Raw genomic sequence first — 144179 nt, 5'->3', positions numbered from 1 at the left:
TTATTTCCCCTGTGTTGTTATCAGAAGTTACTGTAAACTTTTGAATAATGTAGTTCATCTACTTTTAGTAGTTTGTTTAAATGTTTTAATTATGTTGTTTTTGTATGTAGAAGTGCATCATTCCTTGATTTATTGTGAAATGAATCTGAACTTGTTGATCTGTTATGATCATCCACACTCTGCAGCTTTGGGGACAGAGCCTTCTCAGTGGCAGCTCCTAGGCTCTGGAATTCCCTCCCCCAAGATCTTCGTGACTCTGAGTCCCTCACAGTCTTTCAGTCCCGCCTCAAAACACATCTTTTCAACTCTGTCTACCCATAAGCCCCCCCCCCCTCTCAATCAACTTCCTCTTGACTGCCTTTTTATTTATTTTAATATACTTACTTGTTTGCCTTTCCTTGTTTGTCTACCCTCCCTCATACTGTAAAGCGTCTTTGAGTTGTGAAAAGCGCTATATAAATAAAATGCATTATTATTATTATGATGATAAACTGAAGCAATTTCTAAATTAACCCAATTAAGTGAGTTTTAAATATCGTCCTACTTAGTTTATAAGGAAATTATGAAGAGGAACAAATTAAATGATTTGAAAATGGTATCTATGTAGGTGCTGACGCTGTTGGCGGTTCTAGTGTTAACAGAAATTTAAATTAAATATGTGTAATGGCAAATGCCATATATGATTTTCTTACCTGGAATTCTGCCTTTTTGAACAGACTTTTTGATTGAGTCCTAGTTATATTGTCTGCAGTTCTAGGGTTACTATGAATCTAATATGATTGTCATCGGTCTAAATTAGATTTCAAATGATTAACTGTGTATGTAATGAAGATCATAGTGTGGGTTAAATCCATTTTCATAACCACTGTCTTTTAACTGATTTAAATGCGGAAACTGGGCTTATTCATCAGAATTTTGTATGACTTGACTTGACTTGCTTGACCTGAGCAATGACTTGACTTGACTTGCTTGATTCTCATCACAGTGACTTGGGACTTGCTTGATACTTGTAGGTCAAGACTTGAGACTTGCTCATGACTTGCACATGTAGGACTTACTCCCACCTCTGGTAGGAAGTAATTGTGCATAATAAAACAATGCAATACAGTTATTGGTATTTGTTTCAGTACACTTATTTATTTCAGATAGATCTTATAGTTATTACTGTTAGCTTCAGCTTAAGTTATAGTGCAATGTTTGCACTCACACCATATTTATATAAAAATAAAGGCAATGAACAGTTACATCTCTACTTTACATAAGGGTGTCTGCACAATCTCACATTACAGCAAAAAATCCTGCGGTTTTTGGCAAACCGAGTACCAGAAAATATACATTTAAAAAAAAAAAAAAAACTTTTCATTGTTAGGGGGGCACTGGCCCCTTCTAGAACCGCCCATGGAGCACACAGCTCGCGCTTCATATATTTAAGCAATAGCTCACGACAGGCCGTGGTATATGCTCATTATTATATACCCCTTAGCTGTGATATAATGAGCATATATCACGGCCTGAAGTGAGCTATTGCTTTTATAAAACGGTTACCAAGTGTGGCAATATGAAAGAAAAATACACACTCTAATTTAAATAGTTTTTATTAGTAAATAATGATGTTCAAAATAAAATAGTCCCTCCGTTGCCTTCTGCACGAAACATAGTGCGAGGTGGTTGCTATGCAACAACACTAACAGCTAGCGAACATATTAGACAGAGAGCGTTGATCCATTATTTGGCTATTTATTTACATTCATTTGTATGTTGCCGTTTATTGTGCAGCCATTGAAAAACTGTCCAGCATCAGTAGAATGGCTTACGTGGTTACTTGTATAGGCTGAGGTTGTTCTCGGCTGTTGCTTGGCGTGGCGAGAATATTGCTCGACTTGGAGCCGAACCACGCCCCTTAGCTGTGATATAATGAGCATATACCACGGCCTGTCGTGAGCTATTGCTTAAATGTTTCCATCTTATGCTTTGTAAGTTTATATCGTAACGGAAGAAATTTAAATATATTTATAAAACTGACAAGTCAAATCAAGCAATCTGATTGGTCGATAGTGTTTTTGCGGACCTCTTTGATTACAGATTTGAAAACATCGTTGCTTGCTTTAAAAGTAGCACAATTCATTATCTCAAACCTTGGAAAGTATCTAGATATCCCTGCCCTAATGCCAAAGGAACTGCACACTGAATATGTTTTGCCGTTTGATGTCTATGTCTGGACCGCTGTGTAAAAAGGAGGGTTTCTGCCCCGTTACTTCTCCGCTGCTTTCTTGTTCCAGTCTGAAAAGCAAACTTTCAGCCCAACGGTATACTGTTTTTCGCAGACGCGGAGGGATACTGACTTGTTGTGAAAAGTAATTTACAATTCTACCCGTGGTATACGCTCAGTATATCACGGCTAAGAACCAATCAGATTGCTTGATTTGACTTGTCCGTTTTATAATAAAAAATAACACGACAGCTATAACAGCTCGCGACCGCAGATTATTTCAGCGATTAGATTAAATGTAAATTATATTTGACGCAACTTTAGTTACATTTCCATGACTTTTCCAAAACTTTGGGAAAAATATTGTTTTCCATAACTTTTCCAGGGCCTGGAATTTGCATTTTCAATTTCCATGACTTTTCCAGGTTTTCAATGACCGTACGAACCCTGTATATAAAATCCAAATGATAAACAAGCTCCCTGAAAAAGCTTGTGTTGTTATGATATCAAACACAATTTCAATTCTCAAAGTTTGGAAAAACCAAACATGAGGATAAACTATTCATCAAACATGTGATGTTGAAAAGTACTGGCACCCCATTTGCACTATAATTAGTAACAAGCGTCACAGAGAAGGAGCAAGACTGAGGCGAGAAGGAAGAAACGTAATATTTAGGTACAAATCTTATAATATTAGGGTGAATTAATTGTTTTAAGGTAGCCATGCTCCCTTATTAAAAAGACTGTCAACAGGAATTATAGCTAAGGATACACTGACTAATCTCATTCCTCTTCAGATACCAGAAATCTTACACAACCAAAATATTTTCCTAAATACAAAATCTGTACATGTGTGTGGAATCATTTTACAGTGTGTAAGGACACTTGAAGCCATGAATTGCTAACGGTACGTCCACACAGCAGCTTTAAACAAATCTTCCAACGCTTCCAACGCTTCTCTGCCCATTGACTTTGACATTTTTTGACATTTCCTCATATTCCAAACGAGATATTACGGTAGCAAATCACCCGGTTCTTTACGACCAGAACTATTAACGGGATACAAACCGGAGGAACCAGGCATGGAGGGAGGTGGCAGAGACAGTGGGTGAAACTGGTAGGTTTTCGCCTGTTCGGGGATTTTATATCCAGTTTACTTCGTTTTAACATTGCTATTGCTTTGCTCGCAAAAAATCGCCAAGCTTCAGACACGCCCAGCATCAACATTTTTTTATGCCTGTAGTGTAGACGGGCCGTTACGGTACGTCCACACAGCAGCTTTATACAAATCTTCCAACGCTTCTCTGCCCATTGACTGTGAATGGGGATGACGTCACTTTGCCTCGCTTTTCGCCGAACTGCATTGTGGGGGAGCGAAGCGAAGATTTCCCGGATTTCCAGGATTCAAAAGTTGAGCAATGTTCAACTTTTGAAGCTGAGCTGGAAGCGTCAGCCAATCAAATCCCGTTTATGCAAATCTGACAGTACAAGCGCTAGCCAATCAAACCACGTGTATGCTGGGAGAGCCAGACCGCAGTTAATTTCCTCATATTCCAAACGAGAAATTACGGTAGCAAATCACCCGGTTCTTTACGACCAGACTATTTACCGGGATACAAACCGGAGGAACCAGGCATGGAGGGACGTGGCAGAGACAGTGAGTGAAACTGGTAGGTTTTCGCCTGTTTGGGGAGTTTATATATATATTAGGGCTGTCAGTCGATTAAAATATTTAATTGCGATTAATCGCATGATTGTCCATAGTTAATCGCGATTAATCGCAAATTAATCACACATTTTTGATCTGTTCTAAATGTACCTTAGTGGAATATTTTTCAAGTTTGTAATACTCTGATCAACATATGAGTGGACAAATATGCTTTATGCTAATGTTTATTATCATTTGAACAATGACAAATATTCTCATGAATATTAAACACAACAACCTCTGAACATTGCAAATATTCGCCTCAATTCAACCTGGAACCTCTCTCATACAATAATCTCTCTCATCCTCCCAATAGCCAGTCGGTGCCTGCCGGTGAGCGTGGAAGTGTGGTATGCTGCAAGCGGGCAGCAGGAGCGGGGCTGTCAGCATCAGCTTGTAGATGGTATGTTAAACTCGATGCGCTCTGAAACTACGGGGCTGCCGAGGAAAAAAAATACACATGCGTTAATCTCGTTAAAATAATTAGTGGCGTTAATTTTTTTTTGCGTTAACGCGTTAACTTGACAGCCCTAATATATATATATATTGCTCGCATAAAATCCGCAGGGTTTTTTGCTTTGTTTGTCGGGGGCGGGAGATTCATGTGATTGGTTGTTGGTCGCAAAAAATCCCCAAGCTTTCAGACACGCCCAGCTCCAAGATTTTCTCAAAGCTGCTGTGTGGACGTACCGTAAATCACATTCTCCCTATACCAATACACATAATAAAGACAATAAGAAATAAACTACGATCAAGGGTCAAGCAGCATAAATCCTTTAATTTCTTCCTGTTCCACAATGCAGTGAGTAAGTGCCACAAACTCAGAGTGATTTCTGTTGTTGCAGAATTAAATCTGAGGGGGATTTCTCTGGTGGACTATTCCAAAAATAATGCACAGTGATCACACTTAATCCAACCACTAACCATCCCACTGTAGGGCTTGTTTGCATATTTGCTCGGAGTCATTCATAACTGGTTCTTGCCTGACTGGGGCTTCCTGGGAGATTAAAGCTGGTTTGAGTCCACACACACAAACACACAGAATCATCAATGTTCAGATTCCAGACTTTAACCTTCCTGAACCACTTCAAATCCCCCTAAATTATGAATGAGCTAAACAGGAAGCAGGTGATGCTGCACATTTTCACTGCGTTCCATTACATGTGCTATCATATACGTTTATTAAGTATTTCCCAAAACATAGTATTCCAAATAGTATTGTTTTTATTCTGACCCACAGTGTTTTTAGCGCAGCAGATACGATCAAAAGCGTCAAAGTTCAAGGCAACATTTTAGGACAAAGTAGTGCACCCCAATAATGCAACAGTACACCATTTGAGAGTGCAGCTGCAGTATGTACTAACAGCAAAAACAAAGTGATTTGGAAGACAGCCTGTTTAGATTTCAGTCCATAATTTGGTAGCCAGCATTATTCAACATAACATTACTAGTCTACATCACAATATTTACGATTACCAGCATCGTGTGGCCTTGACCTTTGACCACCTTAAACCATTACTGCACTTAACCCAGGACAGGAATGTTAAAAGATGTGAAGTTTCATCTGGGTAACATTCTAGACTGGCTAAGAAAATGTAGTGGAAGGTGAAAAATAAATGCCTGAAACTTCTTCAACAGAACGACGGAGTGAAGGAGTTGTTTAGACACAATGAAAGTATATGGCTGGTTACGTACATTGAGTAATGTACACAATGAAAGTATATGGCTGGTTACGTACATTGAGTAATCTGGACACTGACAGGGTTTATCTGAATAAAATATCAATGACTAGCTCATTGACATAAATTTACCGGAGTCAAGCACAAGAAAAATCACTCATGCAGGTGCAATAAGAAACCACAATAGTGCTTCATCTCCATGACAAACCACTGAAGAGACAGAGGAAAAGCCAACTTCCCCTTACAGTGAACATTTCCCTTCTAACATGTTGACATAGCAGATGTGAGCATGTTTATTCAGACAACGGGCTATACTGGTTTATTATATAAACACAAGGCATGAGCAGGGATTGACATTACACCTTAAGCCACCCAGTAGTGGATTTTAATTTGGATTCATTCAGGGAATACTTTGTTATACAAAGCTTATATTCTCACACTTGGGTCAGGGGAGGCCACTGAAGCTAGGTAAATGTGTGACCCATTACTGCAGTTAAAAGATAAGAAAAGCTAGTCAGTCAATTTGATTACACTGGGTGTAATGGATAGACAGCAAATAACTAAAAATCACACTTTCGGAAATGTACAGCCCTTAGTTCACCTAACCTGCATGTCTTTGAATTCTGGATGAACTAAAGCAACCAGAGGAAACACACAAAAAGACAAGCAAAAACATCCTCCCTAATCTACAACGTTTCTATATTTGCTCGACCTGCAATACTCAGGGAAAGATATGACATAGGTTGAGAGTTTCCCGCCCCCTTATTGGACGCCCACAGCTTCAATCAAATGCATCTAGATTTTAACTTGAGGAAATGACTGAGGTTGGAGTAAATGTTGGCTTTTCCTAACGAGGAAGTTGATTTTGCTGCCTCTAAAGTAACAAAATAAGTCAGCTGCCCAGAAATATTTTGGAGGCAGTTTTACGTGGTTGTAGTGTTAAAGAGTCTAAGCACATAGACACATTTAAGACTTTATTGGGACAAGAATAGAAATTCTCCTACTTCATTATATTGTTTAATACATTTTAAAGGGTGAGTGTGTTTTCAGTTACTTAACCAGTGTTGCTGCCGCATCCTCAAAACCACTAGGACTTTCCAAAGTCCTAAGCATTTTATTCAGACTTCAATCAGTCTGTATTTGTGGAAGTGAAATTGGGCACATGGGAAAAAAAAGCTGAGCGGTATGCCGCGAACTTTCTGCAAAAAGGGAAAACGGCTATTTTTTAAACAGGGATATATCTTTCGGAGAGGGTCATACTTAAATAGAAATGTAGGCTGCTAAATCCAAGTTTTTCCTCTGCCATTACTCACAATTTAAAGCTGATTCGATTCAAATCCTCCATTTTCCATCGCATTAACCCTTTGTCAAAAATCAAAGTCAACTTTATTGTCAATCTTCTGTGTGTGAGCTACAGACAAATTGTAGGTGTAAATGTAGGTATACAGAAATACCAACAAAATCAAACATAGAAACACAGAATTGCTACAAATAAACATGGGGCTATTACAACGACCTGCATTGACCACATCTATACTAACAGGCCAGAGCACTGCACTAAAGTGTTGTCACTCACAGTTGGCTTTAGTGATCATAACCTAGTTGCTATAGTACGCAAGACCAAATATGGTTCCAAGATAAAAGATAGAAGGTCTTATAAGGGGTTTAATCATGAACAATTTGTAGAGGAGGTAAAGAATGTGCAATGGTTTAATGTTTGCCATGAGGAAAACCCAGAAAAAGCACTGGGTGTATTTATGAAGTCTTTCATGGGGATTGCCGATCAGCATGTTCCAATGAGAAAATGGTCTGCCCGGTCAAAGTGTGCACCTTGGTTGAATGACGAGATGAGAAGTTTAATGGTCCAACGAGATGATGCTAAAAAAACTGCAGACAGAACAGGTTCAACATTACTGTAAACTAAGAAACGCGGTAACCAAATTGAATACATGTAGAATGAGGGAATACTACATGCAGAAAATCAGTGATTCTAAGAATGATGGAAAGAAATTATGGAAAATATTGAATAACATAATGGGGAGGAAATCACACATGCATCCTTCCTTTATAGAAACCGAGGGTAAATTCATTACCAAGCCAGCAGATATTGCAAATCATTTTAATGATTATTTTAAAAATAAAGTAGACAAGCTGAGGAATGCCATGGGTGCAGTTGAGGACACAGTGTCACAGCACATCATTAAAGATCGTATCATGAGGGAAAAGCAGTGCATGTTTGAATTCCACAATGTTACAGAAGAATATGTTGAAAATATGCTTTTACAGCTGTCCGATGATAAATCTCCTGGGATTGACAACTTGGATGGTAAACTGCTCAAAATGACGGCCAAATACATATCCAAGCCATTGAGTCACATTTTTAATGAAGGTTTAGAGCAAGGCATGTGCCCGAGATCTGGAAGGAAGCCAAGGTTATCCCATTACCCAAGGACAAAAGAAAAACCTTTGCTGGTTCCAATAGTCGACCTATAAGTCTCCTCCCAGTGTTAAGTAAATTAATAGAAAAAAATAGTATACACCCAAATTCAATACTACTTTTCAAGTAACAATCTGACAACAAACTACCAACATACCTATAGATAGAGATGGTCACTCTACAAGTACAGCACTTGTACAAATGACCAACGACTGGTTAAAGAGCATGGATGATAGGAGGCTTGTAGGAGCTGTCATGTTAGACTTTAGCGCAGCTTTCGATGTAATCGATCCCAGTCTGCTACTGAACAAACTCAAATGCTATGGCTTTGGTTCTGTTGCTATGTGTTGGATGGAGAGCTACCTAACTAGGACAAGGCAGCAAGTCTTTTTCAATGGGAGCTTTTCTGAAAGTAAGGTGTCGCAGTGTGGGGTCCCACAGGGGAGTTCGCTTGGGCATTTGTTATATTCAATATTCACAAATGACCTTCCTTACGTATTAAATAAGTCCAGTGTAATAATGTATGCTGATGATTCTACAATGTACAGTACAGCATCAACATGCAGTGAGTTAAACAATCTACTTAAAATAGAGATTAAAGGCATAGCAGACTGGGTCAACAATAACTAACTGGTACTCAACATTGCAAAAACCAAAGCAATGGTGTTCGGATCCAGACATATGTTAAACAGCAATCCTCAATTAAGCCTGACACTGGCTGGTCAGCCAGTGGAACAGGTAAACGACACTAAGTTGCTTGGCATTGTTCTTGATTCTGGTTTAAAGTGGACAAAGCAAATTGACAGTATCGTAACTAAAATGGGAAGGAGCATAGCTGTGAAGAGAAAATGTATGTAACACCAACCACTTTGAAACAAGTCATCCAGTCTCTGGTTTTGTCACATCTTGAGTACTGTCCGGTCATATGGTCATCAGCAGCAAAAACACAGAAATTACACAGAAATTATAAATAGCTAAAAACAAGGCTGCCAGACTAGCTCTCCACTGTTCGAAGCGCACTCATATTGGATTTATGCATAGAAATATATCATGGCTTCCGGTTGAGAAACGTCTGTAATCTCGTGTAAAAAAACACTATATTTTTATGATCAAATAGTTTACACAAGAGACGAGCATGACCATAAGACTAGACAAGGTACATCAGGCCATCTACTGGCACCTAAACCCAGGATAAATCTTCTGAAATCTTCTGTGACTTATAGAGCTATAATGGAATGGAACTCATTGCCAAACTACCTTGCTGAAATAGAGTCCAGAGCCTATTTCAAGAAGAGATTGAAGGGCCATCTACTAATGACCATGTACCCTTGTGAACTGTGAACCCTAATTGAATTATATCTCCTGCTTTCTACTGGTGGGTGTCTTGTGCACTCATCCTTGGCTGAGATTGATATTGAAAGTGGATGAGATTGTTGATGATGTTGTTAATGTTGTTAATGATGTCAGGACTTACGTCTTGAATGTTCAAATCAAATCAGGTTTTATTTATATAGCACATTTTTAAAACGATTTTTGGTCGAGCCAAAGTGCTGTACATATAATATTACCTTACAGTACAGGAAATACAACAGCACAATTTGTGCAGAATATCAGTATGAGAATACGACACCCTCTGACCTTAGGCCCTCACATCGTACAAGGAAAAACTTCCGGAGAAAACCCACAGTTTAAAGGGGAAAATGGGAGACACCTCAGGGAGAGCAAAAGAGGAGGGATCCCTCTCCCAGGACGGACAGACGTGCAATAGATGCCGTGTGTAAATCGAAGAGATACTACATTTTACAGCATATAGACCGAATGTTAGGAAATGCATGTGTCTATAATAATAAGATGAATCCACGGAGATGTCAACAATCCTGTGGAAGCCATCAGGGAAGCAGCATGACGAGACCCAGGCAGGACCGCAGAGAATGTTGTTGTATTGTTGTATTATTGCTGTATTGTTTTAAGTGACTGACCCAAGGAAGAGTAGCTTTTGTCAAGAGCAAAAGCTAATGGGGATCCTAAATAAACATAAAAACATAGACACATACTGTATATATAAATTACCACATTAAGAGGAATACAAAATAAAAATAAAAGGTACAGCAGTCAATATATACAAAAATAACAGTCACTTGCACAGTGTGCAAAATAGTATTGTGTTCTGTAAGATGTATCTCTGCAAAATGTCTTTTTACCAAAAGAAAAAGTAAATTCTACGTCACTTCATTTCAGATGGAAATACTGCATGTTATGGCAGAAGCAGAACATTGCGAACTTTCATGCTTTAAAAACACTTCCTTTTTTCATAAATTTCAATTCCCGTATACAGATTACAAGTGTGTTGTATCAGAATTTTGGAAGGGAACAACAACTTTGTGAACAAAGACGAGGATTGATTCTCCCTGCTGTTCATTCACTTTTTAAGATTAAAGTCTAGATTTGTAATCAGTGATTTTAAGTCCACTGTTTGACGTTACCTTATTCATCAAAAATTAACATTAGTCAGCAGTATTCATTTAGATATTGACAGGGGCATACCGTGTCAAAACTAAAAGAGTGTAGAGTTTCAACGTTTTTCATGCTACATTTAAAGCCAAATTGATCGCTAAAATTAAACTACTACACTACATTCACTTCAGATATTCAAGCACTGCTGATCTGTTTCACACTGAGACTGTACACAGACTGGTAGGGGCCTGGCTCTAAGACCCGAGGCAACTGTAAACAGCCACTGTTTTCTAAATGGAAACAGGGAGGGCTCTGTATGAAGCCACGCTCCCTGTGGGAAATCCTTCAAGGGTAAACACTAACAGGCTTGTGATGCCAGATGTTTCTCCGGGCATTATACTGCTGCAATACTGCAAGGATAGTGCCTCTGAAGGGAGTTTAACCCATTATAATAAAAGAGAATGCCAAATGTGTTCACTGTACAGTGCGAGTAAACAGCATACATACATTAAGTATTGACAAATTACTGAGTTGGAGAAATTGCCAGATGTACTTACATCCTGTAGTCTGCATGCTATGTAAATATCATTTTTAAAAGGTTGTTCCTCTTTCCTTGTTGCATTATGCATTTAGGAGCTTATTGTACAAATGGTTGGTAGAGAAGAAATACATTAAATATGTGTTCCTGTCATTTAATACAACTCACACAGCAGCTGATGCAAATAGTGCCAGTAAATTAAAAAGGAGGCTGTGGCTGGGAGAAGAGAGAGATCTAAATGGCATAAGACAAAGAGTAAGTGCACAGCAAACTATCTAGACATATCTGCAGGGTATGCATGATGAGAAGGTGGAGTTTTTTTATGAATCTGTTGAAACAGTGCCCAGAAAGTGTCAATACTGTTTGACAAACACAGCAAGTCTTCAGCTAGTCCAGAAGAAGATGGAGAATTATTCTCTACTCCTTCTTTACCTGAGATAATGTGTGTTCTCACATTACAATTTTGCTGAGTGCAGCTGTAAATAACATCTGAAGACAACTCACTGCCCTGAGAGACACAGACATGGGCAGGACAGAGGAAGGGAACTTTAAAATGGAAGGATTGAGTTTAGCCTCCGGGGAATAGGGCACCATGTCTGCATGACACACAGCCTCTCTGCCCCGGCTAGACAGCAGAGGTGAAAAATAAACTGCAGTGATCAGATTAGGATTTAGGACATGGAGCGGATGACCTGGAGACCAAGTGGTTTCTCAGATTTTATAACACAAAATATTACATAATATGCTCAAACACATAGAGCAATATGACCGTATGCCATAATCCCTGCTGTTTGCCTGGTGACACTGCACTAAAACTAGGGTGTGGTGTCAACACCCTACAGTAGGGATGTGACACAATTTATATTTCTGGTTTGTCTAGCTTTAATGATGCTAAATTAATAAATGAGTTTGTTCATTCTTCAAACCTCAACTAACTGTTGACGTGTAAACTAGCCATGATCCCTTATTAAATATTGGTTATATCAAACTATAATACATTATACTATCAGACTATTTTTCTAAATAGAAAATAAGAACACTCGTATCCACCTGTAGCATCTTCCAACTCTTTATTGTCAGACTGAAGTCACCAATAATTTCAACCAGAGCCTTGATTCCTAAAATATACCATGGGATCACAACTCGTGTCACGATGCCAAAGTTATGCTGTGGGAAAGCTATAATGGATTAATAACGCTAAACATAGTATCCTCCTTAAGTTCAGATAAGGGGCAGTAAATGAATAAGAGTGTGCAGACATACGCTACGTTCAGTGTTTTGCCATCAGTTTGCTTCTGTGCCCTAACAAGTGTTTGAACAACAACCACTGGGCTCTTGTGGGACAGTGGGAAACTTCACAATGACCGGCTTAGATGGCAGACATGAATCATCGCTAGTGTTTGTAAGCTTTGTGGATCCAGCAATGTGCAACGGGTTGCTGGGTGGGGGGGTTCGCAAACAGAGAACTCACAACAACACACATGTATTACAATGCTCAACGCAGAGAAGTAATGTTTGGGAGCAGTTTCATATAACATTATTAAACCTAGAGCTTAATTTAGGCCCTTACACCAGTCATTTGAATATTTGTTGCCGTAGTCCTACAGTGTGTGATCTTCAATTTGAAGTGATGCTGGAGGCAGCAATACATATTGTAAATTGAAGATAAACATTAATTACAAAAATCTTTAAAACACATGTTTGCATTTATATTGTGCATTTACATTTGTTTGCTTTAATCATAATAAAAGTTAGGCTTTTTTTGTTCACTTCCTGGTACATGTATAATCTTTTCAAGACAGATAGAAAGTCCGGACCATCTTTCTGTTTAATGTTATCGTGCTTTAGTTGTAATTCAGTGGGAAAATAACTGAAAAAATGAAATCAGTGATTATATAAACCTTGGACTTGCCGTTAAGCCTTAAAGGTGACCTATCATGAAAAATGCACTTTTGTACGTCTTTTATACATGAATATGTTTCCCCCGGTGTTCCAGGGAACTCACCAAGTGTCAGAAAATACAACCCTCTCTCTTTTCCTCCATACCCAAATCTTTTAAAAACGGGGCTACAACAAGCGGATACAGATTCCATCCGAGCTGACGTCAGCCCGGAATAGTATTGTTCACACGAGACCGATCGAAAGCGCTGGAGACGCTGTAGTACATATGCCAGGCCTGTAAGTGGCGCTTTAGTCCTGCCACAAAAGCAGCGAAGAAGACTTCCCGAGCATGGTTGCCATGGTTGCCCTTCTGTTTATTCTCCGCTGTGGACGCGCTGGCTCTTTTTCTCCCTCCCCGAGGCAAGCGTTTGCTCCTGCTGTAATTCTCTCCGGTAGTCCACCAGCAGATGACAAACACCCACCTCTCCGCCTCTTCCAAGGGACGAGGGAACCGTGCGGCAGAGTTTCAGTTAGATTTTTTTCCGCCGGTCAACATGTCCGTTAAAGTTTAAATCTTCCGGACAAAATTAGAAAAGTGACGGTCAAAGGTCTTCTTTGTTATTTATTGAGATTTAAAACAAATGAATAACGACTCTATAAAATAAAACACGGAGGACGGAGCCTCTCTTTTCCTCCCCCTCTTCTGAGATTCCAGCAGCTGATCTCCCTCTCCTGCAGGGGGGCGTGGTCAGCTGCAGCTCATTTGCATTAAAGCTATGTCACAGAATCAGCCCTTGCAAAAACAGGGCTGGAAAGAGCAAATAGAGCGAAATGAGGCATGACTAAAATGCATGATCTGTTTGGTATTTTGAAAAAAAAACTTCACAGACATGTTTTATATAGGTATGGCCCAACAATATATTGTTCAAATATAGCATGATAGGTCCACTTTAAAGCAAACTATCGAACTATTTGATCAGACAAACACCTCCAGCACTCACCTTCAGTCCATCGCTGGGTAGCCGATAACCAAACCGTGCAGGCAGGTCATCAAAGTTATCAGTCTTGTTGTCAAATGAGTACTGAAAGATGAACAGATGAGGTTTGATTACTATGATTCAAGGTATTTCATGGAAGTTGATGCATTGTCAACTTCACTAAATGACTTAAAGACACAAAACCTAGACGTGAAATACCTAAAGCACCATGTTAATGCTGATCAGGATAGGCGGTGTGTTCCTAATGCATACCATTGTTATATTATTGTTGTATGTTTCTTTAGATTGTCCTACATGTACTAAGAATCACTCACAGCAGCGATGTCGGCCCCCACGGGCAGCAGGTTGAGGAAGGCGAAGAGCTGAACAGTGAAGATGGTGTAAATCTGCGTGGCCGACAGCATCAGCATTCCCAGAGACAGCAGCATCTTGGCATCACGTTACAACCCCCAGCTGCTGTGCCACTCACTCATAAACATACACAACCATAAACACACACACACACAAATGACCACACACACTGGCTTGCAGTGGAAGCGCTTTCCGCCGTCTGTTGTCCTTACACCTGGAAAAGACACCAAGGTTACGCCTTAACTTGCATACACTGATGAAGTAGTATTGATTAATTCAAATACAGACATTTAAATGTAATACTGGAGTGCTGTTTTTTTAGTTGTCCTAACGCCAAAAGTGGTGTTTAATGCTATGTTGAAATGTTAAATGGTGCCAGTGGTTGAAGCAGTGCACTGTCCAAGCCTCAGTCTATTCTAATCCTGCATCTGGTTTTTCGATTATCCCACTCCACATGTGTCTGTCTCTCGAGGTTGCTGCGTTGTTGAATTTATTGGAATTTCAGCTTTCAGAGCCCATGGATCATCTATATTTCAATACTGAATTAAATCTTCAACAACATTGACAAAGCAGAGCTGATATTCTTGACAGCTGAAAATCATTTTGTGTCAATAATGCCCCTTCCCACTCTTTATTTTCACAGTTCATATGATAAATGATACAGACAACCTGAGAAGTGCTGTAAAGCTGGCTGTGTGGATATACACCAGGTATTCTGGAGCATCTGTTTCTTTTTGTAGTACATTTTAAGATGTAAAAGCAGGAAGAAGCAAGTGGAGAGTAGAGGCTAGGGCTGCATGATACTGGAAGAAATGGACATTGTGGTTTGATAATACAGGAATTTTCACCAGAAGAAGTTAGTTTTAATCCTACTTCCACACAACTGAACTTAAGTTTCTCTTTGCAACCAAGTATATTAATAAGTTCATGTACATAAGTTAGCTTCAGGCCTGACATCCCAGCATAAGGGGTATGAGTTCACACAGCGGAGGGCATCATGTGACTGGGTCAGGAGAAACCAACCACCAGACTTTAAACCACTAAGCTGTGTGATCAAGCTGCAAAGTGAAGTAAGGTTTGAGGATTACCTGTTTTGTTTTGTACAATTTGAGGAAAACATGGCAGTTTTTCTAATTATTGCATCATGTGTGCAATGTTACCATTTGTCAAGGTTATATAAAGTGGCCTCTCACAACTGTACTGTAGCAGTAGTGCTTTGAATAAATAGGATAGAGCTTTAGTAGCACCTTTATAGCAGTCGCTGGCCCCAGGCTCTGAAAGAGTCTGCCCCTCCATGTGAGGTCGGCCCAGACCCTAGGGTTCTTTAAATCCTCACTGAAGACTCACTTCTTCTTTCTCTCTGACCCTCTAGTCAGAGCTGAGTACGACTCCTGACATTTCCCTGTGTTTTGTTTTTATATGTGCTGTTGTAAATGATTGTCTTTTGTTGTTATTGAAGTAAAGTGTTTTTATTACATGTACAGCACTTTGGCTCGACAACAAATCATTTTTAAATGTGCTCTATAAATAAAACCTGATTTGATTTATAGACAACATGTTTCAGCATCACTAAATAGCTGTAAGTCAAATGTGGAAACATGCCTCATTTTGTCATAACATGTTCATACACATTTCAAAGGTTACCGCAGAGATCCTGATTTACATGTTGTTGCCTCTAACTAAACCAGTGTTTGCATGTATTCTAGTAATAAGCAGGCGGAAATTAACAATACCCATTGCAAAACTATTAATTATATTAATTTTAAAGGAAAGTCACATTTTAGGGTGAAAATGTAGTACTATATATTTTTCAACCAAAAATCTGCTAAAACAATCATTTCTAGATAAATAATGCCACCTGCTTTATCTCTACATAATTCACTTTTAAAAAGTTCAATTTGAAGTCTTAATCACATCAGAGTAAAAAGGGAGTGAGGCTTCAAAATGTCACATTCCTCTCCTCCCATCTTACTAATGCTGCTGCTGTCCTTTCTGATGGTCTCCATACTCTATAATTAGCACGGCAAAGCCTGATATGTTCAATAGGATTAATAAAATAGTAAGACATAACCAGCCTTCATAGTCGACTTTTATTTATATTGTATAATTGCTTATTTTCTACTCTTTTTTATTTCTAATCATGTGCAATACTTTGTTTTACATGCCGCTGCAGCAAAACAATTTTGCCAATTGGGTGCCAATAAAGTATATCATTTCTTATTCTTGTTAACACCTCTCCAATCGAAGGTGCCAAAAACGAAATGCAAAATGATAACATCAAAATTCACAATATCCAAAATGTAACTCCTGATCTTGAGATCTGAGAAAAACTATTGAGGATTATTCTGTCATTTTTGACAGAATAAAACTACAAACAACTTAGGTAGCCTACTTATTATTTTGATGCAAATCAAATGGGAATTAAATATAACCATAACACATGCCTGCTAACTGAAATGAAATATAACAAGGAGAGCTGAAACTGAAATGTCACTTTTCTTCTTTTTCTAACAGTATACCATACCCCCAAAGCCCAAACCCTTATGTTTAACTGCACTATGTATTCGTGTCATAGTGTACAACATGTCACACACATGTTTGCGAAAGGCAGATGTTGATTTCGTAGATGACCAGCTTGGTGTCACTCAAATGTATTGTCAACTTAAACAGTAGCTTACATATGTGACTAAATTCCAATGAATCACATTATTATGGGATGCACAAACTCTGATGCACGACAGTCAGAGACATTACACCAAACCTGGCTTAGACAAAAGAGGGTCCTCTTAACACAACACCCAAGGGGAAGTGAAAGCAACATGTCAGGTGTGCACAGATGACTAAACATGAAGTGACAGAAGTCCGATTTTATTGCGAAAAACACTATAAAAAGGTAAAAGTGCGACAGCTGCATTTACAAACAAGAGTGATTAAAGAATAAAAAAGTTAATGACGATCATACAGTTGACAACAATCACCAGACTTCAGAAAATTGTGTTAAACGTTCAAACCCTAAATCTCCCGTGACTGCTGTTTGGTAACGGTGTCCACTTCAAACTGCTTTTATATAAATATCATTTGTAGCGTTAGTGTCAGTCATTTTCAGATAGCTACAGTTGTTTATAGTATTGTTATACACCTTAATAAAGATGTGGACAGCCTTAAAGACGTGCATCTAGCTATAAAAACAGAGCGTCCTGTACCCATGTTAGCATAGCGCTAACACAGGAAGCTAGCTGGCTTGTCGTGGGTGTTTACCTTTATTTCTGCCTGGAGGTTTATCTCGTCCAGGAATTTAGCTGCTGGTGGGGACATCACTCTCCTTTACTGTAAGTCGTGTCAAGGCATATGCACAACAACGAAGATTTTGGATGGACTTCATCCCGTTTGGACGGCGTGCCAACAAATATGAACATAAACGTAACAGTTTAATCTCCTCCGCTAGCTTCACATCCACCGCTTCATAATCAGGTTCTGATTGGACGAACCATCTGTCAATCATTCAATTCCGGAAGTGACTCCAGACGTAAACATATCCACGTGACAGCACCATGGGACCATGGGACAGGCAGCACACAACCACTACTGCCTTTTACAGTGAACTGCCTGAAACAGCAGCCGCCAGCTTGTATTTACAGCTTTATTAAAGCTACATCATTACATTAGGAGATGACCTGGCAACTGAATGGAACATTTGAAGACATAATGTATTTCAAATAGAGAAAGGTATTCCTTTCCTTGGCACCCTCCCTCCTCAAAATACATCGTCAGTGTCAGTTTTTAATCTCTAGCACCCTCTTTAGTTAATGACATGCACCTTCTCTTTGGTGGATAATTTTGTATTGGATAACAATAAGACTGAGATCATATAGATTGAGAGACTTTGATGTCTTCCTTCAATTAACAGTACACTACATAGAAATAAATACCAACATGAAACAAAATGTATTTTCAGCATAAAACAGTATTTAAAAAAGTTTTGGAGAACTATTAAAAAAATTGCCTTAAATACATCCTAAAAAATTTAAAAACATAACTTTCAAAGTTTAATTTTAAATACATTGTGCTTAAAATGATTGAGTAAAGAATTATGCAAGATTTATCTAAGTTTTATTTGTGTCCTGATTGACTTCAAAACATCAAAAGTTACAGATTTTGATCATTGAGAAACCTTGAGAAACCTTGAGAAACCTTGAGAAACACCGAAAACATCGTCACTGTTTGCTCCAAACCCGGATTAAACACAAAAAGGATGTGCACAGCTTCAGATTTTAAAAGGTCAAATGCAAATTAGCAGTCCCCTGTAAAACTATCAAAGAACATTTCAAGTTACTGTAACGACCCTCCATTCCAATGTGAAAACAGTGGTGTAAAAGGGAGAGTGCAGGGCTGACGTCAAACCGCTGGGTTTGAACTTTTTTCCAACTGTGTTGACACATTAAACCATTTTCATTTGTTCATATTGTAAATTGTGTTAGAATTGAAAATTGTAATTCAGTACATAACTTATTATTGATAATCATAATGTTGTTTATTATAGGTTTTCACTAACAGTACAATTTGCTTTGGTGTCTTGATGCATTTATGGTTTATTGCACGAATCAAGAAAATTACTACAACAATGTAAATATGCTCTAATTATATGTTAAGTACTTTATTTGAGTCCGTCAGATATGCTGATGTACAACATTTCCTGTCTGGCTGTGTAATGTCTACTTTAAGAAAGTAAGTCCATACCTACATCTGAACTTTGTGACTTTGAGCCTAGGCATTTGTTATGAGGTATAATTGCTGTTGTATAAACAGCCTGTTGTATAAACAGCAGCAGTTCATGTGAGCAGATGACATTAGACTACTTTAAATTTCAGTTTTGTGACTCAATAGTGTGCAACACAGTATGAGATGTAAAGCATCTCTTCTTCAAGTACTCAATATACATTAACGGCCTGTATCATTTTGAATGTTTGTTATGTTCCTGTCATTATAAAGTCATTTAAGACTTTTGACAAAGACCTAGCTCAAAGATTTCAAATTCTATACAATGGCATTTAGGATGCACAACTATTTAATGATTTATATGTCAAAGCATTGTCTTGTGTTCACTTGTTATGTCCTAATCTTCACAGTAGCTACCCCCAAACCCACCCAACTCCTAACCCCCTCCCTACAGTGACTTTTGCTCTCACAAACTCACCGCACACACTCCTCGGGCCAGCCAGACTCCACAGAGGAGCCAAGCGGACGGAGGAAGGATGTCCTGACCATGAGGGTCCTCATCTGCTTTGGGTCCTCCTGTGAGCCTTTTGACATCTCTCCCAATCAGACTGTGGGGGCCATAAAGCAGATGATCAAGGTAAGCTCTGAACAGTGGTGGCCCAGGAACATCACTGGTGTTCATTTCTTGACATGCTTTGTCTGTATTTTGAATTTTATGATGATTTGGACATATTGCTGGAGTAAAAACATTTAGAAATGTGGTTGAATGAATGAATACATGTATAAGGGACCGCAACTGATAACTTATTATGTAAATACTTATAATACTATACTTAATAATATAGTTTATAATAAGGTTTTAAAAAAGACGAACCAAAAAGCTAATTCAGTCAGAGACGCTGAGCATTGTCTATCAAGAATGTTTTTCATGTCTCTATCCGGCTCCATACATTTCCACTGTGTCCCTTTCTGTAGGATAACTTTCTGGTACAACTCTCAGATGACAAGCAGCACCAGTACCTGGAGCTGAGCTACGGCGGTGCTGCGCTGCGGGAGAACTGGACTCTGTGCGACGTGGGTATCACAAGGGGCAGTGCCATCCGATGCCTGATAAAGGTATTCAAATATGAAAAGGGTTGAAACTATTTTGTAATTTGCAGTATATACGATCAGCTTGCAATGATTCACAGAGAGAATGCTTAAGTCCATCTTTTCTTCAGGCCTATACTATTATTTTTTAGAAACAACCCCCTAGGAAAAATACTTACTACGTTTTTTACTCTTGGAGCTGGAGTCTGTATTTATTGTACTGCTCAACAACAATTTAGTGGAGTTTATGCTTGATGACACCAGAGCTCATTCACACTATCACGGAAATCCACCTTGAAAAAAAAAATGTCTTCACATTTTCTCTTAGAATTAGTATTGTAGATATGTTAAAATGTATAATTTATTAATTTGATATATTATGTGTGTATATATTATATACACACATAATGTATATTTGAACATTGTAATTCTTTGTTATTAGTATTATTATATCATTTATTTAAACCAGTCGTAACTGCTTACATATTCATTTATTGGGATTTTTTCAATCAAAGATTTCCTTGGATTGTTTGTCACATCGGTGTTATAATATAGTAGATGTTCGAGCAGCTGCTGAGCAATGAGTTTATTGCTGTCTGAGATCTTTAGTTTGTCCCTTTTAGTTGTTTTTTATTATTGGGAAACATTCCAGACTTGTCACCAAGCAACCTTTTGTAAAAGCTGACAGTGGTAAGCGTGGGTGTGTGTGTCCCTTTGTCATCATTTTACATCCTCTCATAAAATACACTGAACAAAAATATAAACGCAACACTTTTGTTTTTGCTCCCATTTTTCATGAAATGAACTCAAAGATCTAAAATATTTTCTATATACACAAAATAACCATTTCTCTCAAATATTGTTCACAAATCTGAAAAAATCTGTGATAGTGAGCACTTCTCCTTTGCCGAGATAATCCATCCCACCTCACAGGTGTGGCATATCAAGATGCTGATTAGACAGCATGATTATTGCACAGGTGTGCCTTAGGCTGGCCACAATAAAAGGCCACTCTGAAACGTGCATTTTTGCTTTATTGGGGGGGTCTGGGGATGTCCGAAAACCAGTCAGTATCTGGTGTGAGGGGTAGGGTTAGGGTAATGTTGTGAATCGAGTGGCCCATGGTGGTGGTGGGGTTATGGTATGGGCAGGTGTATGTTATGGACGACGAACACAGGCCACTCGATTCACAACATTACCCTAACCCTAATCCTACCCCTCACACCAGATACTGACTGGTTTTCGGACCCCCCCAGACCCCCCCAATAAAGCAAAAATGCACGTTTCAGAGTGGCCTTTTATTGTGGCCAGCCTAATGCACACCTGTGCAATAATCATGCATCTTGATATGCCACACCTGTGAGGTGGGATAGATTATCTCGGCAAAGGAGAAGTGCTTACTATCAGATTTTTTCAGATTTGTGAACAATATTTGAGAGAAATGGTTATTTTGTGTATATAGAAAATGTTTTAGATCTTTGAGTTCATCTCATGAAAAATGGGAGCAAAAACAAAAGTGTTGCGTTTATATTTTTGTTCAGTGTAGTTGCCTTCTACCAACCTTACCTTATATAGGTCCATTTCACTCTGGAAACTTGTATATATCTTGGATTGTGTATCTTTGCTATGACATCCAAAGTTTTTATTTCAAAAATAAATGTTTGCCCTCCCGGTCCTCAAGATTTCACATACTATTCTTTTGCTTAAAGGATGGTAAATCATGTACAGAGCTTTTGCAAATAAAAATATACATACAAGCCTGCCAGGCTCTGGTTTTCCCTCAGCAAAGATATCCAAAGACAAATCTGTATATAGTATGTTTCTTAAAATATGATGCAACTTTGTGTGATTGAACATCATTTCAACCACAGAGGGGAAGCAAACTCCTTGTTATTTATTGGCCACCTGCACTGGCAATATTTTTAGAGTGATTCAGAGTCCAGATAAAAATAATAAATTCACTTAATTCGGCTTTTTGGGGATAAACAACAGGGTTTCATCAACTAAAGTCTCTAAGTAGGCTCAAGTCCCGCCTCCCCTTCAACAAGGCAGCACAAGAGATTCTCAATTCCACCTCTGAGGACCTCTCCAGAGATGCATGGTTGGCGGCTGCTTGGAGGCAGGAGTGGGAGCTAGCCGGGCCCTCCCGCATCCATTGCTACATCTGGGACCCAGGAGATGGCGCCATAGGAGGAGACGACCTACCATGCCGGCAATGGACCACACTAAACCGTCTACGAACTGGGGTCGGTCGCTTCAAAACATCAATGAAGAAGTGGGGCCTGGCAGACAGTGCTGCATGCGAGTGCGGTGACCCTGAACAGACTGCCGAACATATAATAACCACCTGCCCTTTATATAGACCACCCTCGGAAGCCAGCCTCTTCGTCGAGTTGGACCTCTGACGTTACACGAAAGAATAAGAAGAACTAAAGTCTTGATATTCTTTTTACTTATTAATTGCATGGCCATTATACTTTTCTTTCAGAGTGAACGAAGGCCTGTGATGCGTGTGTTCAATGCTGTGACAGGAAAAACTCTACCAATCATGGGAAGTGATGCACTTCTGAATATGTCCATCGCTAGACTGAAATCTGTGGTGTCCATGCAAAGCGGCCTCCCTGTTGGCACTTTCAGACTGAGCACACCTGAGGGCGTGCAGCTCTACGACTGTAACCAACTGCAAGACTACGCCATTGTAGTGGGTACGGCCTGCTCTCTGTTTATGCAGTTGATGTGTGTTAGTGTACAGTGAGTGCTACGTAGCTCCTTATTTTTTTAAATGTCAAAGCTAATAACACTTTGATTGATTCAGTGAAAGTTTAGATATCATGTTTTGTCTTGACTTCTAAATTACTTTACTTTAAATTGTGAAATGTAGGCTACTAAGCCTCCAATATGTGTTGAATGTTAGCTGGTAGGAACTTCATAATAGAGAAATGGAACAGAGCATTTATTTCTTAGAAATAATTGCTTTCTATTTTGAAGTTAATATTATAGTATAATAATTTAATGATTCAGATCTATTTTAAAATCCTAACCGTTATTACTATTTTATTTTTCAAACAAAGGCACTACTCTCCGTTTGGATACCTGGGATGGGTGGGTGGAGTTCCTCCTGAGTTGCCTCCTTGGCCACAGATTGACAGTCCAGATCCACCTATCAGAGAAGAAGCCGTTAATGAGGTCAGAAACTCCATTCATAATCATTCAAATACAAGTGCAACATAACTGTTGTCTTTCACTTTATCCATAAAGTCAGAGTGCAATTTTACACTTAAAATGAATAATTTCTGACCTGCTTCTCCAGGTTTCAGCTGCAGGTGGCACTGTACATCGCTGCCTCTTCTGGTCACCTGGATCTGGCAGGCTGGCTGCTGGAGAGAGGGGTGCATGCTGACAAACCAGTCGGGGTCCATCCGTACCGCCAGTGGTGCCAGCAAACCGCCCATAGAGACACCGGAAAGTGTCCCATCCACATAGCTGTAGAGCGCAACCACCTCCTCATCCTCAAACTCTTCATCACCAAGAACCTTTTGAGCTTGACTTGTAGGGACCCTGGAGGTCGGGATCCTTTGAAAGTTGCTATTCAGCATGGTAGCAGGGATTGTGCGCAATACTTAGCAAACAAGCTGTGCTCAGTAGTGTCCCTGTCAACCGTATCCCTGCCCATGCGTATCTACCTCCAGTTAAAACGCTGGGTGAGTTTGGGGCAGAAAGGGGCAGCCTCCAATCAATGCCAGTACAGTGCTGCTTTCAAAGCCAGGGTGGGGGATAAGTTGCTGGTGGATGGTTTCAACCAGCCATATATGTCTTCCAAATCCAGGAAAACTGTAACAATACCAAGCAGAGGAATCAAGGCCAAAGCTTTGCAACCCTTGCCTCCCATCAGCAACTTACTTTCACATCTCCCCAGTCTAGGTGACTTTAAAGAGATGCAAAAAAATCAGAAACAAGATGTGAAAAGTAAGAAAGCTTGCCTATTGGATGGAATCTGCCAGGATGACAGCAGCTTATTGAGAAGGAAATGCATACTGCCACCCATTTCCAGAGACAGAGTTCCCAGGCCAACATCTCCCCATATTCTGACTGCATTTCTGAAGTCCAGCACAACACCAAGAGAAAAAGCCACATACTACTTGACCGTAGCCAGGTCTGTATACTTTTTTTTGATACACTTTTAGCAGGTTATAACATGGTTTTCATTATGCAATAAAAACAGATTTGTCACATAAATACAGTTTTATTTGAGGTTCACAGCAAAGGGTCAGTTAAGCAAAATCTGTTTTTCGTACAGTCAATTTGTTTAAACCACACATATTTTCTGTCTGTAATTCTGTCCGTTTCTAGTTACTGATGGGCTTATAAAATATTCTGACAAAAATTAAGTTAAAGGCGTTACATATATTTTCATATTAAAGCATTTTTTAAAACGTTTTTGTAGTTTCTCTAATAAGAAATTAAATATAGGCTATCAACTGCCTCATTTTTTGGTTATTTCACCACACTAACAATTCATCATGATTGATACTGACATATATATGTTAAAGAAATACATGACAGCCCTACTTTATTGAGTTAATGCATGTTTCTCTTATGCAGTAACTTTACAGAAAAGCCTTGGTTGAAGCAGCTGAGCATTGCCCGGACCCTGATCAGGAAGCGTGTCCATACCATGGCCTGATCCAGATATGTTCATCATCAAACAAACTACTGGTGGATCTCCCATCAGCTGCTTCAATAACTGTGGACAACGAAGAATCCTTCAGAGTGACAACTGAGGAGTGTATCTCAGGCTTAGCATGTTGTTGAAATTAAACTTGTCTGTCTTTATATACGTATAGCCAAGTATCTTTCTTTTATAGCTTTTTGCACAAAAAGAGATTGATAGACGTACGTATATGTACAGATTTAAAAACTTGTTTTAATTACTGGAAGTGAATGATTAATTAATGCAATTTTGTGTTTAATAAAATCTAAAGGTGAGGGCCTTGCCTTTGGTTGAAATTGAAATTGTAGTGGAAAATTTCATTATTATCATTCTTATTATTATCCTTATTATGTCTTTCATATGTTTAAACCAAATGCTTCTTATTTCCTCTTGTTGTGCTTTTACCATTATTATTCTATTATATTCTCTTATGAGTTTCCCAGTCTCTGCAAGGCCACAGCTGTTTCAGCAGACTGGGAGACTCATACACAGTCACACAAAGTTCCGTTATGCTATCTGCAAGGCCAAACGGTGTCTCATCAACAATCTGACTGTGTGAACCCAGATTGTTCTCTTTCCCACTCCTTTTTCTATATAACCTTTGCTTTTCCATTGTTCTGCGCACTCTCGGGCAGACTTTCCATACTCTGCCCGACCGGTGACAATATATTATTATGTCGTGTATTTGAAGCTTCAAATAAATAACCAAAAGACAGCTTTGCTTGATTCACCATTTATTTGTTTTATCATTTGACTTGTACTCTCCAGAGCCGTGTTTGGGAGCCAGATTTCCATAACAAATGGCGTTGTCGGCAGGATCTCTGTATGCTTGATCGGGGAAACCTCTGGACGCTGGTGGGTTGCTCCGGGATCTTGGATCCTCCTCTACCCCGACATAAAACGTACAGGACGAGGGGACCAGCGCGAGGGGTGGAACCGATTGACTTCACGAGATCCAACGAACTCAAAGGGCTTTCAATACTCGGTGAGATGTGCAAAGTCTAAATTGTTTAAAGTTAAACGTAATTAAAACTCCATGACATCAGGAGAGGGACTGCTCGAAAACAGAGATATTTGGCATATCTAGCATCGACGGATGAAAAATAGTGTTTTGGTGACACGGAGTGTTTTGGTGACACTTTAATAGTGTTTTGGTGACACGGAGTGTTTTGGTGACACTTTAAAAGACTTTGCTATGGGGGCAAAGCAGGGGAGGGGGTATGTACAGCCTCCTGAGGGTCCGATAGTTGATGTCATGCGAGCAAAATATGGTGAAGAAAGTCTGGCTAAATTAAATATATGGACGGAAATGTTCGGATTTCCTAAGGGAGGTTCTTTGAGTAAATTAAAAATCAAAAACCTAAGGGATAAATTACAAGAGTGTGAAGATGGAATGAAGAAGAAGAGTAAAATTAAAGTAAAAGATTTAGAGAGACTGGACACTCATAGAAAGTGTTTAAAATACTGGGAGGATGAAGCAGAGTGCCGTGAAAGGCAATTGGCCGCGGCAATAAAAAAGATACAGGCTGAGGATAAGACTGAAAAGAAAGATAAAAAGTGTTTTGTGTTTCCTCCACAATATAAATCACATGCTTCCCTTTATCCTCTGGTTTCAGGCGTGCGGGACCCTGTCCCTCACCTAAGTTCCCCATTCCCCCCTTCCTCCCCCCGTCTGCTACCTGCTGTGGAGGCTCCTGGAGGGGCTGCTGCTGCTGCTGGACCAGAGGTCAACATACCAGCCGCCGCTGGAGCAGCTGCGCAGCAAGACACACAGACAGGGAGCAGAGACGAAGAGAGACAGAGAAAAGAAAATGAAGAAGAAGAAGCAGGACTGAAAAAGATCCATGACAAGAGAGAGAAAAAGAAAAGAGACGCGAAGAAAGCTGAACTCTACAGAAAAGAACACCTCCAAAAAGGAATAACTACATGCCCTGCTTTCCCTGGCCAGCTGACCATGGTCCAGGCTATTACAACCACCTGGACCCAAAGTGATGGCCGGGGCAGACAAGGGGGTTTCCGAGGCCGGAGCAATAACTACAATCGCTGTTTTAACTGCGGACAGACGGGTCATCGGTTCGCTGAATGCCCACACGAGAAGAAGAAAAAGAACTTTTGATCGGATAAATCGGACCACAACAAAGACAATTCTTCAAACTAACAGTCGAGGGAGGGAGTGAAGGAGGAAGGAATTCGGTCGGGGGAGACGGACCCCATGCCAAGCAGCATCTAACCAGGGAAGTGACACACACACACACACGCATCATACATGCTATTGAGAAATTAGAAGAATTAGAGGACATGTCTGTAATTAAAAAGGGTACATATTTGAAATATGACAGTGAATGTTTGCGTTAAGAAATGTCCCACACATTTTTGGTTGATTCTGGGGCTACACATTCTGTGGTAAAAAAAAGGGTAGATTTGCCTGAATGCAAATGTAGTGATAGATTTATTCATATGCTGGGTTTATGAAAAGGAGAAGTTTCTGTACCACTTCAGAGTGGAGATAACGGTGTTGACAGTAATCCATTTCCCACATCAGTAAAAAACAGTTATTTTATCATCTGGTTCTCCGGTTCGGCTTGGACCTCATTTTTCCACAAATGAGGGTCTTAAAGTCCGACAGCCATCTCCTACGATGGTTCAAAAAGTGTCATTTGATGATAAAGAACTGGTGAATGTGTATCAATGGGCTGCTGACATATCCTGATTTTCAGGAGTTGTTGCGTTTGACTGGTCAACGTGGTTTTCCACCTGCTGTGTGGAAACTTCTCATTTTGCATTGTACTGCTAACGGGGTTGAAAGATCCGTGTAAATGCTATGATGAGAGTTTTACTGTTAGAATGTGTGAATGATGAGCTCATATTTAAAAATATATTGGAATTCGCTGGGTAGCACTATCTCTGTTAGACTCACACACACACAAGACACAACCAGCTGTGTCAAATCCCAGGGGCGGTCCACACATTTCACTAGCCAGGGGGCCCCACTGATAGATGGAGGGATTTGGGTCCAATCGTTAAGGATTGGGAGTCAGTCACTGATTGGGCACCTACACACACAGAATATGTCATGTACTCTATGTCACGTGACGTGTATCAAAGGAAAATGTGCACGAACGTAGCAGTTCTGCGCACATTGCTGTTGGTTGAGGATAAGGTAATTCTCATATCTCTGAGCTTCCTGCCGCGCTTTCAGATGTGCCATACTCACTCTGGGCAGCTCACAGATATGACTTAGGGTTAATGTCCACGTTCACGTACCGTACCCATTGAAACGTGAAGCTGTTGATGGCCAGTGTTTACCTCTCTGCTTAAACAAGGGGTCATTATTCCGTGTAACGATTCCAGTGTTTCCTGTCAAAAAGATCAGAGACAAACCTCCTGACGAGTGGAGATTTGTCCAGGATTTACGATGTAAATGCAGCTGTGCATGCACGCTCGTCCGGAATTCTTATCTGATTACTCCAAAAGTTCCAGCCTCTGCAACATATTTACTGCCATAGATGTCTCAAATGCATTTTTCAGTGTTCCGGTACACAAAGACAGTCAATTTTTGTTCACATTTGAATATAATGGTAAACCTTACACATTCACACGTTTGTGTTAAGACTAAATGTTAAAAAAGTCACTAAGCAACAGATGATGTCATTCTTGCGTATGTGTTCATAACACACGGCTGTTGTTATGCTTGCTGTGACGTTACATTAGTCCGTTCTCTGCTTGTAATTATGCCGTTACAAGCTTCAAAGTTGTATTTATCATCTGAATTTGCCGAAACAAGTTTAATATTCTGAAAGCCAATACTTTGAAGATGTATAAGTGAGGTGTCTTGAGTAGTCAAAATTACCTACAAATCATTGTACACACGTGTACATATTATTCTATTTTTATGCAGCTCTGTGTGATTTTGTAGCTACAATTCAGACTAATACACTACCAGAAGTGGAATAAGTACTCAGATATTGTAGTGAAATTAGAAGTACTCAGATATTGTACTTGAGTAAAGGAATAAGTACTCAGATCTTGTACTTGAGTGTTGTACAGAGTACTTGTACAGAGTGTTACAGTAAAAGTCCTGCATTCAAAATGTTCTTCAAGTAAAAGTAGAAAAGTATTATAAAAATATAGTGAAAGTAAAGACAGTAAAAGTAGTCGTTGTGCAGATTGGTCCATTTCAGAATAATATATATGATATGTTTTATAATGATTGATCATGAAAGTGTTCTCAAAGCTGGTGAAGGTGCAGCTACTTTGAATGGCTTTTTATTCTGCAGAGTAGCTTGTGGATTTACTCCAGGTGGAACTAAAGTCTGATTCAACACTTGATTATATTTCACATCATTCATCCACATCTGTGAAGTAACTAAAGGTATTACATACATGTAGTGAAGGAAAAGTACACCATGTACCTATGACTTATGTTCACTTCCAACCTAAAAGTACCTCAAAAATAGTAATCAATAATGTATTGAAAAGTTATTTGCTGATTGGTTTTTATATCGGCTCAGCCAGGTTATATGGGAGGCCCAGTCTACGTACACTCTAACAACAAATGCCTTGGCTTAACAAAGAAAATCAAGGCAATAGGTTGCATCGATGGTTATTGAGTTAAGACAACTTCTATTGAAATGTTGTTAAAGCAACAAAGTTATTTGGGTTAGGGGAGAAGGCTTTTCCTCTACAATCAGAGGTGTTTTCAATTACCACTCACTTAATAATTGGTAGCATAAACACAAGTTTTTAAGTTGATTACTCCAAAGTTCCAACTTGTTTTACCGTATTATTTAAATATAATCTTAAATTGTATGTACTTAATTACCACATGTTGAACATGAACACATGTTTTTAAGTTGACAACTATTTATAAATTAAGTTGCTCCAAATAATATTGTATTCAATAGGGTTTTTCTCTTAGCTTTTTCATGTTTTTGCCTTTAAAGAAAGAAATTAATTGATTCCACAACAAAAATATTAGGCAATTCATTTTTTATTTTTTTTGAACTGCAGGTGTTTATTTCAACACATGATGTTTCAAAAGGAGAGACTTCATTTAGTTTGAATATTGCCTGAAGACAGTTGACGTAATTTCCATTGTGTGCACACCTAGACCGGACTTAAAGACAGACAGGTTTTTATTGTTTGGACTTAAAAGACGTTCCTCTGACCAACGCTGACCTCATTTTGTATGTTGATGGGTCTGCCTCTCGCGACCAAGGGGGCACTAATTTATTTGTTTGTTTTTTTGTTGTTTTTTTTTGTTTTTTTTCCTGTTGTTTCAGATTCTGCTGTTCTCCGTTCTGGACCGCTTCCATGCCACCTCTCAGCACAGGCAGCAGAGCTCATCGCACTAACTGAAGCCTGCACGTTTGCAGAAGGCAAAACCGTGACTATTTACACTGACTCACGATATGCTTTCGGGGTAGTACACGATTTTGGGGCTATTTGGAAGTGTAGACAATTTCTTAAATCTGATGGCAAACCAGTACTTAACCATGTGCTGGTTGCAGGCTTACTAGACGCCATTCTGCTCCCATCTGAGGTTGCAGTCTGTAAATGTGCCCCACACGCAAGCAGTACAGACCCAGTTTCCCTAGGAAATGCGTCTGCTGACTCAGCCGCAAAGGCCTGATTCCTCTCGCACCTCACGCACACTCATTTGTTAAAATCCCTGTCTCCTCCTTTACTGACAAAATGTCATCACTGACTTCCATGCAGCAGCTAGCTACGCCAGTTGAGAAGGCTCAATGGAAGGCTGCTGGGGCTGTTTTTGACCTAAAATCCAGCATCTGGGTTGGCCCAAAGACATTTTTTCCCTCATTTCGCTAAGTTGACACATGGGTGGGATCATGTGTCAAAAGGGGGGATGTTAGAGTCTATAAATCAGGAGTGGTTCACAAGGGGATTCACAGTAACAGCTCAAAAGCACTGTGAAGCATGCCTAATCTGCATCATGCAAAATTCTGGTAGACCAGTAAAGGTTACAGGACCCGGAGCACATCCACCTCCCACCAGGCCATTTGAGCACCTAATGCTGGATTTCATTGAGCTTAGCCCATCAGAGGGGAAGAAGCACTGCTTAGTGGTGGTCGACATGTGGTCCAAATGGGTTGAAGCTTTCCCAGTAAAAGCACAGACAGCAAATGCTGTGGCAAAGGCATTACTGAGGGAAATCATTCCTAGATGGGGACTACCAGACAAAATTTCTAGTGACAACGGTTCACATTTTGCTAATGAGGCCATTACGCAGATAGGAGAATACATGGGCATGGACATCAGAAAGCATTGTGCTTATCACCCACAGAGTGGGGGTGGGGTGGAAAGAGAGAACGGCACAATCAAAAACAAACTAGCAAAATGCTGTGCAGACACAGGTCTGTCATGGACACAAGCTCTGCCCATTGTGCTGATGTACATGAGGATGCGGAAAAGAACACGGAGTCAACTCAGCCCATTTGAAATCCTTTTTGGGGCACCTCCACAGATTGGACTCAAGGCTCCAGGATTTCCTCTTCCCTCCACAACTTTGTGTGAGGATGCTATGTTGTCGTATTGTGTTAACCTATCATCCACTTTAGCAGACATCCGACGTCAGGTAGCCGCAGCCTTGCCTACCCCTGCCACTGGTCCGCTTCACCGCCTTCAACCGGGCGACTTCGTGCTGGTCAAGGATTTCCGGAGAAAGGGCTGGAAATCCAATCGTTGGCAAGGTCCCTACCAGGTGCTTCTCGTCACCCAGACAGCGGTCAAGGTCGCCGAGAGAGCTACATGGGTCCACGTCAGCCACTGCAAGGTCGTGGTCACAGGAAAGGAGAAACGATAGAAACAGATGACAACAAGTGACATATCCAAGTCACCAACAGATGACAACAAGTGACATGTCCAAGTCACCAACAGATGACAACAAGTGACGTGTCCAAGTCACCAACAGATGACAACAAGTGACGTGTCCGAGTCACCAACAGATGACAGCAAGTGACGTGTCCTAGTCACCACCAGCACCACACTTGCACTACATACACCAAAACACACTACACACAAGGTGTCACGAGCGAGTGCCAGCTGAGCGGTTCCATATGCTCTCTGGTTCCTCGTTTGTGTTATCAGTGTGCGAAGTCTGACGGTCCGGGTCACGAAATCGACCGAGAGAATACACACACACACTCCATGGAACATTTCCCCCTCGTGATGAGGGCTCGCCTGGAGAGACGACAACGCAACCGTGAGCAATGTGAATGCTACTGGAGAGCCTGGACAATCATAAAATGGTTCCTCTGCATACTTGCCATGATAGTTGTGTTAGGACTAGTCCTATATTTTATGTATCCAGGGTCAGCATACAGCATGTCAGCCAAAATCGAGGTATCTAAGAGGTTCATGGGGAAAGGAGGGCGAACCATATGGGTCGAGGGGCGGGGGAAAGCAGGGCGAACCACATGGGTCGAGGGGCTGGTCAAGACAGGGATTGGTAACATTACTCTAAGGGATGGGGAAGATAGCACAGTGCAGTTAGACCCGTGCAACTACATGCATTGCCCCGACCCTAAGAAACTGGGGGGGGGCAGACGCCTACATTTGCTATGTCGAGAGTAACAGTTACACCGCCACTCACTGCTCGGGGGGCTGGACTTTTGTTTTATGGACCACCGCGCACACCGATTGGGGTTATACCTTATGGGACGACAAAACAAACATCAAAGGGAGATTGTCTATCTCCAAGGTCAATTCATCGAGCCCCGTTATCCTGTTGCAACTACAGGCTGCCCAGATATCAGACAAGGGTTATTTTGTTGTCTGTATGTATGTATCCGGCGCCGACCCGTGTGGCACATTTTACATAGACATCGCGCCCAAAACTCAGACCCCGGAAAAGCGTAAGCAACCTTTGACGCCACTGTTGACATCCATAGGTACATCTACATTTAATCTATACATAGGCGATAACGACCATAGCAACATTGATGTGTGTCAGACCAGTAATGGGATCACCGGTAACGTCTGGTGGCACACTCTGAGATCATTCTTGCAGGCCGCAGGACAAAATGGGTCATGTTATGCATGCACTCTTTTCCCCCAGGACTCATCAATGTCCGTGCCAGTTCGTCCGCGCTCTCTGACCCAGGTTGAACACCTCTGCGCGTTTATGGCTCTGACAAAGCCCATCAAGGATGAAGACAGCGTAACCGGGTGGCGTTATGCTAGGCAGCTTCCCCCACCATGCAGCAATCGATCTGACTCCTCTTTGCGTGCATCCACGCTTGACACCACATACGCAAAGTACCAACCCGTCAGCCATGTGCACCCTAGTCATTTGAGAGGGATGAAACACAACCTCTGCATCCAGAGAGTTTACCACAAAACGTCTCTTACACCACATTATTTTTTCCTAGGCACTACTACTGGTTGTACTCGCATCCTACGGAACACATGCGGTGACGGTGCTCACAAAATCTCGTATTGTCACATATCTGGTGCCCCTGAGAGAATCCTTTCTAATGTAGCATTCCCTGATGTTAAACATATTTCCCTCCAACTGGCGTGGCCCAGTGATTCTGGGTTTAGCGCGCCAGAAGATTACGTTTGGTTGTGCGGCAACAAGCTCTATCAAGTTCTGGCTCCCCTTTGGATAGGGACATGCACTCTAGTGGATTTGAATCCAGCAGTCACTGTACTCACGTCCTTAATGCACACGACACATCATTACCCAGAGTTCCAACACCCCGACCACCACAAGGTAAAAAGAGATATGACGTCCGCTGGAGCTAAATTCATGGGTGGCCTGTTCCCATGGTGGGGTACAGTAAACAATGCCCATAAAATAGATACCTTACACGTCCGGCTAGAGAATCTGACTTATGAGACGACTCAAGGCTTCCAGGCATTGACCCCATTCATAATAGCCTCTAGGAACATGCTCATGCAGCATCAATTCGCTCTTGACCTTTTGTTCGCCTCAAAGGGTGGCCTGTGTCATGTGATCGGTGACTCCTGTTGCACTTACATTCCCGACGCCACCAAGAACATCACTGACACCGTGCTGCATCTTAACAACCTGTTAGCTGACATGAAAGCTGATGACATATCCAACGCAGGGGCCTGGGACTGGTGGGCCTGGCTTACATCAGGCGGGTGGAAAGCATGGCTGGCTAGTATAGTTACACCCCTGGCGATCATTTTTGGCCTATTAATCAGTTGTACCTGTTTGATTATCCCAATACTGAAGAAGTGCGTTTCCAGCATGGTGTCCTCAGCTTTCGTTCAGTATACTACTATTCCATTACAAGACAATCCTTTGCGCCACAGTGAGATAGATCAGCTAGAATCAGAAGAGTCTGATTCCGATTCATCAATATAATCATGTGTGTATCTTCTCTCTTATGCTTACATTATATTGGAGTCTGTCCTCCACAAAAACAGCCAGTTTTCTATGATATATTTGTGATGTGTTTACTTAAACCAGCGATGGAGGGTATTCATTGATGTGTTATATCAGTCTATCCTATCATTTGTTTTTTTCTATTGATCAAGTATGATCAAAAGGGGGGAATGTAGTGGAAAATTTCATTATTATCATTCTTATTATTATCCTTATTATGTCTTTCATATGTTTAAACCAAATGCTTCTTATTTCCTCTTGTTGTGCTTTTACCATTATTATTCTATTATATTCTCTTATGAGTTTCCCAGTCTCTGCAAGGCCACAGCTGTTTCAGCAGACTGGGAGACTCATACACAGTCACACAAAGTTCCGTTATGCTATCTGCAAGGCCAAACGGTGTCTCATCAACAATCTGACTGTGTGAACCCAGATTGTTCTCTTTCCCACTCCTTTTTCTATATAACCTTTGCTTTTCCATTGTTCTGCGCACTCTTGGGCAGACTTTCCATACTCTGCCCGACCGGTGACAATATATTATTATGTCGTGTATTTGAAGCTTCAAATAAATAACCAAAAGACAGCTTTGCTTGATTCACCATTTATTTGTTTTATCATTTGACTTGTACTCTCCAGAGCCGTGTTTGGGAGCCAGATTTCCATAACAAAATTTAGTAACAAAGCTGACTGCAGCCCTCTCTATTTGTGTAGTTGAACATCAATAAACAATTTTCTGATTACAATTTAAGAAGAGGTTTATGAGTTGTTTTAAGCATTTGCGAAACTGGAGGCAGTAATAGTCAGCAAGCTTTGGTTCCCATTGTTTTTCTCTCTTAAACCAGCAAACAGAAAAGGGACTGCTTTTTCCATGCAGGTGCTCAACACCCAGGGGAGGGATATATTTTGTATTCTGCTATGCTGATGTTAAATCTGGAAAAATTGTCCACTTTTTCTACCAAAAGGACTCCAATGATTGTAACTGTATCAAAAATAAGCAAAATAGGATTGAGAATTGCTCTTTTATTTAAAAATATATGAATACATTAAAAGAAGCAGTGGCGACTGGTCATTAGGGGCAGGTGGGGCACAGCCCCACCTAGTGTCAGCAGAAAGTATTAAAATAATGATTACAACAAAATGCAAAAAATAAGATCATGTTTAATCATCTGATTCGTCTGTACATTGCTGTTTTAGTATGTGTTCTTCTAATTAGTGTCAACAGTGTGTGCCTATTGAGCTGTTGAGAGCCATGTGGGACAAAACCTGATCCTGCCCCTCCCTCTGACTGTCTAAGCGAACGGTGACTGCAAAAACTACACTGCGCATGCTCAGAGTATTGTCCTATTTAATGTGTGTGGCAAAAAATAATGACCATAGGGGCAACGTGCTGCCATCCCCACCATACGTCATCTCACATAATTCAGAGCTGATTGGCTGTAAGTACGTGTGCCGCGAAAAGTGTGGTGTGTGAAGAGGAGACGAGAGAGCTGCAGTGAGGCGTCCTAAAACCCGGAAGTAAGCTGCGCATGTCTTCCCTCCACAAATAAGCAACGAGATTTCTCCATAGGATTTTAGAAAATAGCTCAAAATAAGATCTGTGGGAAACGTAGCTGTTAGATAAATGTACGTTTTGTTCAGCCGGATAATATCCACATGTCTACCCTACTTTTATCATTTTAGAATCAAAAATCTATTGATTAGATTAGATTAGATTTATGATAGACTTTTGAAACTACAAGAAGATAAGGAGGACTTTTACAAAAAAGTAATAGAGATTTTTGTCCAGAAGGATAGGCAAATGGACTTAATCTTCAAGTCAAGGTAAGACTGCAATTTTATTGAAAATGGGATCTTACTAAGAGAGAACAATTCAATATTTAAATGATAAAATTACATTTTTTTGGGTATCCTTCTGTTGAACTGTCTGTTTAAAAGTAATTGAAGCATCAGACAAAAAAAGCTTTTGAAAATAATATTATATTTTGATGTAATATATTTGTAAACCTGAAGAGTCAGTGCGAGTGCCTCACCAGCCATGAACCTCTCTGCAGAAGCTTATATATAGACATCTGAGTTTTTTGTGCCCCACCACTTTTGTACATATAGAAACGCCACTGAAAAGAAGATGAATACATGCCAATAAAAATGTAGGAAGACATACCATACAGCTACATCTAAATTCTACGGAGCTCCCCTGGTGACATTGGTGAGAAAAATATTAATACGTAGCCACGTATTAATAATGCGTGGCCACAAATTAGTTATTACGTTCCCACGCATTAGTAATTCGTGGGAACACAATAATTATTACGCAATAACTTAATCCACATAGTCTATAGAAACTGATGAGATGACTGAGTGACAACCATAGACAACACTAGCTAAACTCTGTACCGTAGGCCAGTGGTTCCCAAACGGTGTGCTGCGGCACACTGGTGTGCCGTGAGGCAAGTCCGGGTGTGCCGTGGGATTTTGTGACAACCATACGTTATTATTGCAATATACAACTACACAAAAATAATTATTTTTTAATTTACTATATCAGTACTTTGTAGGTTTATATGTACGTAATCTGCGCGACTTGCGCGTCCACATCTCCACGTGCAGTGCTGCATAAACATGGCTGAGTCAGCGATAACTCTCGAGGGGTGGAGGACGTATGCCCATTATTTTGAGTTCATCCGAAGAATAGACAGGAATGTGACGGTGAGGTGCAAACTGTGTCCAGGCCAGAAGCTGTTATCCACTGCTGTAAACACCACGTCAAACCTCAACAGGCACCTGCAAAGAACACATGCTAAAGTGGAGCTACCGCAGACGCTATTTGTTGTTTGTTTATATCACAGTCTGTTCTTCTTCTCTGTTTTCCGGTTGTTGCCTGTTTTGAATGACGAATACACACTACCGCCGCCTGCTGGTAAGGAGAGTTATTGCCACTCACGCATGCGCAGTTCGTACGTGCTCGGCTGAAGTCTTTGCGGTGTCTGGTTCCATTGCAACACATGGCCAACACGCAGGAGAACACGCCGACGCAACAGCGTGAGCAGAGATAGACTGCGCAAAATGTACAGATAGCAGGAGACAGAGGACAGCCACAGTCAGATAGGAAAACATTCAGGATCTGGATCAGTCTTATGCGACAATGGAAACTGAACTAAAGAGAACATTTGAAACTTTAGCAGTCTGCGTGATCTGCGAGTAAAGTAACGAGTAAAGTAACGAGTTACTTTATGTAGAGAGTAACGAAGTAGTGTAATATATATATATATTTTTTTTTAAAGTAATATGTAATATGTAATATATTACTTTTTTTTTAGTAACGACCCCATCTCTGCTGAAATGTTACATTTATAATTTGTAGTTCAGGACCATGGACAATGCAGCTTCCTTGCATTGACAGTTCTCTGTGCTGAATTTCCTTTGTCTCATTTTTAATGTTGTGACCTGTCTGGTTTAAATGAGTGTGTTGCTGCTTTGATGAAGCCTAATTTGATAACGTTTCAAATTAATTTCTGAAATATTTAGTGAATACATATTTCATGAGTAATATAGTTGTCTTTGTCACATTTTATTTGGCATTAGTAAATAATTATGCACATTTACAGATATTTTACATGATATGAGTGATAACACGTGTTATAAGGGCTATGTTGCACAATAGGTGTGCCTTGAGATTTGTACTTGTCCTTTGGTGTGCCTTGGGCACAACAAGTTTGGGAACCACTGCCGTAGGCTACGGCTATTATCGCGAAGCATGGATCATTTTGATTTTATTTTATTTTATTTTGATTTGGGTATGAATTATAATGATATTCTGAAATCCCATGCAGTTAAGCACAGTGTCATCCTTAGCAAAAGGCACTTGATTCGGCTGCTGAAAATGCACGGTTTGAAACGTAGTTGAGTAAAGTTAGAACGATATTGGCAGATTCGGATTTCACGGATCAATAACTCATGAACAAAACGTTATTCAGATACAAATGACGTCTCCTAAGTACCGTGGTAAGGTTTACAACGAACTACAATCACATGTTGATCAAAAAAAGCCAATATGCCCCGTCCTCGCTCCGAGCTGGACACATTAGATTGGTCTCTATCTGCAGCCGGAGAAGAAACGTGTGCTCAGGGACCGTCTGCAAAGTGAAACTCCGAAAAAAGAGAATATAATAATATTCAATCATATTCATTCTACAGAAGAGAGTTTGGAAGAATGTGCTTTTGAATAATTTTGGTGAATATTTATAGTGTAAAATCTTCAATAAATATGGCATCATCTTCAATAACGTTACTATTATACAGTAGGCCTATAAATATTCACCAAAATTATTCCAAACCATATTCTTCCAAACTCTCTGATGTAGTATGAGCAACAGAAGACTATTGATGTGTGTAATGAGTTTTGTAGTAATATACTGTACAATAGTGAAGTGAGTGAATATTATTGTATTCTCTTTTTTCGGAGTTGCACTTTGCTGCAGATAGAGACCAATGTAATGTTTCCAGTTTGGAGGACAGCACATATTGGCTTTTTTTGATCAAAATGTGATTGTAGTTCGTTGTCAACCTTACCACGGTACTTAGGAGACGTCATTTGTGTCTGAACAACGTTTTGTTCATGAGTTATTGATCCGTGAAATCTGAATCTGCCAATATCGTTCCAACTTTACTCAACTTGTTGTCACTCAGTCATCAGTTTCTATAGACCAGGGGTATTCAACTAAAATTCAACGAGGTCCAGTTAGAGAAAATGTCCCCATGCAAAGGTCCGGAACATCAAAATGTCTAACTTGCTTTATGAATTTGTGTGATATATATTGAAGTAGCCTGTAGCTTTATCAACGTCTGCATGTAATCAACAACTGACTGCCAATCAAATAAAGAAAGTACAATTCAAAAACAACAATATGTATTGTCAATTAACATTGAAATATACAGATATACAGTAAATACTGTGGATATGTGTAATGTTCCCCCCGGCTGCATTTAAAAATAAAATAGAGAAAATAAATAAAATAGCTTTTGCATCTTAAAGTACTTAATTTTAGATAAATAAAATAAAGTGTAGCAGCAGCTTGAGTTTCCATTTTTCTTTGTTAACCGTTTCACATCATGACTTGACAGTTTCAGACGATTATAGAACAATATCAGTCTTTACACATCATAACAATTGAACAGTTTTAAAGTTTCTCTTTCTTTCCCTCTTACATTGCAGTCCCTCTCTCACTTTGTTTAATTTAGTGCGAGAATTGAGCTTGAGCTTGTCCTGCCAGGAGTTTGTAAATCTGGGCTGAAATGGTGTCAGGGCCATTCTCACACACACATGCAGGTGCTCATTGGTTACAGTGATGCAAACACAGGTATGGTGAAAAAAGAGAGAACTATTCAAAGCAGAAAAAAAAACTGCGTAATATACCATCTGACAAAGGCCTGTGCCTTTATAAGGCCTTTATAATATACTCAGATCAATAGGAGACAGAGATGTTAAGTTATAAATCAAGGGTTTTTATTATTATTTACAACAGGGGAACCATATTCCTTTCAATTTTTACAACATCCTCCGAGGGCCGTACAAATGATTGAATTCAACCTCTGCTTAAAAAAACTAAACTCACAGCCCATTCATTTGGCCTTTCTTTCATGCTGTGCAAAGAAAAAGCAACCTCTTAATCCAGATATCTCACCATGACTCACGTATGCATGCATGTGCACGGTGTGGCGTGACTACCAAAACAGAAAGATATGGACACAAGATGTGTGCAAATGTATTTAGTATCTTATCCATGTGAACATGATTTAAGTGGGGGGGGGGACCTAACCTCCTCTAGGGGGGCATGTTCTCTCTGGAAGATTTTTTTTTTAAATATTGAAGTTAAAAGCATGAATCTGGTGCACTTTGAGAGCAACATGAAGAGATCTATGGATACATCTCTCAACACCCATATGAAACAGAACTGTAAACAGATTTTTCTTTTTGGATATTTTACAAATCACTCCCCTTTTAAACTCTATTCTTGTTGTTTTTAACAACTTTTTTGTTACTGTCATATAGTATTTTATACCTGTTTTTCATTTAGTCTCATTAATAACTATAATGATCATATCAAGGTGTGCCTTAACCTCACTGAGCTGAGGTTATGTGAGCCTCTCAGGAGAGAGCTCTCTTCCACCTGGTTGTAGAAAAGCTCTTTAAATTCGTTAGCATAGCTAGCTAACCAGATGCTAATAACAACAGATCGCCACTGTGCTTACAACTAAAGACACAGCCACGTAAACACTGCGGCATGTGTACGGCTCCTCAGTGATGTACCTGAACGCGTTCAATGAACGATCGTTCATGAACGCGTTCATATTTTGGGCGAACGTGAACTGAACGTACTGTATTTCCGCTAGATGAACGTAATTGAGAACGCGTTCATTCTCAGCGGTGTATAACGGCGTTCAAAAGTGCGTTCATTCTCAGCACTGTATTATAACGGCGTTCAAAAGTGTACCAGATTTCATATGCCTTTCAGCCGAAAACCCAGTTAAAACACACCGTAAACAGGCTTCAAAATAATGCGGAAAACCACCCAATTTGGCAACAGCAAGCTGCCTGTGACGCGTACGCGCCTGTCACCCCTGGCTGTCGCACTAAAATATAAATATACTAAATATATCAGACTCCTCACAACAAACAATGTGGAACCGCGGAACCGGCGAGCATTGAATGAATGAATGAATGAATGAATTAGTATGGACGAAGCCGAGAGCAGCTGCAGCAGCACTCGCTCAGAGTGAGACTCTACGGCAGGGGTGGGGAACCTCCGGCCTCCGGGCCGTATACGGCCCGCGAGACAATTTGGTACGGCTCTCGAGGTAATTTATAAACACACGCAAAAAATAAAAAAATGAAAGAAATCTAGACCGCAAAATAATTAAACAAGGAAGTGCCTGTTTTTCCTGGCCAAGATCAGGGTCCTTGAACACAACACGAGCCTAACGTGTCATCACGTGGTATATGTCTCGACTGACGGGTGCAGTTCTGACGGAGAGCACCAGAACGCCACTCCAGCACTTCAGAAATGGCAGAAAGTCCATACACATGCCGCAGTTTCTGCGTGTCTGTGTCTTTAGTTGAAAGCCCAGTGGCGATCTGCTCATCTGTCAGACAGTCAATAACTTTGTTGTTATCATTAGCATCTGGTTAGCTAGCTATGCTAACGAATATAAGAAGCTTTGTCTACAACCAGTGAGGTAAAGGCACATCTTTATATGATCATTATAGTTATAAAAAAAATAAGAGAATAAAGTAAACAGGTATAAAATACTATATGACAGTTATTAATAAAGAAGAATAAAGTTTGAAAGGGGAGTGATTTGTCAAATATCCATAAATTAAAAGAAAATCTGCTTACAGTTGTGTTTGGGTGTTGAGAGATGTGTCCATAGCTCTCCTAATGTTGCTCTCAAAGTGCACCAGATTGATGCTTTTAACTTCAACATTTAAAAAAAATCTTCCCTGGGGAGCATGCCCCCCGGATCCCCCTAGAGGAGGTTAGGTCCCCCCCCACTTAAATCATGTTCACATGGATAGGAAACTAAATACATTTGCACACATCTTGTGTCCATATCTTTCTGTTTTGGTGGTCACGCCACACCGTGCACGTGCATGCATGCGGGAGTCATGGTGAGATATCTGGATTAAGAGGTTGCTTTTTCTTTGCACAGAATGAAATGAATGGGCTGTGATTTTAGTTTTTTTAAGCAGAGGTCAATAACTTGTACGGCCCTCTGAGGATATTGTAAACATTGAAATGGTCCATTAACATCGTACAGGAGACAAATAATAGCTCGCAGCAACGTATTGAAAAAAGAACTATGAACTATAAATTAGTTCATTTTTGAAACCATGAACTTTAGTTCAACATTTTGAATTATGAACTATGAACTGAACTAGTTCATTTTAAAATGTGTGAACTGTGAACTGAACTAGTTCATGTAGAAAGTGAACTTTCCCAACACTGCGGCTCCTTATGGGTACTGCAATATTTGAAGGGCTGGAGCGGCGTTCCGGTGCTCTCTGTCAGCACTCCTTTCAGACGGGACATATACCACGTGAAGACACGTTATGCTCGTGTTGTGTTCAAGGAACCTGTCCTTGGCCATGCAGGAAAAACAGGTACTCGCTTGTTTAATTATTTTTGCGGTCTAGATTTCTTCTTTTTTGAAGTGAGAAGTTATCTGTCAGTCGGACTGACGGACGGACTCCCCACCCCCAAAACGAAAACTCTTCGGTTCTCCACGAATTACACAAGTCACCCAAATCAGCGTTAAAAAATCCCCTATTAATGTATTTATTATAGCTCCGGGTCCGTATAGGTCGGCGCCTGGGTCCGGATCCGGACCGCGGTCCGCCTGTTGCCGACCCCTGCTATAGACTATCTGGATTTAGTTATTGCGTAATAATTATTGTGTTCCCACGAATTACTAATGCGTGGGAATGTAATAACTAATTCGTGGCCACGCATTATTAATACGTGGCCACGTATGAATATTTTTCTCACCAATGTCACCAGGGGGGCTCCGTAAAATTCACCTTTATGACACAGGGCCCTTCTCACTTCGGTTAAATGGATTCCTTGCGTCCCTCACTTGCGTCGTTTCCCTGTGACTAGTACCTCCTAGGGAAGCATGGAGAGACGCAAGGAAACCACGAGAAGCAGGGAAATTAGTTTTAAGAGCAATGGGACGTCCTTTCCTCCGGAGCGTCACGTGAAGCGACGTCCGTTTGTGATGACGCTGCACAGCTGATCGTCTGACAGCAGGCTTGTTTGAGACGCGTTGCGGCTCGCCTCGAAAGTAGACGAGAATAGCCGATCGCAGCCGGGGGAGGTCTCAAAAAGCTCGCCTGAAGTCGGACAGCTCGGAGTCGGCTTCTTCTTCTTCTTCTTCTTCTTCTTCTTCTTCTTCTTCTTCTTCTTCTTCTTCTGGTTTTTTGGCGGATTGCAAACAACTTTAAGGTGCATACCGCCACCTCCGGAGTCGGCTTGACTCATGGGAGCCTGCCTGCAGCAATATGGTCTAGCTACGGCCACGGACAGTACACGACGGTACACGACACGCCCACCTGACACGACACTACGGTGGCTGAGAGGCATGGCAGAGGCATGGCAGATGAAAAGCGAATTGACGACACTACACGACACGCCCCCTACTACGCCGCCTACGGTGGCTGAGAGACCGTACATGGCATGTTATTGTAGCATTTTAGCAACTATTAGGCAAATAAATTAATAACCTATCCGTTTTAGAACCCCTTGGAACCCCTTATCCCATTTTGATGGTTGACATCTCATTTGAACAGTGAAAGCCAGAATGACAGCAGGGGTGAATTTCATTTTATGATTTTGCAATAAGTCAAAGATATGTTTACTCTAGTACAAGATCTGAGTAATTCTACTTTTACTCAAGTACAAGATCTATACTTATACCACCTCCGTTTATAGCCTATGAAAAAAACTATTAGAAAACGAAGGCTAAGCTAACGTTAGCAGATAGTGACAATGTATGCTAGTTAGCTAGCTCAACGATAATATTGCGACAGAAAAACTTTTCAGTTCACATCACGCTCTGCTCTGAACACCTGAACGCCCGTTCTAACAGCTGTTCACCAGCTGTTCACCAGCTGTCCAGTCTGTGCCACAGTGACTCCGGACCACACAGTTAACATTAACGAACGCACCCGTAGGTAATGTAGCTGCTGAAGCTAGACCCTCATACCGGAGCAGCAGAGCCTTATTATACATCGATGAGCAGAGCCGACAGGCAGGAAGACTCGAGCTTCATTATAATATATAAAAAAAGAACACCATGCGTGTCATGATGGCACATAACATGGCTCGCGGCCGCAGATTACTAGACCCTTCTCGCCTGCAGACCTCCACTCTCAGGACAGTTCCGGTGCAGACCTCCACTCTCAGGACACCTCCACCATAGATATATATAAACACTAGATGACTCACCCGCGCTGCTGGCCAATGGAGACCGACGTTGCCACTTGGCCGCCATCTTGCTACAGGGAGTTCTCTCATTCATAACATTATGGTTTACTATTTAAATAACCATAGCTTGCTCAATTTTCAATCAATTTTCAAACGGTTTGGTTTTTTATAAACATCAAAGATGTAGTTATGATACTGCATACTTATAATCATGGACTTTCATATGAAAATAACATTAATCAGATAAAGCAATAGCTATACACACACACACACAAGGTATTTATATTAAATATTTGCCGGTGTATATATTTCCATTTATTTTATTATATTGTTAATATTTAAAATAAATTATAAAATTAAAATGCATTTATATTTTATATATAAAAATCGGTCTCATGTTACCACTCTGTAAACCAAGAGTTGTTAATTTAGCAATACCTTAGCTTTAAGAACAGGGACACAACTAATGACAATAGCATATGTTGGTATATTATTTAGTTATTCACACCTTTATCAGAAGAACCAAACAAACATAAAATGTGCTCACAGACAGGCCAGTTCTGTCTAATTTATCACAATTATTTTGACATGAGATCTTCTTATAGACTGCAGACAGACAGACTGTGGTGATTAGAGCATCCGTAGGCTGCACAAAAGTCCGGCATAGTCACGTACTTCTGTAAACACAAAGCCAGCAAATTCCTGTATCATAATGCAAGATGTTTTTAACAAGCCAAACCACTTGGAAGAAATCATGTGTAACTTAAGTTGTGTTGAAAAGAAAGAGCAGTTCTGCCTCTCCCACTGGTGTAAAGTTGCTGGGTCAACTTTGTAATACTAGGTCTCACTGACAGCCTCTTGTTATTAGCCAGCTAATAAATACAACCACATACACAAAGAAAAGCTGCAATTTCAACATGTCTAATCATCCTGTATCATAGCCATGCTAATCATGTTTATAATAAACCAAACCGTTTGTAAATCAGTCAAGATTTCAGTGAGTTAAGAGTATTTTTGTGCAGATCACTCACCTTACAACAGCTACCATAACGCGACTCAGAGTAACTGTTAACTGTAGCAAGATGGCGGCCGGTCAGCTACGCTGGAAAATCTCCCATGAGCCATCTAGTGTTTATATATATCTATGATTGGGACGCTAATTCTGGTGAGACCGAGTCCGAGGAGCGAGGAAATGAAAAATAAGAGAAGTGAGAAGGGCCCACAGACATTTCCGAGCACACAAATGCAGCATTTGTAATCGCGTTTCAAAGTCTCGCGATACTGTGAGCCTAGCTGACCCGCTCGTAGTGCTGTTGCCCCCCCCACCACCAGTCAGTGAACAACCGGAGAGTAGCTTGACATGCAGAACCGCCAGTGCACGTAGGATATACCACATATTTCTCCTGAGTTTATGAAAGAGCATTGAGTTATGACGGGGAGCATGTTTAAAATAGAACCTATCTTTGTTCATTGAGTCGCAGGAAGAAATAACCGAATCAGAAAATCACTTGAAGGGAAGAAATAGTTGCGCGCCAGGTCTGACCGTCTACGTGTGGGAATGGCATCTCCCCGGCCGATAAAAGGCATCCTTAAAAACAAGAACAGCGGGACAAACGTCAAATCCCTGCCTGAAGAAGAACCGGGAGAGAATGCCGAACAAGCTCCTGTACTCTCGGAAGATGACTCACAGTAAGTTTTGCTTCGTAAGGCTGGCGGCCAGGTTAGCTAGCTAAACACTTGTTAGCCTCTATATACGTCCCTCCCCTATCAGGATAAGTGTAGCGTTTACAGCTCTTGTTTGGCTGTATTATGTAAATCAACGACATGTCATCTCTGTTTGGACACTTTTTGGTTCTATCTTGTGACTGAGGTGGTTACTCGTCCCTGGTAAAATGTTTTCGGCGTGTCGCATGTGTAACCAAGAGCTAACCGCTAGGAGCTGTGTGTAATGTTAGCTTGTTCGCTATGGCGACAGGTAACGTTAACGACGTTGTAACGCCTGTTAACGGATGTTTACATTGTTAGTTAGGGACCCTGAAATACAACTCTCTCTCTCTCTCTGAAGTCTTCCTTAACGTAGTGGTTATTTAAACAAATGTGGTTAACAATTATCGTTAAAAAGTGAAAACCTCCACCCAACGATGACCATAATAGGGCAAATGAACATCAGTTTGACCAGAGGTCGACATAGGGCTAACGTGTGTAGGTATCGTTTAGTAAGTAAGATAAGAAGGACCTTTATTAATCTCCGTTGGGAAATTCAGGAGATTAAAGTGGCAATTGACTGAGAGTGAAAAACATTACAGTAGAGATTCACACGAGTATAATACAATTATATAAGTATCTGTTACAACAAGATATCACAACAAGGTCAAACTTTGATTATCTGAACGTTTTTTTAGAGCTTTCTTCAGTCACTTGTTTCAGAATTGCTTTATTTGTCGATCAACGGGGACCAGGGGCGGATCAAGACAAATATTCATGGGGTGGCAGGAGAATTTCAGGGGTGGCGTCCCCTGGCAGAAGTATATGCTGATTTAATCGCAGTCATATCAACAATGTTAACTTGGAAAGCCACAATATTGATATTTTAACTCGATAACATTAGGTGACATTATTGTGGCACATCAGTAAAGCCTTACATATAAATATATAAGGTGGCAGACATAATCTAATGAATTTTTAACTGAACAATAACTGAATGAGTTTGTTTCACTCTTAGACCAGCAGGGGTACCAAATATATGCAGACTGCTGCAATAAGTACATTAATTAACTGTCTCATCGATGTTTGTCTGTATGAATATGATAATATTAACAATCATATTATTCCTATCAGCTATCAATCACTGTTATGATTCACATATTCAGTGTTATTATTAAATAAACTATATTTTTTGGAGGAGTTAATGATGAATGTTCCTCAAGATGCTTGCTCACCCTCCTTCAAATTTGAAAGACAAGTAATTACTATCATAAGTCAAAAGAATCAAAAGAACAGTTCAGCGCCCCACAACTTCATTGCAAAGAGTTACAACCTTGAATTTAGATCAGAAAGAACAAACATTAAAGAAGTGACTAACTGCATCAGTTAGGGTTAAAAAAACGTGTATTCAGCTTAAACATAAACATCGCTGCAGTTATTATCCAGTGGAAAGTCCTTACCTACTCGCCTAGTTAAATCAAAGTGGTTACTTTTTTTTGGCTGGGCAGTGAAGTTTTACACACCATCTTATTTGACTTTCTCAGGACTTGAAACAGTTTTGGGGGGCAGAACCCCACAAAGAAGAAAAATATATTTACACACGTAAGGTCATCATTTTAACAGTTTATTATTCTTATTATATTTATCAAGTTGGCATGCCTATTACAGCTGAATGTGGCGATTACCATCTTGTTCAGCAAAACGCCTCACAAACTTATTAAGATTTAAAGCTATGGTGCGTTTTGATTCAATGCTGAGTACAGCCAAACTTGACAGGCTCTTCTCTGTCATTGTAGACCGCAAACCGTGGCGGGGCCAGAGCATTTGTGTTGGGTAATCTATGGTAGGGCTAAACCATACAGTGGTGGGGCTCAAGTCAGTATTTGCAATGTAATTACATACACGCTCCCCTTGACAGTGAAACGCCACGCGTGAGGTTTAGATTATTTCCCTGTCTCAATCCAACTGTATGAAATAAAAAGGCACATTTGTCTTGTAGTAAATAAAAAGGGCGACCTGGAGCCAATCCTGCAATTTCCCCACAGGTGAAAGAGTTGACATGCTGAAAACCCAACCCCTGCAGCGGGGTCTGGGATTCTCCCCCAGGAGATTTTTTGAAATACTAACATAAAATTCACATTCTGGTACTCTCTTGAGAAGAAAAATAAATAAATCGATTACTACACGACATGTTTAAAAAAAAAAAATGAATGCTGGTTGCACTGTCGCGGACATTCATTTCGGAAAATGTTTGTCTTTCTCACATGCCTGCCACGATGGTCCTTCAGAATTGTTTTTTAAACTCTAATCTCACTTTCGCGAAGTTTGCTGGTGACTCTAGAACAGCTGACAATGTATGTGTGTTGATTAAGAGGAAAAGGTGCTTGGTATTTTTATTGTTGTTACTATCAGGAAATGTACAGCCAAATCCAGGTCCACCGAGCAGTATTAGTCAAATAGCTACTCCTGCTGATTTTATATCTAGATCTGGGCTAGGTTTAATTCATTTAAATGTGCGTAGTCTGTTACCTAAATTAGATTTTGTCCGTATTTGGGCGAGTTCTACTGATGCTGATGTCATTGTCTTATCAGAAACGTGGCTAGATAAATCCATTTTGGCCTCTGAAATTTACATAAATGGTTACAGTGTATATCGTACTGACCGCCCTAAAAAAGGTGGTGGCGTTGCCATTTATGTGAAAAATAAGTTTTGTGTAACTAATATGGTTTCCAAATCTGTTGGTAAACAGCTAGAATTTTTAGCTGTGAATATTGAGGTAACAAAGGGTCAACAGCTCATGGTGGTGGGCTGCTACAGGGCCCCTTCGGCTGTCAAGGACTCTTTATCGTCATTGGCAAAACTGTTATCGCAACTTTCCTACAAGGAAATAGTGCTGCTTGGTGATTTTAATTGGGACTGGTTAACTTCTGTGTCAGAGGATTTTAAAAACCTGTGTACCTCATTGAATTTTACCCAGATTATAGACAGTCCTACTCGCCCAAATATTAAGTCCCCAAATAAATCCTCCTTAATTGATCTATCCATCCATCCATCCATCCATCTTCTCCCGCTTATCCGTGGTCGGGTCGCGGGGGTAGCAGTTCCAGCAGAGAGCCCCAAACTTTCTTTTCCCTGGCGACATCAACCAGCTCTGACTGGGGGATCCCAAGGCGCTCCCAGGCCAGCGAAGAGATATAATCCCTCCACCTGGTCCTAGGTCTACCCCTTGGTCTCTTCCCAGCTGGACGTGCCTGGAACACCTCCCTAGGGAGGCGCCCAGGTGGCATCCTAACTAGGTGCCCGAACCACCTCAACTGGCTTCTTTCGACGCGAAGGAGGAGCGGCTCAACTCCGAGTCCCTCCCTGATGACCGAACTTCTCACCTTATCTCTAAGGGAGACACCAGCCACCCGGCGGAGGAAACCCATCTCGGCCGCTTGTATCCGCGATCTCGTTCTTTCGGTCATGACCCATCCTTCATGACCATAGGTGAGGGTAGGAACGAAAATGGCCCGGTAGACAGAGAGCTTTGCCTTCCGGCTCAGCTCCCTTTTCGTCACAACGGTGCGGTAAAGCGACTGCAATACCGCTCCCGCTGCTCCGATTCTCCGGCCCATCTCACGCTCCATTGATCCCTCACTCGAGAACAAGACCCCGAGATACTTGAACTCCTTCACTTGGGGTAAGGACTCATTCCCTACTTGGAGTGGACAGTCCATCGGTTCCCTGCTGAGAACCATGGCCTCAGATTTGGAGGTGCTGATCCTCATCCCAGCCGCTTCACACTCGGTTGCGAACCGATCCAGTGAGTGCTGAAGGTCGCAGACCGATGAAGCCATCAGAACCACATCATCTGCAAAAAGCAGTGGTGCAATCCTTAGTCCACCGAACTGCAGACCCCCCCCCCCCACGACTACGCCTCGAAATCCGATCCATGTATATTACAAACAGGATTGGTGACAAAGCGCAGCCCTGGCGGAGGCCAACCCTCACCGGAAATGGGTCCGACTTACTGCCGAGGACCCGGACACAGCTCTCGCTTTGGGAGTACAGAGATTGGATGGCCCTGAGTAGAGACCCCCTCACCCCATACTCCCGCAGCACCTCCCACAGTAACTCCCTGGGAACCCGGTCATACGCCTTCTCCAAGTCTACAAAACACATGTAGACCGGATAAGCGTACTCCCAGGCCCCCTCCAGGATCCTTGCGAGAGTAAAAAGCTGATCCGTCGTTCCACGACCAGGACGGAATCCGCATTGTTCCTCCTCAATCTGAGGTTCGACAATCGGCCTGACCCTCCTTTCGAGTACCTTGGAGTAAACTTTCCCGGGGAGGCTGAGTAGTGTGATGCCTCTGTAATTGGCACACACCCTCTGATCCCCCTTTTTGAAAAGGGGGACCACCACCCCGGTCTGCCACTCCTTCGGTACCGTTTCCGACTTCCACGCAACGTTGATGAGACGTGTCAACCATGACAGTCCCTCAACACCCAGAGCCTTCAGCATTTCCGGGCGGATCTCATCCACCCCCGGGGCTTTGCCACTGTGGAGTTGTTTGACGACCTCAGTGACCTCCCCCCGGGAGATTGGCGTTGATCCCCCGTCATACTCCAGCTCTGCCTCTAACATAGAGGGCGGAGTTGTCGGGTTCAGGAGTTCCTCAAAGTGTTCCTTCCAACGTCCCAACACTCCATCAGTTGAGGTCAACAACGTCCCATCCTTACTGTACACAGCTTGGATGGTTCCCTGCTTCCCCCTCCTGAGGTGTCGGACAGTTTTCCAGAACAACTTTGGTGCCGCCCGAAAGTCCTTCTCCATGTCTTCTCCGAACTTCTCCCACACCCGCTGCTTTGCCTCGGCCACGGATGAGGCTGCTGCACTTCGGGCCTGTCGGTACCTTGCAACTGCTTCGGGAGTCCCCCGGGATAACAAATCCCTGAAGGCCTCCTTCTTCAGTCGGACGGCTTCCCTGACCACCGGTGTCCACCAGGAGGTTCGAGGGTTACCGCCCCTTGAGGCACCTAAGACCTTGAGACCACAGCTCCCCACCGCGGCTTCGGCAATAGAGGCTTTGAACACCGACCACTCTGGTTCAATGTCCCCAACCTCCACAGGAATGCCCGAAAAGCTCCGCCGGAGGTGTGAGTTGAAGGCCTCCTGAACTTGGGCCTCCTCCAGACGTTCCCAGTTCACCCGAACTACACGTTTGGGCTTACCAGGTCTATCCAGAGGCTTCCCCCGCCACTCGACCCAACTCACCACCAGATGGTGATCAGTTGACAACTCCGCCCCTCTCTTTACCCGAGTGTCCAAAACATACGGCCTCAGGTCCGATGATACGATAACGAAATCGATCATGGACCTTCTGCCTAGGGTGCTCTGGTACCACGTACACTTATGAGCATCCTTATGTTCGAACATGGTGTTTGTTATGGCCAATCCATGACTAGCACAGAAGTCCAGTAACAAACCACCACTCCGGTTCAGATCAGGGGGGCCGTTCCTCCCAATCACGCCCCTCCAAGTGTCTCCATCATTGCCCACATGTGCGTTGAAGTCTCCCAGCAAGACTAAGGAGTCCCCTTCAGGAGCCCCATACAGGACTCTTTCCAGGGTCTCCAAGAAGGCCGAATACTCTGAACTGCTGTTGGGTGCATAAGCACACACAACAGTCAGAGTTTTCCCCCCCATAACCCGCAGGCGTAGGGAGGCGACCCTCTCGTCCACTGGGGTAAACTCCAACAACGAAGCACCTAACCGGGGACTTGTGAGTATCCCCACACCCGCCCGGCGCCTCACACCTTGAGCAACTCCGGAGAAGAATAGAGTCCAACCCCTATCCAGAAGTAAGGTTCCAGAGCCGACGCTGTGCGTAGAGGTGAGCCCAACCAGATCCAACTGGTACCGCTCCACCTCCCGCACAAGCTCCGGCTCCTTCCCCCCCAGAGAGGTGACGTTCCACGTCCCCAAAGCCAGCTTCTGCCGCCCGGGTCTGGTCCGTCGAGACCCTCCGCTTTCACTGCCACCCGTCTGGCAGCGCACCCGACCCCATCGATGTTTCCCGTAGGTGGTGGGCCCGCGGGACAGAGAAGCGGAGGTGTTGCCCACGTTGCCTTTTCGGGCTGGGCCCGGCCGGGCTCCGTGGCAAGCCCGGCCACCAGACGCTCGCCGACGAGTCCTCCTTCTGGGCCTGGCTCCAGAAGGGGACCCCGGGCTTCCTCCGGGCCGGGTATCCTCACTTCTTGTTTTTCCTTTCATGAGGTCTTTTGAACCAATCTTAGTCTGGCCCCTTGCCTGAGACCAATTTGCCATGGGAGACCCTACCAGGAACACAAGGTTCCAGACAACACAGCCCCCAGGTTCATCAGGGCACACAAACCTCTCTACCACGGTAAGGTGCTGGTTCTTCAGAGAGGCTTAATTGATCTAATTTTAACAAATGTTTCACATAAATACTCATCTGTGGGAGTATTTGCTAATGATGTGAGTGACCACTGTGTTGTAGCCACAATTAGGGACACTAAGGTCCAAAAGGTTAAACCACGTATCATCACAAAGAGAGACAAAAAACACTTTGTGGAGCAGGGTTTTTTTACATGATCCGTTTGATTTTGATTGGGGTAGAATCAATTTGTGTGCTGATGTAGAAACTGCATGGTCTTATTTTTATCTTGGTTTTATGAAAATTATAGATAGACATGCACCTCTGCGTAAATTTAGAGTGAAGGGACGAAACAATCCCTGGTTTTCTGCTGAGCTGTCCAGTCTCCTTCATGAGAGAAATAATGCTTGGGCTAAGGCTAGGAAATCAGGCTCAGAGGTAGAATGGCTACGTTTTAGGCAGCTAAGAAATAGCTTCACATCCCAAATAAAAAGTGCTAAATCAAAGTACTATTTGTCGGTTACCACAGAAAACCTGAATAATCCTAGGAAATTTTGGAAAGCCATAAAATCGATTTCCACTGGTGATATCCCAAATGAGCTACCTCCGTGCCTTACCACAGCATCTGGCACTATATCAGACAGGGCTACTATGCTAAATTGCTTTAATGAGCATTTTGTGTCTTGTGGCTCTCTGTTTGGCTGTGTGGCTCCTGTGAACGCTCCAATCCTTGACTCTGAACAATGTGGTCTGGAAAACCCTTTCAGTTTTACTCCTTTAACTGTTGGTATTGTTCATGAAGCATTATCCAAGTTAGATCCTAGGAAACCGGCTGGCCCGGACAACGTAGAACCTTTCTTTTTAAAGATAGCTGCAGATTTTATTGCTCCACCTCTTACTTCTCTTTTTAACCTCTCCCTCAGCACGAACACAATTCCAAAAGTATGGAAGTCTGCTTATGTCTTGCCTTTACTGAAAGGAGGGGAGGCAACTATTTTAAATAACTATAGGCCAATCTCTAAGTTGTCAGTTCTGGCTAAGGTGCTCGAACGCTTAGTGAGTGAACAGGTAAAGGAGTTTTTATGTAACAATGACATCCTGTCTAAACATCAGTCAGGCTTCAGAAAGAAACACAGCACCATCACTGCGACAATGAAAGTGGTAAATGACATTACTACTATTTTAGATAATAAGCAGAGTTGTGCAGCTCTGTTTATTGACCTTTCCAAAGCGTTTGACACCGTTGATCATCGCATCTTAAAGCAGAGGCTACTCAGTATAGGCATATCCAGCCATGCAGTGGGGTGGTTTGTGAACTACCTCTCTGAAAGGTCCCAATGTGTTCACTTTGATGGGCTGTCTTCTGAGTGGTTAAACATTTCTAATGGTGTACCACAAGGTTCTGTTTTAGGACCACTTTTATTCTCCATATATATTAACAGTGTAGGTGATAATGTGGATGAAGCTACTTTACATTTTTATGCGGATGATACTGTAATGTATTGTGCAGGTCCCTCCATTAAAGAGGCTGTTGTTAAATTACAAGCTGTTTTTAACACTATTCAGACTCAGCTCTCTGAACTAAAGCTTCTTTTAAATGTTGAGAAAACCAAGGTAATGCTCTTTTCAAAAGCTAAAAAGACTCCAGAGCCTGTTTTAGATATTGTAACTACGCAAGGAACAAAACTTGAAGTTGTTGCCTGTTACAAATACCTTGGTATCTGGCTTGATGATTGTCTCTCTTTTAAACTTCATGTCAATAACCTGCTAAAAAAACTGAGGGTTAGGCTAGGTTTCTTTTTCAGAAACAAGTCCTGTTTCTCGCTTGAGGCCAGGAAAAGGCTAGTCACTGTGACCTTTTTACCTGTGCTGGACTATGGGGATTTGTTGTATATGAATGCACCTGCCAATTACCTGAGCAAATTGGATGCTGCGTATCACAGTGCTCTGAGATTTGTCACAAATTGTAAAGCGCTTACTCATCACTGTACACTGTATACCAAGGCAGGTTTACCATCTCTCTCTGTACGGAGGCTCAGTCACTGGTACACACTTTTATCTATAAAGCTTTGTTGGGTAAACTCCCGTATTATATCTGCTCGCTGATAACACAGAGAGTTGCAAGCAGCTATTGTCTGAGGTCACATGATGTGGTCTTGTTAGATGTGCCAAGAGCAAGGACTGTCTCAGGTAAGACAGCTTTTATGTGCGCAGCTCCACTTGCTTGGAACAATCTTCAGCAAGAATTGAAACTGAGCAATCTCATTCCTCTGCATGTTTTTAAAGCTAGGGTAAATGAAATGCTTGCCGATACAATGGGCACTTGTAAATGTCTATAACTATGTATCCTGTAAATATAATGTATAATGTCCTTTATTGTTTTATGTTTCATGTGGAACCTATATGCTGCAGGTCTCCCTTGAAAAAGAGATCTATGATCTCAATGGGACCAATCTGGTTAAATAAAGGTTTGAAATGAAATGAATGCCATTTTAGTTTTTTGTTACTTTGTTCTGAGAGCTGAACCTGCTGCTCCTCACAGAGAGAAGAGGGAAGAGGCTGTGTGAATTACTTTACATTGTGGATAAGGGTGGATAGCCCCCATTGTTCTGTGTGTCAAAATGAAAGACAGCCCACACACCTATCAATCATCAAACCGTGGGGTCTTATTTCATTACGTGTTGATTTCTATCAACACGTAATGTTGTATCGATGTATATAGAGATGTACTACAGCAAAATTATTCTCCGTCGGGACTTCCTGCAACAACACCACGCCGTTATCTTGATTGGCCAGAAGACATTATCAAAGATGTTCTTTTGAGAAGACGATCACTACGTGACAAAAGTTTTCAAAACCGTTTCTAGTCTTCGGTATTTCCAGGCAAGTGGCTACTGAAATCAATCTTACTAACTGCTGTCTGTGCAATTTACTCCGCGAGTTGGCGGACTTTATTTTGCTTACTTTAACATCATTTTTCATGGTGGGGCTAAGCCATTTCCACGCTCGCGCCAGGGCCGGGGCAGAGGTTACAAGGCTCACGTCTTGTGCTGCATTCACTTGCACTCGGACATTAGAGATTTTCTCTCATAAATGTCCGATGAGCCACAACTTTTCTTTCAAAACAAAGCTGCCAGCTGGGGTGGAAAGGCCTTTTTCTGAGGTGGCAGCTGCCACCCCATAGAACCGCCACTGACGGGGACAGTATCACAACAGCAGAATAGTGCAGATAAGTAAAAATAATAGGCACACTTTATTAAAGGTGGGGTAGGTAATTTTGGAGAAACCAGCTCGAGTGCGCTAGAATTTGAAGATACACAGCCGGATCTGCCACTTCCTTACAGAGCCCTTCCTCCAACACACACGAACGCACACATGACCAATGAGGGCACGAGGTAAGTTTGTGCACAGATGGAAGGCTGACAGGCAGGTAGGCCATCCAGTTATTTTAGCCGGGCCGGCTAAAATGATTGGTCGTGCTTTTTACAGTATTACGGCTTCCACAAATGAATTTTTGAATGGATTTTTTGTCAAAGCACTTAAGATATTCATTGCTATTGGGATGTTAAGAGCATTCCATGGAATATAACAAGTGTATCTCGAGCCGGTTTCTCAAACTTACCTACCCCACCTTTTAATAATAAAAAACACAATAAGTAAAAGCAAATACAACATTGTAAAAATTAGCAGTATATTTATTTAAAAAAGTGACCATATAAAAGTAGATGTTAGTGTTAACAATAAATTGAAAGAAAAATAAAGTGTAAACAGCATAAGAATAAATAAAGATGCAGAAAGTGTAAGACAAACAGCTCATTGTCTGCTACAAGTTACATGATCAAGATCAAGGCTGACCAAATTCCACTTACATATTTGAGGGTATTGACAGAGTGTATTTGTTAATCTTTGATAATCTTTAATTAAAATATGTGTTGCTCTGAGCCTATGACAGGCCATGTGAGCCATTGAGAAAGCAATCAGTCTAAACCAGTGTGTAGACGAAAAAGAGCTGGGTGAGTTATGTTTCTTGCGACAAGCACTTAATGTTTTATCTGACACTGACAACGGTGTTAGCAGCCTGCGCAGGCACTAAAGCACCAGGCAGCGTCAAATACTGGGTCACTAAAAAAATCCTATTCTGATGCTCTCACATCTGCATTAGTTCTCGTTCAACCATCTCCACATGCGGCTGAATATTTTTCAACATTTTCATTATCAGATTCAGAATCTAGTTTACTGCCAGGTACGGTTATACATACAAAGAATATACTGTATAGTACATCAGTATGATCTGTCAAATCCCCTGTTTCCTCAACACATCACATGTCCCACATAGTCCAGGCACCCACACTCTTAGAAGGGATGGGTCAAAAATGACACAACATGTGTGTATCCATAAGATGCTTTGCAGGGCTTCATTTCTATCCTCATGCTTTCCAGTTTGTTAGTTTGGTTTGTAGTCTAGGACATCAAACTAAAAGAGTGTGTGTGTTTGACACTTCAGATATGGAGAAGAACATTACTGGGGGAAAAGATGGATTATGCCAGTACACGTGACTGACTAGGCTGCATACAGTAATGCTACCAATGTGCACATTGTGAACACTCTCCTGGGAATGCCAAATCAGCTATTTGTTGTCTAATAGGTGCTCAGCCTCAGGATCCGATTAGCAAGATTGGAAAGTTGGTTTATTTTCTGGAGCCGTGCCATCTCATATGCATTGATATCATGGACTCTGACACTTTTGCTGTGGCAGTGAGACTCAGCCTCAGATCAGCAGTCCCTGTTAAGTCATCCCAGTGTTGTGCTCTCCCACAGATAACGCTCACAGCCACTCTGCTCCCAGGAAATTCTGGCCATGCAGAGTTCCCTGTGTGATGCGTTTGTTATGCAAAGGGGATTTGCACTGATCAGGGAGCCTCTTTGGCCATGACAAAAAACCTGCTCAAACACAAACATGCATTACTTTGCATTGTTTATATAGCTGCTGGTGTGCTGTCAAACTGTGTTAAAAACATATTTCCATGTTTTTAGCTATGTAGGTCATCCGTGAATGCACCTCTGAGTAATTGGGTAAAAATACCAGAGGCAATAAACGGTGCATTTCTACGCAGAATGTTTTCTAATATTTCCTACGTTGCCTTTTCAAATCCTATCCTTTACCATTGATAAAGTGTTCAAGTGCCCTTGAGCAAGTGTTTCTTAACAAAGCACATGCACCTATTAGAACACTATTACAAAAGCTGGAAACTAGAACAAAATAAACCATTATTTGTTGTCAAACAACAGGGTTTTAAATATGTTGATGTGATTATGTCTAAAAAAAATTAAGATTTTACTTTTATTGAATTCTGTCTGAATACGATCAGGGTGCTGAACAGACACCGCCCACTTTCCAAATGCTCCCAAATATTCAATGCTTGCTGGAGATTCTGCCCACTGTAACAATCTGCTTGAGCGATATTATCCATCAACTCTTTTGGGAGACTCATAAGTAGATTGGAATCCCTATTTTAATTCAATTAAGGACTCATAAGAAAAGTACATGGCTATAATATGGAACTTCTGATCATTTAGATTCACATGCATGACACAATGCATAGTATACTCTATATATTGATACAAATATATAAACTTTATACAATTATATTCTCATGTCCTAAAGTTAGGCTTATTTGCAAGGTAAACAGCAGGTCTAGTCATTGATATGGGTGTGTGTGGGTGGGTGTGTGGAAGTCCGTGGATTGGTCAATTTGGACCAATCAGCGGGGGCTTAACGTAACGGCTCCGCGGACGTAACGGCTCCGCGGATTGGTCCATTTGGTTCCGGGTAACTCATGACCGTATCGCGTCATAGCTCTGGGCGCGTCTACTGGCCATTCCTGCGTCACAATACCCAGGAAGTAAACAATGGACAATGACGTATCTTCAATGAGGCGTTTTCGGGAGGTATTTTCTGTGTTAGAGTTTTACTCGCTACAGGGTGTACTTTGAGGGTTTTGACTCTGCACACCGTTTATATGCATAAAAACCTTCATAACACACAAGGGGACGGGTAATAACCGGAAAAGCATGACATGAAATCTTTAAAATAATACTTTGGCATACATTATGTGACAAAGTGTTGCACTACAGAATAGATACGGCTCGAGAAGCTGACGCAGATAAGGAAATATATGATACATTATGATGTGATTGATGATGTGATATGAATGATAATGGGACACATCGATGTCTGCACTCACACTGTACATAATGTTACTTTGATCCGGTTACTTATGTTGTAGCAGATATTTAAGTAAGCCTTCTTAACGCTAATGTAATAATAGTCAGATTGCTCTGAAGATGGGAGGTGATATTCTATTAATTTTCATGTTCACACAGTCTGTGATTTTTGCCGGAGCAGGTTTGGTGTTCAGCATAAGTTACCATGGAGATCTACCCCGGTAAGAAGTGAACCAGCGTCGTAGCACCGAAAACCCAAAGTTAACCCTGAAGTTACCTCGCTAACCGAAAATCCGGCTTCTTAGTACAGGGCACTGGTGAAGTCCATTTAACTGAAGCCAAGTCTACTTATCGTTGGGAAAAAAACAAAAAAATTGTGTATATTGTTCAAAAGATAAAAAACTAAATTAAAGAGATAACATTGGAATTGTTGACTGTACAGGAGCCCACATATTTTATTTGTTTGTCTTGCGGCTCCAATTCATTTCCTTAAACATTGTAAGGCATTTTAAAACCATGGCCACTGTTTTCAACCCATTAGAAATTGTCCCCTTTTGTTATCCCTCTAATAACCCATTATTATTTAGTGAACAGCGGTGTTCATGGGCCTCACACTCAGTCGTATATAATTCATGCTTCCATGAAACTCAACCTCTCCGTCACTGTTTTGTGAGCCTCGTTCTGACTGTGTGACGGACAGGTTGACGGGCAGGCAGTGAATCTCTCACTTTCCATAATGTGGACAGAAGCATTCCTCTCAGACCCCTCAGACATTTCACCGTCCTGTGTGCAGGTCAGCTGAGGTAAACCGCAGGCACAGGAGTTGAATAGAGTTTCTGTATTGATGATATACAGATGAAGTCAGTTTCAACAGGTGTCTGAACACCTCTGATCTACAAAGAGCATTGGGATAATGCAGTACAACTGAGTAGAAGTACTTCATGATCTCCCTCTTTTTCATCTCCTGTGTTCTTGGTAAATGATTATTATATTTACTGTGAACGCACCTATGGGTGTTAGTTTCTGAGAATTAAATGCAATGTTATAAATAGGGATGGGTACCGAGCCCCGGTATTAAACGTGCCCGTGGCTGAATTATTAAAGACCGTGGTACTGTTAAGCTCCGACGTTATCGGTCTTTTTATCGGTACTGGAGACATCTAAAAGATATGTCATATGTATTATTGCTACACAAACATTATATTGCAGTTTTAGTGTCTCCAACTCCGTTTCTAATATGCAAAAAGACTGCAAAATGCGTCCATGATTATTTTTAGTATGTTCGATCTCCACCTGCTTGCGAGGGGGCGGGGCAGTTTACACACACGTGGCTGCTATATGCAGCAACACACACACTGAGGAGATGGCGGAGTGGTTAAACTTTACCCGTCTCGATGTGGACAATGCTCGTTACCAAAGGTGCAATAAGAGTTTAGCATGTAAGGGCGGTAACACGAGCAATTTGTCTAAACATTTAGCAAAAGTGCACCACATACTGACGGAGAAATGCACCGGGTTCGACTGTCTTTCTAGTAGCTCTGTAGCCCCCCCATCCACGAGCAACGTTTCCACGTCAGGTGTTATGTATGCTAGCAGCAACACACGGAGTTAACTAAATTATACAAACATGGGTTAATGATTAGAGGTAAATGAGTTGTTTATTTTGTTAAAGTTTCAGCTATTCTGTTTACAGTTCTGTAATCAGATTATTTAATACGATTTTGTTAAAACATTGTTGTTTCTTTTGATGTGAAATATTATGTATTTAATTTAAATAAAAAGTAATGTTAGTTTGTTTAGTTAGTTTACCTTTTTTTTTTTCAAAAGAACCGATAAGAGTACCGTTAAAAGACCGGACCGATAAGCGGTATCGATAAAAGTAATAGTACCATTAAAACCTTAACGATACCCATCCCTAGTTATAAATCATAAAGTGTAGCTGCAAGGCTTAACTTGGGTTTACCGTAGATTCACATTACCACATTTGATTTGTCCATTTAACAGTGAAAATCCCTTGCTTTTTTTTTTAGAAGCCATTGGCTTTTTCCTACACCCACCCTTTTTATGACCTCACGATTACCACTGATGGCTACAGAATTAAATGTAAAGTCCTACCTCATTACTCTGATCTCTAAATTCTGGAAAGATGACAGGAGCTTAAGAAACTGTTTTAGTCCTACATCTATCACTAGCTATGGAAGCTTAGGAAGAAGCCAAAGCAGCAGTGGTTTGCACTTTGGTTAATTGTACCAAATATGAATATTCTCATACCCATATATTAGAGTTGGATTAGCCTGACCCCCTAAATAATGTAATTGAATACATTTTCTAAATATTATGCATTGACAGTGAATCCTTGTGTTTAAGCTAAGGTGGGCTGCAGCACTTAGTCAAACATTTGTCTTGTGTTGGAAAGGGACACAGGTCACATTGATGAGCGATTCCCCACATGCCTGTTACTTAAGTCTTCTCCTGCTACTTTTAGCGTGATACTTTTGTATTTGTGCCAGCAGCAGTCACTATGAAACGAGGACATGCTGCTGCTGTAAGTGGGCTCAGGCAGTAGTGGAGAGAGAGCTGGACCTCCCCTCACTACTCTATGCTACCTGATAGCACAGCTCAGCTCTCAATGATGACTCACTCTATTTAATGAGTTTCCCTGAGGTGTTATTTTGCTAGCTTTTGACCACCCTTGAGCGATAGTATCCATCACATAACAGATACAGCTCTATATCTTGAAGTAGCAGGTGCATTAATGCATTACCATTTTTGTATGATTTGCTCTGAATGAGGGATTGGATTTAAGAGGAATAGCGGTTTGCTGGACGTAGAACATGATTGGTTGTGTAACCACACGATCTATGACTTATCGTAACACACTCCCTGTCCCAGATATTACCCAGAACGGTTCAGTACGTTGGTCAAGGACATTTTATCAGGATGAACAGCACTGGCCTATTTGCTGTCTGTTTACACAATGTTTTCTCAAACGGCTCGGCTACCTTGCTGCTCATGAGCAGGCCAGCTGCTCAGTTCTGTTTCTGTTCATGTCAGTTTTACGTGCGAGTCTTGGCCTGAACCCTTTCATGAAGCAACTGAATTATTTGGTACCCAACAGTGTTTCCGCCAGGGGGCCGGCTTGCAGTCATTGGACGGCCTTTTTCAGCTGGGAACGCCCTCAACTCGAGCCGAGGCCGTCAAAAAAAAGAAAGATTTATCCGAGAGAAGATCGAAAAATGTTATCATTTAAATGACAAAAAGGAAAATGACATCCCATTGTTGGTGGGGCAAATGAGGCTGGTGGGATTATTTTCGCGTCAGCAAAGCCGGTTCCTGTGACGGAAAAAAGTGTACTGCCAGCGAGCCTTGTCGTTGGCTCTCAGCCCAAGCCTGAGTTGCCGCCATCCTATTCTCCGCCAGCATCCCCCACCTGTGCAGGTGCCCCGGAGCCAGAGTTGTCGTCATCTAGCCTCCCGCCCCATCCAGAGCCTACACCATCTGACAATGTCACTTCTACACCCGTAAGCCACAAAGAGACCGGTCAGCCACAACAAAAATAAGTTTGTCGGAACCTGGAAAATTAAGTTCCCGTGATTGTGCTATAACAAACAAAGTGATAAAATGTATTGCACACTATGTGTAAGGGGGAAAAAGCACAACGTGTTCACCGCGGGGACGTCCAACTTCAGGGTGAAGACTATAGAGATAAAGCACATAAAGGAGGTGGATCACAAAGCAGTGCTAGAGGCACAGCATTTACGAAGAAACAACGTTCAAGTTGCCGTTAATCGAATGGTCTGTGCCAGATCAAAGGCGGTAATTGCGGCCATGAGGAACGTGTATTACCTGGCAAAAGAACTGTTGCCGACACACAAATACAAAAGCTTGAATGAACTGTGTATTCTGCAGGGATGTGAAACCTTGGCAGAACTGCACGTTTCAGAGAACGCCCAGTATACTCACAACGACAGTGCTGGACATGCAGTGCGCCATAAACAATGTGCAAAAGGAGGATTTAATTGCAAAGTTAAATAACTCGACAAGGGGCTTCGGCGAGGCCAATGTTGCTCTACACAGAACAATGCGCGCTGTAGCGGAGGTGTTTCAGCAGGACGCTGAATTAATGCATGACACGATGGCCGAAACACTAGCGAAGGCAATGCTGACCTATGAGTTTATCGCCATCAACAGTCTGCTGTGCGACATATTGGGGACCATAGCGTGTCTGAGCAAGGCATTCCAGCGAAGTCCCTTTCCTTCGCAAATGTTCAGCCTGCTGTAACCTCAACGATCAACGCGCTGCGAGCCATGCAGATTGGAGATGAAGGCGGCCCAAAATTCCAAGAAATCCTGGCCAATATTTCGGAGAACAACGGCGAAACGTATTTTAAGGGAGAAAAGATAAAGGCCACCAGGGCGATGCGGCAGGCCGTGGTTGGTGTAAGGTAGCGCTTCCTCGACACCCTCATTCAGAATATTGAAGATTGTTTCCCCGACGTCGGCCTCTTTTCCGCTTTTCGCATCTTTGACCCACAGTGTCTGCCATGGGACAACACTGAACGTGCGCGGTTTGGACGCGATGAGCTGCGGAGTGCGGACCATCCTGGATCACTTGTGCCCAGCGGGACGGGAACCCATCGCTGACACCGACACCTGCAGCACAGAGTGGGTACCTTTTTAAGGAGCTGCTCCATGCAAACTACAGCAACAATTCCTTCCAGGAGTTAGTGAAGATCATGGCTACACAACATGCTGGCTTCCTACCTGAAACCACAAAGCTCCTGGCTGCAATATCGGTCATTCCAATGAGCACGGTGCCGTGCGAACGTGGATTCAGCGTTCAAAATTGCATAAAGACCAAGGGCAGGGCAAGAATAAAAGCAGAAAATCTCGATGTCCTGATGAGAATCTGCATTGAAGGACCACCCATTGAACAGTTTGACTTCTACAGAGCCCTGGAAAAGTTTAGAGTGGAAAAACACCGCCGCATTTTCCAAGGACCATGCAAGGAGCGGTGTCCCTGCCAGCAGCGGTGATTTCATACAGGTAGATTATGTATCATGTAACAAATGTTACGTATTGTCTATTGTGTGTGTAAAGAGACAGTATTTAAAAGTAACGGTGCAATTAAAAATTGTGTGTGTGTGCATATATAATTCAAGCTTGTTAAGTAGGGGTGTAACGCTATACGTACCCGTACCGAAATTATTCGGTACGGGCCCTTCGGTTCGGTACACATGTGTACCGAACGAATATAACGTTAAACGTAAAAAATTGAGAACGTGAACAACTTTTTGGAAGTAATCTCAGGTGCTGCGTCGCAGCATTCAGAGTCATTTGCTCACATTGGGTTCAACGGGTCATAGAGCGACCAAGTAATTTCATTGGACGAGAGGCATACTATGAGAGCTGGTCACAGGGATGCGTTCAAATGTAGTCAGTAATTTGAGGAAATGGCGAACGCAGATAAAGTTGAGCTCGAAAATCCTCCAGCATCATTGAAGTCTCCGGTTTGGGAACATTTTGGTTTTGCAGTTACGTACAAGGATGACGGACAAAGACAGGTGGCCCGAACCAAAGCTGTTTGTCGGCATTGTTCAACTAACATTGGTTACGCGGCTGGCAATACATCAAACTTGCACACTTATTTGAAAAGGCATCACCCGAACGTGAATATCACCGGTACCAAAAGAAAAAAGATTGAAGTGCAAACTCAACTCCCACTAGCATTTCAGCCTCCACCACTCGCACTGGTAGATGACCATTACATGTATGTATGATCTGTATGTGTAATGTGTATTTGTAAAGCGCTTTGAGAGTCTTTGATAAAGCGCTATAATAAATATAAGGATTATTATTATTATTATTATTAAAAAGTTCAGACCAAGCCAAAGCTATTACAAACGCCAAATATCCTTATGTTGCCATGTTAGCAAAGCGCTACCTGGCTGTATCTGACACCTCTGTCCCTAGAGAGAGGGTGTTCTCCACAGCAGGAGACATTGTTAGTGCCAGCAGATCTGCCCTTTCGGCAAGCAATGTGGACATTTTTCTTAAAAAACATGAAAATACAATGACAAGCAAGTCATAATGTCAAACTGGCTGCTTAGGCACTAGTACAGTTCAAATACAGATTATTTCAGTTCGTCGAAATGCTGCACCTTAATGTTTATTTTATTATATTTTGTATTTATTTACAATAAAGGGGCTAAAGAACTGTTTTGTGTTCTTGATAGCTATGGACTGACTCAGCATGTGACGGAGCCCACGCACAATAAGGGGCACACTCTGGACTTAATTATCTCAAAGGGTCTGAATATCTCTAAGGTTGTGGTGACTGATGTTGCACTCTCTGACCATTCCTGTGTTTTCTTTGAGAGCTCTATTTCTGTTCACAAAAATGTTCAAAAAGAGGTAACCACAAAGCGATATTTAACTGAAAATACTAGGGAAATGTTTACTCGGAATGTTTCTTCCACACTTGCCCCTGCTAACATCTCAGTAAATGAGCTAGTAGATCATTTTAATTCAAAAATTAAAAATGTTATAGATGCCATTGCTATAACTAAGGTAAAGGAAGTGACTGGGAAGAAAATATCTCCATGGAGAAAGGCCATGACCGTGAGAGCAGAACAAAGAGAGTGTCGAAAAGCTGAATGTAGGTGGCGAAAAACAAATCTCCAGGTTCACTTTGAAATCTATAAAGAGTATATAATAATTTGGAATTGAAAAACGCACTTGACATCATTAGCAAAAACAAAAACAATGCACGTGCCTTGTTTGCTACCGTCGACAGACTAACTAACCCCCCAGTGTCAGTAGCCTCTGAATTTCTATCCACCAGGGCATGCGATGATTTTGCCTCCTTCTTCACTGACAAAATTCAGAAAATAAGACAAGCAGTCAGTGCCTCTGCATCAGGTACAGCAAATGTGTTGTCCCTATGTCCACCTAATATCAATTCAAACACCATGACACAATTCCATCAGATTAATGATAAAAACCTAGAGGACATTATTCAACTTCTGAAATCCTCCTCCTGCTGCCTTGATATTATTCCAACAGGATTTTTCAAAGATGTTTTGCCTTGCATGGCCTCAGATCTACTTCATATAGTAAACAAATCTCTTCACTCAGGTATTTTTCCACAGGCCCTGAAAACTGCAGTCATTAAACCGCTCTTAAAAAAAGAATAATCTAGATGCTTCAGTAATGAACAATTACAGGCCCATATTAAACCTGCCATTTCTAGGTAAAATCATTGAAAAAGTTGTTTTTCAACAGTTGAGTAATTTCTTGCATTTAAATAGTTGTTTCGATGTGTTCCAGTCAGGCTTTCGTCCAAACCACAGCACTGAGACTGCTCTTGTAAAGGTCTTCAATGACATCCACTTAAACACAGACAGTGGCAGAACTTCAGTGTTAGTATTATTAGATCTCAGTGCTGCGTTCACTGTTGACCACAACATATTACTCGACCGACTAGAAAACTGGGTGGGACTTTCGGAAACAGTTCTAAATTGGTTTGAATCCTACTTAAAGGACAGAAAAAAACTTTGTTTCTATAGGTAAATACACATCTGAGTTGACAAATATGACATGTGGGGTACCTCAAGGCTCCATCTTGGGGCCTCTTCTCTTTAACATCTACATGCTACCACTGGCTCAGATAATGAAGAACAACAAAATAAATTACCATGCAGATGACACACAAATTTACATAACAATTTCACCAGAAGACTATGCTCCAATTCAAACACTGCGTAAGTGCATTGAACAAATCAATGACTGGATGTGTCAGAACTTTCTCCAATTAAACAAAGATAAAACTGAAGTAATGGACTTTGGAGCCAAGGCAGAACGTATAAATGTTAGCGCTGAGCTTCAGTCTGCAATGTTCAAAACAACAGATAAAGCCAGAAATCTAGGTGTAGTCATGGACTCTGACCTGAGTTTCAACAGTCACATTAAAACGGTTACTAAATCAGCCTACTATCACCTAAAGAACATATCTAGGATTAAAAGACTAATGTCACAGCAGGATTTGGAAAAACTTGTCCATGCTTTTATCTTCAGTAGACTGGACTACTGTAATGGTGTCTTTACAGGTCTCACTAAAAAATATATTAGAAAGCTCCAGCTAATTCAGAACGCTGCTGCTCGAGTCCTCAGTAACACTAAGAAAGTGGATCACATCACTCCTGTTCTGAAGTCTTTACACTGGCTTCCTGTGTGTCAAAGAATATATTTCAAAATACTGCTGCTGGTTTATAAAGCTTTGAATGTTTTAGGCCCAAAATACATTTCTGACCTACTGCTAAATTATGAACCATCCAGATCTCTCAGGTCTTCAGGGACTGGTCAGCTTTCTGTCCCCAGAGTCAGAACTAAACATGGAAAAGCAGCGTTCAGTTATTATGCTCCAAATATCTAGAACAAACTCCCAGAAAACTGCAGATCCGCTGCAACTCTGACTACTTTTTTTAAAGACTTTTCTTTTTGCCGCTGCTTTTAATTGAACTATTTACATCTTAAACTGCACTGTAACTTTTATCCATGTATTTTTTCTTTTAATGTTTATTTTATTATCTTTTCTTTTTAATGACTGATTTTAAATGCCATTTTCTTAATGTCTTTAGTTTGTTGTAAAGCACTTTGAATTGCCTTGTGTTGAAATGTGCTATATAAATAACCTTGCCTTGCCTTATTTGAGTGAATATTCACAGTTTAATAATAATTAAAAACCCAAAACTAATAGTTTATGTTTTGTGAGTATTAGTACAGTAAAGTTCAAATACAGATTATTTCAGTTCATCGAAATTCTGCACCTTAATGTTTATTTTATTATATTTTGTATTTATTTGAGTGAATACATTATTCACAGTTTAATAATAATTTAAAAAACCCAAGAAATATTTTATGTTTTGTGATAATTTTTTCTGCTGTACCGAACCGAACCGTGACCTAAAATCCGAGGTACGTACCGAACCGAAATGTTTGTGAACCGTTACACCCCTATTGTTAAGTGAAGCTTAATACCAAAAGAAACATCCTGAGAATCAGAGTCATCTATGGAAATAGACTTATCTCCGTATCCACAGCCAAATTGATTTATGGACAAACCTGTATGTGCGTGTGCATTCCTTCCTTTTCCACTGATTTACAGTTTACTGCAACCTTAAAATGGTTCAAATGGCTTTGGGAGGGAGATTGATATGGTCTGACATTTAATAATAATTAATCATTTTGAGTAAGAGGCGTAGGGGAGCTCTGCAGGCTTGCTGCAGCAGGTAGTGGGTTCAGCATCTCTCTCTCCCCCCTACCCGTCTCCCGTGATACCCAGCCTTTTGTTCCATGCACAATGTTTGGACTGATGTACAGTATCTTCCCAGGCAGGAGAGGCTTAACTTACCCAAGCCAGATGACTCCCAGAAGCCCCCTGGATTAGAAGCTATAGGTTTCTTTTCTTTGGGTGTTTCATAATTAAAAGAATAAAAAGTGTGGTGTGAAAATAAGTAAACATTGTGCTAATTTGAAGTTTAAAACTGCAAAATCTTTCACTAAAATGAGAAGAGGACGTAGGGCTGCAAAACTTTCAGGACATCAAAGCTCAAAATGATCACTAAAAAAATAAACAGTTTAACAAAACGCTTGTTGAATGTTGAATTTCTTCTGTAAGGGCAAATCAATATTTTCCTCTTGTACTGTTATGGCAGGTATTCTCTCTTTATCCTCTTGAGAAAAACTTCTATTCGCTGCTGAGTTAGACATTGTTTCTGTTTATTTCCTGCATGATGTCAAAGAGTAGCGAGGATTAGAGTCATTTTGAATAAAAAGCCCTGGTGGTGCAAGAAGAGGTGACAGCATTATTCGCCAGATGAGGATTGGATCATTTGGTGGATTAGGTCCCGGTTTGTTCAAAGAGGCGGAACCAAATCAACTCCAGAAAAGCAATCATATCAAGTGAGACTGTTGTTTAACATTTGACCTCAATAACTCACCGTTGATCAGCCTGACAAAGCAAAGACTATGTCACCCTCTGGAAGTTGGAAGTCACTAAAACTGTGCCAATGACATTTCTGAGCTTTTGTGTTTGTTGTCTAAATATGCACTAGGGCTGTCCCGAATACCATTTTTCGGGCTCCGGATATTTGGTAGTAATCAGCAGCGAATATTTGGAACGGAGAGAATTATTTATTTATTTTTTTATAAAAACACATTTTCCAAAAGGTTTCATAACACGCTCCGAATCCGAGACACCTGACAACACACTGTTAAGCAGAAGCGCAGAAAGAGCTTACTATTACGATTTATACTTATAAGATTTATATTTATTTCCAAGCAAAGTAAGTGCACGTTTTTATCATGTGTAACGTTACTGTTTAAACGGCGGATAAAGCAGCTTCATCATGGCAACTTGACAACAGCTAAGCTAGGCTACTACTTACAGCATCCAGGTGACTTTTCAGAGTTGTTGTGCCACCATGGTAGGCCAGTTTCTTGTCGTATATTTTGCACACTGCCTTCTTCTTATCGTCGTCCAATTTAAAATGGTCCCACACAGCTGAAGTCTTCGGCATTTTGTGTTCAGGTGAAGCGTGACTGAGTGAAAGCGATGTCAGGAGCCCAGGCTGAGATTGTATATATTTCGGCATTTTAACAGTGCAATTCAAAAGTATAAATATAGTATAAGAATATGGCAATTCGCCTTTATTGATAGCATACATTTAGGAAAAAAAATTAAAAAACGAATATCCGAATAATGAAATTGAAACCGAATAGTTGGCCAACGAACGAATATTCGGATATTTGGGTACAGCCCTAATATGCACTTGTTCAGGCCTAGATTAAATCTGGTGTTAGCAGTCAGCACAAGTCCTGGCCAAAATGACTGATTTACAATATAAAGCCTAAAGATGATCAAATGATGCTTAAAACTTGAAAACCTATTGGAACTTCACTTCATCTAACTTGTTAAGAGAACACTTTTTGTTTTCATCACATATAGAACACATTTTATTTAGTGGAGATGCTTTTTAGTGAATAGCAAACTGAGTATCTTAAATAATGTAACCATATGTCCCTTCTGAATAAATGTAGGATAAAAGGTCTATTCTTTCCTAGAAGATCATTTCTATTTATTTAAATCCAACTTTATTTATATTCTGTCTACCAGACAGCTTGTATCAAGACACTCTTTAGGATATGAATGATTATCTTGATCACTGAGATTCACAGCGTTGAACTCATCGTGTGGTTGGTGGGTAGCTTGGGAACAGTGGATCCAAATGGAGTGCGTTTCCATTCAGCCGTCGTTTTCTTCTCACTGAACTTTCTTTGATCCGTTTGCAGGAAGAAATCCCAGAAATGGGACGAGATGAACATCCTGGCCACGTACCACCCGGCCGACAAAGACTATGGCCTGATGAAGATCGATGAACCCAGCACTCCTTACAACAGGTCGGAGCCCCTTTGTCTTTGCCTTTTTATAACATTTGATTCAATTGGTCTGAAATCATTTTTCAAAATACTTTTGATATTACATTTTAAATGAAAAGCTATCTGAAGACATTCCTTTTTGGGAGGTTTTTAAAGACCTCCTCTACACTAAGAAATAACTCCAGATCATTTAAAAATAAGAGTTTAGACTCCAGTGTGTGTATCAGCCAGCAGGTTTGTGATCCAATATGCCAGCAGAGGGAAGGTCACCCTTGTCACGGACCTTTCCTCTTTCTCTCCTCACTCTCTTCCTTCCTGTCTACTCTTACCTCTGCCCTCTCCTTTATCCTCTCTACCAACTTGACTGTTTGCCTATCAGCTGCTGTTTGTTTTTGTCATTTCCTTTCCTTCCTAATCCTTCCTCACTCGCTTAATTTCGAGCTTATCTTTATTCAGTTCATTTCTCTCTTTCAGGATGGTGGGGGAAGACGAGGATGAAGGGGCGCTGAGTGACACGGAGGGCCACAGCGGACTCGCAGCGGACGACCTGGCATCAAAGTAAGAAATATGACTGCAGGGAGACTAGAACAAAGCTAGTGCAGTGGTGTGAAGGGGAGAAAGCAAACAATGGAAGTGAACATGATTAGGTTTGCCACTGTAACAGCTCTGCTGCATTTTAACATTTAGATGTTTCTTTAGTTGTTCATTGTGTTCTGCAGAGATATGTAGGCATTCCCTCACTCCAGGACTTCACTGCTTCTGTCTTGGACAATGCTTTAGGCTGGGTTTACTAAATGTATCTGGACAAACTTCCTTTGAGAGAGAACTGAACCTTGTTAAAGGTCAGCATCAGTATCCAAACTACATTTAAATGTGGCGTGTCCTCAGACTGCATTATGATTCACTGTTCTCATTTTTACACTTGCTGATCAACAAACAATGGGTTTAGGGAGGTTTCCCAAAAGCCTTGAATTTCAGGGGATACACGTCATGCGCTGTGAGGAATGGCTCTGACTCTCACAGCCTGTGTTGGTGCCACAGACTTTATGCTCAACAGATCTAGAGAAATGACAAACACTTTTGTGTTTTGCTTGTCTAACTAAACGTCTATGTGCTTCCACAGGGCAAGCTGTCTTTTCAATTTGTATTTATACAATTTTTTGATAAACATTACTTTTTATGCAACCACTTTAGGACTGTCACAGTAAATATAAATACTTGTACTGAAATACTTTACCAAAGTACCAAACATTACCAAGATATTATCATCTTTTCCAACTGAAAAACTGACTTAAATCAAACTATATGAATCATCTAATCTGAATACAGAAGTGAACATGTCGTCTCTTGGACTTTTTAAAAGCAATTCACAGAGGAAGGAAATAAAAAACAAAAATTGTATTGGTGGTGGATGTGTAAATTGTAAATTGTGTAATTTCTAGTTTTTCCATCTTTCATATTTTTCTTGTGCATGCTTCTTGAGGAATATCAAGCTATCTTTGTCTTTCTGCTGTAATAATTGTAAATGTCCTCTCTGTGGGTCGAATAAAGGTTTCCTGAAGCTTGAGGGCAAATGGAAGAGCAGCATTTTTATAAAAAAGAATCTGAGACAAAAAGAAGCAGACGGTTAAATGTCAGTAACATCTGTATTATCTCTGAGTGGCAACTCCACCCTGAAAAGTCCTCCTTGGTTAATAGATGTATTTCTGGCCCTCAGAGGGTCCTCTGGATGGGGGTGCAGCTTGAGGAGTGTGTTTGCTGTGGGTCAGATGCAGGGATGGGATGAGTTAGTAAGAGTGTATGCACAAGGAGGATAGTGATTGGCTCCAAGCTTTCGGGTCAATTAGCCGCCTTTGCATCCTTCCACACGGAGTGCCTTCCATTGTTTTACACTGAACACTCCAGATAGAACAACAGCTGCTCTACTCAGTCCTGTTGTTTAATCTTCACCACATCCATTATTAGTCTCTTCTCTCATCCATCATTTATCCAGCTATGCTTTTTGTAGGCCCTCTTCTCTAATTCACTGCATCACCTTCTCACTTCCTGTCTGACTTTATCCACCTTGGATATCTGACACTATGATTGGTGTGCTTTGAAACTGCAGGGATTGACTTGTCTCCTCTCTGGGTGAATGTGAGCGCTCTGGGAAAGCGGTTGTACAGTAGAGCTTCCCCGGGGCAGCAGCACCGAGTCAGTGGCGTCCGCTGAGCCGTAAACCATTATTCAGTTTGTGCTGTCGGAGCTCTTTGTGAGCGTGAGAGGCGGGGATAGTAACTTGTTATTTTTGTCTCATGCTTGAGTACTCGCACACGCCTGCTCACATCTCTTCCCTCTCTCTCTGCCTACTCTCTCCTCCCCCTCGCCCAATAGCTCTCCATCTGTCTCTTTTTGTTCTGTTAATAGAAATCCATTTCAAACGTTTTTTTTAATGACTAGGAGGACGTTTTGTTCGTCTCATGTTAAGATTCTATACTCAAACTAGCAACTCATTTATATTTCTTATTAACGTATTCATTCTTCCTGTGTGTTTTATGTTCTTTCCAGGCTGGTAGCTGCCGAGGGCTCAGAGCCTCGTTTTATGAAGGAAGAAGAGGAAGAAGAAGATGAAGAGAGCAGCGAGGAGGAGGAAGAGGAGCTTTCTCCAGAAAATCAAGGTAAACATAGAATATTTTTTTTTTAATTAAACACATCCACACCTATTGCTGCCTTTGTGCGTCTCGTCCCGGTGTCAGATTATCAGGATGTCCCACAGTTCACCTGTTTTTATTTTTTACACTCCACCTGAAAGTGTCCTCTGCAGCTGTGAGGGTGACTCCATGCAGAGCAAAGTGTGCTGGAGGGGACACATCGCTTTGGAAAGGGCTCCAGTGTTCTGTGTGCTCTTTCAAAACACACACACACACCGTGTCAGTATGCGTTTGCCTGTTCCCTGACCTTCTATGTATAAACACACCTCTCTGTCCCATACAGCAGGGGTGGGGAACCTCCGGCCCCCGGGCCGTATACGGCCCGCGAGACCATTTGGTACGGCCCTCGAGGTAATTTATAAACACGCGCAAAAAAGAAAAGGAATCTAGACCGCAAAAAAATTAAACAAGCGAGGGCCTGTTTTTCCTGGCCACGGTCAGGGTCCTTGAACAGGGTGTCCACGGGGTCTTAAAAAGTATTAAAAGTTGATAAATCAATTTAGCGAAAATTAAGGCTATTAAATAGTATTAAACGGCATTTTCCAAGGTATTAAGAAGGTCCACAGCAACGACAACATGAAACACCCTTTAATTTACTGAAACAACATGTCGGGAAACCCCCTCAAGGTGGCCCCATGCATAGTGTGCCATAAAATGCTGCTTCTTATTTTAAGTTTTGTTGCCTTGCTCCACTCTGTGGGGGGGGGGGGGGGGTTTATCTGCTGGTGGACTACCTGAGAGATATACAGCAGGAGAACACGCCGTCCACCGCGGAGAATAAACAGGAGGGCAACCATGACAACCATGCTCTGAGGTTTTCTTCGCTGCTTTAGGTGTATTTTGTGGCGGCAGCAGCGCCACTTACAGGCCTGGCATATATACTACAGCGTTTCCAGCATTTCCAGCGGTCTAGTGTGCACGGACACGTTAATGAATCGAATGCGTGTGAACGGAAGACTTTTTTGCCTTTGCGTATGCGTCCTCGTGGGGCCGGGGTCTAAGCCAAACTATATCCGGTCACAGAGATCTGCTATTTTAAAGTAAGGTCAACACATATCGACCCTAAATATAGTCTATATTAAGAACGAGAAAAGTCTTAACATATATATTGTTTTTTGTAAACATATGACAAATGTGTGAGGGTGATGACGTCAGAGCATCGTCCTATGTGCCGGGCTTAGCCCCGGACAGCCCCAGCCCAATTTAACCCCTGGGTATTTGTGAGGGAGCTCCTATATGGCATTACCCCGCTGAAGTTCACCAACGTTTAATATATTTCATAGTTCAAAGTTTTGTCAATTGTTTTGTTTATTGGTCAAATACTGGTTTCTAATGGTTTCTGAGGAGTTTTACTGGAATGAAAGAGCACAGAGTACAGAAGCAACAAAGCAGCATACTGCATTAAACCTGACCTTCACAGAGATGAAGTTCATGTGGAGAGGAGGCTTCAGTAGTCTGTCTGCACTCTGTTTAGTTGTGCTATCTTACAATCAATATAGTAAATGTGAGGTAAAGTGTGTCGCCAATGTAACCGGTTAGAACTCGAAGTTGCGATGAGGTCTTAAAATGTATGGAAAGGGTCTTAAAAAAGGTCTTAAAAGGTATTCAATTTGACTTCAGGATTCCTGCATATACCCTGTTGAACACAACACGAGCCTAACTGTCATCACGTGGTATATGTCTCGTCTGACAGGGGTGCAGTTCTGCCGGAGAGCACCAGAACACCGCTCCGGCACTTCCAAAAATTGCAGTAGCCTACCCATAAGGAGCCGTACACATGCCGCAGTTTTTGCATGTCCGTGTCTTTAGTTGAAAGCCCAGTGGCGATCTGTTCATGACTGTCATACTGATCATACAGTCAATAACTTTGTTGTTATTAGCATCTGGTTAGCTAGCTATGTTAACGAATATAAGAAGCTTTTTCTCCAACCAGTGAGGTAAAGGTACATCTTTATATGATCATTATAATAAAAAAATAAGATAATAAAGTAAACGGGTATAAAATACTATATGAAAGTAAAAAAAAGTTGTTATTAATAAACAAGAATACAGTTTGAAAGGGGAGTGATTTGTAAAATGTCCATAAAGAAAAAGTAAATCTAAATTCTGTTTCATCTGGGTGTTGAGAGATGTTTCCATAGAGCTCCTAATGTTGCTCTCAAAGTGCACCAGATTGATGCTTTTAACTTCAACATTTAAAAAAAAAAAAAAAATCTTCCTGGGGGAGCATGCCCCCCGGACCCCCTAGAGGAGGTTAGGTCTCCCCCCCCCCCCCACTTTAAATCATCTTCACATGGATATGAAACTAAATACTTTTGCACATATCTTGTGTCCATATATTTCTGTTTTGGTGGTCATGCCACGGTGCATGCATGCGCGGGTCATGGTAAGATATCTGGATTAAGAGGTTGCTTTTTCTTTGCACAGCATGAAAGAAAGGCCACATGAATGGGCTGTGATTTTAGTTTTTCTAAGCAGAGGTCAATAATTTGTACGGCCCTTGGAGGATGTTGAAAAAATTGAAATGGCCCTTGAGAGGAAAAAGGTTCCCCACCCCTGCCATACAGAGATGTCAGTTAAGCTGCACACACACACACACGCACGCACGCATTTTAACAGGTGCTTGTTGTTTCACATTTATATCTGAACTATTCATCTGAAATCATGTGATCAGTCTGGAAACTGCAAATCGGATCGAAATAATCCAGCTGCGGCCTCACTTTTGGACTCACGGTTGTAAACATATTGTGCCACCTTTTTAGGAGTGTTTTAAGATGATTAGAGCTGCAGATAAAGACTTGCTGATTCATTTAAAGGTTTGCTGCTGTGTTTTGGATCTAACATATCCAAATTAATTAAACAAGAGAAAAGTTCATACTTTCTTTGCTTTTGAAGTTGATTTCTTGCGTACAGAAAAAAAAAGTTTAATTAGACATCACATTTTAGCTGCCCATAATGAAATAAACCACTCACCAAAACAAAAAAGACTTTATTGCTGCTTCACTGCACAGCCTGGTAGTGCCATAAAGTCTGTCACAACCTCCTTTTCCTTTTTATTATAGTGCATAACTATCGATCTCCAGGTTGCAGCAAACATTTGAAATAAGGCTCCTAAGTTACCTCACTGTCCCATTTAGAGTCTGACCCCTTTCAGAGTAAGTTTATCAGAAACAATAGAAATGCAGGAGAAGACTTTTACTGAGCGTCTTCCAAGTGTTCCAAAATGTGATCAATATTTGTGTCAGTAATGCTGAGAATAATTAAATATTCTGCATGCACCTGTTGCTTCTGGATAGTTCATTTATTTTCCTTTGCAGCCAAAAAGACGCATTTCGTGATGATGAGGAAGATGCACTACAATGAGGGCATGAACATCAAGTTGGCCCGGCAGCTCATTGCAAGCGAGCTAGAGGAAGACGAGGATGTAGATGAAGAGATGACGGATGACACAGAGGAGACAAGGGAGGAGACGAGGGAGGAGACGGAGGAGATCAGTGTGGACCCGCCACAGGAAGGTAAGGAGAGCTGGACTTTTTTAGTCGTTTTTAGTATTTGTAAAACGGGCCTATTTGTGTAGTTCACACTTCTGTTAAAAAGAAGCTGAAGTGAAAAGGTTAAGAAAAATAGATTTCATGGATAATTCATGCCGGTGTAGGTACCAGATGTGCACTGCCTACCAGATCAGCACGGGGTCCGTTACTCTTAATACTAATGACGTCACTCATTGGCTGTACGGCAACCCAAGAGGACATTTTACATGGCCAAATGTTCTTGGCTGTGGACTTGTACTCTACATAATTATGTTGAGCTCATGGTAATCTAATTCAATAAACAATAACTGCAATGAACAGATAGCATTTTCTGACTCGTAAAATGATTGGATATGGTGTAATTTGGTAAATGATTCTATGTTGAAAAATGTATATCTTTAAAAACTGCGTTGGTGTATGATCACATTTGATTTCTAATTTTAAAATGTCCTCTTGGGTTGCCGTACAGCCAATGCGTGACGTCATTAGTAAGCGTAATGTACCCCGTGCTAATCTGGTAGGCCGTGCACATCTGGTACCTACACCGGCAGTGTGGAAGTCATGAAATTAAACTGTGGTTGTTGTGGGTTGTGATCAAATTAATAATTCATTACCTAAAAGTAAAAAAACTGACTGAGTGCAGGATTAGTTCTTTGTCAAACTCAAAATAGAGTGACTAGTTTTCAGTTAGAAAAACAATGTAGGAAAATGAATTCAAAACAAGAAAAACCCCAGAAATAATTTTTTTTTAAAGTATTAAAACTCTCACTTGAGGGCAACTTTGTAATACTGCAAACTAAGACATGAAGAGATGTGACCCACTTTTAATCATCAGAACTTTTACCACACCCCCCAGCTACTTTATTTGGAGGATCAAAGTACAAAGACAAGAAATATAATTGTGAAATATTATATTTATGTTGCTATTCTGACGTCTGTCTGCCTGTTTGTTCTCCAGCTGATTCTCTGGACTCGTAGACGAGGTTCCCCCCCCCCCCCCCCCGTGTGTCGGCTCAGGATCCTGACAGACGCTGATCTGATTTTAAAGCTGCGCCGTACAGCAGACACCGCTTTACCACTCATGTAACAAACCTCAACAGCCAACAACCTCCCGGTCACCTGTCTGTCTACTGTTCCTTAGAACTGTGCAATATAACCTTCAAACTCTCTGCTTTTTAACTCCCAGAAGCAGTACAACACACAAGAGAAGACTGTTGCCTCCCCCCTCTCCTGTTGCCAAGAATCCCCCCTCCTACCTCCTCTGGACTGTCGTCGCACTGAATGATATGTGATTCTGACCTTGGAAGGAGGATCAAAAAGAAATAAAACATTAAAAAACTAACTGCTGAATACCAGGGCTCTCTCTGCGTCACCCCTGCAGGAAGCCAGGGGAAACCCTGCGGTCTGACTACAGATATCCGAGACATGGCACTGATTCTGGGTGCACTTCAGACGGTTCTTATTTTTGTTTCACTTTTTTTACACATTTTCTTTCCACCTTCAGTATATTTTGTGATTTAAAAAGTTGGACAGGGTGATGACCAGAGAAGTTTGTTTTTGTCCCTTCATCTGACCTGGTACGTCAGGTAGGCTCTTCATATTGGAATAAAGTGTTAAGGTCACTGAAGAGCTATGTCTCTAAAAGCACAATATGGCCTACATTATCCAAATGCAAAAAAAACATCTTACCTGTGCTGTGGTTTCTCATGTTGATGCTTACAGTTAGCTGTTTGGCTTTTTGCGTAAGATCATTAAAAAAAAAAAACACTGATTGTGAGTATTATATTGGCATGATGCTGATTTCTGCCCAGAACTTATTACATTCTGTCTTTACGAGAAAGAACACCACATTAAACCTTATTTCAAATCTGGCAATACAACAAAAACATGTATACCTCACAGAATCTGCACAACATAGGTCTTTTAAATCTACTTTTCAATTTGAAGTACAGGTTTTCTTACAAGAGAAACTTGTTTTGTATTGGTAAAAGGTTTTAACATTTAATGAGATTTTTCCAAATTTAGATTGAAAGAAAAGCTGATAATTAACATTTCAAGCTGTTCAGTTAGTTAGTTCCCTGAGTTTTTCATAGTCATAGGATAAGTGAAATCGGCACGTATAACTTTTTATCTCTTTAAAATAGTAGGAGGGACAGTGTGTAAGTCCCATAACAGTGTGCCGTCTGTCACCATGCCACAAGGCTCTTATGTAGATCTGACACAGAAGAGACCAGCGCTATCGCTTTAAAATGGTTGCTAGTATCTGATTTGTCATAGACCAGGTGAGAGTACAGCTTTTTAGGAAAGTTTAATCTTCAGGATTGTGTTAACTTATCACCCAACTTCATCACACTTGTATTGATTGTTGTCTGATCTACTTAAGTGTCTGTGTGATGCAGCTTGGGAATGTCAAAGGAAGAGTCGTTGTGATGCTACTGACTTTAACAAAGCAGACGTCGACAGTGGCGTGAACCGCTAAAAGCTAATTTGGGGTGGATTTTGTAATGTGAGGGGTTCCTACAAGCGTCGTGAAAGTCTTAAAAAATGTTGGATTGGACACAAATATTGAGAAAGAGAACAATGGTCCTAGTGCAACCGAAATAGCATTTTTTAGTTTTTGACTCATCGATGAGTTGACTATACAGAGTTGAATGATTGCCTTGAGAGAAACGTATATAGGAACCCTGAGTACTGTGTGTGGTGATCTCTTCATTTTCTTCTGGCCCTTTAATTCTTCACAGTGACTGAAAGTGTTGAGCTATGTGTTATAGAAATACAAAATATCATAGACCAACAGTATGACTTCTGCAAACTTCTCTTTGCAGTGAATTTGGTTCTTGTATTTAAGTTCTAGGTGGCGGTTTGGTTCCATGACGGAGGTTAAAGCCTCTTTCTCTTGGCCATCGCCACCAAACAACCAGCTCTCGTCTGAGCAATTAAATATCACATGAATATTGCAGCAAAAGAGGAATATGTGTGGAAATACAGATGTTGATGATACTGTTCTATTGTGTTCTATGAATTGGTGAACAGATATAAAAAGAAGATTGGTTCTCGCTCAAGACAAAAGGACAAAATCGTCCGAATCATGACTGACATGATCACTCTGTAGGTGGTTATAATGTCAAATGTGCCTCTTATGTATTTATGTACATGTGTGTAAAAAATAACAGGCTATGCTCCGATTCACTGTTTTGTTCACTGTCTTGCTTTTTCATACTGCACCTCTTCTGCCCTGTTTGGTTTGTTTTCTAAGAATGACAGACTGTTAAGCACTGTGTGTCTGTCCCACAAATGACTTGGATGTCCAGTTTGCATGTCCTTAATCATCAGATTGCGTGTATTCTGTTATTGTTTTTGTCGCCTATCATTAAACAAATGTTGTTAGGAACTCTATTCTCCGGCTCATGTTTGATCTAAGGAGTCAGAATTATATAAACCTGAAACATGCATAACATTTTTCTCTGACACCGTCTGTCTGATTAAAGCCTCTAGCTTCTGCAAATAAACGTCACTGATCATGCGCTGAGCAATTTAGAATTTTAAAGTTTTATCCCATGTAACTAATAATCTATTTTAGCAGTGATGCAAAAAAGTACACGTCCCACAAAAACATGAAAACATACTCCATTATTAATCTTCATTTAGTTTGTTTGTAGAAAAATATATTAAAGGAATAGAAATAAAATCAAACATCCAAACATAAAGCATTTACTCAGTCACACATGTACATACTTTGTTGAGGTACTTTCTCTTTAGTTGAATACTTCAATGTTTTACTGCTTTGTACTTCTTCAGTTCAGAAGTAAATCCGGTACTTTTACTCCACTACATTTATTTAATACCTTTAGTTACTTTGCAGATTTGGATTAATGACGTGAAATATAAAACAAAACTTAAATAAGACTTTAGTTAAACCTGGAGTAAATACACAAGCTACCCTGCAGTATACAAAGTAATTAAAACTAGCTGCACCTTTACTAGCTTTGATAACACTTTAATGCATCATTATTTGTATTAAAACATAATATGGAGTGGCGCAGTGGATTAGTGTGTTGGTGTTCGGATCAGGGCAGCACACGTTCAAACCCCACTGCAGTCACCATGTCGTTGTGTCCCTGGGCAAGACACTTCACCCCAAATTGCTCCTGTGGTGATTGCCCACACACAGTATTGAGTATGTAAGTCGCTTCGGATAAAAGAGTCCAACAAGAAACATGTAATGTAATATTTATGATTCTGAAATCACTAATTTTACTTTTGGTACTTTAGTTATATTTGATGCTAATATTGTTGTACTTCTACTTGAGTAAGGATTTGATTGCAATACTTTAATTTTATAACAGAGTATTCCTACACTTTGTAAGTTCTACTTTTACTGAAGTATAAGATCCGAGTACTTCTTCCACGCGACATAAAACTCCTCTAAAACCACCAGTGGGCACTGTTACACAACATATGTGTCATTCCCGTTGGATTTCCAGTAATTATTCCAGGATGAAACTGTGGACTATGTTCCTGCAAGGATTCTCCTTGACGGTTTACAGTTTTCATTTAATCACAAAACAATGCAAGTGGTCTAGAAATTAGGATAAAATGTCATTGATTGTGGAGTAAAGGCTACAGAGAACCACGGCGGAGTAGAAATCAGGAGGTTGTCCTGAAGAGTCTGTCAACTCACACAAAGATCGTATAGAAAACACAGAGGCATCACTAGTTTCGGAGGATAGACGCATTAAAGGGGCTCATAATATTGCTGTCATACATAACTAAATTAATATGCTCAGGGGTCTTAAAAAGTATTCAAAGTTGATAAATCAATTTAGAGAAAATTAAGGCTTTAAAAAGTATTAAACGAAATTTTCCAAGGTATTATATTTTGTAGCTTGTTTTCAATAAGTATTGTCCAAAGAGGTTGTATTCTAAAGCAGTAATCGGGCAGTTCGATATGTGTGTAGAGGTGTGTGTGGTTAACACGTAGCAGCCTGCAGTCACTCGCTGTTCTGATGAAGGTAAACCTATGAGGTAAACACAGCGAAGGCGGTGCGTAAAAAGGAACATCTTTACCCGCTGGTGCTGCACTTCTCAGAGGCGGAGTATACGTCCCGCTGCCTCCTGATGCTGCAGCCATTTCATGAATTGAAGGAGGTTTTCCTTCTATAAAACAGCTGTGGGCAGCAGATACCGTGAGAGTCCCGGACATGAATTCATAGATCAAGGCAGACATGGTTTACTCTCCTGTTTTGCCAATCCGGTGCTTAAACAAATAGCTCTACACCCCTGGCCGACATGTCCTTAAAATGAAGTCCGAGTTTGAAATATATCTCAAATAATGTATGCACTGCAATTTCCCCATAAACATAACAGTCTGCAATCAAACGGTTGTCTCCTGTACGCTCCTCTTCCTACTTGGCGCACCGGTAACTTTCTCGTGCGCTCGAGAGGCTGATAGGCTACCAGGCTGAGCCGCCGAATCCCTCGGAACATCATAAAAGCCATTTTCAACGGTTTTCTAGTGAAAGATTAACTAGGCTACTGGATGAAATTATATGACTGGTATAGGTGCGAAAATTATTGAAAATATTATGATAAAATATTTTTATATATTTATAATTCTGCAAATATTACGATAAATTCACAGCTATTAGGGTTGGGAACCCCTGTTCTAAAGTTTGCCTGAATTGAATCATTGCGTAGGACTCTTTGTAGTTTATTTATGGCATCCCGTTGGATTTGACGTCATCTGAACAGGACATCGCGCGCTCACTGCTTGATAGCGCGCGAAGGTCCGTTTACACCGGTTGTTAAACAACATCGTTATGGGGAAATGCAAGTTTGCGTCCAAATGGTTGGAAGATAAGGAGGAAGGACAATCAATAGACTACTAAATGTGCTTGTGTCGCCAATGTAACCGGTTAAAACTCAAAGTGGCGATGAGGTCTTAAAATGTATGGAAAGGGTCTTAAAAAAGGCCTTAAAATGTATTACATTTGACTTCAGGATTGATGCTACAAAGAAAATAAATCCAATCCTTCTTCTGGGTTAGGCTATCTCCTAATTGTTATTTGGATTTATTATCTTTTCTTTAAAATGACAGTGACACCCAATTCATTTCCAAACTGATGCTTCAAAATCTACCTGAACATGTGTTTTTGTCCTTAAAAAGGGACATATTTCCTGCAAATAGATAAAGAAGCTTCACTTATTACTCACTGATCAAAATGTGTGTTCAATGGCATTAAAACGAGAAAAACGCTGGAAGACCTGGAAAACAGGCTCGGGGCTCAGTAAAGGCTGGCTTGACTTCAGGTATAATTCGTCTGTAAACACACTTTGGCGGCTATCCTAGTTAGCGTTAGTTTAGCTTGCTAAGCTAACGTTAGCTGATGTCGGTATGCTGGGCTGGTGTAATGCGTACTACTTTTAATCACTGCTGTGTGCAGGGGTGCCGCCAGGGATTTTGGGCCCCCTGAAAATATATCACATTGGGCCCCACCACCAGGCACAGGCCACTTTGTTTATAAATTACCTCGAGGGCCGTACCAAATGGTCTAGCGGTCCGTATACGGCCCGGGGGCCGGAGGTTCCCCACCCCTGCTTTAATATAATAACATTAGTATTAATATCATAGCCAAAATGTCGCTGATTAACATTTTGTTTTCAGACTGATCACTAAATGCTTCAAACTGTCCATCATCCTAAATAGACTAAAAGCAGTTTTTTGTATAGATCATTGGCTATGTTTGAAATGTATAATTTAAATTAGATGTTAGCTTTTTGTTATATATATATTTTTTGTATTCCAGTCTCCCTTCAGATATGTTATGTGGCATTCAACACAATAGCCGCGTTCACACTGTGGTACTTTTCCCACAAAGGTTCATGCGAACTTAGTTCATGGTTCAGGTTCAGCCTTATGGGGGGACAGGGCTGCTGAGCCTAAAGATGGATCTGTTGGACCTGGCACCAGGGGGAGGGACAACTGATTTAGTATGAATAGGCGCTAAAAATATGCCTGCATTTATTAAAGGTAGGGAGGTAAGAATAGAGAAACCAGCTCAAAGCGCTAGAATTTGAAAGTACACAACCGAAAAAAATCTGCCCCTTCCTTCAGAGTTCCTTACAGAGCCCCTATGGAAGGCTGACAGGCAGGTAGGCCATCCAGTTATTTTAGCCGGGCCGGCTCAGATGATTGGTCGTGCTTTTTACAGCGCCACGGCTTCCACAGATGACATTTTTGTACGTATTTATTGTCAAAGCATTTAATATATTCATTGCTATCGGATGTTAAGAGCATTCCATGGAATATAACGACAAGTGTATCTGAAGTGAATTGCCTACCATACCTTTAAATGTCAGCTAAAAGAGCAGTGAAATTAAAGACCTCTGCATTTTCTGTAAAGATATTAACAGTACATAACATTAGCCAACAGACTAATTTCCACCACTCATGGACCACACCCACCTTTTCTTGTGAAAAACGGTGTGACATACTGTCGCCCTTTAGTCCCTCTCTCTTGTCTTTCTCTCCTTTCTCTTCTTTTCTTAGAGCCTGACTTTGTTGGTCGTTGAAACATGATACAACACACGTATGTAGGCTAAGTACTAGCATCCCTCCTCACAGGGGCGGAGCTTCCTACAGGCGATATAGGTGGTTGCCTAGAGCGCCTCCCAGAGGGGGGCGCCAAAAATTGGACCCAAAAAAAAACAAAAACATTTTTTTTTTTTTTTTTTTTACTTTTACTTTTTTTACCCCTCTATATCTGCAACCATTATTCTTACATACAAAAACAATATTCTAACATAAGGGGAAATGAAAATCTAAAACGGTCGGTCGGTCTAAGAGCCTCGGCTTTAGGTGTTCACAGTCAGAACATGCTTGAGCGCTGTGCATTGATGGGTATCGGTCAAGTGTTTATAAAATTAAGCGTTGAGGAAAGAAAGACTAACGTTAGAGAACTATGAAGAGGCAAAAGCCACCCGGGGCGCAGTATAAAAACAGAAGAAAAGAAGAAGAGAAACGTGCCAAGGTGAAAGGTTTTGTATTTATTTGTTTGTTTATTTAGCATATTATATTTTGATTATTTGATATGTGTAACATATTTTACATTTCTTCTTAATTTTCTTTGAAAGCAAATTTGCACATTCTTTTATTGTTTGTTATTGTTGTTGTTATTATTATTGTTTGTTAGCTATGTTGTTTTAATTCTTTAGTGTGCACTTTACATTTATTCTTAGCTCTTGTTCTTGCTTTTAATAAATAAAGGTGCAGTACTGTCACAGCAGGATTTGGAAAAACTTGTCCATGCTTTTATCTTCAGTAGACTGGACTACTGTAATGGTGTCTTTGCAGGTCTCACTAAAAAATCTATTAGAAAGCTGCAGCTAATTCAGAACGCCGCTGCTCGAGTCCTCACTAACACTAAGAAAGTGGATCACATCACTCCTGTTCTGAAGTCTTTACACTGGCTTCCAACAAAATAAGTTACCATAGCTATGCAAATTACATTTCTGACCTCCTGCTAAATTATGAACCATCCAGAACTCTCAAGTCGTCAGGGACTGGTCAGCTTCCTGTCCCCAGAGTCAGAACTAAACCTGGAGAAGCAGCGTTCAGTTATTATGCTCCAAGTATCTGGAACAAACTCCCAGAAACCTGCAGGTCCGCTGCAACTCTGACTACTTTTAAATCCAGCAAGAAGACTTTTCTTTGTGTCGCTGCTTTTAATTGAACTATTCATATCTTAGACTGCACTGTAACTTTTATCCATGTATTTTTTCTTAATGTCTTTCATTTTTTGTTTTTCTTTTAATGTTTCTTTTATTATCTTTTACTGTTTTTAAATGCCTTTATCTGAATGTCTTTCATTTTTGTAAAGCACCTTGAATTGCCTGGTGCTGAAAGGTGCTATATAAATAAACTTGCCTTGCCTTGCCTTGCCTTCCTGTGTGTCAAAGAATAGATTTCAAAATACTGCTGCTGGTTTATAAAGCATTGAATGGTTTAGGCCCAAAATACATGTCTGACCTCCTGCTAAATTATGAACCATCCAGATCTCTCAGGTCTTCAGGGACTGGTCAGCTTTCTGTCCCCAGAGACAGAACTAAACATGGTAAAGCAGCGTTTAGTTATTATGCTCCAATTATCTGTAACAAACTCCCAGAAACCTGCAGGTCCGCTGCAACTCTGACTACTTTTAAATCCAGGCTGAAGACTTTTCTTTTTGTCGCTGCTTTTAATTGATTCACATCTTAAACTGCACTGTAACCTTTATCTTTTAATGTTTCTTTTATTATCTTTTCTTTTTAATGATTGATTTTAAATGCCATTTTCTTAATGTCTTTCGTTTTTTGTAAAGCACTTTGAATTGTCTTGTGTTGAAAGGTGCTATATAAATAAACTTGCCTTGCCTTGCCTTACTTTACTGTATAACTGTTAAGATGTTTTGATTTTTTTGGGGGGGGGGGGGGCGCAGTGGTGAAGCTCGCCTAGGGCACCAAATGTGCTAGGTCCGCCCCTGCCTCCTCACATGCTTTCACTCTCTGCAAGTGCCTGTGCCGGCGTGCCGCACCGCGTTTGGAGGCAGGACCAAACCATTACATGTAAATAGAAGGGGGTGTACAGAGGCTTTGGGTAATTCACTTTTGGAAGAAAATAAGTTAAATTAATCGTAAATTTAGTCAGTAATTTATCAATATAACGTTCTATTAATGTTAATTATTGAGGATTGATGAAAGGTTACTTACATTTTTTTTCTTAATGTTCTGAACATTTTGGGGCCCCTGTCAGTCACGGGCCCTTAGAATCGTCCTAACTTTTCACCCCCTTACGGCGCCCCTGGCTGTGTGTAATGTCAATTTGCAGAAAATGAAGAGAAAGTCAACAGACATCTCTTCTTATTTGAAGAAGAAGATGAGTAAAGGAGAGACAGAGCTGGCAGCATAGGGCTAGTGAGGAGATGGCCATACATGCTAGAAAGTACATGTGGAACTCTGTTTTGTAAAAGTGAAACTAAAACCTAAGTACAGTTTTATTAATGTGATTGTGACCTTTTTAACACACTTACTACCTTTTCTACACACTTTAGGTCTGCAGCTCCTTCAAAATGAAACGAGAATCTATGCAGTTTTTCCTCTTCTGTGTTCTGAGGTTATGAGCCGACCATTAGTCAAGTTTGTTTTCATAATGTTCTGTATGCTAATTTAAAAAAGGGTAACCAGTTTGTTTATAAAGTATAAATATACATTTTCAAAACAAATGGAATACAAGCTATATGTATTACCTCACCACAGTGGCCTAATCTAAAAAAATAGAAATATGTCTCATCACCTATTTTCTGTCTAATACTAAAAGGTGGTGTTTTGAATCATTTATAATGTTTTGAATTTGCTATAAAGGTCAATAATGTATGTATTTACCATGTTATACCTCTTGTGTTTTTGGGTCCTGTTGAAATAAAATAGTCATGTTTTAAAAGTTGATTTAATAAAGTCATGTCAATCATCTTTGATCCCAGTGTGACACAAACAGCTTTGTTCAGTCTAAAACAATGTATAACCTAGAGACATAATATAACTGAAGAACATGTTGTGTTGCTTTGTGTATTGTATGTGTTGAGAATGCTGAACATTTTGTGCCTTACAATAAAGGAACTTATTTTAATTAAGCTGTATTTGTCTTTTTAAAAGGAAAGAACAACTAGCATATAAAAAACAAAACAATAAATCACCAACACATGTATACATAACACAAAACAAGGTTCTTTTAAATGTTGTTTGAAGTAAAATGTTAACTATCCGTATTATATTCACTTCAGATGAATAGTATCAGAAAATGTAAAATAAGAAACCAAAGTATAGCAGTACCGTAGGTGATTCTCTTTGCCATTGTTTTCATCTAGTCTATACTTTTACAACAATTAAATTCTTGGTTTTGGTGGGCCACCCCAAGATTTTCAGTGGCCCCATTTGGCCACCCCTATGAAAGATTTCTGGAGGCGCCACTGCAAGTAGGCCTACTTCAATTTTCCTATAAAACTATTTATGTCACTGACAGCAGTTTCTACATTATCTTGTTAGCCTTAGAGAAGGTAAAAGAAATATAGTAAGTATGGAAATATTAGACTCAGCTTCTAAAATAAATATTAGCTTGTAAATCCCTACCATGTGTAGATCAGAACTTTGTTTCTCTACAACAGTAAAATGCGACTTGATGCAACAATGTTATCTGGAAATGTTACATAATTATAGTTATATCCACACATTAAGGCAACTTTTCTGCACAATTATTCATTGTACTTTTTATAGCCTACTTCAAGTACATTCAGCTGATAATACGTTTGTACTTTAACTTAAGTACGATGTTGAATGCAGGACTTACTTGTAATTAAGTATTTTGATAATAATGTATTCTTACTTTTACTCAGAGGTGGGAGAAGCACAGATATTTTACTTGAGTGTACGAATACTCTGTTACAAGTAAAAGTCCTGCATTCAAAATGTTACTCAAGTAAAATAAAAGTATTAGCATCAACAAAGTACCAAAAGTAAAAGTACTTATTATGCAAATAGGTCAATTTCAGGGTAATGTATATATTATATGTATTGAATTAAATTATTGATGCATTAAAGTGTTATCAATTACTTTGTATGCTGCAGGGTAGCTTCGGAATTTTAATCCAGGTGTAATTAAAGTTTTATTGAAGTGTTGATTATATTTCATATTATTATTACAAATCTGTAAAGTAACTAAATGTATACAAATAAATGTAGTGGAGTTAAAGTACACGATTTACCTCGGAGTTGTAGTGGAGTAGAAGTGCAAAGTAACATAACATGGGGCGGCTGTGGCTCAGTGGAAAGAGTGCTCGACTTCTAATCAGGGGTTACCAAATTCGAGTCCCACTGCAATCGGCATGTCGTTGTGTCCCTTGGCAAGACACTTCACCCCAAGTTGTGTGGATTGTCCACAGTAGGCTTTGGATAAAAGCGTCTAACAAAATGATAACATTTAAAGTAGGCATACAAGTATCTCAAAATTGTACAACTTGAGTAAAGTTCCCACCTCTGCTTTTACTCCAGTAAAGCAGCTGAATACTTCTTTCACCATTGATCACTCATCAATCATTCTCTCTGTTAATGTTTGCTGTAAATCCCAATAAACAACAAACCCTTGCAACCTGCAACACATGCTCTGGGCAGTGATGCATCTTGTCTCAGTATAGACGATCTGTGTGAGTCAGTAGTATCTGCGTTGAAAAAAAGCTGCTCTCCCACACTGGCTGCTATGACCTAGCTACCGGAGGACACTTTCTGCTCTCAGGACTGACCGCTGCGTCTCAAATAGTTTGTTGTAGCGTTTTTTTGGCAACCATTCCTTCACATACAGTCGTTTATGGTTGCATTGCTGCGACTTTTTAATCGTAGCTGCTAGCCTCTGGGGCTAGCAGAGCAGTGACAGAGAGGAACCAGCTGGTCAGGAGTACAGTAACGTTAGCAACAAGCTAATTAGCCTGGATTACTGTCTTTAATCACAGAGAGTGTACGTGTTTACTCACTGCGGCAAAATGAAGATAACTGTGGAATTCGAGGAATGTCTGAAGGACTCCCCACGGTTCAGGTGAGTGCTGACAACCAGGCTTTAGTTCCTGTTATTTATTTATTTTCCTACAGGAAAAGTATTCAGTTAGCTTCCTGCTAGCTGCAGCTAATCACCAGTAACTAGCCTGCTGTTTGATGGCTGCCACTTTTCTATTTCTGTCTGTTAAGAAAGCTGGGGCCAGCCGGGGAGCATGGGGAGGGAAACCACACATAAACTCTCTGACCGGGGTGCAAGCACATAGGAGCAGTGGCAAGCTGTCCTGGTTTATGTTTTCTGTAAATGAATTATGTAAGGATAGGAATGAATATTAAAAATGAATGCTGGAAGTGACAGTCTGTGCCAGTAGCCTTAATTTGCCATTGTTTAAAATGCCATGCATACAGTATGGGACTGTGCCAGAACCACTCAGACTTTAATGTTGTATTGTTTGCAGCAAATCACACTGTATCACACTTTCTTATTCAACTGGAAATACATATACTCTGGGCAGCTTGTATTGGCAGGACAGGACTTTAGGATAGCAACTTACATTTATTTACACATGTCACATATTGTCAAGTCAGGTGTTTCTTTGATGAATCAATGAATTGTTTGGGCCATGATAGAAAAGATTGTCTATCAAAGTTAACATAATCCGTATATGATATTCCAACACCTCGAAACTATACTGTATAAAAGGATTTTGGAGGGTGGTATATATTAGAAATCATTTAACAAGTCTAAATCCTATAGGTTTTTGTTTTTTTTAAAGTGAAAAATTCACAATTGTTAGGTAAAATACTGCAAAAAACGAACAAGTTAATGGTCACATTTATAAGGTGAACCCAGCCATTTTATCATTAAAGCATGATGTGAGTGATATACACAGTGGATGAAAATGAAAGCATAAAGTCACAGACTGTGACAGTACTCATCATTTGCCACTCTTTAAAGCCTACAGTAAAACACTTTTGACTTTATAATCAAAGTTTATTTATATAGCCCAATATCACACATGTTGCATTTGTCTCAGTGGACTTCATTTTTTTGTAAAGTATCTCTTCTGCAGTTTTCTCCGGTGGTGGGCGTTGGTGTGATTTATTCCTGGCAACATCGGCGCTTCTGACACCATCTCTTGCACTTTTCTTCAATTTGTCGAGTTTAAAAGCGGTGTAAAATAGGATGTTTGCTCTCAACTTCCTCCTCACTAACTTTGCGTTTTCCAGAGATTTGAGAAAGCGCCTCCTTCCTCCCTCCGCTCCCTCGGCTGTTGCTGCAACATCCTCTCTCTCAAAACCAGGAACAGATGTTAACATTCAGAGGTTTGAATAAAGGGAAACTTCCCAGTCAGCTGTGTTGCTTGGCCTGAATAATACTCTCGTGACATTCTCCCCTCAGAAGACTGCTTCGACATGACGATCTCAGTCATTATTATACATTTATACATGTATATTCAGTGTATTTTTTTTATTTATTTTACCTTTATTTGACCAGAATAGGTTTCATTGAGATTAAACATCTCTTTTTCAAGAGAGTCCTGGCCCAAGAATGGTAACAGCACAGTTTTACAGTTACAGACAATTAAAAAAACACACAATCAAAAGCGGCCTGCTTCAAGGTCAGTTAAAGTGCTAGTAAAAAGTGTAGCATTTCTTTCTAGTATTAGCATCGTCTTTATAGTATCATCATCATCATCATCATCATCATCATCATCATCATCATCATCATCATCATCATCATCATCATCATCATCATCATCCTCATCATCATCCTCATCCTCATCCTCATCCTCCTCCTCCTACATAATCACTTTGCTGGATTCCTGATAACAGGACGAGTCACTGCAGATTGTTTAAAGTTGTTTGTCATTAAAGGTGGGGTAGGTAAGTTTGAAAAACCGGCTCGAGATATACTTGTTGTTATATTCCATGGAATGCTCTTAACATCCTGATAGCAATGAATATCTGAAGTGCTTTGACAAAAAATCCATTCAAAAATTCATCTGTGGAAGCCGTAGTACTGTAAAAAGCACGACCAATCATTTTAGCCGGCCCGGCTAAAATAACTGGACGGCCTACCTGCCTGTCAGTCTTCCATCTGTGCACAAACTTATCTCGTGCCCTCATTGGTCATGTGCACGTTCGTGTTTGTTGGAGGAGGGGCTCTGCAAGGAAGTGGCAGATTTGTTCCGGTTGTGTATTTTCAAATTCTAGCGCACTACCCCATCTTTAATGTAGTTAAAACAAAAATAAAGCTGTGATGTGGAGGATACATTGTCAGTCTGAAACTGAGACCTTTAACCAATACAAATGAGTCCTTAGTTCATACCCTTTCATAATAGGCTTCAGACAATACTTCCTTTTTGAAAATCAATCGTTTTTTAACAAGACTTGAACCCCGATTGTTTGCATATTTAGGAAGGCAACAATGGCCAACTCTAAAATCTGTTGCACCTTTTATTATTCTTATTAATTTTTTCAGCAGGTTTTGTAATTAACTAAATGAATAAAGACAACTTTTTGAGAAGTGTATGTAGAAAGACACCGATATTAAAGATTGTTTTAAAACATTTAGAGCTGAAACATTAAGGTCATTATTCTTGAGTTGATTGAATTCATAATTGACAATTTTGTTAAACAATTAATTTCTTAAGTCATTTTTCAAGCAAATATTTTACATGTTAGCTCCATTTTCCAGAGTGTTTGATTTCTCAGTCTTGTGTAGTAAACTGAACATCTTTGGGTTTGACAGGGAATTGGCTGGAAGGTTTTAGTTGGTAATGTTTTGTTTCTCTTACAGCCTTGGTATACAGTAGCTCATCTTTTGTCTGCAAATTGTATTCCGTCATCCTCCAGTTTCCTACTCGTAAAATGTTTCCTGCTCTGTTGGATGAGGTCCAAACGTTCCCGCTCCAGAGTGGAGTCTTAGTTTAGTTTATTAGGCTTGTGTTCAATTTGTACAAATGAAATAACCACATTAAAAGTCATAATTACCAACTGGACTTGTGAAATTGTGACCAACAAAAGCAATCATAGGCCTCTTAAGCAAAAAGAACAAGTACGTATCAGAGTTACTATGTCTGACTCTAGCCTCCAAATATAGGTTATTTTACGCAAATATGGTTCAGCAAACCACACTGCTTCAGTACAGCATTTTAACTCAGTTTAAACTACATATCAAGTTACATGAGAGAGAAACCTGTCATCTGATTCAGACTTGGGCACATTCTCTGCCTTGTAGCTTTAATGATATAACATTCATTGGACTTGTGCACCACTTACAAATCTAAATGAAGGATCTCCAATCTTTTATCATGTTGGTGTGATGGGAAGCCACTACCCATAATCCTCTGCAACCTGGAGTCTTTATCTAAGCTTTGAGTGCCCTTTGTCCTTTACCAGAATCATCTGCCAACGTTTCCTGTAGCTCCTGTCAGGTTGGGACCGATCAGAGATTTTCACAGCACCGTTTACAACCTTGACCACCGTTGTTTCGCTCTTATTTTTCCATCCCCCAATTGTTATGTTTGGCCGGAGAGGAGGACATAAGGGGAGAGAATGGATGAAAACACGGAGCAGCTCTCAGCTGCTCAACATCTGTTTCCATTTTGGTGTTTGCTTTTAAATGTGTGCCAGGGAATATGGAGCCCCCAAATGTGGAGAGGGTTGTTTTCAAGTGGTAATTTGGCACACCCCACTTTTCTTTTGTTGTTGTTGCTCTCATCCTCATTTAAGTTGGGAAGCTGTCTTTAGTGATAAACCACGCTTTCAGCCCGGAGGAGATATGCACTAGTGAAACACATCATGTCTTTTTGGCAGTAAACCCTGCTAGCCTACTTTCCACTTGAGAGTTATGGCGCGTTTCCACTGCAGCGGGTAGCTCGCTTTAAGTGTGCCGAGCCGTGCGGGGCCCGTTTTTGGTTGCGCTTCCACTTGGCCTAGTTTTGCCCCGGGGCTACTTTTTCACCTTTTTTCTGGCCCGACTAAATCGTGGTTCTAGGGCCAGGAACAACCAGGCTGAGTCGGGCTGAGTATGCTAAACTAGAGAGAGAGAATCGCTGGCAAGGGGGCTACAACTACAACAAGATGAACATATTTGACCGTGATTTAATTGTAATACACGTTTCAAAAATGATGCCGAAGTAACAACATACTGATGCCGGTTAGTAAAAACCATGAATTAATGCTTTGACAAGTCTGCAGACAGACGGCAGGCGAAAAACCCTTTTGAAATGCGTGTTTTCTAAATGGAGCTTGGCTAAGCTAACGTTATATATGCTCCGACCGTCCACACTCACAACAACGGCCTACAGACATAAATAAACCAGCGACTGTATTCGCCATGACACAGGCAGTGTGGTTTGTACTTGTTTAACTTTTGTCTAGTTTCTGAACAGATATGAGGAGCTGTGAGCTCTGAGTGCTAAGAGCTAACGGCTGTGTTGTTTTTCTGGGGCTCTCATTGAAGATGAGGTCACGGCTCCGCCTACACTGCGTTACTATAGTAACTACCCCAGTTCCTAAACTGTAATGGAAGCGCAGCATTAAAGTGATAAGGTTAATAAGGCCTAACCAAACCGAGCGAGGCCGAGCGAGGCCTGCAGTGGAAACGCGCCATTAGATTCCTTCCTGGCTCCTCTTCAACTATGAGAGTAGAACATTCCCTCCAGAGGCCATGGCTTTCTCCCCACATGTGTAGGGATACATAGTTTACATTTTTTAATATGCCTCTCTTTCTTGCAAGATCCAAAAAGAGGCAAAACATGTATTGAGTTAGCAATATGTTGTTTGTATTTTAAGAACAACAATTGTTGATCAAATCTTGGGCTATATATTGATATTAAATGGATAATATGATATAAAACTAGATATCGTCTTACATTTTGGATAAGGTTATATTAAGTGTTGTCTTTTCTTGGCTTTAAAGGATGCTTCATAGTAAGTTATGTCATTTTCTGAATTGAACAGACTGTTCTATTATTTGCCTTAGCCCGCTTAGTCATTCAATTCACATGACATTTAAATATTGTATGAAAGAAGCAATGATCAACTCCACATTATCGTCACAATTAGATTTTCTTAATATTGCCCAGCCCAGGGAGATGAAATGTTTCAATATTTGATTCACAATGAGCCCACAAAAGTAAGCACCACACCAAGACATTTAAAAAGAAACTTAATAAGACTAATGTTTTGATACGTAATACAAGACATGAAGTACCCAGAAGTGAGCTCATTTCTGCAATTAGCAGCAGCTTCTCTCCCTGTCTTCACTAGCTCCTTAATCATGATGACATGAGAGCTCGACCCTGATTGGTTTTGCTGATTCTGAGCTCAGCAGAGAGCCATGGTGTGACGTCATTGGTCCAACAGCCCCAGTTGCAGTTCCCCTTAAAGTATCTGACGGCAGCTGTAGAGACTGATCTCTGGTGGTCTCTCTGATACAGAACCCAGAGTCTGACGAGGGAGATCGTACCGCCATAGTCCCCGATTAGTTTCACAGGGGAACAAAGGCTCGTTGGCATGTTGATTTGTTGCCGTTTGTTTTTTTATTGGTTATTAATAAACAAAATTGACAGCTAATAAAGCTCTCGCTGTGTCGGCACAGACAGTTGCATTTCCTTATTCAAACAGACTCTTTAAAAGTGGTAATGTTCACCTTTACAGTCTTTCACCAAAGATTTTCACCAACCTCTGACATTTGAACCCAAACAATAAATGACTTAATTGAGAAAAAGGTTGCCGACAATGCGAATAACAGTTAGTTGCCCCCCCCAGTTTATTGCTGTCAAAGGTTGTTACTCCTGTTGTTGACTATCACTCCTCAGTGTTACAGTACATTAGGTCAATGCTGTAGTTATGACTGTCGCTTCCTTCCTAGAGCTTATGTAATACCTAGCAGGGCGGAGGATGAGCAGTGAACTCAAGATAGGCCTAAATGTTTTCTCATTACATGTAGACTTTCCCAAGAGCCTGTGTAACTGTTTATCTTTAGGTAATGACCTCATCTTGTTGATGTTGTTGTTGAATCTTCTGCATCTAATGGAGGGTTTTTACCACAGTGGGACCCCCCCCCCCCTCCACATCATCACCACTGCTCCGCTCTCTAACAATTACAGGATCTACGTCACAGCACTGAAGCTCACCCCATTCTTCACTTTTCCACCACACTAACAGAAGTGTTGAATAGTTGGCCACCAACACTACTGTCATTTCAGTAGAGTGGAAACAACTTAGCTCAGTCATGAGAAATGACAATTAAACCCATTTGTTATATTTTTTACACATTAAAACATTGTTAAAGGCATAAGCTCCAGAGAAATGAAGAGTTGAAGTAACACCACTGGACACTAAGCAGTAGCTAAATGTGGCATATAATTAGAAAACATCAAAGGAAAGTTGTTATGAGGGGCTTTTCAACTGTCAGAAATATCTAAATAGGATTAGTTATACTCATTTAGAAGTAAGCCTGCTTTGAGCTAACTGAAGTTTAAAGCTGTGTTATGTAGGGAAAAAGAAATATGGCATTAGAGTCAATGTTGACATCCAATTACTTTATTAAGCACCGGGGCAGTACATGTATTTTGACAGTTATCCTCATTATGGGTTAATGTGTTAATTATTATCTAGATTAAATAATGTATACGTTTAGACAAAAGAAGGAAAAGGCAGTTATTGAACCATGGAAGCCGAATTGCAGTCAAACCAGCCAACCCTGCTGAACATCTGCATCAGGACCTTTATATATACAGTCTATGATCAGGACATATCCATTGGAGGATAGGAAAATATGTGAAGAGCAGATGGTGTTGGAGTGTCAGCTTATGTCTTTGAAGTGCTGAGGTCTGTTGGACGCAGTCTCTTGTGTTGGCAGCGTGAGTGACAAACCTGTTCAAGTGGGTTCGAGTGCACACAGCCTCAGAGCCAGAGAGAGGCACGCTTTGTTTTGGTTCATGGCCACTGAATCACTGCGAAAGAATTAGGTGTCTCCGTGGAGGGAGAGTTGCAAGGTTCCAAGGCTTTGTTTGTCTTTGTTTTTAATGTTGCCTGGATCTTTGGCAGTATAAGAACTTTAGTCACCCACTACTAAAATAACACAGTGTTTTGTAGATGTTTACTCAGGGTATAACCAATAAAAGACACGTACGGATTTAGTGGATTCCTGGGAAACCCTGTGTGAGTTGGCGCCTTGTCTACCCGCCACAATTTAAGGTAGTATTGTGGACTCAAACAGTGACTATAACATGTTTTATGGTTTATGATTTGAATTAAAATCATATTGTATTTAATCACGCTTCTCAAATCTACTTATTTTCTATGTTTTCTATAATTTAATAGGCTTATTTTTAGTTTTGGACTCCCACAATTTAACAATGTCACATTTTTAACCGTTTTTACGACATGTAAACCTCCAAAGCTGATAAGAAACTTAAGCTGCCATCATCATGTGGAAAGCTTTCGATGGGCTTCACAGTCACACGGGTGATAACCTAAATGAGGAAGCATGATAAGGTGTGGGTATACTGTCATATTACTCATTTAAAACAGCTTTTAACATTGCATTTTAATCGTATTTACCATATCAATATAATCCAAAACTGTCTTCTCTTCTGGACATACTTACACCATGGATGTCTTTAGTGGATACCCTGGATTAGAGTTGCTTTGCGTGATATTTGTCCACTGGGAGAGAAACGGGAGCAAACATTCCCTCAGTGATGCTGAATCGGCCTCTTTCTCACTGATGTGGTCAACATGCAGCCTTTTTTCCTTCCTCCTTTCATGAACTGTCGTCTCCTTTTACCACATGTCTGTCTTTATTTAGCCCCAGCTTCACCCTCACACCCAAACGGCACTTAGGACGTCTCAGTTCCCTTTTTCATATTGTTACATTTAGTGAAAAAGCTAGTTAAAGATTGACGAGATAAAAGAGATGTGGGGCATAATAAGATCTGTCTTTACTGAATGAATAACACCATACAGTGTAGTCATAGCAAGTACTAATAAGGCTGCTCACCTAACACTAGGTGTTCTAGTTCTTTCATATAAGTAGTTTGACTGTACATTCATTAGGAGAGCGGGCTAGAATGAGTTAATGACTTGGAGTTTAAAGCTAAAATGTACACAAGTTTGTGTGGGGCAGTACAAACTGACACATTTAAACACCTTATGAAGTAATGTCAATACATGAAATGCATAGAACAAACCCTTGGAATGAAGGGAGCCCCGCACGGCACATTTGATCTGTTGTCTGCTTTACTTCAATACGATGAGATGTTAGACTGATTACATCTGCTGCTTTTTAGTTTGAGCACATCACGCGTCAGATGTTTGGTAAAACTGTCTTTGCACTGAGAGGGTAATACCTGCATCGTGCTTATCACCAGTCCACTTTATCACGTGTGCTGTAGAGATTATTGACGCCATAATTAGAGATGTCCCGATCCGATCACGTGATTTTCAAAAGATCGGAATCGGGAGAAAAAAATCGGGGATCGGGAATTATTATTATTTTTTTTAATAAAATATTTTTATTTTATTTAATGTTACAAAACAAAAATGACCATGTTCACGTCTTAAAGTCATCCTGAGGACTTAGTTTTGGTTTAAAATTACACAACATCATGTATGTGTTGCTTTCTTTGGGCTTGTTTTCATAGACCTGGTTGCTTATTCCTCTGAAATCTGGCAACAGAGTGGGCGCAGTGTCTAATAGTAGCAGTAAGCTAACGAGAGGCTACGTTCAGCTGGTGACTCGGGACAGAGAAAATGTCAGGAGTTTGGAAGTATTATAAAATTGAAAGCGAAGGCAGTGTAACAGCCAGATGCAATGTTTGCAAGGCAGAGGTTCCGCGTGGTGGAAAGAACAGAGATACGTTCAACACGACCAATCTAATACGCTACCTGAGAAACAAACACCAACAACAACACGGCGAGTACACAGCGGCCACTCAGGTAACGGCACTGAAACAACCGACACTTTCAGAGACTTTTAAAAGGAAAGAGAAACTGCCCCAGAACAGTGAAAAGGCCAAAAAAAAGATAGCTGAATTCATCGCGTTGGATGACCAGCCGTTATCTGTTATCTTTTTTTTCTCTTAATGCATTGCATAAAGATCGGATCGGGAAAAATCAGTATCAGCAGATTGTCAAAATCAAATTATCGGAATCGGATTGGGAGCAAAAAAAGGTGATCGGGACATCCCTAGCCATAATGCAATGTTGAGACAACGCCACTGTTTTCATAGAGAAGGGTGTCTCAACCTTCTAAGAAAAGAAACCCCCCTCTGTTTAGTCTTTGACTAGTTTAGTACTAGGTTTGGAAAAGATATGATGGCTAAATGAATCTTGTAGTTTTGGAGGGCTTTCCGACTTAAAGATAATAAATAGAGTATGAAGATACTTTCTCATGCTCCTTAGCAGACTCCTACCTTTTTTCATTAGTTCATGCTTTTTCAAATCTATTTCTTTGTCTTTACGCTTAACATTAGATCTGTTTGAACTATTCAATTGAACATTTTTCAGTTTCACAGACATTTAAAGACATTGTACCTTGAATTTTTTGAAATTAGGGTGAACATTTTCACTATTTTACTACCTTTTATCGACCAAACAATGAAAATATTCAGGAGATGACTCGATAATGAACAGTCATTGCCCCTCCAACATTATTATCAATGTGTTTTCCTTAATCAACCTTGCCTTGAATATGAGTGTTGTTGTATCCACCTGCTCAGTGAGTCAGTTTGTACACTTGCATAGCTGCAGCTCCTATACTGTGGTCTGATGTTTTAAATGTAACAGCCATATATGAAAGCCTTTTTAATGTCACACCACATATGATGGACATGGTGGTCAAAGTTCAGTTAAAGAATCCCATAATGCATCAGGGATCTCTCCTCCTGCTGTCAGCCGAGGGTCACACTGGACCTCAGTGGAGGAGGATGTTCCAGGGTCTGCTTCTAAAGGAGTTCAGCTGACGTCATTAACATTCAGCGGAGGAGCTGAGAGCGTCAGAGCAGCCCCCCGCTCCCATTCCCCTTCTCCACTGTCAGAGAGGTCATCACCGCTTTGTACAGCCTGCCATGCTGTTGCTCCTCTAATTCAGTTTTTGCCCAGCTAAAGGAAAGTGCAGATGTTCAAATGTCTCTATACCTAGAGCATTAACCATTTCACTTCACTCCTTTCAGACTGTGTTCAAAGAGAACAAACATCTGTTTTGTAGCTTACACTCTTCTTCGTTACCATTTCAAAAATGTAGGATTAAGAGACTATGTTAATATTGGCTTCTCCAAGTAATGTAGACATGTGATTTGAATAATCTTTGAGTCAAAGTATTCACCTTAGATGTTATGCCCTGATTTAGTTTATTCAAAGTAATTGTTTTTGTACGATAACGGGGCTCTTTGATAGTTCAAACTTCAAGATACAGCTGCTTGTTATCCGTGTACTTTGGTCTTCATGTGTCTGTCGATTCACTGCACAATGCTACAAGCCCACAGAAATGATTTGGCCCTCTTTGGGGCTAAACTGAAACTAACTACTCAGCCGGACAGAGGCTAGCTTTGAAAAGATTGTTAGTTTGCAGTCAGTTTATTAATATTAGTTGAATTCCCAGGCTGAAGACCACTGGTGTTTCACTGCAGTCCTTCGCGTGTGTCTTCTTTAAATGTGTTTTTGTTGTATACGAACGCCATGTTTTCTAGAAGTCACCACATACTTTCCAACTAAGGAGAGCTGTGTGTGTTAGAATTAGAAGTGTGTATCTCTCACTCTTTTTCTGCTGCTCATTATCCAGACTCAGGCTGGACTTGCTCCAAGGTCAGAGCTGTGAGGCAATGGCCCAGATTTTCTATTCGCCGCCGCCCCTCCCTTTTCTTATCCTCTGTCAGCTCTTTCACAAGTTCCCCCTGCAAGCTCAAGTTACGATATTAGAAAGAACCAGTCATGTTCTCGTGGTTGCATCGAAAGCCAGAGAGCGACTGACAGACAATCGAGTTGGTTTTCCAAGTATGATTTTTTTTAAACCATTAGTATTTCAGGGAAAGGGTGTGTCTGACTTTGTTCATGAGTCATGACTATGCCGCCTTCAGTCACTCAGTTTTACACATTCACATCTGAGAGATTCTCTTTAAAGGTGCCCTCCTGTTCGCCCCTGAGCAGCTACATCTGAACACATGAGGTCAAAGTCTTTCATAAAGGACATAGATGTTGTTGAAAGAATGAAGAGTAACCCAAGATTTAAAAACGTACAGATCTGCCTGACATGTATTCAGAACTTGGTAATAACTTTACAATAGATGTTGATAGATTAGTAAACGTGTTATTGAGGTGGCCTTTGTGTCGGACTGGGAAGAGAATCTGAGTCATTTTCCCCCAAATCTTTCAGTAATAACTAATCTGGGACTTGCTGCTCTCTGAAAGCCTAACCCCACAATCCCACCAGGAGCGCCTGCGCTGCGGCTGCGGCGTTTTTAGCGATCGCGGCCACTCTAGTCAATGGGTGGAATTTCTAAAATATAGGATGAATCCTATTTTTGACGCAGCGCAGGCAGGAAGTGGAACGTTCATCCAACAACTGCGAGGCTGCACACACGACGCTCCGCTTCCGCAACGTTTTGAAACGCGCCTGGTGGGTTATGACACAGGAGGAGGTCGCGGCGCGGCGCTGACGCTTCCGGTGGGATCAGAGGGTAAGCCCTTTCCTCTGGCTGCTGCCTGCAAAATGCCTAGTGTGTGAGTATAGAAAAATATAAGAAGAGCACTCGTCTTCCAAAAAAGTCAGACACCAAAGGCCATCAGCAGCCAAAGTCATTATCTGGGTTATTCATAAAAGAAATGGACTTTGCCTGAAGCATCTCTCAAAAGCAAACGGGGCTTTTAAAATGAGCTTTTGACCAGGATTAATGTCTGTGTGAAAGGGACGGGCTCTTTATTGCTTTTGCCCCTGTTTGCCCTACTGGTGTACTTAAGTCCTTCTATCCACTATGTTTTGGGTTAACAAAATGTCACTGCAATAACTCTGTGACACTGTTCCCATGTTGCAAGCTGTGCTAGTAGACTAAGTTTAATGAATTGATTGGTAGAGAAGATGTATAGAAACTTGATTGAACTGATGCAAGTTTATGGCCTTGAAGTATATGTTTGAATGTATTGCGGACAAAAGGTGAGTACATTATTTATGACATATAGTTCATCCTTTTAGCAGTATAAGTTTAGTGGCCAGTACTACTTATTTTTCTGGGTTGATGCATGATTAAAGAAATATATACGTATATCACAAAGCACACCAACACAATGCGTTAGATTAAGTATATATAAGTGTCATTATTAAAGCAGATTGTATACCGTAATGGTATTCTGCACATGTACACAGGAAACCTTGATTGTGCATCACTTGCCAAAAGCACTCAGTCGCCTCGTTCCCCTGACAGCGAGCAGATGTTGGCAGCTGTCAGAATGACGCCACATGGAAGAACAAACAGCTGGAGGGGGTTTGGGGAATGCCACCCGTGTCACTCTTAATCCCTTGGCTCTATACTGACACACACACATTCACAGTCCTATATGACATGTAGAAAAAGATACATGTACATCCACAGGGCAAGAGATCTGGACAATAAGTTTTACGATAAACTAACAAAAAGGCACAGAATGCTCCAGCTATACCTGTCAATGTTTACTACTCCGGTGTTGCCATTTTGGAATGTAAACTTAACTTTTACCTTTTTTTTAATTACTGCTAAACTTTTGCAAATGTGGAACATGCATCAACTTGAAGCCACATCTTAGCTGTAGGATATAAAGCACCTTTCCTGCTGTCGTATCCTCGAGTCAGGTAAATAACAAAAGTATCTCCTTCATAACATGATTAATAATGATTGGACTTTTAAAAAAATAACCTACACCAAGAAAGTTATGTTTTTTGGTTTGTTTTCTTGTCAGACGGATTACGGAAACAACACTAGATAGATCCATGAAACTTGATGAAAGGGTTTATGCTGCATGAGCCAATGAAGAACCCATCGTTTCTTTTGGAGCTGATCCGAATCAGGGGGCGGATATATTTTCACTTTCGTTAACATTGATAGAGGATTTGGCAGAGGTTTGCGCTCTCCATCAACCTCCATGTGTCACTTCTGCTGCAGTCGTCCTGTGTACAGTAGTAAAGCCATCTGTCAGACAATAATGTAAGATTACAATAACAAGTTAAACTGCATAGATTTCTATCAAAAATGACTTCTTATTCATTCAGCAAGCCTCTGCTGCGGCGAGGTTTTTTAGTCGTGGCGCTCGTGTGCTCGTAGGCTGTTGATCCTGTGGAGAGCCGAGCTGTGCCTTGTCACATTTTGAGGGGCAGACTGCCAGACTTAACTCCAGGCCTGTGGCATTACCCAAAATGGCAGCTCTCAGTTTGGCTGCCTCTCATGGTGTGTGTTTCTGAGCCTGGCTGTGTCAGAACGGTGGAAGTGTACAATATCATGTCGTTTTCAGAGGCTACAGTTGTACAATATGGGCTTGTTGGTGAATTATAATTGTTCCATCTAGCTTGAACTCCCCCCTGGTTAAAGGTGGGGTAGGTAAGTTTGAGAAACCGGCTGGAGATACACATTTTGTTATATTCCATGGAATGCTCTTAACATCCTGATAGCAATGAATATCTTAAGTGCTTTGACAACAAATCCATAAAAAAATTCATCTGTGGAAGGCAGCCGTAGCCGGCCCGGCTAAAATAACTGGATGGCCTACCTGCCTGTCAGCCTTCCATCTGTGCACAAACTTATCCCGTGCCCTCATTGGTCATGTGCGTGTTCGTGTGTGTTGGAGGAGGGGCTCTGTAAGGAAGTGGCAGATTTTTTCCGGCTGAGTATTTTCAAATTCTAGCACACTCGAGCTGGTTTCTCCAAAATTACCTACCCCACCTTTAAGATGATGACAAATATAGAACAGTCAAGCAAATATGAGTCCAATAATCATAGAGCATGATGTCATACATCAGGTAATCAAGATATGATGTCAGTTATAATATGCTCTTCTAATTCTTTATATGTGTGCGCTGTTCAATGCTTCCCTTCTATTTAAAAGTATTGACTCAAACATTAAAGGTCTTAGCTTGTGAAATAAGCATGTTTACTTTGTGCACTGAACGCAGGACAAATGACAAATGGTAGAAAGGTAATAATGTTGCAAAGACTGTCAACCAAAGTGGTACATAGGGAGTTAATTTTCTTCTATTTAGGATTCCCCAGCAGTGTCTCTTTTCCCTCATCTTTAAGCGTGTGAATGCTTCTCTGGGTCAGCGAAGTCGATAGTATTGACTCATGTTTACACTTGATTTCAAATTATTTTCTTCTTTCCCCACAGAGCGACCATAGAGGAAGTGGAGGGGGATGTGTGTGAGTTGGAATCCAAGCTCGACAAAGTGAGTACCACCCATGGAAAACATTGCTTGATTGTTCATTTGTTCTACTGTTTGAACTGACGGAGGCCATCATGTTAGTGGAAAGCTGCAGGTTTGTCTCTGTCCGCAGAATATCCTCTCCGATTGCCTTTTGAGTAAGATGACCAATGCATTATGGGCTGTAACTGGACAATTCACTTCTGTTATTCCTAAAAAGTACGACCAAATCCATTGTTTGAGTTGAACAGTGACTCTGAAGTTGGAGCAGATCACATCTCTGTTCATTTCCAACACAAAACAACATCTACAACAACATGTGACTTTAAACATCTTTATTCTTACAACTACATTCTGTTTACTAAATCATAAACAAACATTGAGCATTGTCCAGACAATGGAAATATGTGTGCCTTTTTTAAAACTGTGTATGGTTGGTGTTGTTTCTAATGCAGACGTGGATGGAAAAACTATATTGGGGATTCAGATTACAGTCCTTGTATATAGATAGTAGGGGTGTAACGGTTCACAAACATTTCGGTTCGGTACGTACCTCGGTTTTTAGGTCACGGTTCGATTCGGTACGTTTTCGGTACAGCAGAAAAAAGTATCACAAAACATAAAATATATATATTTTTTTTTATTATTATTAAACTGTGAATAATGTATTCACTCAAATAAATACGAAATATAATAAAATAAACATTAAGGTGCAGCATTTCGATGAACTGAAATAATCTGTATTTGAACTTTACTGTACTAGTACTCACAAAACATAAACTATTAGTTTTGGGTTTTTAATTATTATTAAACCGTGAATATTCACTCAAATAAATACAAAATATAATAAAATAAACATATATGGTGCAGCATTTCGATGAACTGAAATAATCTGTATCTGTATTTGAACTGTACTGTACTAGTACCTAACAGCCAGTTTGACATTATGAGTTGCTTGTCATTGTATTTTCATGTTTTTTTAAAGAAAAATGAACTTGTCCACATTGCTTGCCGAAAGGGCAGATCTGCTGGCACTAACAATGTCTCCTGCTGTGGAGAACACCCTCTCGCTAGGGACAGAGGTAGTAGCAGATACAGCCAGGTAGCGCTTTGCTAACATGGCAACATAAGGATATTTTCCGTTTGTAATAGCTTTGGCTCGGTCTGAAGTTGTTGCGAGTGGTGGAGGCTTAAATGCTAGTGGGAGTTGGGTTTGCACTTCAGTCTTTTTTCTTTTGGTACCGGTGATATTCACGTTCCGGTGATGCCTTTTCAAATGAGTGTGCGAGTTTGATGTATTGCCAGCCGCGTAACCAATGTTACTGCAAAACCAAAATGTTCGCAAACCGGAGACTTCAATGATGCTGGAGGATTTTCGAGCTCAACTTTATCTGCGTTCGTCATTTCGACAGTTCCTCAAATTACTGACTACATTTGAACGCATCCCTGTGACCAGCTCTCATAGTATGCCTCTCGTCCAATGAAATGACTTGCTCGCTCTATGACGCGATGAGCCCAATGTGAGGAAATTACTCTGAATTAGTGATGGGAATTCCGATTCCCTTCGGGGACACGAATCTTTTGATTCAGTTCACTTGAAAGATTCGTTCACTGATTCGTTCACCGGTTCGCGAACGACATCTGGTGATTTGCACGTTCGCGAACGATTCGTCTTTGTACTTAGTGAGTCTTCACTACTGCCGAAGTCCGTACAAGAAGTTTGCTGGCGTAACATTTATGATATTAAAACACATTTTACACCTCACCTTGTTGCCCCATGAATTATGCTCTGGGAATAGGCTACATATTATTTAAGAAATATAATTGGCCATTGTTAAATCTCTCATAAATGTGTGCCTGACTATACGATGTATTACAGCAGGCAAGCACGTTATACTTTCAAACCCATGCATGGACTATGTGCTTAAATCCAAAAGCATTAAACTCCATTTGGGCGAGTTCAAAGTGAATACAAAAATATATCCTCTACATCGGTGACGATTTATTCATATTCTATAGTATGTACCCATCTATGTTTACCTTTAGCTAGCGGCTAAGCTAGTGGGACGCTACGGAGCCCAGATATCCGCCCTCTGAAGCTTTTAGGGCCGACAGGGAGAGGAGAATGTCCCGCTAACGCGGTGTGTGTGTTTCACATGAGCGGGACGCTATGGAGCTCAGGTATCCGCCATCTGAAGCTTTTAGGGCCGACAGGGGGAGGAGAATACAACGCTGTGTGTATTTATTGCTAAGCTAGCGGCTAAGCTAGCTGAACGCTACGGAGCCCAGCTATCCGCCCTCTGAAGCTTTTAGTGCCGACAGGGGAAGGAGAATGTCCCGCTAACGCTGTGTGTGTTTTTCACATTAGCGGGACGCTATAGAGCTCAGGTATCCACCATCTGAAGCTTTTAGGGCCGACAGGGGGAGGAGAATACAAAGATGTGTGTATTTATCGCTAAGCTAGCTGGACGCTACGGTTCAGGTATCCGTCCTCTTTATTGCGGACAGGTTGAGGAGGATGTCCCGCTTCTGTCTGTCTGTGTGTGTGTGTGTGTGTGTGTGTGTGTGTGTGTGTGGTCGCTTTGGATAAAAGCGTCAGCTAAAAGTAATGTGTGTTTTTTTTAATGCATGCGTTATGTGTATTTTTAGGTAAAAGATTAATATCAACCTTGACATGACCTGCTGATGTTTCAAAGTTTCCTGCGTAAAACAAGCACCTATTAGGTCACTTAGAAAGTTACATATTACCTTCTGACCTGCTGCTAAGACGGTTTTATAGGTATACCTAAATTAATGTAATTTTCCTATTCTGTATTGTAATGGAATACCACAATTTGAGTGACAGCATTATTAATATTAGTTTAATGTGAGGGAAATTATTTGCTTGTGTTTTATCTAATTTCAGATTTCCCCCATTAAATAATCAATATCAATCGATCAAATACTTTCTAGAAGGAAAGACATTACATTTGTGTTTTATCAGCTTTAATCTGTTAATCACTGACTAATCTGTTAAGGAGATTGCTATAAGAAAAGGAGTGTTTTGGGGTAAGTTATGCAGCTGCTTTGGCTGAAGAGGCATACTTAGGGTCGCTTTCATCTGCAGCGTGGGACTTGATGGAGCTCAGGCTCTGATTACAGTAGCTACACTGTAGGAAACAGTTCTGAACTGTTTCCGCCAGTTCTTTAAGTTCGTCGTTCGCGAACAGCGAACGAATCGTTTTGTGGGAGGAATCAGTTCATCTCGTTCACTTCAAAGATTCGTTCAAAAAGAACGAATCGTTCGCGAACGACCCATCACTACTCTGAATGCTGCGATGCAGCACCTGAGATTACTTCCAAAAAGTTGTTCACGTTCTCAATTTTTTACGTTTAACGTTATATTCGTTCGGTACACTTCGGTACACACGTGTACCGAACCGAAGGGCCCATACCGAATAATTTCGGTACGGGTATGTGTACCCCTAATAGATAGATATGTTCTCTTTGGACTAGTGTTGATGTTCAACAAGTCACACTAACTTGTGTGACTTGACTTTCTAGGTAGCGTCTAACTTTCACACAGGAACCTGTAAAGTAGCCTTTTTTTTATCATACATTTTTTTATTGCAACATCTTCAATTTATAACACAGTACAGAAGACAATTCAGGTTGCACAACATTTTGGATTAATTCAATCCCATCCCTCTATCCTACATCCCACCCACCTACCCACCCACTCCATAGCCCACCCCCCACCCACTCCATCCCCCCCTCCACCAACCACCGGGGCAACAATATCCCCTCAGGGATAGCATTCTTATTTGGTCAGGAGCTCCTTTTAAGTTAGATATCAGATCTGTCCACATTAAAATTGTATCAGGTTTTGCATCGTTGATTCTCGCAGAGGACAGTTCAAGGTAAGAAATGTTCAAAAAACTCTGAAGCCAGTGAGAACTTGAAATATCGTGAGGAGGTTTCCAACGTTGGACTATAATCTTTTTAGCTGCAGTCAAGCCTGTTAGCCAGATTTTGCAAGTTTTCCCCGTAAGGGAAAGGTGAGATTCATCATTTAGAAGATGTACAGCAGGTTCCATTGGTAATCTCAACCCTATTAAATCTGTAAGGGTACTAATAACCTTCCCCCAAAAGTGTAATACTCCTGGACACTCCCATACAACATGTAAGAAAGAGCCAATGGTTCCCTGTTGACAAAATGAACAATACGGGTCAGGTACCAATCCAATTCTGTGTCTAATTATTGGTGTTAGATATGCTCTATGACAAAATGTCAGATGTATATACTGATGGTTTGGGTTTTGAAGCACCCGTAACATTAGCCCAAATTGCATTCCAATCCAATTCTTGTCCTAAAGTAGATATTTCCCTATCCCATGCTCTCATGCCTGATGTAGGCATATAGTTCTGGGAGTTAAGATTATTATAGATAAACGAAACTATTTGTTTGGGAGCACTCTGCACCCAACTCAGAATAGGATGTTCTTTCAAATCTGACCCCCAGGGGACCCCATAGGCTTTACAGGCAGACTTTATTCTAAAGTAAAAGAAGAGAGAGTGTTGATCAATATTATAATGAGAGACCAGTTTTTGAAAGTCATGAATACAATTTTCCCCATTAATGTCCTGAAGAGTTTTAATACCTTTATCCTCCCAAGCTTTGTTGTTAAATGGTTTGCCCCCAGTCAATAGGTTATGATTGTTCCATAATGGAGATGACCTACACCACACACTCTTAAAGTTTAGGAATTTCCCTGCTGCTCTGAACACTTTAATCATATAAGTTAAAATTGGACCGTACAGTAAATCACATTTTTTGGTAGATATACCTGAAAGGAGAAAGTCCCTTAATCTTATCGGCGCTATTAAATCTTGTTCCATATTCTTCCAAGATGACATTTTATCTTCATCTACCCAATAGCTGAGAGACCTTAATATGAATGCCCAATGATATAGTTTAACATTTGGGCATGCCAATCCCCCATCTGATTTTCTATACTGAAGAGCTGACCATTTTATACTGGGTCGTTTACCATTCCAGATATAGCATCGTAGTAAAGAATCTAGTTTTTGCCAGTATCCTGTTGGAGGTGCTAGAGGGATCATTGAACTTACGAAATGTATGCGGGGTAATATGTTCATTTTAACAACCGATAAACGGGCTGGGACTGATGCTGGAAGGTGTTTCCATCTTGTAATATCTTCCTCTATTTTCTTCAAAACTAAAGAGTAATTTGTTTTAGCTATAGATGGTAAGGAAGTACTAACCTTAATACCTAAATAGAGGACCTCATTTGAAACATTGATTTGGGGTGGGAGGGACTAAAGTAGCCTTTTGTCTTTGTTTCCTGTTGATGGTTCAGATTATATTCTCTTGCCTAGGGAGCCGCATCAGAGTTCATCTCACTAATTGTTCTCAAATGAACCAAACTAAACTAATAAACCAACCAAGGTAACTAGAAGCACTCAGTATTTGTCCTTCTCTGAAAGAAAAAGCAATCCCTCCTGCTGTCGACTCCCCGCAGAGCTGAGAGCATGTTCCCTAGCTGAGGGTGAGACCTGGAGCTTGGAAGAACCCAGTTTATTGTTTCTGGATTTACAGTCTTACAGAGTCCCACCCTCCTCCTCCTCCTCCTCCTCCTCCTCCTCCTCCTCCTCCTCCTCCTCCTCCTCCTCCTCCTCCTCCTCCTCCTCCTCACCTCTGTGACTCAGCCCCGGCCTCACTTCCCCCTCTGCTCTGGAGAGGAAGGATCTGCTGGAGAGTGGGTGTGTCTGTGTGCATAAGTATGGCTGTGAGACTGTATGTGAGTGTGTCCGTGTTTCTGGGTGGAGGCGAGAGAAAACGGGCTGAAGACCCCAGAGATCAACTCTTTCTAGAAGCTTCCTACCTGCCACCCATATACACAAACTTTTAACTGAGCCAATATTAAATCTGGTCATAAAAAGACTATTTTCCTAAGAGACTGATGACTCCAACAGTGGTTCTTATTACCAGGCGGCATTGGGATATATATTTTTAAAATCCTCTGGAGCAGAGAGAGAGGAGCTTTGGATTATTGTTATTGATTAATGCATCAGTGTTTCTTAGGGTCTAAAGCACTAAACTCACAACTTAAAATGAAAGCGTTTTAGTGTATTGATAATTTTTTTTTTTAAACACCTTGAATTTCAGGGGGGGCGCGGGGCTCCATTGGCGGGGCTCCATTGGCGGGGCTCCGTTGGCGGGGCGCGGGGCTCCGTTGGCGGGGCGCGGGGCTCCGTTGGGGGGGCGCAGCACCCCTCCAAGACAATAGTAGGGGAAACACTGCATAGTTACCAGTCCAGGTCCCCTAACTAATTCAGTCTTATACAACCTTCCTGCAATTATTTATGCTTTCATGAAGTTTATATGTTACGTTTTTGGTTAAAGAAGAGAGTTGATTCCATCGTTCGGTCATTTGTGAGGCGGAAAGAGAGAAAAAGACAGGAAATACAGTTTGTGTGTGTGTGTGTGTGTGTGTGTGTGTGTGTGTGTGTGTGTGTGTGTGTGTGTGTGTGTGTGTGTGTGTGTGTGTGTGTGTGTGTGTGTGTGTGTGTGTGTGTGTGTGTGTGTGTGTGTGTGTGTGTGTGTGTGTGTGTGTGTGTGTGTGTGTGTGTGTGTGTGTGTGTGTGTGTGTGTGTGTGTGTGTGTGTGTGTGTGTGTGTGTGTGTGTGTGTGTGTGTGTGTGTGTGTGTGTGTGTGTGTGTGTGTGTGTGTGTGTGTGTGTGTGTGTGTGTGTGTGTGTGTGGGGTCGCTTTGGATAAAAGCGTCAGCTAAAAGTAATGTGTGTTTTTTTTAATGCATGCGTTATGTGTATTTTTAGGTAAAAGATTAATATCAACCTTGACATGACCTGCTGATGTTTCAAAGTTTCCTGCGTAAAACAAGCACCTATTAGGTCACTTAGAAAGTTACATATTACCTTCTGACCTGCTGCTAAGACGGTTTTATAGGTATACCTAAATTAATGTAATTTTCCTATTCTGTATTGTAATGGAATACCACAATTTGAGTGACAGCATTATTAATATTAGTTTAATGTGAGGGAAATTATTTGCTTGTGTTTTATCTAATTTCAGATTTCCCCCATTAAATAATCAATATCAATCGATCAAATACTTTCTAGAAGGAAAGACATTACATTTGTGTTTTATCAGCTTTAATCTGTTAATCACTGACTAATCTGTTAAGGAGATTGCTATAAGAAAAGGAGTGTTTTGGGGTAAGTTATGCAGCTGCTTTGGCTGAAGAGGCATACTTAGGGTCGCTTTCATCTGCAGCGTGGGACTTGATGGAGAACAGCCAGTGTTTGTTGTGAGTTTACATAACCTGGAATTATGGTTGCCCCAAATCAGTCAGAAGGGAAAGAAGTGCCTGCTGTTAACCAGAAACTGACGTCAGTGTTAGTCTTTTGCTCTTCTTTGTTTCAATAAATCCCTCTGAATCTATTTTAAGCAGCAAACTTGAAGTGTTTTTAATAAGACAGGATGTCCTGAAGAAATGCCCGACTTTGTTCTAGTTTCTCTTCACTAAGTTTTGTCATCTTCTCTTTATTCTGTCAATTACTGCATTTCTTCATGTCTCTATTTTCACCCCCTAACCACCTGCCTCTTTCTTTTTCTCTCCCTAGTTGGTGAAGTTGTGCATTGGGATGATTGACTCTGGGAAAGCCTACAATGCAGCCAACAGGCAGTTTGTCAACGGGATCCGGGAGCTAGCCCAGCAGTCCACCAAAGATGAGGTCATAGAGGTAAACAAAAAAACTTGATCTGAATCAACAGCATTACAGAGTGGGTGTGTTTCTCTTGTCATGTATGGGGGCAGTCTTTTGTCCACCTTAAATTCAATGATGACATATTTGATAAGATTTCAAGTTATTATTCGTATTAAAAAAACATAAACATTACACAAATTGGCATAGTGGTTGATTCTTCCTGGTTCCAAGATATAGAGACCTGCACTGCCTCCGTTTGCACTCACTACCTCCTTTCATTGTTTAAAGTATTTTCAATTTGCCAGGTTGAATCTATAAAAAGAAAAATGAGGCATAGTAAAACCTTGTACTGTCCACTGGGTCTTGCCAAGGTCAAGATGTTTTGTTTTGCTTTCTCACATTACTTTTGCATGGCGAGGCAAGCGCTTCCTCTCTGCCTTTGTGTGTCTCCCTCAATGCCTCTCCCTTGGGTTACAGTTCAGCCTCTGAATGTATTTGGTGGGAGCAACTTAGCCAAAAGAATTCTCCCCCAAAGTGTTAATGTGTCTCCAAAATACACCACAGTTCTCATGTAACAATACCTGTCCGACAAAAGACTTGTGTTTGTCTAGACATATGTGATGAAACATGTAGTGGACATTTTCCTCTTACTTTCTTTAATACAGGTAGTACCTCATAAATAGATGACATGTGCGCTTTGTGATAATGTTTGTGTAATTGATATTAAATACATGCCAATTCTCTTCATCTCTGTCATTTTGTTCTCCCCACAGTCGAGTCTCACAAAGTTTGCTGAAAGCCTGCAGGAGATGATCAACTATCACACGGTATGCATTCACTGCCATGTTAAACCCGGATGTGTTGTCCTTATGACCCCATTTGCAGCTGGTTGATGACACATCTCAGCTGTGCCGACAGTCTGGAAGAGCTCTTTAACTGTCAGAGTTTTTATTGACTGCCCAGAAGGACAGCAGCAGACTACAAGACAGAGACACTGGTTCTGTGAGAGGATGACTAGGAGTTGAAAGGAATTGCTCTATAGAGAATTAGCATTACTGTAAACATTTGCAAACTTTGGCTTACGTACAATATGGTAAGACGCCTAAAACCCCCTCCTTTGATACATTTCTTATGTTAGAAGCATAGCAATGAAATCAATTCCCTGCCTCCCATATTGTGGAATCTGGGGTATCTGTTGGAATGAATCATGTGCTACCGAGGTAAACATGTCCGTGGTAAAAAATGTTACAATGTGGTTGTCACCCTGGAGACACAGGAAGAATCATAATAGGCTTCAGTCAGACTTTTCTGTTCAGTTTCATGTGTTCTCCACGGTCCAACCACTAGATATTTGACGGTAAATAACCATGGCTCCTTATTGATGAGGGACGTTATCCTCTCACGTCCCTCATCACGCTCTCCAAGGAGCCTGGTAGCACAGATCTAATGATGTGGACGTTCTTTCCCAGAGTCCCCTTGGTAGTCCCCTTGGTAGTCTCTTCAGTTGTCAGTCTCTGGTGACACTGACATTCAGAAATGCAAACACAACTTTGTTTGTCCTCTCATTAAGACTCCCATGATGACAGAGATGAGGCACAGGCCGAGCTAGAGGCGCTTGTTCTATAGATGAAGTGTTTTGCTTGATCTCCCTTGTCATGTCTTGTTTCTTTTACGTTTGCATAACATGTTCAGAGTGCATACCACTGTGTGCGACATGTTTGGTAGAACAAACAACCGAGCCAGGGGTGCCGCTACTGAGGTTTGACCTTTTGAAGTCTTTAGGCACGGGAACTTTACCTGCTATTAATATGAATCCCTAAAATGGTTTGGGTTCACAAACTGGAATATGATTGAACAGACAAACTAAAATTAATTGTCTTGATGAAGCCACACTTCTACTAAATTGTTAAAAAGCCTTTTCTGCATATCTGCCATTGATGTTATCATTGCTACTGCCACAACTACGTATATGATTGTGTGATGCAAAATAAGTTCGAGGGACTTTTATTTGGATATATTTATGTTATGAATTGATCCGTTAATGACAGAAAATTCATCAGCTACTGTTTTAAACATGGGTTATTGTTGAAGTCATTTTTAAAGCCAAAATGCCAAACATTTGGTGTTTGAAACTTTCCTAAGAACAAAGTGAAAAAATGGATTAAATCAGATCGTTGAATGTGTAGCATATCAATTAGAGGTTTGGGCTAGTTTGGTTCAGGTTTCGTTTAATTTGGTTTTACAGACAGTGTTGGTTCCACCTTAAATTCAGACTGTAACGTTCCCAGATTAAATGAGATACAGATCTATTTGGACGAATATACCAAAAACCTGCAGCGTTGGCAGTCTACCCTGACTCAACAGGGATGTCTTTCTTCATCAAATCTTATTAGCTTCCTTTGCTGGACCCTTAAAGCCCCCGGCAGCCACAATGCCGGCCTGGGACTGTTACTCAACAATGGAAACTGCGGTCGCATCAGCTGACTGTCGGATAGGTTTTTGCCGCTCAGCGATCTTTCAGCACATGATTCACTCAAACACAGAGCTCAATCTGTTTTCACTCGGAGCCTCTCCCAGCCACACTGCTCATATTGTCTTGTCTGGCTGTGAAATCACTTCAGTGTTCAGGGTTGTTGTTTGGCCTTTTGCTTGGTAGCCCATTTTTAGGAGGCATGCAGGTCAATGAGACTATGACTCACTGGCAAAAATAAGCGAGTCGGGTCAATTCTCGTGTTTTTGTTTTTATGAGGGGAATGTACACACACAGCTTGTTTGCGTATATTTAGCTGCCTAATTGCAACCTGCAGTGTTACAAAACCCCCCTAAACAGGGGTGCCATATGCTGACTTGCAAAACACCCAAAGGGCCTGGAGAGTGAAATACAGTTATCAGCTCTTTCCTGGTTTCCTAGAAGAAGATGTTTAATGCTGGAACTGTTCAACTATAGAGAAGCTTTTTAGCAAAGCATAAGCATTTACCGTTTCCTTCTTTCCTTCCTCACAGATATTATTCGATCAGGCCCAGAGATCAATCAAGATCCAGCTTCAGACATTTATCAAAGAGTGAGTATTCATTGAATAAAGATGGACAAGGCTGGTTATATCTCTGAGCAATCTGAGCCTTTGAAGAATGCCTAATCTCTCTGTCTAATCTCTCCGTCATAACAAGCTGCTGCACTTTTAGACTTTTACTATATGTAAATAAACATTGATTGATTGATACTCATGCTTGTATTCAGATCAACTTAAAAAACTGGAGTTAATATTCTTCAAACCCATCTAAAACCTGGAGAAAATATTTACTAGCTATTGAATAGAGAAAGCCCTTTCTGGAAATTCTGAAAATAAAGCAGAAGCTGGGGGGATGTCACATATCTGATGGACAGATGATCAAGACAGGGCATGCAAGTCATTTAAGTACATATAACAATATTTTCTATATAATATCTCCCCGTTTAAAACCTTCTGATACAGAACTGAATTCCAGACTGCTTGTATAAGTGCATTAAGCAGTGGGGCCTTTCAGTTCATTTCATTATGAGGATTAGCTGTTTTTACCCCTGGCAAACCGAAGCTTAACACCCACATCAGCAGCACCCATGCTTCTCAAAGAAAGCTGGGATACATGTTCTATCATAATGACTCGCTACCGTGCAGCTCTTAAACATGAATCCCATTTAAAAACATTGAAAATACAACATTTAAAAAACGTTGTCCTCCTCTTCAAGTCACCTACACGGACTCAGCACAAGACCTGGGTCAAATAGTTTTAGCAAACAATTTGGTTTGTTTTAACCTTCCTGGAGTTCCAGCTGACCAAGACATGAAATCACCTTTAACCTTTGTGTGTTCCTGTTGCCGGACCATGGTGCTGTTGCTTCACATCCAGAGATAGCTTTGCTTCCTCTTACATTTCAACTTTTCCCCTTACAACATTGTTGACAACGTAGAGACATGTCCAATTTGACCCTAGTCAGGGGGTAAATAAAAAAACCTTAAAACGTTATCCTTAAATTGTATGTAAATGCTGTTGCACCAGTGTAATAGTTGTGAAACCATCTATTTTCACCCAGCTCAATTAAAGACATATTTTTAGTGCTCAAAATGAGTGATCAGCAGCGATAAAAATACATTTGTAAAACATTTTTTCTCACATCCATATATAATAAGTTTTAATTCATTTTACAGCTGCCTGTTTGCCTAACTTAAATCCCCCTGCTCTCAACTAATCAATACTTAAACAATATTTTAATTGAATGTATTTGTCTTAATAATCCTCTGTCCCCCTGCATTTCTTTGACAGTGACCTACGTAAATTTAAAGAAGCCAAGAAGCAATTCGATAAAGTGAGCGAGGAAAAGGAGGCGGCGCTGATCAAGAACGCTCAGGCTCCCCGCAACAAGCAACATGAGGTGGAGGAGGCCACCAACATCCTCACCGCCACGCGCAAGTGCTTCCGACACATCGTCCTCGACTACGTCTTACAGGTACAGAAACTCATCTCGGGGTTTAAATTGAAGCACTCTTTAAAGGAGAGGTAATGAACAACATCTGCAAACGAGGTCACATTGTTTTAAGAGAAAAGTGTCAGGAGTCCCGTGTTGCACAAAATCTGTGGAAGAAAAAAAGGCCAGCTAAGCAGAGTCGTGTACAATATTCCTCTGCGTACCATTGCCAACAAAGATCTGGATATTGAATTTATATGCCGAGTCAGGTTAAAAAAACGCTGACACAGAGAGGAATGAACAGCAGCTGTGTTCGCTTCTGTTAAATCTAAAGTGAAACACAGAATCTCATCCACCTGTCAGGTTCCAGTTAACCACATCACAGTCCATTTGGATCAAAAAACAGTAGCAGCAGACCCGGGAGCAGCTGTTGAATTAGTAGCAGCGTCGACCAGAAGTGTAAACAGTAACCTGATAGTACATAGTTAGACTGTAAAGTTTTTTTTTAACGATAATAAGAAGAGAATTTGCTACATTTTATTGAACTATTTGTAAATAGAAATGGTATCAGAATGAGATAAGACACTCATTCATAAAAAGGTTGCTTTTTCAGAGGTTTTATCATCTGTGTAGTGTAAAATAACTGTCAGGGATTAAATCTTAAATGCTGCATATCTCCTTTTATGAAAATATGTTCCTTCTAGTGCTTACAATTCTCAATCAGTGTACGTCTTGTACCTTTTTTTTTTTGTCAAAGCCAAACAGATGTCTTGTGCTCTGACCTTTTGCCATAAAAACCTCTCATTAATTGAATGCATCGGCCGAGCCCTCTGCATCTCGTCTTGGCCACAGCAGCAGCACTGATGAATGCTTCGTGCTCTCTGATAAAGCAGCTGCCAGCCCTGTTATTGAATCTCACTCCAAAGAAACAGACAATGCTCTATGGACACAGTCCTTTTTAAAATTAGATTTAGAAAAGAAACCCAAAAGCTGGTTGAAAATAGGTTTGGCAGTCTGCCCCAGCAGCCCACTGCGTAATCACTCTCCAATCAAATGAAGCCTGGCTGTGAGAAATTAGTCAAGTTTTTTTATGTTGCGTGTTAGTCATGTTAATCTATAAGCCCAGCAGCTAGCACAGCTGATTTAAATTGGTCTCCTTTAAAGTTTCACTTTTGGGTTGTGCTGTCAGCACTTTTTAAATACTGCTAACTTCTGCAGCTCTGCTTTCAGGAAACATTTCAGACGGATTTGACTTTAACATTTGTTCTTCTTTTTAGATTGTATGTGTGGCATTTTTGCTTAATTATACAGCGCATAGTTTCCAGTGACATGCAAGATGGTAGAGGGAGAAGAACATATATGTGAGAGGTTGTAAGCTAGATTTCATGACATTTTAAAAATGGAGCATTTCTCTTTACTCTACTGGGCCACGTAGAGCTAGATCATACAATGCTGACCTTTAAACATTGGGCTGACTTTATTGAATGTTGGTCAAGCCTAAAAGAAAAACACATCTAAATGTAATGAATGATTTGAAAACGCATCAGGCAGTAAAGCAGATAATACAGCCGTCTGACTTCATGCAGCTGTAACTTGACACCCCTGACATACGAACCATTAATACCATACACAGAAAAGCAGAAGCAGAAGCAGAAGTTAACACCCAGTAGAGAAAATGGGAGTTGTTAATCTACAAAATGTAATTAACAGGAAATTGCCCAATAATTCAAAATGTAAGCCTTCATGATTTACAACCATTTACCAACAAATTGCTCATAAATGTAGCTTGTGTAGGTTGACACCATAATGAACTTTGCTGTTTTAACAACCATCATTTATAGGTGTCATTCCAGTCAAAACTACTAATTGACTAATTGACTGTAATCAAAAGAAGGAGGGGGCTTGTAAAGTGTTGATGCATCCTCCCCTGGGTATATGTTACATCTGTGTATAAACACCAAGTGTGGTTAGGGTTGTCAAGGAAAATGGCCTCACAATCTACATCGGAAACCATATTGATGGCCACAACAAGGATTTCAACTTTTGTTCATCACATTTTGAAGCTGCTATAACCACAATAAAATAAAAACAATTAGACCCAAGTTAATCTGTAAGCATGAGACTGTTTTTCAGAAGCTTCCCCACGTTCTATAGTAGCTGTATGCATGCACCATGCCCAGGCAATGACTCTACTCTCGCGCAGTCTTTAGTATCCCATCAGTCAAAATTAAGCTAACTAGCTCACTGGCTGTACTTACAAGCTGACATAATTGATCTCCACTCTGAGACATTAACCTAAGATAACTCCTCCAGACAGATGAGCAGCACAGAGCTAATTAGCTGCAGATGAAGAGGAGTATGCTTCAAACACACAAGCAGAGAGGGAGACGGGAGGCCATGATAAATGCAGCAGGATACTGTTAATGATATGCGAGACAGGCTACCACAGCATCCCTGAGTTAACACGGGACATGGAGCTCCTCCTAGTGTCGGTACGAGGAACTACGGTCCAGGAAAGCTTGGGGGAATTTTTTCTGCTTCAGTTCAACTCATTTCATGCTCGTCTACTCTCTTTAATTTGTCCTTTTCTCTGGAAGTTCTTTTTTTTATCTGAAGTCTCACCTCATTTCCCCTTGTGTCTTATGCTCTTTCTATGTGTTCTTCTTTGATATCGTCACTGTTGATTACGTTTTATTTCCTTAGTTTGGTGTTGATGTTGTACATGTTGAGTTTCATCATAAATATGAAATCCTTTCTACTTCTTACAGTTCTATTTTTGTTCCTTACAGATCAACGTGCTACAATCAAAAAGAAGATCAGAAATCCTGAAATCAGTGAGTATACTTTTCTTACTTAAATGATTTATGCAGCATCCCTTCCGGCTCTCTTAATATTCACAGTTTTCTCTCCACAGATGTTGTCCTTTATGTATGCCCACCTGACGTTCTTCCATCAAGGATATGACCTCTTCAGTGAACTACAACCTCTGATGAAACAGCTTGGAGGACAGGTACTGTACAGGCAACAGCACTGCATACACACACACACACACACACACACACACACACACACACACACACACACACACACACACACCACACCACACACCACACCACACCACACCACACACACACACACACACACACACACACACACACACACACACACACACACACACACACACACACGCACACACACGCACACACACCCACACACAGATAGATGCATATGTATCCGTTAAGTGCTCACAATTTAGTTTGCCTTTTCCCCTTTATTTTAATTAAACAATTTGTTTAAATCCAAACATTAACTTAGTCTGGGACATCCGGCACTTGCAATGTTATTATAACATTCTGTATAAACTTTTGCAACATAAGCAAACGTTAGTCTATTTCAAGCAGAGGAGCGGAATAATTGTTAGCTAAGTTTACATACCAGTGCCGTGTCAAGGGTAAACACTTGTTATTATCTAGACAAAGACAATGTTGTTTATAACCTAAAACGTGTTCATGTTCAAGGTTTATTAAGAGCTTAAAGTTAGTGTTTCAAGTGCGGACTTTGAAATGTGACTTTATCCATCTTCTGAGTTTGTACACGGTGGGTTTTCACTTTCATCATTAGGAAGCAGTACAATTGCACTTTGACCTCCAGACGCACTCTTCCTTTGTATTTGTGTTCCTACCCTCTCAGTGTGGGTTTACTGCTATCTTTTCGCCAACTGATACTTTAGCTCTGCGAGTGTTTGTGTGCATCCTCTGATAAACCGAGCCTTCCCTCTGAGCCAGAGGATGGCCCGAATGTGACTTTAAGATGATTATCACAGTTGAGCTGCTCTTACAGTGGGTAGGAATGAGGAAGAAAGCAAGGGGGCTGGAAAAGTATTTTTCTCACAGTCAGTCGCATTGACTGTCAGCTGAGCAAACACAGCAAATAAACCTCAGATTGATTTTGGAGGTTTGGGAATATAATCTCTGAGACTTGAGCAGTAGAAGAACTGGAGGAGAGAAACATGTTTCACAAAACTGGGTGAAAGACAAAGGAAGAAAGGAGACCAGCCACAGAGAGCTGGAGAGGAGCAGAAGATTAGAGGGCACTTCTTAAGAGAAAAGTGTAGCTTTGAAACATGTTTTTGTGACGGTTGAACCAACAACAAATTGAAGAAGGAAACAAACAGTATTTTTAATTTGAGAAACAGAAACATTTGGGAGCCAGATCTGAAGAGGTGGGACAGTGGTCCCCTACATTGGATCAGAGGAAAGAGGGATATCTACCCTTCATGTTCTGGAGTTAGAACCATCTGACGGTTGGACGATCCAGAAATTGACAGACAGAACCAAAGAGTGCTGGGAGAAGAACATCGGGAGGAGAGCACCCACTTTGAAAGCAGATTGTAGGAAGGGATAAGAGGCGGAATGTAATCTTCTCAAAGGAAAAGTGATTGAAGTGGAATGGAGAGGCATGGACTGTAAGCCTGCCACACTCAAAACACAGCGAGGATTGTGTGAAGAAAAAGGAAGAGTGCAAAAGAAAACGGATCGTGCAAGGAGAGAGGGAATGAGAGATGCAGCTGTATATAAATGCGTTGTGGGGATCGTAAGCCTGTCGCACTGAATTTGGAATAGTGCAAAACTTAAAGGAGAGGAAGAATAGAGGCCGAGCTGTGGGAAGCAGTGACGAGAGGATCGTGGATTATTTCTTTTCTGCCCTCCATCATGAAGCTGAAGAAAGTGGAGAGGCTGTGCAGGGAGGTGTGGAGGAGCTGTCAACAGGTCTGAAAATATGACTCGATGCCTGTAGTCAACGAGAAAGAGATCAAGGGCGGGGAAATTAGCATTAGAGATCAACAATGGCTACTACTGTACGTTTTGGTCTTAATTTCAAAGTATGGTGAGAGGCTTGAAGTAAAATACAAATAAAGCTGGTTTTCTACCCCAGCTTGGTGTAAATGTAGTTGCATTGCATGATATTTCTGCAATGTGTTTATGCTTGGGAACTGTAAGCCAACTTCAAAAATAAGTAAATGAAATGATTATAAATATAAAGGTAAGAAATGGTGGCCAGAAAATTAAAGTGAATTCAGTTTTTGAAGTTACACATAGTAATGTAGTTGCAGAAAACCAAAAGTAAGTGTTTGTGCTTGTTTGGGAATTAGTAACAAAGCTAGTATAAAGAGCAAGACAAAAAAAAGTCAAAAGAGAAAGAAATAAGTAAAGACTAATCGATCAAGAAAGTGACAGTAATAACAAGACACATGGAAATATTATCAATCAAAATCCTGTCTTAGATAAAAACAAAAACGGCTGGAGATCCTTTAAGGAGGTTTTTGAATGACCAATTCATGATTCATGTAAAATGTGCCACTTGTTCCATTGTAGCTTTTGGAAACAGCTGGACTTTGTCTAAATATAAACTAATCTGCTGATTGCATCGTTCCATGACACAAAGCTTCAGGATTGTACATGTGTTGAGTGAACATATTCATTCAAAAGGATGTTTTGTATCTTTTCCATGAATCATGCAGCTTGTCAGCATGGGGTAACATGTCGGGACAGATCTGAGCAATGTGACCCGAATTCTTCCGTGTGGTCTGTAGGAGACAAACAGAGTGAGACATCTGAGGCAATTGTCTCCGCTGACATTGTCACTGGGGGCTGCATAGTAAGATAGATAAGACGTTAGAGGTGATACTGTCACAAATATGTGGAGACACAAGCCCACACACCTGCCTTTGTAGATACAGTAAATCAGATAGATGTTGTCACAATGGGACGGGTAAAACATTTCCCATCTGATGTTATCAGCCTCTCGCACTGACGTCCACCCATTTCCTGTCCACAGAAAACAAAAGATTTGGCTCCCACAAATTATTTTCTGAAATTATTTGATTACAGCATTTTTGTCATATTTTCTATATTTTGTGATAGAAAAAACATTGAAAGCAGAATAATAATAATAATAATAATAATAATAATAATAATAATAATAATAATAATAATGCAAAAAATATAGGTTTCAAAATCTTAAAAGGCTTTTGCAGCACCAGAAAGGAAATACAATTCCACCCTCTTCCAGCTCATTTTGCCCACTGACTTCTCTGTTATCCATTAGCATGAATTGCCATTTAGCTGGAAGTTGTGGTACAGTATCTAGTGTCTATAAATCTACAGCAGGCATTTAAAGCATATAAGGAACAAAGCGTAGCTGTAGTAAACATGCAACATCCCGCCTTTAACAAGCAGATAATGAATCTTTTGTGTTTAAGCCACTAGTCACGATGCTTAAGGTCAGATTGCAGCCACAGACTATCAAGAGATTTAGAGTAGAAATTCACTGCTTTAAGGCAAAACAACACATTTTCACCACTATGACCTCCACCAGTTCATTTAAGTCTTTTTTTAGATGTGTTGCCTTCTTCCCAAAAGATGCTTTGTACTCCTCTGGTCTACACTCGATGGTTACTCGAGGAGAATCAATCATGCCCCATCCAATTTCACACATGATGAAGCCTCCACAGCACGGTCCATTTTGTTTAGAGAAGGCCTGTCTTCTCTCGCTGTGGCCTCTGGAAAAGTTATTTATCTGCTGGAATCAATCGTGCTCTCACAAATGAAAAGGGGAATGAAGTGTTGGTGCACACACACTTATATACACACCTTTCAAATGGAGACGGAAGAGAACGCTTTCATTGTAATGTCCCCGTGTTAGATTGTACGACCTTTACACGTACTGCTTTCTCTGTGATTGTATGGAGGGATAAATCAGCAAAAATTAGACGTTCATACTTTGCCCTGAAAAAAGAAGAAATGTAACGTGAAGGCATCAAAGCAAAACATCTTGACCATATTGATGTTGGAATATGTTTTTTGTTGTGTACGTATGCGTTATCTTTGGATTCATTCACCAATGTAGAATATACATTTAAAAAATAAAAAGGAAAACATTTGCATTTATGGTGAGCGTGACTAATCAGATGTTCTGTCTCTTGCAGTTGGACCTGCTGGTGGTGGATGCTGCCAAAGAGAAGAGGGACATGGAGCAGAAACACTCCACCATCCAGCAAAAGGTACACACAATATGTTCCCACCTTCACTTTTACACAAAACCCACTAAGCACATGGAAACTAAACAGTATTCACACTATTAGCACTTTGCACAACCTGCAACCAAACATTATTTTAATTTGATCTGAATATTATTTGATGCATCCATTTGTTTGGTTTATAAAACGGTGAAAGATATTGAACAATGTTTCACAGAGGAGTAAAGAAACCAGAACATATTAATAATTAGGAAGCTGGAATTACTCCAACTGATACATTGATTATATTAAGAGTTGTCCATTATTCTAATAGTTAGCAGCTAATCCATTACATTGTGCACCTCCCACACAATACAACATCATTTATATTGCATAATATGCAACATCATGCATAGGCGCACAATTGTGAATCATAAATGACAATGTTATCCTCCTTTCCTCTGCCTAGCAACCTGAAAAACATGCAAACAAAAACACACACACTGACACAACAGAGTGTGCTCAACAGGGCCAGGCTACTCTGGGCCTGGATTTGTCTTGCATGTTTACAGACCTTATGACTGTGATCCCACAAAGCCTTGGTCATTGCACTCGGGCCTCCTCCCATTCAAAGTGAACCCACAGCACTGTGCTGTGAACATGCGGCAGGATTTAGCTTCTAGTGCTCCTTCTTAACTCCAGTGACCGCTCCTCTGCACTGAGCTCTCTGTGAACACTATGCTCAGATATTACAAGCCTCTGGTACAGTAAAGGTCTCGGGGTGAAAGCATTCAAAGTACATTTTGCTAGGTTCATTTACATTCTGAAGACATATAAATTATTTGTATTTGAAAGAAACATTACTTGTACAATTATTTGCCTAAGGGGGCATTCACATACAAAAGCTCAATAGATCAATTTCAGCCATTCACTGTTCGCTTGTCATGTGAGTGAATGGAGGTAGTACTCCGCCCTCAGGTGTAAGGAGATCTCCAGGGATGATCTCAGCCACACACCCATGCATTATTGACAGCCGACGGAAACCCATTTCCAAACAAATGAGGTTGAGTTTCAGATCCCTCCCATCTCTGGTCAGCACGCGTGCCAACACTTATATGACCAGTGAGCCACACTTGTTGATATATTGTTAACCAGAAGGGTGCACCAGAAATGTTTACAAGAAATGAAATGGAAAGAGGGAAAAAGCCAAAAATGACATAAAAGTATCGGACCATCTTTTGCCCCCTTAACATTAAATGTATGTAATTGAGTAGCTATTTATAACATGAATGCTTTCAGTTTCTGTTCATTTCGGACACTGTGCATGTTTGAAGCTCTATGAACTTTCGCAGTATTGAATAAAATATAAAGTTAGGAATGTGTGGGAATGACATCATGTTAGAGTATGTGGTGGTTAATTGCGCATAGCTTTAAATGGAGATTACGCAACATCATTAACTCCAGACAGCATCTGCCACTTCTTTATCCAGCTGTTGTCTGCTGGGCTTCTGTTGACAATTGTGTTCATTTTAGTCTCCAAGTAGTACATCTCCCCCCTGTTTGTTCTCTCCTTATATCGTTTTGTATTTTTATTTGTGTCTTTGCCTTCTCCATCTGTGTTTTCTTTTGCATCTTGTCCTCTTTCCCTCTCTGTATTCCCTCCTGCTCCGTCAGTGATGGTACGTGTGCCAACTTCCGCCTGTCCTTGAGCAACTATCCTCCGCCTCCACTCCCTCAATTTATCTAGATGCTATTTATATATCGTCTCGCTCCCAACACTCGCTCTTGCTCTCTCTCTTGTCTGGCTGGTTATACGCAGACGCTCTTAACCAACTGTCTTTTTCTCTCTTCTACTTCTGCTCTCTTCTTCTTGTACTCACTTCAGGCTGCTATTCAGGTAAGCTTTGTTACTCTTTCCTTTCTTCTTCACTGTCATTTCCGTGTCATGTCTGCAGCATGTGTGAAAAGATTCTGTACACGTTACTTTAACTGCCTGGGCTCCACCTCTGCAGCGAACGTCATGCATCACGAGATTAAACTGGCAACATACATGATATGATGCCATTTCATAGATGTCTGTCATCACACATGTCTTTGTGACTTCAGACTCAATTTATCAATGAAATTAAGACTATTTTCATACCATAGTGATCTTACACATGGCTTTCCACCTTGTATTATGTTGCTTTTTGTGTGCTAAGTTTTGTTTTGTTATCTTCAGATGTAAAATCAACCAAAGTGTGTTGAGTATTGGCAAGAAGGATGGTCTTTGTCCTATTTATGTTCAGTTATGTCTCAAAGGTTGAACTACAGTAAGTGAAGCATACTAATAGCACATAGTTTAATTATAACATTCTGCAATTGTGGTGGAAAATAAATGTATTGTACTGGCAAATTTACCCTGAGGAAATAGGATACACAAACATTTGTTGTCAAGGTTAGTTGTTGCACAGGTACAATGGCTTCACGTTGGTATATGAACCTCGGCTTTACAGCACAACATTGCTGAATTACTTCATTTAATATCAGGAACATGAATATTTCCCAAATGTTAGAGGTCAAAGGGCACAAAAGTGATATCAGGCTGACAATCTTCGACAGGGGCCAGGTTTAGGTTTTTGCAGGTTTCTGTATCGGCCTTATTGACCAGAGCCTTTTGCAGCAACATAACCTAAGCAGACTTTTACACATCTCTCCGACTCCTCCTCTTGCTTTTGTAGTTGCGTTGGTGATGCAGGTGGTTTACCACTGTTGTTGTCAGTTACTGGTAGACAAATGTGTGAAGGTTATGGTAGTGTTGTGAAACTTCATTGGGCAGAACATGTTTATTTTATATTCTAGTATGAGTCAGAACGTGTGTTTTTAAATAAAAGCCAGAGGTCTTGTAAAGTAATTGGTGAATTTTTCGAATTGTAATGATCATGTCGGACCCCTATTATTTTATTCCGAGTCATTATGTGTTGTATGTCTTATCAATACTATGCAAACTGTCGTCTTTATTTCAGTTTGCATACAAACCTGTCCCATCATCACTTTATTGATTTAACCTGAAGGGGGTCCCGAGGTTGCGTTTAGTATGCTGTCCATCTGCCTGTGTGCAGCGGCAGCACTATGACCACAGAGCATGACGGTGTGACAATGGCACTAACAGAGAGAGATGTGCTGCTGACTTAAAGATTGTCCTGTCTCATAAAGAAAGACAAAATGTGTCATTGGTCTTAAAGCGGCTATAGTTTTAAGACGATCTGATTGTTTTTATGCAAGAATAAGCCATGTCCTCCTAACTGCCACACACACACACACACACACACACACACACACACACACACACACACACACACACACACACACACACACACACACACACACACACACACACACACACACACACACACACACACACACACACACACACACACACACACACACACACACACACACACACACACGAGGGAGATGAGAGCTTGAAGGGAAAAGCTGAGTGCACGTCTGTTAAACTTAAGTCAGTATAAATGTTTGATGCCCGGGCTCTTCTGCACGGTCTACTTGATTATTCAAGCCCAACAGTCACACAAGCATCTCACACACACACACACAGACCGAGACACATAGGTGACCTTCGCTCAGGCCTCACGAGGAGGAGGAGCAGCAGCAGTAGCAGAGGCAGTGACGAAAGTTTTGATAGACATACACAGCCGTAAGAGAGGAGGTGAGGGTTGGAGAGACGGGCCACGCGGCTTCCAGTGACACACTGCATTGAGATGCTTCACAGGGAGACCTTGAGATAGCGAGGAATCAACTGCCTCACAGGGGAACATTCACACAGAAAAGAGGGCCCAGCCTTCATACCATCTGTGAAACATGAAGATTTTCAGCCGTTTTCACTACGTTTGGTATCTGGTGAGTTTAGCTGTAGGAGGGAGATTGAGAGTATCTGTGAGACCCTGCATGCGACAGTGTCTTTGCCCATGGCTATTTATAGTAACAGTCTGTGTTTACGTTTGTTCCTTCAGGTGATTTTCTCTTGTGTGTATGCCATTTTTATTTTTGACATATTCATAATTCCTTATTATACTGTGGTACCATAAGAAATACATATTTATGTTCTCTGTGTGTCATTCTCTTGCTGTGTGCGACATTTTAGGAGGTGACTGAGCCTGAGTCTTTACCAGACTGCCGCAACTTTTGCGCTTGGAGGTCGACCTCCGTACGTAGAGTCACCGCATCGATTTCCATCTGACTTCCGCTTTGTAACCCTACCTCCCCCCTTCCGTCTCCTCTCCTCTCCTGCACACGCCATTTGTGTTGATGTTTGCACCTTCATGTGTTTCCTCATTTTAGTGTGCCACACATGCATCAGTGTTGATGTGTTTTGATTATGCAGCATGTTCATTTTGACGCCTTATTGTTGTTGCCGGTATGGTCCGGTTGCTGGTTTGATGTCAGTGAGTGGTTTGTTGCTGTCCATTGTGACTCTTTGGATAAATTAATGAACACATCTCTGTTGTCAGGCGAAAACCTTGCGTCTTTAAAATGTGTCAGGAACTTAAAACAACTGAATAACTTCCAGTTTGACCACTACCTGTTTTTGAATATATGTGACATGGTTTCACAAACCCAAGCGGTCACTGAAATGTCTCGACCTATAGATGAAACAAGAGAACCAGACAGGATTTCACATGACAGCCAGGGTGTAGCTCTATATGCATTTTCTTCTTTGGCCTCAGTCTTGATCAGGGAGTCTTTCATGGTTGTATGGATTGCTGTGCTTGTTTGTTTGTGTCCATGTGCGAGTGAACATCAAATACAATATCGTGGTTGTGTTTCCTAATTAAGTGAGCCATCAACTGACCATTAAGGGTTCTGAGCTGGGCATTAAGCATTTGTATGACTTAAGAATTTAGTTATTGGGAGAATTATGAAAATTGCGTTCCCCTATATCTGAGGTTCATTTTGTCCTACCTTTTAGGAAAAGTGAATGTGTTGAATGGCTGGATTAGTGTTTTCCTTTGTCTTTCTGTTCAGGAGCTTAACAGAGACACAGTTTGTTCCCATTGTGCACCCAAAATAACCTCAGTCGTCCCGTGTATGTCATGCTGGAAAATTGTGTGTCCATCCATTTGAAACATCATGGTATCATAGGGCAAAGGGGTTTAAACAAAGCTTTTGCTCAGGTTACATTGAAAGATCCATGCAATGTTACAATGTGCAGTCATGCAACAGCAGTGATGCACTACATCAAACACACGTACGTCTCTGTAAGGGAAACTCTTCACTGTAAATATCTCGTAAAATATTTATTGTAAAGAGAAACATTTAAAACAAAGACAGAACACAGTCACAATATTTGTTGAAGGCAAGAAATCAAAATGACTTTATAGTTACTTTCACTGAGAATAGGAATGTGTATCACATTCTGTATATATATATTTGAAAGGACTTAATGCTGTAATTGGTTGAGGAGAAGGTGTAAATGTACCCACAAGGACACACACAAACGCACCCCGGCCCATACAGACATTCATCATGGTGTTAAATGTCACTTGAAGCTAAGAAAGCTGTAAGGGTGTTAGGAAAGTGTGACAGCAGCTCAGGTAGATAAAAGCTGGACTCACCAAACTAGATTATGTTTGATTTGCAGGTCGGTCTTGGCAAACTACTGAGTATGTGATTTAATTTTCTGAAACGGAAAGTCTTTACTGTATATTATCTGTACAATTAGTTTCACTAAGCAACTTCAAACACAGAGTAAAACGTAAGAAAGTAAAATAGTCTGAAGCACTGAAACTGAACATTAGAAGATATTCCAGTATTTTGTTAGATGTGTTATAACCTCCCTTCTCAGAGCATTCGTATCAAGGATTGAAATAGATCATAACTCCATCAGGAACCACCAGCTGTGCGTGTGTGTTTCTATCTCGTCTGGTTTGAAACATCATTCAGGTTAGTGTAAGAAGCAGCCGAGTGTTGTTGCTCTGCAGGAAGTTACTTAAGAGACTGATGGCCGTGTTTTGTGACTTTCAGGAAAGTGCTTAGTTGCTACTTCCTGCAAGTAAAAGTCACTACAAACAAACAAAAATATGAACATACTGATAGTAATTGGGGAAATGTGCATTTTATGTTTGCTGATTTTTCTGTCTTTGCTATTTTTCTTTCTTCCCTTTCTGACATGTTTTGTTTAGGACTTCTCGAATGACGACACCAAACTGGAGTACAATGTGGATGCAGACAACGGCATCGCAATGGAGGGCTATCTGTTTAAGAGGGCCAGCAATGCCTTTAAGACGTGGAATAGGTACAGACAGACACAGCTCAATAGGCGTCTCTATGAATAAATAAAAAATTCCCTTTTATGATAAGGAATTGCTACAGTAGGCTGATTATGCATTTACAGTAAGAGGGCAAGCTCGGTCATCAAAATGTTGAATAAAGATAATAAAAGTGCTTTACATTTTAATACCTCAGCAAGTACTTTGAGACATGTCTTGATAAGGATCTTTTTAAAACGGCCACAAGAATATAATAAGGTTGAATGTAAAAGGAAAAGATGTACAGATGAGTTTCTAATAGAATTACTGTTCCCATCATATTTTATCCTGAAGTAGAGTTTATTTTCTCTGCAACATGTATGATACATATTGGTATTTAGAATTCCTTATTTTTATAACACCTTCTACACACCAGTTCTCTCTCTAGCCATCACTCTTGTCCACACTAAAGTTATATCAAAGCCTTCTGTTATTTTAGGAGCGTCACTAGCAACAGCATGTGACTTTGTTTTTCTCCTCTCAGGCGTTGGTTCTCCATCCAGAACAATCAGCTAGTTTACCAGAAGAAATTTAAGGTATGTCAAGTGACTCCGTGCACACAGACCACAATCAAATATGTGTTTGACTTCCAGCACAAAAAACCCTCATGTATTTTTAACGGGATGCAGTAGCTTGATTTAAGAGCTGTAGTAGACAAATCTAAAGATATGTTTAGTATAGAATAAACCACAGCTGCTTGTGTTTTCTGTGTATATGGTAATATGATCCAATCCATCTCAACATAATACATTTTTTGTATAACAACAACAACTTAATTAAAATTAAAAAATTAAAGTAAAATAGTACATTTCTTTTAGTTATGCCTTATTTCTCAGTGTTGGTAATACCACCCCTTGGTTTTGCAGAAAAAAATTCCTACATCCTGACAGCAGCTTAAAACAAACCAGTCATATAGTAACTGGAGTTGATTAAAAATGATGGCAAAATATAGTTTGGGATTTGTACTGTTTTAACTTTTCATTAATCTACACCTTTTATTGTGTTTTACAGTAAATGTTGGGAGTTTAGCAATGTTTTTGTGTTTGAGGAATAGTGTTTAACCAAAGTGGCTGTGCTGTCCCTCAGGACAACCCCACAGTGGTGGTAGAAGACCTGAGGCTCTGCACCGTCAAACACTGTGAGGACGTGGAGCGGCGCTTCTGTTTCGAAGTGGTGTCGCCCACCAAGTAAGTTTGAGTCTACTGGAATATGTTACTGAAGGTGGGAGGCAGGAGTAGTAATGTACGAACACACACACACACACACACACACACACACACACACACACACACACACACACACACACACACACACACACACACACACACACACACACACACACACACACACACACACACACACACACACACACACACACACACACACACACACACACACACACACACACACACACATATACAGCAGCTCTGTGATGTGGTTTGTCCCAACAGGAGCTGTATGATGCAGGCAGACTCGGAGAAGCTGCGTCAGGCCTGGATCAAAGCCGTCCAGAACAGCATCGCCACTGCCTTCCGTGACAAGGGAGACGAAGGCGAGGTAAAACCAGAAACACAGAGACACTGAAGGGACAGTCAAGGGGTTCTCATATACTTTAGATGCATAAATCATATGGTGACTCATTTAACGCTGTTTATTTATGTAACACTGATTTCCCATACTTAAGTTCACATTCTGTTTACACTGTTCACATTACACCATGGGGACAACGTTTCATTGAGGTAGATATATCCTTTCTTAATGATTTTTTCCCATCCTTCTGTGCCTTCTCTCTTTCTGTCAGAAGCTGGACAGGAAGTCTTCCACGTCAACAGGAAGCCTGGACTCTGGTGGGGAGCCGAAGGAGAGACCATTGAAAGGAGAGAGCGCCCTGCAGAAGGTCCTGGTGATCCCAGGGAACACCTGCTGCTGCGACTGCGGCCAGCCGGACCCCCGCTGGGCCAGCATCAACCTGGGCATCACCCTCTGCATCCAGTGCTCCGGTATCCACAGGTAAAGTACTATGATTTCTCTAAACAAAGCCTTTTTTATAGATATTTTAATATACATGTTTCAAACGGCTGTAGACATAACAATGGTAGCAAATAAATGACCTACAATTACAAAGATTCATCAAGGATATAGAATTATAGATCAATAAACAATCAAACGCACAAAGGAACACAGAAAGTCTTGACATACATATCCATACATCGAAGTGTTATGGACACTTAAATACATTTAGTCGATAAAGCAGAAAACTTGCAGAAGCTAATAAACAGAGGAACCTTGTATCAGCATATTTTATTTAATAATCTTCTAATTTGCAGGAATAAAGTAAATTCTGAGTTATTTCTGGTTCATTGACAACCGGAAAACACTGTTTGTTTGCTTTGTTACGAAATATCTTTCCCGCCAGGGCTGTGTTGTTGCTTTGTACAAACTGTTGGTCTGGAGGGATTTAGGAAATGTAAACCCAGTGTGTAGAACACCCAGCCTGCTCAGGATGTCTTTAGGACCTTTCATCACTTTAATTACCAGGGTGAAATATTTCATTTTCATTCAAGTCACATTTTAATTAAAATAAAAGTGTCCAGGGATTCAAGCCATTCTTTTCTTCACAACCTAGAAAAGTAGTACATTTTCAATGAGATTTCTCAACTGAGTGGGTTCAGGAATTTGTAGGATTACATAATAGAAACATTTATATTTTACATATATTTACTTAAACAACCCAATTTGTGGCTTTAAAAAAAATCTCTGGCACTTTGACGCAATAGAAGTAATAGATTTTTTAACGTACATAAATATTACAAACAAAGGCGTAGAACTGTTGTAATGCATATTTTTCTTAGAACTACCTTCTGTACATATTATGCTTTTGTGGTTAATGCTGCTAAGCCTACACATTTGTAGACCACCCATATACAAATTCCAAATGAACAATGCCATGTGTTTTCTTTTGTGTGCTTCTTTCACCTGCAGGAGTCTGGGAGTGCATTTCTCTAAGGTGCGATCTCTGACTTTGGATTCATGGGAGCCAGAACTTCTAAAGGTTAGGGAGCACATAAACAAATAAACACAACCATCCTGTTTGAACTGAAAGTCTTACGTTGAATCAAGTGCTGATCACTTTTTTTTCTTGAACTTCACAGTTGATGTGTGAACTGGGAAACGGAGCGATCAATCAGATCTATGAGGCTCGACGAGAGGAGCTGGCAGCCAGGAAACCCCAGCCCGGAGATCCAAGGTACAGAGCTGCTAGAAAGCATGTTGGTATTTTCACACTTACTCTCGCCCTTCATCTATATCCTATTTAATTCATCTCCTGGTATTTTGTTTTCTTCGGTATCTGACTGAAAGGACGTTTTTATGGAGCAATTCATTAGAATAGATACAATATGGTCTTGGTATTAAGAAACTTTCACTCTTGATGGTTAACATTTGTTTTTGATTTACATCTTTTCAACAAAATAGATTGCTAAAGTAGCTAAACTAGTCAAAAGTATAATTCCCTTATTTACAAACAGAAACATCTGCGTTTTATTCCAAACAGGCACGAGGTCGAGGCCTACATCAAAGCCAAATACGTGGACCGCCGGTTTGTTCGCCTGCCGTCGGACGAGGAGCTTCGCAACAAAGTAGTTTCTCTGAGCAAACAGGAGAAGAGGCTGAGCAACAGCTCTGAGCATCTGCCCCCGAGACCACCACCCCCCACCCCAAAACTGAGAGCCGGTCATGCAGGTCAGTAGAAAAAAGAACAAACATAACACACATTTAACCCAGGAGTGTTGATGAGTAACAAACTGACTATTCAATTGCACTGATCCTGACTGTGGATGGTTTCTGGCACTACAAAGTGTATTGAATTCAAGCTGGATAGATTTAATACCAAAAGGTTTACATGTAACCTCTTAAAATCAACATTATTTTTAGTTTTGGATAAGTCATGGTACATTTTGATAACTGGTCAGTTGATGATGGCTTTGCATATTTGGATAAGAAGTGCTTTGTCCTCTTCCCCTAAATCCAATGACTGGCTACTTGGATGAGGACTAGAGTTGTATAACTCCCAATTTGAATATAGAAGAATACTCCGAAATTAAACTCTGTTTTACAAATTAATCTTCTAAAGGTTTTAAAGGTTCACAAACCCAAATGTTCCACACATTGTATTCAGGATTTAAGAGGTTGGATGTTTCTGTTGTACAGATCTTTAAATTCCTTTCTGAATCAAAACACTGCCTCAAGAGGGCGAAGCGTGTGTCATTTGTGATTGTTGCCACCTTCTTTATTGTACGCTCCATGTACATTTCGTACTGCCATGGAGAAATGCCCCCCCCCCCACCAGCATACTGTATGTTCTGTGTGAGCAGCATATGCCTAAGCCCTCTTTGCCTCCCGTTGCTTCTCGTAGTGTGTCTAACTTTCTCTGCTTACTGCCTTCCTCTTTCTCCTCTTCCTCAATCTCTTTCTTCCACCTCTCCTGTTCTGTGCTCCTGGACTAACCCCTGCTTTCACTGCCTACCCTGTAACCCTGTAACCCCCCCACCTTGCCATTCAATTTACACCCTCCACCTTCCAATTTCCAAACTCCCATGATTCCTAACGTAGCTGTTGCCCGCGGCTCGGAGGCCCGCCGCGACTCTCTCTTCTGTGCTGACGAGCTTCACTCGCTCTTCTCCTACTTTGACAACTCTGCCAAGCTCAGGAGCAGTAAGTACTAAATGCTCAGTGTTCCCCCTCCTCATCACCCCCCTCTGTCCATTTCTACTTCGGGGCTGTGGACTAACAACCCTCCATCCACTCCTCTGTTCCCCCTTCATCATCCAGACCCTCCTAATGGACCATGCTGTCATGTTAAGAGCATCGCAGAGCTTCCCATGTTTGGTTTTTCCCGGGGCTGGGAAGTGTTTCTCTCACATGGCTTTGGCCATTGTCTGTATTGTATTTGTCTCATCATATTTTTTGGTATTTAGGGTCCTGAAGCATAAGGTGATGGTGGGGGTCTCCAGTTCTCTCTCTGTTGATTTCAGCCGGGGACTTGTTTGTGTACACTGTATAAAATATAAGGACCACCTGCTGTTTCTGCCAATTGATGTTCAATAAATGATCTAGTAATAACAAACTAACTAAAAGTATTAAAGAACTTTTCTGAGGGGCAACATTAGGAGCTGCATGACGCTCTGAAAACAGCAAGAAGGTGTTCCTTTTACTTCATACACTCAGTGAATGATGTTTTATTTGACAAGTCGTGATGAAAAAGTCTTTGTTTTACAGTAAAAAGTGCAGACAGCGGCATCCAGAACAGCGCTGATGGGAGCCGAGAGATGCTGGCCAACACCCCGTCCAATAACAGCCTGACAGACGCAGGTCAGACTCACACTCACACACCTCCTCTGTCATCACACAGATATCCACGCCTTTCAATATCTAAAAAAGAGACACACATTCAAAGTGCTGTATTAAATGTAAAAGCTAGTGTACAAAAGACATATATTGCACACTACCATCTATATTTAAGGCAGGACTCTGATTTAAGCTATTACAGATTTTAACAATCAGACGCACCAAACGCAGGCTTGTTGAACTTTAATTGCACGCAAACTGTAGGCCTTCTAGTGATTTGGCCAATCTTGAAGGGTTGCTACACGTTTTGATGCCACTGTGTTAGATCTATTTCAAGACCTGAAGCTTCTTATCTTTTGGCCTAAAAAGAAAGAAATATCCAGAGGAATCCCCAATCACTACTAAAAATATGATGATTTTAGATATGTTTCACTATGTTGGAGAAAAGAAAGAAAAAAGTTAAAAGAAGTATTAGAGGACTTTCCTCCAGGAATTTAAAACAATTTATAGTGCGGCGAAGTTTGGAACTTATGAGAAACAGTTTGAAGATCTATAGGGGGAACTGTTGTTGCTTTACAATGCACAGACAAACCGAACTTTCATCTACATATTAATTGTTGATACAAATGTCTCCCATCTATCTCTTCTCAGACGCTGCAGAGCCTCCGGCCATGGCAATGCCTGCCACCCTGCCCCCCCCCTCCCCCTGTAAGGAGATAGTGTTCTACGAGCCGAAGGAGTACAGCTCCGGTCTGCAGCTCTACTGGGCCGCATGCGCCCGCTCTCTGCCCGACATGTCGGAGGCTCTGGCCCACGGAGCCGAGGTCAACTGGGTCAACACGGAGGACGACAAGAGGACGCCGCTCATCATGGCCGTGCATGGGGTGAGCGTTGGGAAAACTCTATATACTGTATATATACTATGTTATTATCACTCATTTAATGATTTAATTCATGTAGATTTTATAGAGATTCTAAAGTTTGTATTTTTGCTAAAGAACATTGTGTGGTATATACTTGTGGTGGCTTCCTTCCTTGTTTTGTTTGTATCAAGCCACTAGACGCCTTAAACAGACATTTTTAACTTGTTTTCTTTCCTTTATCTTTGTGTTACTAACAGTTGAAGAGTTGCTTGGCCTCCGATGGTTTGGATGATATTATGCGATGAGTTTGCGCAAAATAAAATAACAACCTTTTACATATGCAATAAAGAAAAGAGGCCTTTACAATATTCAAAACAAATAGGCAAAACTCAAATAAAATAACAAACAACTTAAGTATTCTTTCTTCCTTGATAATGCTTATATAACTTGATAACTTAAAGGGTAATTGGACGGTTAAAAACTGTTCCCCGACGGTGACGTCTAGGAGGTTGCCCATCAGTCACTTTAGAGGAGGCGCTGGTTGACTACAGACGTCACCTTTATGATAAAAACTAAATACTGGCCCTAACAATACTGTAAAACTTGTTTGCAAAATAAATATTGCCAGTGAAACAAAACATCTAATCTAAAATGTAAGCAGGTTTTTGTCACTGGAAAGTTTTTAATTTGTTTCACTCATGGTTCCCTTCAGGGTTCGCTGGTCACCTGTGAGTTCCTGCTCCAGAATGCAGGTAATGTGAACCAGCAGGACGCTCAGGGCCGAGCGCCGCTGCACCACGCCACCCTGCTGGGACACACAGGGTGAGTCCTTCACATCATCATTACTACTTCAACAAACTTATACTCAGAGAATATTGGGGCATTTTGAAGAGTGGGATGCAACACGGATTATCTGTGAGCTCAAGACAATGACAAAGCTTTCCCTCTGTTGTAGGCAAGTGTGTTTATTCTTAAAAAGAGGAGCAAATCAAAATGCTGCGGACATTGATGAGAAAACTCCCCTGACGATAGCGGTGGAAGCGGCCAACGCAGACATCGTCACACTGTGAGTGTTATTCTGGTTATCGATATGATTGCTATCAATATTAACAGTATTTGTATTAATCTGTAGTTATTCTTGAAGAGATGTCTGAGCGTTCACACTGTGAACACACCCACACCACCAGCACAGCAACATGTCACCATTAGGGTTTTGGTGCCTTGCTTAAGAAAAGACTGACTTCTGATCGTGTTGTCAAATGTTAAGGTTCATACGTACAGTCACTGTAATAGTTGAAATAGTTCAACAAGTAGTAACAACTATCCACCACAAGGTGTCATTATAATGCAGTGGACATCCTTCTACCTCTATTAACACAGTTGCCTTTATGATCAGAGTATTTCTGTGAGAACAGTCATTCAAATAACCCTGCCATTGTGTGATTTTAGTTTTATTATTGATTGCATCTGAGAATAACCTCTTACTTCCTGTTTCTCAGGTTGCGACTGGCCAAGATGAACGAGGAGATGCGAGAGGCGGAGGGGCCCTACAGCCAGTCAGGTCATTATAACACCAACAGCCCCACCGAGATGCAGTACAGGAAGTGCATGCAGGAGTTTATTAGCCTGCAGCTGGACCAGACTTAACAACTGTCCGCTATCATTGAAACACAGGGGCAACACACTGCTAACCCAGGCTTATCAGGGGGCATGTGAAGCCAGGTTTCAGAGTCGGGGTCAGTTCACTTCAAAAGATAACCCAGAGAAGTCATGCTCGGACGTTTGATTATAGGGCCACTAGTTTATGAAGTGAGCTCGAGTTGAAGGGAGATTTGACCGACTGATTAGAGTTAGCTGAGCCCGACTCTGTCAGAGCTGCTCCTGTGTGCTGCTGTCCTGTGTGCGCAAATATTGGTTGGCATCAGGTCACTGTGTCAATGTGACCGTGTTAAAGCCATTGACATTTCCGAAGAGTTGGAACATCAACGTTTTCAATGAAGTGACTGTTAGTCCTTTAAAGTTATTGATAGCACAACATTCAAGTCACTTTTGACTAGATAATCTGTATCTACTCCCTTTAAGTTTGAATAATATCACTTTTTAAGAGAAGTTCTGTGATTTATAGCAGCTTATGAGAAATGAGTTTTTTATTTTGGATAAAATACTTGTTGGAGTGTTTGTGTCTCCGCTATCAGTCACAGTATCCTTGCAAAAAACGATCCGCCCAGTAACTGCCACCAGTATCCAGTGACCTCAAAGTGACGTCGGTGTCACTCTCTGGCAATAATCGTGACTTTTGAATGATATTTTTTATTATCCGACCGGTCCGGTGAGGCGTAGTGTGTTTGATTTTAAATCGACTTGTCAGAAGTTATTTATGCACATTCCTTTAAGGGTTATGCAACGACTGTACATTGTCCTGCGATTGTTTGGTTTCCATTTGAAGTCTTAACCATTTTCAAGGTTTACTGATTAGAACTGTTTGTCGTCTAATTATAATGCATCTTGCTGTTGTGACATTGCTGTACAGACAAAAAGTATTTTAGAACTGTTTTTTAATTACGATTATACTAGTTATAGTATGCTTACTGTATATGTTGTAAATGATGTGCATACATACATTTCATTATAGTCTGCAGCATAAGCAGAGTGGGGATTGACTGGTTGCACAGTGGTGACGCCACGAGGGGCTCTGTGTTCACATACTAACTTATTGTTTCAATCATTGTACTGTATTTACTTCCTGTAATGACTATAACGTGTCTTGGTTATTAGTTGGTTAAATGTGCTCATTGCCCGTAATCACGGGGAATCCAGAATTGTAAGACGATGGCGGCCTTTAAGTGCCATCGCTTTGATTGTATCGAACATTAGTGGGGTTTACTCAAATATAGACAAACCATCCGAGGGTGGTACGTCAAGCAAGAGTGCAATAGTGTAGAAACATGTCCACATGTATATATTCATATCACCTGCTGGTCCTAGCTTATATTTATCTTAATCATAAGGAAGCTTTAAAAAAAGAATAATCATGAGTGCAAAGCTCATTTGAGTGTTATAGATAGAATGAATGATCGACCCCAGTTTTATCCTGCGCCATTCAGCCCCAAATCCTGGGGGGGTCGCCAAAGCACTTTGATTAAAAGGTCATTTCTCTTCATTCACGTTGACAGAGCAGCGCCTGGTGTATGTGATGTATTGATTGGCCGACGACTAGTGTGGGGATTTGTCGTTGGTTAGAGTAGAGACAACTGGTTGTGCTGTGATTGTGTTCTCACAGGTTAATGACGTTTTTAAAAAGTGGTTGAGGGGATGATGTTAGATTGTATGATGAAGGTAGTCATGCATATGTTTGTTGACCACAGGAGGGACTGCTACACATGCCGTCCATTTGTCCTGAAACACTGAAGCATTTATACCGAGGGCTGGATGTGCCACTTTAGATTAGATTTGTATTTGCCACACTGCTGCCCCTTTTCTTCTTAAGTGGAATATCCTCTGGGATCATTTAAAAAAGAAAAACAGTCAGAAATGTTTTGGACCTGAATGACACAGAATGAGTTCATCTTTTTTCTTGATTCTTTAATGTGTGCAAAGCTTGTTGTTAGAGAAACTATAACCTGCATTACAGAAAGGTCAACAGGAGTTCTGAGAGCGTTGACCACAGAGGAACAGCGGCAGGTTGTCATTAGCAGAGCGGAGTCTGAAGAGCTTCCCCGCTCTCAATCACCCTCAAGTTGTTTTGCTTTGCGGGAGGATTTGTTGCCGGCATCGGCTCGCCCCCTTTAAAGCCCAAGGGCCTCCTCTTCATCAGTACCTCCAATCAGCTGATGAGTGAGGGGATGATGAAGGGTGTTCGGAGGTAATGGACGTGAGGGAGAACTAACCTCATCAATCCACCCTTTAATTAAGATGAGAGTTCCCTCGACTCAGATGTTTCCACCTGATTGAGTGTGTGGAAGAAGAGCAGAGCGGCGGTTCTCAGCCTGCGTTTTAGGGCATTTTAAAAGTGTATATATATTTTTAAATGTAATTATAAGTATTTAAAGAGTAATGTTTCTTTTATCAATATTTGTCTCTTGTAGAAAAGTGAAAGGGAAGATTTTACACTTGAACAGATTGAGAACTGCTGCTCTCTCTCTCTCTCTCTCTCTCTCTCTCTCTCTCTCTCTCTCTCTCTCTCTCTAACACACTCTTCTTCGCTGCTCTGATCCACTCCTGTCTATCGCTCGTTGTAAATTCCCTCTCTTTGTTTCTGTATTTTTCTTTTCTCCCTCTCCTCCCCGGAGTTTTGTGCCTTTCTTCTGTTCCCTTTCTTTCTTTGGGGTGCTGAGGCCAACACAACTGTATTCTTGTACATATACTCCTGCACTTTAAACACAATACAGTTGTTAACAAAAATGAATTTGTGGGCTTGTCTTTTCTTTCCGAGTCGATCTGCTGTTATTGTAAAGTGTCAAATGAAAAGCTCTCCGGCTGTTTTCCTTCAGACATTAGTTTGCTTCTCCTGTTCTTCCCTATCTTTGTCTGCCTCTTTCTTGCTCTCTTTCCTACTCCGAGCCACGCCAGCACTCTGACAGGTATGGCCCACTTTTTCTTTCTTGTTCTGATGATACTGTCACTGTGCATGAGCCCTCCGCTCTGCAGAGGGTTGTTGTTATTATATCCTGCAGAGTGAAGATGCAGATTTCTCTGACAAAAGTTACAATTTCAGTAACAGAAGTCATACTTGCGTTTGGTATTAAACGAAACATCATCTCGTTCCGAACGGAAAAAAACGTCTGTAATGCTTTTGTGCCATGGCAAGAGATAATGAATGATTCGTGTTTTTCCCTCTCAAATTGTACTATTTTGAAAAGTTTCTTACAGGCCTGAAGAGATAAAAGTGTGTTCAGTAACTCACAAGAAAAAAAGTAAATAAGAGGATCAGAAAACATCATTGTGTGTGGCGAATGTTTGAACCCTTCTGTCTGACTTCTCTTTTATTACGTTTCCTTCTGTTGCTGATTCCTTGTGTCCTCTACCTCTTGCAGGAGATGCAACCTACCAAGACATTTTCCAGGATTTCACCCACATGGCTTCCAACGATCCGGACAAGCTAAACCGCTACCAGCAGTACGACCCACAAAAACCCTGACACGGCAGAAGCTCCGTCCACTAGCACTCAGAGACCGTGTGCTAAACCCCGGAGAGACTTGAGGAGGTCAGGAAACACGACGTCCACCCCCCCGACAACCTCGGTCAGCGTTAGAGCCGGTCCGTGCTGCCACAGCTGGACTCCTGTCACATGTCGTCAATCGTGAACAGCAAACCTCACTTTTTCTTTCTTGCTTTAAACTGTGCTGTCCAGTACTTGTATTACTGAGGGTACAGTGTTGAAGCCTTTGAAAGGATTTGCAAAGTCGTAACAAATCAAAGTGATAATTGAACTGAATGTCGAGCTGCCATTACGGCTGTCAGCTATTTTCATCTTTTATATCACTGACGAGACATTTCCAAAGGCAAGTAAGTGCATGACCCACTTTGAAATGCTCCATTTATATTTTAAGTGCTTCCTCTTCTTAATAGGATTGTTTTATGATAGTAAGCATCCTTTTTATATCAAAGTGTTGCTTCAGTGAACTCTCAGCAGCGTATCTATGCTTTTACTTATTTGCACGAATCCCTGTATGAAATCGCCACTGATGTTTACCAGTTTTGATGGTAAGACTTTGACATGTTAAACAATGTACAGTGATTATTCAAGTAAACATGTTTTTAATGCCTGCAATTTTAAATATATATATTAGTTTTTTACTTTTAAATGCTAGATCTCTTTCCTCTGGATGATTTTAATTTCTCATGTCCCCACGTCAGAGAGTAATCAGCCCTGAAGTGTCCTGATTCATGTCGGTTAAAAATAGCTCGTTGAGATGATGGTGATTTGTAGATTCAGTCTCTTCTGATTTTTGCTGATCTTCAAAAGTTAAGATGTAGTTGTAAAATCAAAGTGCTCTACAATAATCTGAATGTATAGATTATATTGCAGCTATTGTATGCCAGTTGATTTGCCAGGACTGTGTCATTTGGTGGTAATTATGGAAAGATAGGATTTTCCCTGAAAGAAGAACCCAAGTTAATGCTAAGTTTAATATGGAAACTTAGGTCAAACGCAGTGGCTTCATACTACACAAAGCCACCGGGGAATCTCTTTACAGTGCAGGAGCTCACGCTGTTTTGATACAGGAGTCAAAATAACATCATACAACTATACTTGTAAAAGACTGAAAAGATAGATAATAACTGACTATAAATGCATTGAATAGCTGTTGCTGAAAGATTCTGAGCATAAATGACGTAAAAATGTGAGTTTAATTTCATAAACTAAGTTTTCCATTTAATGTTCAGGTTCATCTGACCTGCTGTGCACTTATTAAGACCTCTTGTTATGCAGGAAGAAGATTGAAATGAATTTATTGGGCAATTAAACACTGCCTCCGTTTCCCTATAATGCCAGCTACTTACCTTTCAATAAACGTCAAAGGAAGTTCATTTGGACACTATAGAGCGGTCAAGTGTTGCAGAACACTTTTTGACAGTCTGTGGAACGTCCAGTAATATACGCACACACAAGATGGATGACCTGTAGTTGTAGAGTCGCTGTCATTTCATGTGATGAGCTGTTCAAAAGCACTTCACTTAACAAATGTTTGATTTAGTTCAGACATCAGACGACTGCACTGAAATTCTCCAATCCAGAAATTAATCCTGCAAATTCCCTGATGGACGTCATGTGTACTGTAGGATTTGTGTGTTTCCTCTAAAACTGTACAGTCCTCTCTTCTTTGACATGAATAGTGAAATATGATTTTCTTTTAGCATGGGATACAATACTTGTACATTTTGTACAGATGCTTTTGAATTCTCTAGAGAACTGAAGGTAGAGGTACTTGAATCATTAAATACGCTTTTGTAAATGCGGTTCTTTGTATTTACATTTAGCCACTTTTATATTGCCTGTGTGTGTACCAGTATACATCATGTAGTGTATATTCTACCTGTAATATGTAAGAACTTCAATACAAATGGACTGAGAATTCATCACCAAATGTTGACGCTTTTTTTATTTCAACCACTTCTCCTCATTTGGGTTTGTTTAGCTCCAGGGATGTTTGTGGAGAGGATGGGACTTCTGTAGTAATGGAGACCACTCTGGTGCCAATTCCACAACATTTGATATTGTTACACTTGTTTCATTCATGTCGCTCATGTGATGAACAGACAGTTATTTTACTATTCTCTTGGGCTATTCTATTATTTAAAGGTGGGGTAGGTAAGTTTCAGAAACCGGCTCGAGATACACTTTTTGTTATATTCCATGGAATGCTCTTAACATCCCGATAGCAATGAATATCTTAAGTGCTTTGACAAAAAATCCATTAAAAAATGTCATCTGTAGAAGCCGTAATGCTGTAAAAAGTACAACCAATCCGTGGATTGGATAGCCTACCTGCCTGTCAGCCTGCCATCGGGGCACAAACTTATCTCGTGCCCTCATTGGTCATGTGCGCGTTCGTGTGTGTTGGAGGAGGGGCTCTATAAGGAAGTGGCAGATTTTCTCCGCTCGTGTATTTTCAAATTCTAGCGATCTCGAGCCGGTTGCTCAAACTTACCTACCCCACCTTTAACTCTAAACAATTTCATGTATTTGTTCTCAAATATTCATTAAATTCTGACTTTATCTCAATAGCAAGACGGATGATTTATTCACCAGCCAGCAGTTGTATATTTATTATATTTTGTGTACCACATAATTAGTCCACCCTTGATGTCATTTTTTGCTCGTACTTCCTTTAGAATTAAATCTGAATAGTCTACACTGTAGAGGCTTTAATTTGATATTTGAGGATTATTTTCTGAGATTAAAAAAAGTAAATTAGGAATAATAATAATTGGTTGACAGACTTCTTCACTAAGCCTCTTGCAGGTATTTCTTAGTTTGTAATAATAGTTTCAGAAATGCAAGTTATCATCCTGAAACAGGGTTGAATTAAGAAACGTTGCTTTATCAAACATTCCCATGTTTAAAGTTATTCAATTAATGTTTATAATCATCATTTTTAAAGATAAAAATAGGCACATTTATTTACTTATAATTGTATGCTTTATTTTGCAACAAAATCAATAAATGAAAGATATTATACTGTCGCATGTATGATCAGTAATTCACCCTTAAAGCCTGGATTTGAACAAATAAAAAATAAAATAAAAAATCCCTTTGAAATGACCTCTCTCTGGTTTTATTGGTTTTAATAGAACACACAAAACTAGAACTAGCCAATCAATCTCCTCCAGCTATAAAGCTTTCCATGTGAAAGGCTAACGCAGTAAAGAATGGCTCAGTGCCATAGTGTGCTTTTACGCTCGTCGCGAACAACCCTGTAACAAAAATGATTTCTGCGGATCATTGTTTTTTTCTCCTTTCAACACACTATCGAATATTGAAACGGTCAACGCAGGGTACTTGCCACCTAGGAAGATACCGGCTCTGATGTCCTCCTCCACACTGCTCTGGATGTGCACAGATCACAGACTGTAAATATTATTTATGATTGAAACAACATTTGGAACTTATTGATGGTTAAAAAACTACCTCGAGATATAAAACTCTGTCATGTAACGAAGAATAGACAATATACAAATAAACAAATTCCTTTTCTCATCTGAAAGTATTTCTTGTTGTTTGATTGAAGAACCTTGTATCTTTCCTTAAAAAATGTACAATATAAATACATGTATTCTCATTACATTCACCTGGTAAACCTCCTGTTAAGGAAAGGCAGTGTTATATGACTTACTGTCATGTGATGACAAAACATTTAGAATGTGCAAGCAGTGGTGGAAGAAGAATTCAGATGCTTTACTTGAGTCAAATATTGTCAAAACATTGAATTACAAGTTGCCCCATCACCCGAGCCACAAACTGTTCAGTCTGCTGCCGTCTGGCAGGCGTTACCGCAGCATCCGGACAAAAACGACCAGATCCAGAGACAGCTTCATCCCGCAGGCAATAAGACTGTTAAACAACTGAACTGCTGAAACAATTTCATAACATTCATCTGCTACTTAGTAATTATTTATCTATTATCTAATATATCATTCCAATAACTTGTATATAGACTCGTATTGCACTATTCCACTTTTTTAAAACGATTTTTCTTTTTGTATTACTTTTAATATAGTATATTTTAATATTGTTTTAATATTGTCTGCTTATCTGTATTATTGTGTTGCATTGTTGGAGAAGCCTGTGACCTAAGATTTTCAACGACATAATTACTCTGTAGCTATGTTAGTTTGACAATAAAGAACCTTGAACCTTGAAGTCTTCCATTAAAAATATTGCTTAAATAAA

At 40.6% G+C, this 144179-nt stretch overlaps 4 protein-coding genes and 1 long non-coding RNA gene across 8 annotated transcripts in view; 4 read left to right on the top strand and 1 right to left on the bottom strand.

Moving 5' to 3' along the window:
* rnf13 (ring finger protein 13) overlaps window positions 1-17728 on the bottom strand; it is a 63459-nt gene extending 45731 nt beyond the window's left edge. Inside the window, exons 1-3 of the mRNA XM_071202883.1 lie at window positions 17514-17728; window positions 14219-14469; window positions 13908-13988 (exon numbers count right to left, since the gene is read on the bottom strand). Coding sequence (XP_071058984.1) covers window positions 13908-13988; window positions 14219-14332 — 195 coding nt within the window. The 5' untranslated portion in view covers window positions 14333-14469; window positions 17514-17728. The remainder of the gene's footprint in view (window positions 1-13907; window positions 13989-14218; window positions 14470-17513) is intronic.
* A 1790-nt stretch (window positions 17729-19518) lies between these two features.
* LOC117445555 (protein ANKUB1-like) lies at window positions 19519-24744 on the top strand. Its single transcript, XM_034081297.1, has 6 exons — window positions 19519-19608; window positions 19947-20087; window positions 22549-22765; window positions 23132-23246; window positions 23371-24213; window positions 24663-24744. The coding sequence occupies exons 1-6, from the start codon at window positions 19519-19521 to the stop codon at window positions 24742-24744; spliced, it is 1488 nt and encodes a 495-aa protein (XP_033937188.1).
* A 276-nt stretch (window positions 24745-25020) lies between these two features.
* LOC139433707 (uncharacterized) lies at window positions 25021-34730 on the top strand. Its single transcript, XR_011643096.1, has 2 exons — window positions 25021-25756; window positions 26388-34730. It is a non-coding gene; the product is annotated as an uncharacterized lncRNA (long non-coding RNA).
* Window positions 34731-45455: 10725 nt separating this feature from the next.
* ppp1r2 (protein phosphatase 1, regulatory (inhibitor) subunit 2) lies at window positions 45456-79490 on the top strand. Of its 3 annotated transcripts, XR_011643095.1 has the most exons (7): window positions 45457-45816; window positions 69793-69900; window positions 70354-70437; window positions 72427-72536; window positions 75887-76084; window positions 77058-77182; window positions 77286-77371. XR_011643095.1 is itself a non-coding variant. In XM_034081244.2 (6 exons), the coding sequence occupies exons 1-6, from the start codon at window positions 45686-45688 to the stop codon at window positions 77378-77380; spliced, it is 726 nt and encodes a 241-aa protein (XP_033937135.1). In that variant the 5' UTR covers window positions 45456-45685; the 3' UTR covers window positions 77381-79490. The 3 variants fall into 3 exon arrangements, 2 of the variants coding, with proteins under 2 accessions (XP_033937135.1, XP_033937137.1); XM_034081244.2 differs by lacking the exon at window positions 77058-77182 and having other exon boundaries at window positions 45456-45816; window positions 77286-79490; XM_034081246.2 differs by having other exon boundaries at window positions 77058-77379.
* An 8845-nt stretch (window positions 79491-88335) lies between these two features.
* On the top strand, window positions 88336-141873 carry acap2b (ArfGAP with coiled-coil, ankyrin repeat and PH domains 2b). 2 transcript variants are annotated; one of them, XM_071202882.1, is made up of 23 exons: window positions 88336-88718; window positions 103043-103100; window positions 110723-110842; window positions 111580-111633; window positions 113810-113868; window positions 115109-115292; window positions 118040-118084; window positions 118165-118260; window positions 122239-122313; window positions 128451-128563; window positions 129061-129112; window positions 129663-129763; window positions 130028-130133; window positions 130381-130586; window positions 131559-131628; window positions 131729-131823; window positions 132130-132317; window positions 133854-133946; window positions 134574-134806; window positions 135498-135607; window positions 135741-135851; window positions 136285-136346; window positions 139819-141873. In XM_071202882.1, exons 1-23 carry the CDS (start codon window positions 88666-88668, stop codon window positions 139920-139922), a joined length of 2388 nt encoding a protein of 795 aa, XP_071058983.1. In that variant the 5' UTR covers window positions 88336-88665; the 3' UTR covers window positions 139923-141873. The 2 variants fall into 2 exon arrangements, with proteins under 2 accessions (XP_071058983.1, XP_033937948.1); XM_034082057.2 differs by having other exon boundaries at window positions 130378-130586.
* The last annotated feature ends 2306 nt before the right edge of the window (window positions 141874-144179 follow it).

This window comes from Pseudochaenichthys georgianus, chromosome 4 (genome assembly GCF_902827115.2).
Source record: "Pseudochaenichthys georgianus chromosome 4, fPseGeo1.2, whole genome shotgun sequence".
Taxonomy (NCBI): domain Eukaryota; kingdom Metazoa; phylum Chordata; class Actinopteri; order Perciformes; family Channichthyidae; genus Pseudochaenichthys; species Pseudochaenichthys georgianus.
The sequence above is the reverse complement of the archived record's forward strand: the minus strand, read 5'-3'. Positions and strand labels throughout refer to the sequence as shown.

Excerpts from the sequence above, each read along its gene's own strand:
- ppp1r2 (XM_034081244.2), top strand. The coding sequence starts at position 45,686 with ATGGCATCTCCCCGGCCGATAAAAGGCATCCTTAAAAACAAGAACAGC. Across the intron at positions 72,537-75,886 it reads GCTTTCTCCAGAAAATCAAG|CCAAAAAGACGCATTTCGTG; the intron begins GTAAACATAGAA and ends TTTCCTTTGCAG. Across the intron at positions 76,085-77,285 it reads TGTGGACCCGCCACAGGAAG|AAGCAGTACAACACACAAGA; the intron begins GTAAGGAGAGCT and ends TTTAACTCCCAG.
- LOC117445555 (XM_034081297.1), top strand. The coding sequence starts at position 19,519 with ATGAGGGTCCTCATCTGCTTTGGGTCCTCCTGTGAGCCTTTTGACATC. Across the intron at positions 19,609-19,946 it reads CCATAAAGCAGATGATCAAG|GATAACTTTCTGGTACAACT; the intron begins GTAAGCTCTGAA and ends CCCTTTCTGTAG. Across the intron at positions 24,214-24,662 it reads TACTACTTGACCGTAGCCAG|TAACTTTACAGAAAAGCCTT; the intron begins GTCTGTATACTT and ends TCTCTTATGCAG.
- acap2b (XM_034082057.2), top strand. The coding sequence starts at position 88,666 with ATGAAGATAACTGTGGAATTCGAGGAATGTCTGAAGGACTCCCCACGG. Across the intron at positions 130,587-131,558 it reads CAGTGCTCCGGTATCCACAG|GAGTCTGGGAGTGCATTTCT; the intron begins GTAAAGTACTAT and ends TTTCACCTGCAG. Across the intron at positions 135,852-136,284 it reads AACGCAGACATCGTCACACT|GTTGCGACTGGCCAAGATGA; the intron begins GTGAGTGTTATT and ends CCTGTTTCTCAG.